This window comes from Crinia signifera, chromosome 6, assembly GCF_055691185.1.
Source record: "Crinia signifera chromosome 6, ASM5569118v1, whole genome shotgun sequence".
Classification (NCBI taxonomy): Eukaryota; Metazoa; Chordata; class Amphibia; order Anura; family Myobatrachidae; genus Crinia; species Crinia signifera.
The window spans coordinates 28,242,580-28,386,758 of NC_139222.1; the positions used below are offsets into that span (position 1 = coordinate 28,242,580).

Here is a 144,179-nt window from a genome sequence, read left to right on the forward strand (position 1 = left end):
AAGGGTAGTGCTGTCAATTTATTTTTAGAATTTGCATCGGCACTCTATGGCTTAAGCTACAATGCCCTTCTTGCCGTCACTCCAGCCGCCATGGACTTTGATGCAAAAGACACAGAGTCAAGAGATGCTTCACATAAATAATCAACGGATTTTTGCATTATTTCTAAGCTGCGTAATATATATGACTTTGATATCTTGTCTTCTACATCGGTATGTAGGTTGGCTGCCCAGAGTCTAAGGGCACGGGATACAGAAGCAATAGCTACCGATGATTTAAGAGCCCCCGAAGAAGCGGTATGCACCTTCCGTAAAGAATTTTCTACTTTCTTATCCATAGAGTCCTTGAAAGCAGCCGCGTCTTCCACTGGTATAGTTGACCTCAACGTGAGTTCCGCTACAGCTGCATCCACCTTTGGTATCTTACACCATCCAATAAACTCTTCATCCTTGTACGGATACATCTTATCCACTCTGTTACTAAGGGTGAACTTCTTGTCCACATTTATCCATGCTTTAGCAATCATCTCTCTTACTACTTTGTTCAGCGGGAAGGTCCTTCCCCTTCTAGATCGGTCTTCAAATAGAGGATACTTTTCAACCGAAGTACCTGGGGCTTCCTGGTAGTTCATAGCTTTATATATGGTTTTTAACACATTTTCAACAATATCAAGATTGAAGGTCCTGTCATTCCCAACTTCACCCGATTCATCTGTGGAATTCTTTACTGGATCATCCATACCTGATGAACCTTCATCCTGACCAGTGTTCCCTCTAAGCTGTGCGCACGTGCGCGCGCACACAACTCGACGAGCGTGCGCACAGACATTACAACAGAGCGCACAAAGCAGCAGTGGTCCCTTTTTGCAGTTGTGGACTCAATTAATGTGTGTTTCACCCATTAAATACATTGTTTGCTGTGTTTTGAATGTTTAAATATTTAATATCATTTTGAAGTAAAGAAGTGACGCACAAAAATTTTAATTTCCTTCCAAAGTTGCACAGCCAAAATCTTTTGCGGCACACAGCCTTCGTAAAATTAGAGGGAACATTGATCCTGACTAAACCCAGCTTGGGATCTGGATCTCTTTGCTATCTGTGATTGCGCAAATTCGTCTTTAGATACAAAATTCTGCTTCATCCATAACATAAGTTCCTTCAGTATGATCAGGTTTCTTCTTTATTTCATACCTTGTGGAATCCTTTTGTTTTATCTCACAATTTTCACATAATGATTTATTCTGACTAGCAGAGAATACTTTGTCACATGACATGCAATTTGATTCAATGTATTTCTTCTTAAATACTCTTTTCTTCGGTACTGGTGTCCTTCTGTAGGCACACTACAAGAAAAAAGGGATTTTTGTAAGAAGTTACCGTTCTAATCCCTTTCTCTGATATGGTCCTGGTGACACAGCTCAACATTGGGACGTAGGAGGGTCCGTAGGAGCCAGGCACCTATCCTAAAGCTTTTGGAGGGTAGGCTCCTCCCTTCTGCATCCCGGACTCCTCAGTTAAATCTTGCAAAGTCACTGGAATACATTAACTCAGTACAAATGCCTGCACATATTATATGCACAATTTTTTAAATTTTTTTTAACTTTTCAGCCATATATAACATGAAACATCATGAACACTGGCATACTTACAGAGCGTAAGGGAGGGATCGCTGTGTCACCAGGACCATATCAGAGAAAGGGATTCGAACGGTAAGTTCTTACAAAAATCCCTTTTTCTCTTTCAATTGTCCTGGTGACACAGCTCAACATTGGGACGTTCAACAGCCGGTCCTTTGGGAGGGTACGCTCAGGTCTGCAGCTCTCATCACTGCTCGCACGAATGATGCATCCTCCGACGCGAACTCATGGAACCTATAGAATTTGGCAAAAGTGTGAACAGATGACCAAGTGGCGGCCCTGCAAACCTGCTCAGCTGTGGCCCCATGTCGAACCGCCCAAGAGGTGGTGACCGACCTGGTGGTATGCGCGTTGATCCTGGCCGGAACAGGCCTACCAACCTTCGTATATGCAAAGGCAATGACCGAACGCAACCACATAGCAATGGTCTGCTTAGACGCAGGCCAACCAATCTTGTGCACATCATACAAGACTAGCAAAGTATCAGTCTTCCCTGTCCACATAAATGCGCAAGGCGCGAACAACGTCCAAATTCCTCAATTTGTCCCTCTTCCTGGAACCCTCTGGGGGTTGAAACACAGGCAGAACTATCTCTTGATCCAAATGAAAAGCAGAGACTACTTTTGGCAAAAATTGGGGTACTGTTCGAAGAACAGCCCTGTCATCATGAAAAATAAGAAAGGGAGACTTGCAGGACAATGCTCCCAACTCTGACAATCTCTTTGCCGAGGCAACAGCCAACAAAAAGACAAGTTTCCATGTAAGGAACTTAAGGTCAGCCGACCTTAATGGCTCAAAAGGCGCCCTTTGGAGACACTCCAGATCCAGTGATAAATCCAATGGAGCCACTGGTTGCTTGTAGGGAGGTTTCAACCGTGAAACCCCTTGCAGGAAAGTCTGCACCTCCGGTAGCAATGCTATCCTCTTCTGGAAATCTGTACCTTGAGTGACTGAAGGCTTAGACCAGACGAGAAACCATCCTGCAAAAACTCCAGAAATTTAGAAAGTCAAAATCGCAATGTATTCGACTTCTGCCTTTCACACCACCTAATATAGGTCTTCCAGACCCTATAATAGTTAGCCGAAGACACCGACTTCCTAGCCTTTACCATGGTGTTAACCACAGCCTCTGAGAAACCCTTGTTCTTGAAGATGGCGGTCTCAATAGCCAAGCCGTCAAATTTAATGAATCCAGGTGGAAGAACGGCCCTTGGCTTAACAGATCTGCCCTCAGAGGTAGACGCCACGAGTCCACAGACAATCTCTGAACCCTCGAGTACCAGGACCTCCTTAGCCAATCTGGGGCTACTAGAATCACCGGAATTCCTTGGGATTGGATTCTTTTCAACACTCTCGCCAGCATTGGAAACGGCGGGAAAACATAAAGCAGATTCCCCTCCCAGGGGATAGTCATTGCATCCACTGCTTCGGCCAGTGGATCTCTTGTCCTGGCATAGAACCTGGGTACCCGATGATTGAACCTGGATGCCATAAGGTCCACATCCGGAGTTCCCCACTTCACTGTAATCTGGTGAAATACCTGTGGATTCAGGCTCCATTCCCCCTCTAGCAGTTCCTCCCTGCTCAGGAAATCGGCCTCGACATTCTCCACCCCTGGGATAAACATCGCTGACAACGCTGGAACATTCTGCTCCGTCCACAAGAAGATTCGGGAAACCTCCCACATGGCCAGCCTGCTGCGTGTGCCTCCCTGATGATTCAGGTACGCCACAGCCGTGGCATTGTCCGTCTGAATCCGCAAAGGAAGACCCTGTAATCTTTCTCCACACAGCCCGCAGTTCCAGGATATTGATCGGCAGACTCCTCCGAGGACCACAAGCCCTGAAGGCGAAGGTCAAGAACAACTGCCCTCCAGCCCCTGAGACTGGCGTCGGTAGTGACTACCAGCCAGTCCCAGGACTGCAAAGACCGACCCCACTGAGGGAATCCACCTCCATCCACCATTCCAGGGAAGACCGGGTTTCTGGAGACAGCACTATGCGCTCTGACTTCATGGTCTGAGTATTCCCTGACCAGGATGTCAGAATGTTCTACTGGAATACTTGAGAGTGGAACCTGGCAAACTGTAGCATCTCGAAAGTCGCCACCATATTTCCCAGCAGTTTGAGACACCTCCAAACCGATGGACTCTGAGACCCCAGGATCTCCCGAACCAAGATGGATATGTCCCTGGCCTTTGTCTCTGGTAGAAATACCCAATGTAGATAGGTATCCAGGACAACACCCAGGAACTGGATTCTCTGTGACGGCACAAGCTGAGACTTTTGTAATTTAAAAGCCAACCGTGAACTTGCAAAAACCTGATGGCTTCTACCAAGTGACTCTGCAACCTCTCCGCCGACTCTGCTTTGAACAGCAGGTCGTCCAGGTACGGAATCACAGTGATTCCCCTCAGTCGGAGAGCAGCCGCCATCACGGACATAATTTTGGTGAATACCCTTCGTGCTGTGGCCAGTCCAAAGGGCAACGCCTGGAATTGCAAATGTAGGTCTCCTATTGCAAACCTCAGGAGAGCCTGATGTTCCGGGTGGATAGGAACATGAAGATATGCGTCCTGGACATCCATGGACGCCAAAAATTCTCCATGGTCCAGGCTTAGCAGCATGGACCGTAGAGATTCCATCTTGAAATGGTCTACCCACAGATGGAGATTCAAAGACTTTAAATTTAAGATTTGATAAAGCTGCAGGACGCAGTGAAACGCGTTAGGTGACTGCCCCCCACCTCTGGACACAGCTGTGACACCTTTGTTTCATTTGGACATCATTTCCATTCATATTCTTCACTTGGACATTTTGTTCCTATTGGCGGACACCGTGCAAACTACCACTGGTCATCACCATCTACACCAGTGTGGACTGCTACTAAGCATGGAAGCCACATCTGTATTCCATCGCTGGGATCATTCATCTGGGATCGCTGCAGACAAATTCTGGTATTCCGAGTCAACATTCACCAGTCTCGCACCAACATATGGTCTGTTTACACCAAGCGATACTTACCACCTCCAGCGGCAACCATTCCAGCCGCATACATCGTGAGGACTCCCAGCATACTTCATATTCAAAGGATCCACCGTTTATTATTGGTAAAGTGCACTTACCTGCATACTTCATATCAGTGTCAACACAGCTTACTCTGACTGTCCATTGAGGCGGGGCCTATTCTTATTATTTACCATTTTGATATTCATTCCAATTTACGTTTATTCCCCCCCCCACTATCTTATACCATTATTGTATTATATTTATTGTCATTGTTTTATTATTGTGATTTTAACAGAATCAGTAAAATTGTTATACCTTTTCATTACTGGTATACTTCATTGATTTAAGCGCTGCTTCACCCACCTTGTGTGAGTATTTCTTTTCTGTGGTTTTCTTCCAGTGGGGAGTGACTACCTCCACAGTAAAGCAGTTGCTTTCACTGGAGATCCAGCTCATTGCAAGGCGCCTGATTATTCCTAGTGAATACCTTTTTTCCCCTAAATTTAAGATTGGTCTGAAGGACCCGTCTGGCTTGGGCACCAAAAACAGAGTGGAATAAAAGCCCTTCTTCCGCTCGAGGGACCGGGATCACCACTCTAAGAGAGATTGAGCCGCCCCCAGAAGAGCAGCTCCTTTGGCAGTGGTGTAGGTATGAATCTTCTCGGAGGAAGACCTTTGAAGGGAATCCTGTAACCCTGGGATACAATGTCCAACACCCAAGGATCCCGGTCCAACAATGCCCAAGCGTCCCTGAACCATCTCAGACACCCCCCCACCTTGACCACCACTGGGATATTCCCCAGATAGTCATGCTGAGGGCTTATCCTCACCTTTGGTGCTCAGTTTCTTATGAAAGGAACTGAACTTTGAGTTTGGGGCCTTGCCCCTGGAGGACTGAAACTTTCCCCTAAATGACTGTCCCCGAAAGGACGCACCCCCTCTAGGGGCGGGCCGAAAGGACGGCCTAAAAGCAGAGAACCTTGAGGCCTGTTTAGCTGCAGGAGCCGGCAGGAAAGTACTTTTGCCTCCCGTGGCCTGCTTAATAATCTCTTCCAGCTCGGAACCAAACAACAGCTTTCCTTTAAAAGCCAATGCCTCCAAGGCCTTTTTTGATTCATTATCTGCCTCCCAGGCTTTAAGCCAAAGCACTCTCCTGGCATTGACGGACACCGTGGATACTCTGGAAGCCATTTTGAGTGCTTCCTCCTCAGCCTCAAGCACATACTCCGCAGCTGCTTTTAGCTTCTCAGCTAGCAGTAACACACCTGGATCAGCATGCAAAATTGTACATAAGTCATTGGCCCACACAATCATGGCCTTAGAGACCCAGGCTGATGCTATCACAGGGCGTGAAGTGAAGCCTACCCCTTCAAATATTGCCTTGAGGTTTCCTTCAAGCTTCTTGTCTACGGGGTCCTTAAAGGCTGCCCCCCATGGACAGGGAGCACCGTGGCTTTAGAAAGCCGTGCCACAGAAGCGTCTACCACCGAAACTTTTTCCCAGAAGGTCTGCATGAGCCTCAGGCATGGGGCATAGACTTAAAAATCTCTTAGGCATCTGAAGCCTTTTATCGGGCATTTTCCAAGCCCCTTCCAATAAATCCTGTAAACCTTCATCCGCAGGGAAGGTAACAGTCTCCTTACGCTGCCGTTTAAATACACCTCTTGCAGGAGTTTTATCCTCCACAGACAAACTCAGAGCCTGTTTATCAGCAGTAATCAAATCCTCCACCCCTGGGGCCAAGGAATCCTCAGAGTCATCACCCTGATCCCAGGGGATGTCTGTGTACTCTCCCTCCTCTTCAGATTCAGCAACAAGCAACGGCACTGAATAAGACCTTTTAGGGGTACCCACAGTATCACCATCAAATTTGTTTAACAAATCATTAAATCTGCTGATCCCTTTAGCAGTATCCTGCATGACCTGTTAGAAACCAGGATCTGCTTGGGTCAGAGGCAAGGAGCCAGAGGACTGCTGAGATGATGACATAGGTCTAGGGGAAGATACCAACACATCACTCTGCCTGTCCAGCAATTGCACTAAGGCATTTACAGACCTGCCCAGGGCACTGGCCCACGCAGGCTCCGATTGCTATACCCTCTGGGGTTCACTGCCCATGGGTCTCACACCTGCGCAAGTAATACACAAGCCCCCCTTGACCATCTGTTCAGGGGTAAAGTTTAGTGTACAAACACTACAAGCGCACAATGCATTAAGGGCTCCCTCCCCCAAAGCCACAGACTGTTGCTCAGACATGATGCAAAAGATAACACAGTCACAGTGCACAAAGTACAGGCGTTTTATACAGAGCCAATGTACCACAGTCACTTATCTGTCTGAAGCTTTCAGAAGTGGGGAAATCGATGCCCAGGAAATCCAATCACTCTGCAAGGATCTGTCAGCCAGCTCAGCTCCGCTGCAAGCGTTCGGAATGGCGCCAAAACAGAGTGAGGGAAGAGACCAAGTCCCTGCTGCTGCGGGGTCCGTGGCTTTTGGCGCCAACCACCCCCAGACAGCCGCTCCCACTGTAGGATCTCCTAGTTCCAGTGTCTCCCCCTCTGCTGGGGATCACTCGGAACATGCCTGTGACACACTGCTGTCCTCTCATACAGGAGCTCAGTGTGTAAGCTCCTCAGAAAATGGCCGCCGCCATCACGGAGCGCCTGTCCCCTACGACCCCCACCTAGCGTGAAGCCGGTTTCAGTGCGCTCCGGAGCCCAGGCAGCTTCTTAATAGAAGCTGTAAGCGCTGCACAGGGAGACCAGACAGTGTCTCCCCTGTGCACAGTGAGCTGACAGGACGCGCTTCTGTCAGCTCCTGCTGCGCTGTCAGTGTGAGGATTCAATGAGATTCCTCACACTGTGCCTACCTAGCTAGTGTAAAAGTTAATAAAATAAAAAACTCCTAACAAACTCTAATCCTTCGGCTGCTCCTGCAGCCCTTTAGAATAGCACCCACTCCAGTGGGCACCTAACACGAACTGGAGTCTGGGATGCAGAAGGGAGGAGCCAATGTTGAGCTGTGTCACCAGGACCATTGAAAGAGAAATAATGTATACTAAGTAACTAGAAAATAAAACAACTAAATGCCCAAAACCAAAGGGCTTACCTCACAGGGGCATTATCCAGCTTAGGGGGAGGAAGGCACATCCATATCGGCAAAAGCTAACTCAATGCAAGGAGTAGCGTTTGAGCTCTGTTTAAATAGGGCGACATTAACCCTTAATGCACCGCCAGTCTAATAATCAGGATGGCTGAGCGGAACAAAAATTGTTCCCTGTGTTTCCGGGGAAGTACTTTAGCTGCACACCAGTGTTGCTCTGGGCAGAAGTAAGACGCCGCCGCGTACTTCCGCCCTCACAGTGCTAACTCTGCAGCGTGCAGTCGCGGCTTACAGCCCAGACTGCAGCATGTCTCTTACCAGAGCCGCCTACTTATGCCTTGACTCCCAGACCAAAACGCTGTATCCATGCTGGGAAAGCTTCCTGAAACGTATGTACATAGCACCATAATGTGACTGCATTTGCTGTGAAGTATTTAACTTCTGCAGGAATAATCAGGCATATGCATAGGGGTATAGATAAATCCATTCCCCCTCACATCTTCTTCTCCCCGGGGAGCCACCCCATAGAGAAGAGGTAACCCTGCTTGAAACAAACAAAATACTCCTACTCTGTCCTCTCTAAACGGACACAGGAAAAAAAGACACTGAGGTGAAGGAGGAGGAGGCGGTTATACCCAAGGTGGGCGGTCCTAGAGAAAAAACTCCTGTCTAATCTATAGGGGAAAGGAAACATCCCAGTGTTATGGCTGCCATGGGGATCGTCGAAGAAATGATTATTCCTCACCTGTGCTGATATCTTTAGGGATTTCCTCTTTATTACACTGCTGATCACCCCTCATATGTGTGTCTTCTGTCTCTGTATCTTCTTTCTTATCAGACACATAAGACTCTTCTCTTATCTTCATATCCGTCACATACGTCTCTTCTTCCTCTGTGTCTTCTGCCTTAATGTCAGTCACATACGTCTCTTCTTCCTCTGTGTCTTCTGCCTTAATGTCAGTCACATACATCTCTTCTTCCTCTGTGTCTTCTGCCTTAATGTCAGTCACATACGTCTCTTCTGCCTTAATATCTTCACATTGAACCTACAAAAAAATATCTCATTAGTAATGTTTGATGCTAGTGAGTTTACACAGTACAATATCCGTGCAGTCACTTAGGAATATTGGGGAGACCCTAATTCCCACCTACCTGATCCTCCTGTGGGGTCCTGTGAGTCTCCTCTGTACAGTGCTGGGAATACAGAGGACGGGGCCATCTCTCTGGGGTATCTCTGTTACTGGGCCCATCTGTAGGACACACAGTGACTGAATATATTGTACATGTGGATTAGCAAATGATACGTGTATATAGGGGGGCCCAATACCTGCTCGCCCCTGTACAATAAAACAAAGTCTCCTCTTACCCAGTGATGTGAGGGCCAAGTGATTCTCCATCATTACATTCCTGCACAGACCCTTGTGTTCCTCTATATACTCCCGTTCCTGCATGGAGAGATAGACAGTGACATCCTGACACCTTATAGAAACCCGACACACACAGTGATACAGTCATCACCCAGACACATCCCCCGGTGTTACTGTATAACGTCCCATTCCCAGTAGTCACCTCTCCGGTCACATCCCATGGTGTTACTGTATAATGTAGCATTCCCAGCAGTCACCTCTCCGGTCACATCTCCCAGTGTTACTGTATAATGTCCCATTCCCAGCAGTCACCTCTCCGGTCACATCCCCCGGTGTTACTGTATAATGTCCCATTTCCAGCAGTCACCTCCCCGGTCACATCCCCCGGTGTTACTGTATAATCCCCATTCCCAGCAGTCACCTCTCCGGTCACATCCCCCGGTGTTACTGTATAATATCCCATTCCCAGCAGTCACCTCTCTGGTCACATCCCCCGGTGTTACTGTATAATGTCCCATTCCCAGCAGTCACTTATCCAGTCACATCCCCCAGTGTTACTGTATAATGTCCCATTCCCAGCAGTCACCTCTCCGGTCACATCCCCCGGTGTTACTGTATAATGTCCCATTCCTAGCAGTCACCTCTCCGGTCACATCCCCTGGTGTTACTGTATAATGTCCCATTCACAGCAGTCACCTCTCCGGTCACATCCACCGGTGTTACTGTATAATGTCCCATTCCTAGCAGTCACCTCTCCGGTCACATCCCCTGGTGTTACTGTATAATGTCCCATTTCCAGCAGTCACCTCCCCGGTCACATCCCCCGGTGTTACTGTATAATATCCCATTCCCAGCAGTCACCTCTCTGGTCACATCCCCCGGTGTTACTGTATAATGTCCCATTCCCAGCAGTCACTTATCCAGTCACATCCCCCAGTGTTACTGTATAATGTCCCATTCCCAGCAGTCACCTCTCCGGTCACATCCCCCGGTGTTACTGTATAATGCCCCATTCCCAGCAGTCACCTCTCCAGTCACATCCCCCGGTGTTACTGTATAATGCCCCATTCCCAGCTGTCACCTCTCCGGTCACATCCCCCGGTGTTACTGTATAATGCCCCATTCCCAGCAGTCACCTCTCCGGTCACATCCCCGGTGTTACTGTATAATGTCCCATTCCCAGCAGTCACCTCTCCGGTCACATCCCCCGGTGTTACTGTATAATGTCCCATTCCCAGCAGTCACTTCTCCGGTCACATCCCCTGGTGTTACTGTATAATGCCCCATTCCCAGCAGTCCCCTCTCCAGTCACATCCCTGGGTGTTTCTGTATAATGCCCCATTCCCTGCAGTCACCTCTCCGGTCACATCCCCCGGTGTTACTGTATAATGCCCCATTCCCAGCAGTCACCTCTCCGGTCACATCCCCGGTGTTACTGTATAATGTCCCATTCCCAGCAGTCCCCTCTCCGGTCACATCCCCAGTGTTACTGTATAATGTCCCATTCCCAGCAGTCACCTCTCCAGTCACATCCCCCGGTGTTTCTGTATAATGCCCCATTCCCAGCAGTCACCTCTCCGGTCAGCAGCTGGATGATCTTATTGGTGAGATCCAGGATCCTCTGCTCCTTGTCTCTCCCATGTATCAGTGAGTGAGGTGGAGGCACTGTGATGGGGCTCTGGGTCCTGCTCAGTTCTCCTGACACACAGGGATGGCAACTGGGTGTCTCATGGTCACTGGATGTCTTCTTCACTACTTTGTAACCCTGTGTATTGGAAAATATACTATTACTGCATGCACTCGCATACTTTGCCCGTACCTTACCGTTTACAATATAAAACACTTCTACTCGCATATAAAGCTATTAACCATACTGCACCATATGTCTCTTTACTTCACACAATATCTCCCATCTCGACCACTCCGCTCTACACAAGATCTGCGTCTCTCTCCTGCACGGATCACTAGCTCCCATTCACTATTGCAGGACTTTCATCGGCCTGCTCCCAGCCTATGGAATGCCCTTCCATGCACAATAAGACTCTCCACTAGCTTCCAAACTTTCAAGTGTTCCCTGAAAACTCCCCTCTTCAGGCAAGACATAATATTTATATACCACACGCATAACACTCTGAGGCACTTATGTATTATATAGCTTCCCTTCTGGACTTGTAACTTGGTGGGACTGCTATGCTATTACTGGTGCCTGTCCTTGTGTTTCCCTCCTATGTCCCTATAGATTGTAAGCTTGCAGCAGGGCCCTCTAACCCCCAAGTCTGTCTGTTGTTACCCAGTTCGTTTTATCACTGTCTAAAATTGTAAAGCGCAAAGGAATCTGCTGCGCTATATAAGAAACTGTAAATAAAAATTATACTCCCAGTCATCACCCTCTATTAGTGCTATGATATGTAATTACCAAAATCCACCAATTAGGTCACTGTAGTAATAATATATCAGTGATATCACTGACACTCTCAGATATCCTCACCAGCATAGTGATGTCCCTGTATTATTACTATAGATATACTGTAAGTGATGTCACATTGACGCTCCCAGATCCCCTCACCTCCCCAGCCATGTCCCTGTATTATTACTATAGATATAAGTGATGCCACAGTGACACTCCCAGATCCCCTCACCTCCCCAGTCACGTCCCTGTATTATTACTATAGATATAAGTGACGTCACAGTGACGCTCCCAGATCCCCTCACCTCCCCAGCCACGTCCCTGTATTATTACTATAGATATAAGTGATGTCACAGTGACACTCCCAGATCCCCTCACCTCCCCAGTCACGTCCCTGTATTATTACTATAGATATAAGTGACGTCACAGTGACGCTCCCGGATCCCCTCACCTCCCCAGCCATGTCCCTGTATTATTGCTATAGATATAAGTGATGTCACAGTGACGCTCCCAGATCCCCTCACCTCCCCAGTCACGTCCCTGTATTATTACTATATATATATAAGTGATGTCACAGTGACGCTACCAAATCCCCTCACCTCCCCAGTCACGTCCCTGTATTATTACTATAGATATAAGTGACGTCACAGTGACACTCCCAGATCCACTCACCTCGCCAGTCACGTCCCTGTATTATTACTATAGATATAAGTGACGTCACAGTGACGCTCCCAGATCCCCTCACCTCCCCAGTCACGTCTCTGTATTATTACTATAGATATAGGTGATGTCACAGTGACACTCCCAGATCCCCTCACCTCCCCAGTCACGTCCCTGTATTATTACTATAGATATAAGTGATGTCACAGTGACGCTCCCAGATCCCCTCACCTCCCTAGTGACGTCCCTGTATTATTACTATAGATATAAGTAATGTCACAGTGACACTCCCAGATCCCCTCACCTCCACAGTGACGTCCCTGTATTATTACTATAGATATAAGTGATGTCACAGTGACACTCCCAGATCCCCTCACCTCCCCAGTCGCGTCCCTGTATTATTACTATAGATATAAGTGATGTCACAGTGACACTCCCAGATCCCCTCACATCCCTGTATTATTACTATAGATATAAATGATGTCACAGTGACACTCCCAGATCCCCTCACCTCCCCAGTCATGTCCCTGTATTATTACTATAGATATAAGTGATGTCACAGTGACGCTCCCAGATCCCCTCACCTCCCCAGTCACATCGCTGTATTATTACTATAGATATAAGTGATGTCACAGTGACGCTCCCAGATACCCTCACCTCCCCAGTCATGTCCCTGTATTATTACTATAGATATATGAGGTCACAGTGACGCACCAGATCCCCTCACCTCCCCAGTCACGTCCCTGTATTATTACTATAGATATAAGTTATGTAACAGTGACACTCCCAGATCCCCTCACCTCCCCAATCATGTCCCTGTAATATTACTATAGATATAGGTGATGTCACAGTGACGCTCCCAGAACCCCTCACCTCGCCAGTCATGTCCCTTTATTATTACTATAGATATAGGTGATGTCACAGTGACGCTCCCAGATCCCCTCACCTCCCCAGTCACGTCCCTGTATTATTACTATAGATATAAGTGATGTGACAGTGACACCCATAGATCCCCTCACCTCCCCAGTCACATCCCTATATTATTATTATAGATATATGTGATGTCACAGTGACACTCCCAGATCCCCTCACGTCCCTGTATTATTGCTATAGCTATAAGTGACATCACAGGGACACTCCCAGATCCCCTCACCTCCCCAGTCACGTCCCTGTATTATTGCTATAGCTATAAGTGATGTCACAGTGACACCCCCAGATCCCCTCACCTCCCCAGTCACGTCCCTGTATTATTACTATAGATATATGTGATGTCACAGTGACACTCACAGATCCCCTCACCTCCCCAGTCATGTCCCTGTATTATTACTATAGATATAAGTGATGTCACAGTGACACCCCCAGATCCCCTCACCTCCCCAGTCACGTCCCTGTATTATTACTATAGATATAAGTGATGTCACAGTGACACTCCCAGATCCCCTCACCTCCCCAGTAACGTCCCTGTATTATTACTATAGATATAAGTGATGTCACAGTGACGCTCCCAGTTCCCCTCACCTCCCTGTATTATTACTATAGATATAAGTTATGTAACAGTGACACTCCCAGATCCCCTCACCTCCCCAATCACGTCCCTGTAATATTACTATAGATATAGGTGATGTCACAGTGACGCTCCCAGAACCCCTCACCTCCCCAATCACGTCCCTGTAATATTACTATAGATATAGGTGATGTCACAGTGACGCTCCCAGAACCCCTCACCTCCCCAATCACGTCCCTGTATTATTACTATAGATATAAGTGATGTCACAGTGACGCTCCCAGATCCCCTCACCTCCCCAATCACGTCCCTGTAATATTACTATAGATATAGGTGATGTCACAGTGACGCTCCCAGAACCCCTCACCTCGCCAGTCATGTCCCTTTATTATTACTATAGATATAGGTGATGTCACAGTGACGCTCCCAGATCCCCTCACCTCCCCAGTCACGTCCCTGTATTATTACTATAGATAGAAGTGATGTCACAGTGACACTCCCAGATCCCCTCACATCCCTGTATTATTACTATAGATATAAGTGATGTCACAGTGACACTCCCAGATCCCCTCACCTCCCCAGTCATGTACCTGTATTATTACTATAGATATAAGTGATGTCACAGTGACGCTCCCAGATCCCCTCACCTCCCCAGTCACATCGCTGTATTATTACTATAGATATAAGTGATGTCACAGTGACGCTCCCAGATGCCCTCACCTCCCCAGTCATGTCCCTGTATTATTACTATAGATATATGAGGTCACAGTGACGCACCAGATCCCCTCACCTCCCCAGTCACGTCCCTGTATTATTACTATAGATATAAGTGATGTCATAGTGACACTTCCAGATCCCCTCACCTCCCTGTATTATTACTATAGATATAAGTGATGTCACTGTGATGCTCCCAGATCCCCTCACCTCCCCAATCATGTCCCTGTAATATTACTATAGATATAGGTGATGTCACAGTGACGCTCCCAGAACCCCTCACCTCCCCAGTCATGTCCCTGTATTATTACTATAGATATAAGTAATGTCACAGTGACGCTCCCAGAACCCCTCACCTTGCCAGTCATGTACCTTTATTATTACTATAGATATAGGTGATGTCACAGTGACGCTCCCAGATCCCCTCACCTCCCCAGTCACGTCCCTGTATTATTACTATAGATATAAGTGATGTCACAGTGACACTCCCAGATCCCCTCACCTCCCCAGCCACGTCCCTGTATTATTACTATAGATATAAGTGATGTCACAGTGACGCTCCCAGATCCCCTCACCTCCCCAGTCACGTCCCTGTATTATTGCTATAGATATAAGTGACGTCACAGTGACGCTCCCGGATCCCCTCACCTCCCCAGCCATGTCCCTGTATTATTGCTATAGATATAAGTGATGTCACAGTGACGCTCCCAGATCCCCTCACCTCCCCAGTCATGTCCCTGTATTATTACTATATATATAAGTGATGTCACAGTGACGCTACCAAATCCCCTCACCTCCCCAGTCACGTCCCTGTATTATTACTATAGATATAAGTGACGTCACAGTGACGCTCCCAGATCCCCTCACCTCCCCAGTCACGTCCCTGTATTATTACTATAGATATAGGTGATGTCACAGTGACACTCCCAGATCCCCTCACCTCCCCAGTCACGTCCCTGTATTATTACTATAGATATAAGTGATGTCACAGTGACGCTCCCAGATCCCCTCACCTCCCTAGTGACGTCCCTGTATTATTACTATAGATATAAGTAATGTCAGTGACACTCCCAGATCCCCTCACCTCCACAGTGACGTCCCTGTATTATTACTATAGATATAAGTGATGTCACAGTGACACTCCCAGATCCCCTCACCTCCCCAGTCGCGTCCCTGTATTATTACTATAGATATAAGTGATGTCACAGTGACACTCCCAGATCCCCTCACATCCCTGTATTATTACTATAGATATAAATGATGTCACAGTGACACTCCCAGATCCCCTCACCTCCCCAGTCATGTCCCTGTATTATTACTATAGATATAAGTGATGTCACAGTGACGCTCCCAGATCCCCTCACCTCCCCAGTCACATCGCTGTATTATTACTATAGATATAAGTGATGTCACAGTGACGCTCCCAGATACCCTCACCTCCCCAGTCATGTCCCTGTATTATTACTATAGATATATGAGGTCACAGTGACGCACCAGATCCCCTCACCTCCCCAGTCACGTCCCTGTATTATTACTATAGATATAAGTTATGTAACAGTGACACTCCCAGATCCCCTCACCTCCCCAATCATGTCCCTGTAATATTACTATAGATATAGGTGATGTCACAGTGACGCTCCCAGAACCCCTCACCTCGCCAGTCATGTCCCTTTATTATTACTATAGATATAGGTGATGTCACAGTGACGCTCCCAGATCCCCTCACCTCCCCAGTCACGTCCCTGTATTATTACTATAGATATAAGTGATGTGACAGTGACACCCATAGATCCCCTCACCTCCCCAGTCACATCCCTATATTATTATTATAGATATATGTGATGTCACAGTGACACTCCCAGATCCCCTCACGTCCCTGTATTATTGCTATAGCTATAAGTGACATCACAGGGACACTCCCAGATCCCCTCACCTCCCCAGTCACGTCCCTGTATTATTGCTATAGCTATAAGTGATGTCACAGTGACACCCCCAGATCCCCTCACCTCCCCAGTCACGTCCCTGTATTATTACTATAGATATATGTGATGTCACAGTGACACTCACAGATCCCCTCACCTCCCCAGTCATGTCCCTGTATTATTACTATAGATATAAGTGATGTCACAGTGACACCCCCAGATCCCCTCATCTCCCCAGTCACGTCCCTGTATTATTACTATAGATATAAGTGATGTCACAGTGACACTCCCAGATCCCCTCACCTCCCCAGTAACGTCCCTGTATTATTACTATAGATATAAGTGATGTCACAGTGACGCTCCCAGTTCCCCTCACCTCCCTGTATTATTACTATAGATATAAGTTATGTAACAGTGACACTCCCAGATCCCCTCACCTCCCCAATCACATCCCTGTAATATTACTATAGATATAGGTGATGTCACAGTGACGCTCCCAGAACCCCTCACCTCCCCAATCACATCCCTGTAATATTACTATAGATATAGGTGATGTCACAGTGACGCTCCCAGAACCCCTCACCTCCCCAATCACGTCCCTGTAATATTACTATAGATATAGGTGATGTCACAGTGACGCTCCCAGAACCCCTCACCTCCCCAATCACGTCCCTGTATTATTACTATAGATATAAGTGATGTCACAGTGACGCTCCCAGATCCCCTCACCTCCCCAATAACGTCCCTGTAATATTACTATAGATATAGGTGATGTCACAGTGACGCTCCCAGAACCCCTCACCTCCCCAGTCATGTCCCTGTATTATTACTATAGATATAAGTGATGTCACAGTGACGCTCCCAGAACCCCTCACCTCGCCAGTCATGTCCCTTTATTATTACTATAGATATAGGTGATGTCACAGTGACGCTCCCAGATCCCCTCACCTCCCCAGTCACGTCCCTGTATTATTACTATAGATAGAAGTGATGTCACAGTGACACTCCCAGATCCCCTCACATCCCTGTATTATTACTATAGATATAAGTGATGTCACAGTGACGCTCCCAGATCCCCTCACCTCCCCAGTCACATCGCTGTATTATTACTATAGATATAAGTGATGTCACAGTGACGCTCCCAGATGCCCTCACCTCCCCAGTCATGTCCCTGTATTATTACTATAGATATATGAGGTCACAGTGACGCACCAGATCCCCTCACCTCCCCAGTCACGTCCCTGTATTATTACTATAGATATAAGTGATGTCATAGTGACACTTCCAGATCCCCTCACCTCCCTGTATTATTACTATAGATATAAGTGATGTCACTGTGATGCTCCCAGATCCCCTCACCTCCCCAATCATGTCCCTGTAATATTACTATAGATATAGGTGATGTCACAGTGACGCTCCCAGAACCCCTCACCTCCCCAGTCATGTCCCTGTATTATTACTATAGATATAAGTGATGTCACAGTGACGCTCCCAGAACCCCTCACCTTGCCAGTCATGTCCCTTTATTATTACTATAGATATAGGTGATGTCACAGTGACGCTCCCAGATCCCCTCACCTCCCCAGTCACGTCCCTGTATTATTACTATAGATATAACTGATGTCACAGTGACGCTCCCAGATCCCCTCACCTCCCCAGTCATGTCCCTGTATTATTACTATAGATATAAGTGATGTGACAGTGACACCCATAGATCCCCTCACCTCCCCAGTCACATCCCTATATTATTACTATAGATATAAGTGATGTCACAGTGACACTCCCAGATCCCCTCACCTCCCCAGTCACGTCCCTGTATTATTGCTATAGCTATAAGTGACATCACAGGGACACTCCCAGATCCCCTCACCTCCCCAGTCACGTCCCTGTATTATTACTATAGATATATGTGATGTCACAGTGACACTCACAGATCCCCTCACCTGCCCAGTCATGTCCCTGTATTATTACTATAGATATAAGTGATGTCACAGTGACACCCCCAGATCCCCTCACCTCCCCAGTCACGTCCCTGTATTATTACTATAGATATAAGTGATGTCACAGTGACACTCCCAGATCCCCTCACCTCCCCAGTAACGTCCCTGTATTATTACTATAGATATAAGTGATGTCACAGTGACGCTCCCAGTTCCCCTCACCTCCCTGTATTATTACTATAGATATATGTGATGTCATAGTGACACTCACAGATCCCCTCACCTCCCCAGTCACGTACCTGTATTATTACTATAGATAAAGGGATTTTTGTAAGAACTTACCGTTCGAATCCCTTTCTCTGATATGGTCCTGGTGACACAGCTTCACATTGGGATGTAGGAGGGTCCGCAGGAGCCAGGCACCTATCCTAAAGCTTTTGGAGGGTAGGCTCCTCCCCTACTGCATCCCAGATTCCTCAGTTCAATCTTTCAAAGCCACTGGAATACATTAACTCAGTACAAACACCTGCACATATTATATGCACAATTTTAAATTTAACTTTTCAACCAATTATAACATGAAACATCATGAACACTGGCATACTTACTGAGCGTAAGGGAGGGATCGCTGTGTCACCAGGACCATATCAGAGAAAGGGATTCGAACGGTAAGTTCTTACAAAAATCCCTTTTTCTCTTTCAATGGTCCTGGTGACACAGCTTCACATTGGGACGTTCCAGAGCCGGTCCTTTTGGGTGGGTACGCTCAGGTCTGCAGTTTTCATCACTGCTTGCCCGAATGATGCGTCCACCGACGCGAACTCACGGAACCTATCGAATTTGGCAAAAATATGAACAGAAGACCAAGTGGCAGCCCTGCAAACCTGCTCAGCTGTTGCCCCATGTCGAACCGCCCAAGAGGTGGCAACCGACCTGGTGGTATGCGCATTAATCCTGGCCGGTACAGGCCTACCAACTTTAGTATATGCAAACGCAATAACAGAGCGCAACCACCTAGCAATGGTCTGCTTAGAAGCAGGCCAACTAAGTTTGTGTATGTCATACAAACCAGTAAAGTATCAGTCTTTCTGACACTCTTAACTCTGTCCACATAAACGCGCAAGACGCGCACAACATCCAAATTCCTTAATTTGTCCCTTTTCCTAACAACCCTCTGAGGGTTGAAACACAGGCAGAACAATCTCCTGATTTAGATGAAAAGCAGAGACTACTTTTGGTAAAAATCTAGGGGTACTGTCCGAAAGGCAGCCCTATCATCGTGACATATAAGGGAGGAAGACTTGAAGAACGAAGCAATCAACTCCGATATATTTTTTTTTTTTTTTTTTTTTTTTCTTGACGCCACCGCCAACAAAAATACCAGCTTCCCTGAAAGGAAACTAAGGTCAACCGACCTTAACGGCTCAAAAGGCGCCTCTTTAAGGTACTCCAGAACCAGAAATAATTCCCCTGGCGCTACTGGTTGGTTGTAGGGAGGTTTCAATAGATAAACCCCCTGCAGGAAGGTCTGTACTTCTGGTTCTAACGCAATCCTTCTTTGGAAAGAAAAATTGACACGGTCGAGATATGTACTCTGAGTGACTGAAGGCCTAACCCAGAGGAAAGGCCCTCCTGTAAAAAACTCCAACAATTTAGCCATTTTAAATCTCGATGTGCGTGACCTCTGTCTTACACACCACCAAATATAGGTCTTCCAGGCCCCAAAATAATTTACAGAAGACACTGACTTTCTGGCTTTCCTCATTGCGTTAACCACCGCCTTTGAGAATCCTATATTCCTCAAAATGGCGTTTTCAACAGCCAGACCGTCAAAATTAATCGAGCTGAATCCAGCTGGTTGAACGGTCCTTGTTTTAGAAGGTCTGACCTCAGATGTAGACGCCACGAGTCCACAGAGAATCTCTGAAGCCTCGAGTACCAGGATCTCCCTGGCCAATCTGGGGCCACTAAAATTACTGGAATTGTCTGGGCCTGTATTGTTTTCAACTCTCTTGCCAGCATTGGAACTGGCGTTAAATCATAAAGAAGATTCCCCTCCCAGGGGATAGTCATGGCATCCACTGCTTCTGCCAGTGGATCCCACGTCCTGTCATACAACCTGGATACCTGATGGATGAACCTGTATGCCTTCAGGTCCCTATCCGGGGTTTCCCCCTTATTGTAATCTAGTGGAATACTTGTGGATTCAGCCTCCATTTTCCTTCCATCAGTTTCTCCCTGCTCAGGAAGTCGGCCTCTATATTCTCCACTCCTGGTATGAAGATTGCTGATAATGCTAGAACATTCTGTTCCGCCCACAAGAAGATTCGGGACACTTCCCACATGGCCAGATTGCTGTGTGTGCCTCCCTGGTGATTCAGATACGCCACAGCTGTGACGTTGTCGGTCTGAATGTCTAAAAGGGAGCTCTTGTAATCTTTTCTCCCGCCAGAGAAAACCTCTTCCACACAGCCCTCAGTTCCAAGATGTTGATCAGTAAGGCAGACTGTAAAGTATCAGTCTTTCTGCTCTAAAGTCCACAAGCCCTGCAGACGCAGGTCCACGACAACTGCCCCTCAGCCTCTGAGACTGGCGTCGGTAGTGACTACCACCCAGCTCCAGGACTGCAGGGACCGACTCCCCCGAAGGGAATCCACCTCCATCCACCATTTTAGGAAGGATCGAGTTTCTGAAAACAACACCATTTGTTCTGACCTCATGGTCTGAGAGTTCCCTGTCCGCTGGGACACTCTAGAGTGGAACCTGGTGAACTGTAACGTCTCGAAAGACGCCATCATCTTCCCCAGCAGTTTGAGTCACCCCCATACTGCTGTGCTCTGAGACCCTAGGATCTCCTGTACCAAGGCAGCCAGATCCCTGGCCTATGCCTCTGGTAGAAACACCCAATGCAACTGGGTATCCAGACCAATCCCCAAGAATTGGAGTCTCTGTGACGGCACCGATTGAGATTTTTGTAAATTTAAAAGCCAGCCGTGAATCTGCAAAACCTGATGGTTTCTGCCAAGTGACTCTTCACTTGTCTGCTGACTCCGCTTTAAACCGCAGGTCGTCCAAAAATGGAATAACCATGATTTCCGTCAGTCGAAGCACATCCGCCATTTCTGACATTATTTGGTGAATACCCTTGACGCTGTGGCCAGACCAAAAGGTAACGCCTGTAATTACAGGAGAAGGTCTCCTATCGCACACCCCAATAGTTCCGGGTGGATAGGAACCTGCAAGTATGCGTCCTGGACCTTCATGGACGCTAAAAATTCTCCCTGGTCCCGGCTTAGCAGCACAGACCGTAGAGACTCTATTTTGAAATGGTCTACCCACAAAAAGCTATTAATGCCTTTAAGTTTAGGATCCGCTGAAAGACCCGTCTGGTTTGGGCACCAAAAACAGAGTGAAATAAAAGCCTTTTTTCCCTCCGCTCTGGGGACCGGGACTACCACACCCTTCTCTAACAGAGAATGAGCCGCTCCCAAGAGAGCTGTACGGAGCCGAGCCTCCTTTGGCAGTGGTGTAGGAATGAACCTTCTCGGTGGAAGAACTTTGAAGGGAATCTTTTAACCCTGGGTTATATTTCTAACCCAAGCGTTCCGGTCTTAACAGTGCCCCTGCGTCTCTGAACAGTGACAGAGGTCCCCCCTCCTTAAACACCGCCGGGCAAAACCCCTGGCAGTATGCGGAGGATTTTTCCTCTCCTATGGTTTCTTATAACAAGAACCAAATTTTGACTTTGGGGCCTTGCCCCTGGAGGACTGAGACTATCCCTTAAAAGACTGTCCTCAAAAGGACGCACCTCCTCTAGGGGAGGGCCGAAAGGATGGCCTGAAAGCAGAAAACCTTGATGTCTGCTTTGGCTGCAGGGGTAGGCAGGAAAGTGCTTTTTTCCACCTGTGGCCTGCTTATTAATCTCTTCCAGTTGTAAACCAATAACAGCTTTCCTTTAAAAGCAAATGCCTCTAAGCCTTTTTAGACTTGTTATCTGCCTTCCAAGCTATAAGCCAGAGCACTCTCCTGGCATTCCAAACACTGAGGAAACTCTGGCAGCCATTTTGAGAGCTTCCTGCTCAGCCTGCATCACATTTCTGCAGCAGCATTATACTTCTCTGCCTAGTAACAACACACAAAAGACAGTATGTCAACTAGAGCACAGGTCACTGACCCACCAATCCTGGCCTTAGAGACCCAGACTGAAGCCAATCAGAGGACTTGCTTGCTTGAAGGCTTGCACTGGTAGCACAGTTGGTTTTTGACAAGTATACCACAGAAGCCTCTACCACTGGAACTTTCTCCCAGAGGTCTGCATGATCCTCAGGCATGGGATACAGGCTTAACCATCTATTTTGGCATCTAAAGCCTTTTGTCAGGGGTTTTCCAATAAATCTTGTAAACCCTTGTCTGCAGAGAGATATCAGGGGTTTTCCAATAAATCTTGTAAACCCTTGTCTGCAGAGAGATATCATTTCCCTCACGCTGTCTCTTAAAAACAACCTTAGCAGGAGTTTTTTTTACTTCACAGACAAATTCAATGCCTGTTTACAGCAGTAATCAAATCCTCCACCCCTGAGGGTGAGGACTCTTCAGAAACATCACCCTGAACCCAGGGTATGTCTGTGTACTCTCCCTCCTCATCAGCAGCTAATAATGGCACTGAATCAGACCTTTTAGGGGTCCCCCCAGAGTAACCATAAAGCTTGTCAAACAAGTAATTTAAACCTGCTGATTCCCATAGCAGTATCCTGCATGACTTGTATAAGTCAGGATCTGTCTGGGTCCGAGGCAAAGAGCTGGCCGGACTGCTGAGAGAATGGCCCTGGTCTAGGGAAATTACCAGCCATCACTCTGCCTGTCCAGTAATGCACCAAAGCATTTTCCGACCTGTCTCAGGGACTTAACCCTCGCAAGGTCCGATGCACTACCCTCTGGGGTTCACTCCCCATGGGTTTCACAGCAGCGCATATAAATACATAAGCCCCCCTCAGGGACAATTCTCAGTGTACAACCACTGCAAGCGCTCAATGCATTTAAGGCTCCCTCCCCCAAAACCACAGACTGTTGCTCAGACATGATGTTCTCAATAACACAGTCACAGCATTAAATGTACATACATTATATACAGTGTACTCAGCCACTTAGCTTTCTGTAGTCTTCAGAATGGGGAAAGCGAAGCCCAGGAAATCCAATCACTCTGTCAGGATCAGTAAGCCAGCTCAGCTCCGCTGCAAGCGTTCTGAATGGCGCCAAAAACAGAGTGAGGGAAGGGACCAAGTCCCTGCTGCTGCGGGGTCTGTGACTTTTGGCGCCAACTACCCCCAGACAGCCGCTCCCATTGTAGGATCTCCTCGTTCCAGTATCTCCCCCTCAGCTGGGGACCACTCGGAACATGCCTGTAACAACACTGCTGTCCTCTCAGTATAGGAGCTCAGTGTGTAAGCTCCGCAGAAAATGGCCGCCGCCATCACGGAGCGCCTGTCCCCCATGATCCCCACCTAGCGTGAAGCCGGTTTCAGAGCGCTCCGGAGCCCAGGCAGCTTCTTAAAAGAAGCTGTAAGCGCTGCACAGGGAGGCCAGACAGCGTCTCCCTCGTGCACAGTGAGCTGACAGGACTCGTTTCTGTCAGCTCCTGCTGCGCTAGCAGTGTGAGGATTCACTAATTAGAATCCTCACACTGTGCCTACCTAGCTAGTGTAGAAGTTAATAAAATAATAAAAACCCTAACTAACTCTACTCCTTCGGCTGCTCCAGCAGCCCTTTAGAATAGCACCCACTCCAGTGGGCACCTAACACGAACTGAGGAATCTGGGATGCAGTAGGGGAGGAGCCTACCCTCCAAAAGCTTTAGGATAGGTGCCTGGCTCCTGCGGACCCTCCTACATCCCAATGTGAAGCTGTGTCACCAGGACCATTGAAAGAGAAATAGGTGATGTCACAGTGACGCTCCCAGATCCCCTCACCTCCCCAGTCACGTCCCTGTATTATTACTATAGATATAAGTGATGTCACAGTGACACTCCCAGATCCCCTCACCTCCCCAGTCACGTCCCTGTATTACTACTATAGATATAGGTGATGTCACAGTGACGCTCCCAGAACCCCTCACCTCCCCAGTCACGTCCCTGTATTATTACTATAGATATACATGATGTCACAGTGACACTCCCAGATCCCCTCACCTCCCCAGTCATGTCCCTGTATTATTACTATAGATATAAGTGATGTCACAGTGACACCCCCAGATCCCCTCACCTCCCCAGTCACGTCCCTGTATTATTACTATAGATATAAGTGATGTCACAGTGACACTCCCAGATCCCCTCACCTCCCCAGTAACGTCCCTGTATTATTACTATAGATATAAGTGATGTCACAGTGACGCTCCCAGTTCCCCTCACCTCCCTGTATTATTACTATAGATATATGTGATGTCATAGTGACACTCACAGATCCCCTCACCTCCCCAGTCACGTACCTGTATTATTACTATAGATATAGGTGATGTCACAGTGACGCTCCCAGATCCCCTCACCTCCCCAGTCACGTCCCTGTATTATTACTATAGATATAAGTGATGTCACAGTGACACTCCCAGATCCCCTCACCTCCCCAGTCACGTCCCTGTATTACTACTATAGATATAGGTGATGTCACAGTGACGCTCCCAGAACCCCTCACCTCCCCAGTCAGCAGGTAGATGATCTCCAGGGTGATATTTAGAATACTCTCAGTCATGTGACTCTGGTCCTTGTCCATCCTCAGGGAATCAGTGACGTGTCTCATCCTCACGTGACGTCTAGTAAACACTCCGTTTCCGCACCGCTCGGTTGTCTAGGTGTAAATATAATTACAATAAACACCACACAGTACACATGTAACATATTAGGTAAAAGGTGCCCATCCACTAGTCCGATTTGGGCCAATTTCACCCGATCCCGATGGAACGGGCTGAGAAATCGGATGTGTTTGACGTCTGCCTTGGGTTGGATTCACCTCGGACCTGAGCAGGAGGTCGGACCTGCTGCCCACCCGCCGACTCGGCCCTCATCCTGGTGGCTGGGAATGGGGTCGCATGGGATACATTGCATGTGAAATGACAGCATGTGATGCATCGTATGCAGGTCCCAGGTGGCTCGGAGGGGGTCGCATGGCCATACACTGCTGCGATACATCCCAGTAGTGTATGGCCACCATAAGAAAAATCTACACAGAGGCAGAACAGCTGCCTCTAATGTGCACATATATATATATCATACAGAGAACAATGGGTACATGTATAGTATAAGCGCTATAGAATACCACTACAACGTTCATTGTAGTACATGGTTGTCTGAAAACAATTGTAATAGGGCACCAAAGGCTGCTCGCACTGTATAATCATCATACTACTACGAAGATATCAGAGACTCAAAACCCTGAAAAAAATTATATAAAATAAATTTGTTTTGTAACAGGACACCAAAAGCTGCTCCCTAATGGTAATCTTAAAAAAAGGCAGAGGCAGCTGAACTATATAATAATAACACCACACCAGAGGCTGCTCCCTCTGTATAACATTTGTAACAGGATGCCATAGGCCGCTCCCCCTGTATAAATAGGACGGCAGAGGCCGCTCACACCACAGGCTGCTCCAACTGCATAAACAGGATGCCACAGGCCGCTCCTCCTGCATAAACAGAACACCCCCCCCCCCCCCGGTATAACAGGACGCTGCAGGATGCTCCTCCCTGTATAAAAGGACGCAGCAAGCCGCTCCCCATGTATAAACAGTATGCCCCCCCCCCTGTATGACAGGATGCCGCAGGCCGCTCCCCATCTGTATAAAATGACATCACAGGCCTCTCCCCCGTATAACAGGACATCATAGGCCGCTCCCCCTGAATAACAGGACACTACAGGCCACTCTCTCCCCCGTATCACAGGACACCACAGGCCGCTCCCCCTGTATCACAGGACACCACAGGCCGCTCCTTCTGTATCACAGGACACCACAGGCCGCTCCCCCTGTATCACAGGACACCACAGGCCGCTCCCCCTGTATCACAGGAGTCCACCACAGGCTGCTCCCCCTGTATCACAGGAGTCCACCACAGGCTGCTCCCCCTGTATTACAGGACACCGCAGGCCGATCCTTCCCTTATAACCAGACACCACAGGCTGCTCCGCCTGTATAATAACACCAGGGCAGTACAATACCATCACCTGCTGCCAGATACAGCAATATCTTCTCTCGGTCCCCCGTAACCTTATCACCGTGGCTTCTGGAAGTGAGAGGCCTCACCTAAGATTCAGCAGCGCTGCCCCAGCAGGAAGCCGAGATGCTGCCGCCACTGAACGCGTGGATTGGTCTTCGGGAAAATGGCCGCCGCTCCGTTACACAAGGGACAATTATTATGGAACCTTTCTGGTCGTATTATAGCATGGAAACTACTACCGGTGACCGCACCTCACAGAACTCTCTCTGTGCATTCTCTCAATGCAATTGCCGCTTCTACCAGTCTCTTAGTGATGTCTCATTGTGTGTCCTCATACAGCGGCGGCCATTGTGTTGTAGTTTGTACTCGGCTGGGCTCCCAGACTCCCCCGAGGCTGTAGCCACAGTGTATTTCCTGTGTGGGGCAGAGTGGGAGGAGCTGTGTTACCAGGGAAACGTCCCTTCCTCGTGTGCATGGCAGGCAGGAGGGAGAGTGCTGCAGCTGGCACCAGGTGACCCCAGGTATTATACTGCTAGTAACAGCATAGTAGTGATTGCTGGGTGTGAGCCATATGTGCACTTATATCCCTTTTACACCAGAGTCGCGAACCGGGTTATTGCCGCTCCAGTCCGGGCCGGGGCTTGGTGTAAAAGGGCAAATAAAAAAAAAATAACCCGGGTCCTGTTACCCTTGTCCGACCCGGCAAATGTTCAGGGTCGGACACTGGGCTTCCCCGGAGTCAGGGGCCGTGTAAATGGGTGACCCAGTACTATGCAAACAGCAGCAGAGGTGAATGTATGCCTGTGTGCGGCATCCATTCACCTCATAAACGGAGGCTGGGGGCAGTCCAGCAGCTTACTTGGGTGTTGGGTTGGCCCCAGCACGTCGGTCAGCGTTGCAGGGTTGACGGTTGGCAGGTTTCCCGGTGCTTGGAGATGATTTTATCTCCGAGAGCCGGCTCCGGGCATGAATTCACCGGCGTCCCCTACCCAGCATAATTCCGGGTAACGCTGGTGTAAAAGGGAACAACTTCCGGGTCGAATCCGGGTCCAGAAAACTGGGAGCAGATGGCGTCAGAGGGAGGGGGAGGAGATGGAATTAGAGAGAGGTGGAAGGAGATGGCATCAGAGAGAGGGGGGGAGGAGATGGCATCGGACAGAGGGGGAAGTAGACGGCATCAGAGAGAGGTGAAATGAGATGGCATCAGAGAGAGGTGAATGGAGACGACATCAGAGAAAGAGAGGGAGGAGACAGCATCAGAGAAAGAGGGGGAGGAGACAGGGTCAGAGTAAAGGGCCCCATACATCAGCAATTAATTGTGACAATTTTCAGATATGGAGATGATTGCCACAATTAATTTTAGGTGTGTGGGCTCCCCCTTTTGTCAATCCCAATCAAAATCGCCAATCGATTGCTTAATCAGGTTTTTAAACATGCTTAATAATCTGGTATTATCTGCAGATCCTTTTTTATATGTGTGGGCATTCCCAATTCGTCTTCTTCATCTATTTACATTATGAACAGCTGAAATGACAATTGATTGGGGCAATTTCCAGATATGAAGATGCAATCTTTAGATGGAAAAATCTGCCGATCACTGAAATAAATCTTTAATGTGTGGGCAAAGTCAGATAGATTGTAAAATCCATTTATCTGGCCAAAAATCCCTGGATCTGGAAATCCATAAATTGTGATTGCTGATGTATGGGGCCCTTAAGAGCGGGAGGAAATGGTGTCAGAGATAGGTGGAAGGAGACGGCGTCAGAGAGAGAGGTGAATGGAGACGACATCAGAGAAAGAGGTGGAGGAGACAGCGTCAGAGAAAAAGGTGGAGGAGACGGCATCAGAGAAAGACGGGGAGGAGACGGCATCAGAGAGGGGGAATAGGCAGCATCAGAGAGGGGGGATGTGACAGCGTTAGAAAAAGAGAGAGGTGAGAAGTTAGACAGCTTCAGACAGAGAGTGGGGATGAGCATACCTCATTACAGCAGTCGGTGGGAGCACAGCCAGGGGGCCTCTTATGGGGGTGGGCACTTCACTGCATTAGGCCACACCCCCTAAATGACCGCAAATCGCGGGACTGCTGGAAGCCAGCCAGGAGGGTTGAGGGACCACAGCTTCATCCTCAGTGGATGTGCTGCAGCTTGCGTTGGCCGGGCCAAGGTGAGGGGGCCGTGGCAAGGTGGAGCAGGTAGCGCTGAATGCTGCTGATCTTTGGTGCAGTCAGGACTTGGTACAGGGGGGAGCTGCGGGCCCTAGAAACAGCTCGGGCCCGATAGCAGCTGCACCCTTGGTAGTTAGTTACACCATGTCACGTTCTTAGAAGCACCAGCTGTAGTGTAACGGAGGCTGGGTGCTTTAATGTAAGGATGTTGCATCCACGACAGAAGGGAGTGAAACAATAGAATAAAATGAAATTGATTTAATAAAGATATTGCAAGACAAGTGATACTGATGGCACAAATGTTATACTGTAGATTATGCCAATGTAAAAGTCAATAGTCCAATACGTTATTGCCGAATATGATGATGCTTGGTACTTAAAAGAATATTATAATGTTGCTTGAAGAATTGAAGAATAAATGAAGAAGGGATTTGATTGGGTAATTGATGGCTTGACTGAAGGATTGGATGTTTGAATGAAGAAATAACTGGAAGATTGGATGGTTGATTGGAAGATTGGATTATTGGTTGGAGGATTGGATGATTGGATGGAAGATTTAATGATTGGTTTGAAGATTGAAGAATAAAGAATATTAATGAAGAAGACTGTCCTTGCTAGATTGGATCATGGCTGCAATCAGAGACACGAAGGATTGTAGTGGGAACTACAGAGCCAGACCGGAGCAATGATGCATAGGGGTAGACATCATTGTACTGACTGCCGCTCTAACCCGGCCAGTCAGTACTTAACAGGTGGACTGTGTGGCTATTGGTCAGCATATTGACAGGGGAGGCGGAGCCGCACAGGAGAGGCTAAGGGAACCAAAAAGATGGCGGCCGCCAGAGGGGGCGACAGGTTACAGCCGGCAATGAGTGTGCGCAGCTGCGCAAACACCGGCATTCAGACACAGGCCTAACCAGGCACAAACACACATGGTGGTTCAGGTCTCATACCGCTCATGCCCTGCATGGCACCAGAGCACACAGCACCACCGTCACCACGCGGTGACAGCGCGGACACATGTACCCCACCAGTACCAGGGACATAAGCAGAGGTGAGCGCCATAGTGTTACACATGCGGTTAGAGAGCCTAGGGCTGGGCACAGCACAGGGGATTTGGGTGAGAGCCATGGTGGATGTGACACACCACTTCTAATACTGCTAATTACCCACTTTCCCAGTCAGTCAGGAGAAAGTGCATAGTCAGATGCTTTGCATTATATAGGTTTCCTTTCAAAAATATATGGCTTTTATTTTCAACTAACTGGGTTTGTAGGCCATGCCCCCTTGCCGCCAGGCCACGCCTCAAATTTCGGGCGCGCGCCTATGAAGCATGTTTATGTCCCTCTTGCCGTGGGTTAGAAGTTGGGAGGTATGGGTTGCTGGGGCCCGCTAGTTCCACCACCACCACCCACCCTGCTAGTCTATTTATGCTTACTCCGTGCCTATTAGTATTATTCATACTTTTTTCTTCAATTTGTGTCCTCCTTTTCATTGTAAAAAAGTTGGTCACCTTAATATATACAGTGTGTGTGTGGGCGTCTCTAATATATATATATATATATATATATATATATATATATATATATATATATATATATATATATATATATATAGACACACACACACACTAGTAAGCCTACTCGAAGCAAAAGCTTCGAAAGCTAGTCTGCTACCTTGTGATTGCCTCTGTGTTTGTGCATGTGTGAGAGAAAGAGATGTAGTTTCACTCTCTACCAGCAGATGGCAGTATTTCAGAGACACACAGACACTAGACATATATAGATGATAGGTTGTGGTTGGCAGAGCGGCACTCACCCAAGCTGGGTAACAGATGCTCCGGTGCCCTCCAGAGATAGCAATAGTAAGTTGTAGAAAAAGCGGCACTCGCAGGCTTCATCAATTCAAAAATCCAATAAAATGATGCGTAATTTCCAACATTTGAAGGACTAATGGTGCCCATAGACGGTCCGTTCTCTACTATGAGATGCGCGCTCCCGCACTAGGGATGCGATCCGATGCGATGCGTGCTAATTAAGTGCAGAACGGATCCGTTAAACGGACCGTGTATGGGCACCTTTAAGGTGCCCATACACGTTACAATTATTGTATACAATATCGCATCTCATCGCATCTCGGTTTTGCGATGAGATCAGATGAGATTAGATCTAGTACAAAAAGTATGTGCTGCACCTACTTTTTGTATTAGATCTCATCTCATCTGATCTTATCACAAAACCAAGATACGATGAGATGCGATATTGGGTACTTGTGGATTATCACGGCTCCCACGATGGCCATCGTATGTGAAAAAATCGCATGCGATCGCATACGATTTTGCACTGAAAAGCATCCAAATGCATTGGAATTAGTATTAAACATGTTCAATGGCCCCCAAATGGCATTTTTGAGGCTGTACCACCCCCACTATCAACGCGAAGCGTGGCGAGCGCAGCGAGCCCTGCGAGGGGACGCGGATACCTTCACAGGTATCCGCGTCCCCTCACGGGCTTCACAGGTGTCCGCTCGCCACGCTTCGGGCTCGGTGGCTCGCTGCGCTCGCCACACTTTCTATTCTCAACTCCACGCCGACGTGGATAGTGGGGGTATGAAAAGGTCGTAGGACGCGTACCGCCGCCCCTCGCGGACTCGCTGCGCTCGCCACGCTTCGGGTTCGCATTGATAGTGGGGGTAGTACAGCATCAAAAATGCCATTTGGGGGCCATTGAACATGTTTAATACTAATTCCGATGCATTTGGATGCTTTTCAGTGCAAAACCGTATGCGATTTTGACAAAAAACGGCAAAAACTGTAAAAATCGCATCACATGGCACTATATATGGCATTCGATGGCATGTGATGGGAGCCGTGATAATCCACAAGTACCCGATATTGTATACAATATTTTATACAATAATTGTGTATGGGCACCTTTACTCGGATGAGACTATCCACTTCAGTTCCATCGCCACTACACCACCATCAATTATCTGGGTGTTAAAACCAGTCGAGTACAGAACAAATGGATGGAAACAGACATCTTTTATAAGGCCACAGATAAGAACACTATCTTATACTTATTACTGACACATCAAGAAAACATTGGCCGCTCGTTACCACTGATACAAACCTACAATATCTTCAGAACACCTATTTGATGAACTGCCACCAACGTGGACGCAACATCAAGGACTGGTTAGTCCAGAACAATGTAGCCATACCAAGGAATACTATCTATGGCACTTTTCTAGGCAGGAAACCGGGTGCAAATAAATGCACCAACTGTATAACTTGCCGCTACATGGAGATAGGGAACTAGTGTTTTCCGCTTGGCTGTTCTAGCGGTGCTCTGCACCCTGCCCGATTTAAAGGGCAAAATACGGCCTGCTCCTCTAGCAGCGCCCTGCTAAAACAGCCTCTGCTTTAGTGACGGAGGCGGACGCACCCGCTCCCTTTAGTGACGGCGGTGACCCGGAACCGCCCACAATGGTGACAGCAGCGGAACCGGTCCTCCCCACTTATACTGCCCCTGTGTGGCAGCACCCTGCCCAGTTCCTAGAAGGAACACTAGGGAACTACATATTACATCCTCATTCTGAACACAAAATCCCTATAAAACACATCCTCGCATGTAGTAGCTACCGGATTCGGTGCCCGTGTGGATATGTCTATATAGGCAAGACGTCTTGCACGTTTAAAGAAAGAGTAGGCCGACATCAATCCGTGATCCGAATGGATCTGCAGTTGTATATTTTGCTTTTGCTTAGTTTTTTGTTTAATATTTTTCTATATAATTTGTTTGTATTTCTTATGTCATTTTGCAGCTTCCTATTATTGGTGGCCAGTCGAGGTTATTATAGGCTAGATGGTTTCTGCTGTACCACTATACTGTTCCATATACATATATATATATATATATATATATATATATATATATATATATATAGATGTTGGCTATACATACCACCCCCACCGGGATCATCAGTGGGTAGACACCCCAAAATTCCTAAATATAGCCCAGAGACACAGACACTTTCTTACCTGAGATAACGGCATTTTCCCAATACAGTATACCCCCTGCAATCTCATGGGAGCCGTGCCTCTCACAGCAATGGTGCCATCCACAGGACTGTGTGTATATAGTAATAGAATGTGACTTCATTAGATATCAGATGTAGTCCCTCGTTTCTATAAGTATTGCGCCCATCAGGGCATATACCACTGAGCCTGAAATGTGTCTGTCATGGTAATGTACTGTTTATTGCATGTGTGTAATGTCTTGTTGTCCAGTGTGGTCCCAGCCAGGTAACTGTCCTGTGTGAGTGATACATAGGAAGTCCGGTACTTGTGTATTATCACGGCGCACAGATCGCAAAATCGCATACCATTCTTTGCATGCAATGCGATGCAATTTTCCTATGTAATTAATGGACTGCTATTTTTTTCACCCGGTGATATCTCTTTGTATCACATCGCATGCGATCGCATGGTGCCGCAAAATTGCATGCGATTGCATAGGGTGCGATGCCATTGACTTTACTATAGAGTTTTATTGTAATTTTGAGTCTATACGCTATGCGCTGAATTGAATGTCTGCTGCACTAATCGCTTAAAATTACTCCCTTAGTAACAATGGATAAATTAGTAAACAAAGAATAAGTGATGTTGTGCGCTGACACACTTCCAGAAAAAAGTGAGGAGATGACCCAAAGGTCAGAATATCAGATGAATAAAAGAAATATACTCTCCTTGTCAACCAATTCTTCTCATTCTCATAATAGTGTGATATCGTCAAAATAACAGATATATTTATTTATACACACTAATAAAACATACATAAAACCACACATTTAGATAGTGAACAATGATGTTGTCCCTTATATAAAGCTAAAGGTGGAGGTTTACCAGAATCTGTAAAAAGGTTTTTCAAATCTGGAAAGCCTCCGGTTCTCCGGAAAACCAAAGGCTTCAGGTGCTTCAAACGAATCCAGTACCGGTAATAGACCCCCTCTGGTGACTCACTCCAGGCTGCTGCAACGCGTATCGGGATCCAAATCTCCCTTTGTCAGGCAGTACTCTGGAGAGTGAGTCACTTCCTCTATTTAAACATATCCCCTCATTAACCTCCGGGTCAAGAAGTCAAATCTTAAAAATACTGTATATTTACTACAAATATTTAGTACCATTAAAAAACCATGCAGTGTATTCCATAAGGTAAAACCGCTAACCCCCGTTGCTTAAAAACTGTTGAAATGTCCTCTAGAAGTTAGAACTCCGGGTGGAACGCATTTCCTGTTTCTAATTGGAACGCATTGCTCCGTGCGACGAAACCGGAAGTTCCTCAGCACTGCGTCATACCTAATAAGTGTAAAATTAATAAAATAAAAAACACCTATCTATCTCTAATCTGCGCAGCAGCCTCTTCAGTATAGCACCCACTCCGGTGGGCACCTAAAAAGAACTGGGGATTCTGGGATGCAGTGGGAGGAGCCTACCACTCTAAAAGCTTTGGTATAGGTGCCTGGCTCCTGCGGACCCTCCTACATCCCAATGTGAAGCTGTGTCACCAGGACCATTGAAAGAGAAATGATTTATGCCCAAAATGCAGTATACAGCAGGGTACATGTATGCATAGGATTTGGCAGCATCACGTGAAGGAGATTTTGGGAGAAAGTCCAAAATATAATGGTCAAGGTGGGACTACCGGTACAATATCTGGATGTAACTATGTATTTTGGGCATAAACCCACAGGTAAGGGCAATGACCCGTTTATACCGCCGGTGGAGAACCAAGCTGCTCTGGCAAAAGTAATAATAGCAGGGAAATGGAGGCGCATGAGGCACCGGATTTATACCACGGGATCCATCTGGTAAACCATACAGTAGATAATGAGAAGTACACATACACCAAAAGTAATAATGTAAGAAAGTGTCATCAAACGTGGGAGAGATGGACGCTGTCAGAATTCTATGAGGCTTATACAGGAGTATACACAACAATGCATATACATTACACAAATCCACACTATTACACAGGACCAAACACAGGAATAGGTTTATTATAAATGGCCGTATACAGAAGGTGAGATAGATGAGGCACAATGTAAGTTTAGTATAATCGGTATAATGACATCGCTTGTCAGACATAAAGCACATATACACTGCACAGATATAAGGTAGGGGAAAGGATAGGATGTAATGTCTCATCTCTGTATCATACGCATATTGTAATAAGAAATACTGAATAAAAATAAGATCTGGGCAGCGATTGGAAGGATGTTTGTATCCCAGGATGTAAATGTCCCAGGAGCAGCCTGGCTTCCTGCTGAGCTGGTGCCTGGAAGCCTGCAGTATGATTACAGTAATGTGGGGTACACATCAGGATGATTTGGCCCAAAATGAGCCAATTTAGATACAATCTCAACCGATTTTATGTAAATTGTCCATTTCACTGCCGTTCTGATGCGATCCCGATCCGACGTGCAGCCCCGCGGATCGTTAGGTCTTTTCTGAGATCCTACCATTGAAGTGGGTTCGGGTCGCGATCACATCAGATGCAGTTCCTGAGCGTGTCATAGGCTCCGCCATATAGTGAGCAGGTCATACATTCCCCTAACAACCCGCTCACAAGCTGCATCATGCTGGTGTATACTCAGCATAAGCCGGCAGCTCTGGAGAGGGGGGAGGGGGCTGGTTGTGGAGGAACATCAGCCAGGACAGTTTCTGCTAGCCTTACATTTAAGAACCCATGGGTAGCTCCCACAGTTTCTAGGGGGTGAATCGAGCCTGCATTGTTTTGGGGAGACTACTCTCAGATGATCCCTGTGCATGCAACAGGGGTATCCTCACATCAATGCTCATGTTTAATGTAGATCTGCTCATCCAAATGTTATTGTTCTGGTATTTACAAAGTATACATTTATTTATAAATCATGTCCCACACTGTAAGCATGGAAAAGGCTTCTCTGATGTCTAACAAGATGTGATTTATTTTTAAAACATTTCCCACATTCAGAGCATGAAAATGGTTTCTCACCTGTATGTACCCTCTCATGTAGAACAAGATTATATTTATGTAGAAAACATTTCCCACACTCAGAACATGCAAATGGTTTCTCACCTGTATGTACCCTCTCATGTAGAGCAAGATTGGATTTATTGCTATAACATTTCCCACATTCAGAGCATGAAAATGGTTTCTCACCTGTATGTACCCTCTCATGTAGAACAAGACTGGATTTATGAGTAAAACATTTCCCACATTCAGAACATGAAAATAGTTTCTCACCTGTATGTTCCCTCTCATGTGTAACAAGATTGGACTTCTGTGCAAAACATTTCTCACATTCAGAACATGAAAATGGTTTCTCACCTGTATGTACCCTCTCATGTGTAACAAGATGTGACTTACAAGAAAATGATTTCCCACATTCAGAACATGAAAATGGTTTCTCACCTGTGTGTTCCCTCTCATGTGCAACAAGACTGGCTTTATGAGTAAAACATTTCCCACATTCAGAACATGAAAATGGTTTCTCACCTGTATGTACCCTCTCATGTAGAGCAAGACTGGATTTATGAGTAAAACATTTCCCACATTCAGAGCATGAAAATGGTTTCTCACCTGTATGTACCCTCTCATGTAGAACAAGATGAGATTTATTTAGAAAACATTTCCCACACTCAGAACATGCAAATGGTTTCTCACCTGTATGTACCCTCTCATGTAGAACAAGATTGGATTTCTTGTTATAACATTTCCCACATTCAGAACATGAAAATGGTTTCTCACCTGTATGTTCCCTCTCATGTGTAACAAGATTGGATTTCTGTGCAAAACATTTCTCACATTCAGAACATGAAAATGGTTTCTCACCTGTATGTACCCTCTCATGTGTAACAAGATGTGACTTACAAGAAAACGATTTCCCACATTCAGAACATGAAAATGGTTTCGCACCTGTGTGTTCCCTCTCATGTGCAACAAGACTGGCTTTATGAGTAAAACATTTCCCACATTCAGAACATGAAAATGGTTTCTCACCTGTATGTTCCCTCTCATGTGTAACAAGACTGGATTTATCCCTATAACATTTCCCACATTCAGAGCATGAAAATGGTTTCTCACCTGTATGTACCCTCTCATGTGTAACAAGATGTGACTTACAAGAAAACGATTTCCCACATTCAGAACATGAAAATGGTTTCTCACCTGTATGTTCCCACCCATGTGTAACAAGATGTGATTTATGAGTAAAACATTTCCCACATTCAGAGCATGAAAATGGTTTCTCACCTGTATGTACCCTCTCATGTGTAACAAGATGTGACTTACAAGAAAACGATTTCCCACATTCAGAACATGAAAATGGTTTCTCACCTGTATGTTCCCACCCATGTGTAACAAGATGTGATTTATGAGTAAAACATTTCCCACATTCAGAACATGAAAATGGTTTCTCACCTGTATGTACCCTCTCATGTATAACAAGATGTGACTTAAAAGAAAACGATTTCCCACATTCAGAACATGAAAATGGTTTCTCACCTGTATGTTCCCTCTCATGTCTAACAAGACTGGGTTTATTCCTATAACATTTCCCACATTCAGAACATGAAAATGGTTTCTCACCTGTATGTACCATCTCGTGTGCAACAAGACTGGATTTATGAGTAAAACATTTCCCACATTCAGAACATGAAAATGGTTTCTCACCTGTATGTAATCTCTCATGTGAAACAAGATGTGATTTACGAGAAAATGATTTCCCACATTCAGAACATGAAAATGGTTTCTCCCCTGTGTGATGTCTCTGATGTAAAGCGAAAACTGACTGACTTATAGAACTGGATGGTATTGTATCATCTTTATGATCTGTACTGTGTGTAGTAAGGTCTGAATGATCAGGAGAAGGTTCCTCATGACTAGAGGGACCAGATGAAATATCTGCACTGGGAAATGTTGGGTGTGTATTGGGGATAATGGGGTTTTCTTCTGGAGAATCTTGTCTGATGTTCTTATCTTCTAGTATATAATCTGGAGACACAATGAGATCTCCCTCCGAGGTATTCCTGCTTGTGCGCCCATCTACAGGAAACAGATGAATGACAACAGACAGAATTGGTTACATTGAGAAGGAAATGTTCATGGAGGTTTTATAACTTACACTGAACATGTCTAATGCTGCGCACACACTGGCCGATATATCGCTGGTCCGTCAGCCAGTGGGCACCAGTAATATGTCTGTAACCAGCGTGATCTCTACAACAGAGCCGATGGCCGATATATTGGTGCATTGTGCTATGGGCCTGTTTCTGGATAACCTGGTACCAAGTCCCAGAGTGCCAACCTGACGAATAGCCGCTACCCCACCCGGATCCCCTCGCATGTGCCCAATGCTGGAGAGATCATTGAAATCTCCAGGGCTCAGGGCAGCTGACGCCATGTGAAGTCAGCTACCCGCCCCTGGCACCTTGCGTCACGCTCAAATTTACATGGGCGTTCCCATCCATGGCCCATCACCACCAGTGCCCCCGTCCGTCCGTCACCCCCCCCCCCCTCATCCCCTCTCACCCCCCAGCACCTCATCTTACCACATCACCTTGCACCCAGCCACCTTCCCTTTCCGCTCCCACCCATTCCTACCTTTCGCTCTCTCCCAGTCCCCTTCTCTCTCTCCTCCACTCAATCTGCCCCCCCCTCTCCCCTGCTCTCTTCCTTCTCTTAATTGTTATTTTGTCTAATTAAGTTATACAGAATACCTATTGGGAGCTGCAATAGCCATAAGTCGTCTTATAATTATCTCGTCAGACAGCATTAATTTTGATTATTATATTTTGAACATAAAGTATTAGCGCCTGATTATCATGATTTTCCTTTTCCATCAGAGAGTGTGGGGAGGAGACTGGTCAGATCTCTGGGCTGGTAACACACAGTGACATGATGTGAGGGGAGAGCAGGAGTATAATAGGGGCTGATGGCTCCTGATGTAGGAGATACACCAGAGAGTGTGGGGAGGAGACTGGTCAGATCTCTGGGCTGGTAACACACAGTGACATGATGTGAGGGGGAGACCAGGAGTACAATAGGGGCTGATGGCTCCTGATTTCTTAGATAGCTGTAAAGCTGTATTAATAGAACAAGGAAAATACTGTATGCAGTAAATGATTATTACTCACCTGTGCTGATATCTGTAGGGATTTCCTCCTTCTTACACTGCTGATCACCCCTCATATGTGTGTCTTCTGTCTCTGTATCTTCTTTCTTATCTGACACATAAGACTCTTCTCTTATCTTCATATCCGTCACATACGTCTCTTCTTCCTCTGTGTCTTCTGCCTTAATATCTTCAAATTGAACCTACAAAAAAATATCTCATTAGTAATGTCTGATGCTAGGGAGATTACACAGTTCAATATCCGTGCATAGGACACACACACACACACAACCACTGCAATTCATATAGTGACAGTCACTTTGGTATATTGGGGAGACCCTAACTTCCCACCTACCTGATCCTCTTGTGGGGTCCTGTGAGTCTCCTCTGTACAGTGCTGGGAATACAGAGGACGGGGACATCTCTCTGGGGTATCTCTGTTACTGGGCCCATCTATAGGAGACACGCAGTGACTGAGGACATTATATGTATGTGATTATCCTGGGAATACAGAGGACGGGGACATCTCTCTGGGGTATCTCTGTTACTGGGCCCATCTATAGGAGACACACAGTGACTGAATTTCTCTTTCAATGGTCCTGGTGACACAGCTTCACATTGGGATGTAGGAGGGTCCGCAGGAGCCAGGCACCTATCCTAAAGCTTTTGGAGGGTAGGCTCCTCCCCTACTGCATCCCAGACTCCTCAGTTCGTGTTAGGTGCCCACTGGAGTGTGTGCTATTCTAAAGGGCTGCCGGAGCAGCCGAAGGAGTAGAGTTAGTTAGGGTTTTTATTATTTTATTAACTTTTACACTAGCTAGGTAGGCACAGTGTGAGGATTCTCATTAGTGAATCCTCACACTGCTAGCGCAGCAGGAGCTGACAGAAGCGCGTCCTGTCAGCTCGCTGTGCACAGGGGAGACGCTGTCTGGTCTCCCTGTGCAGCGCTTACAGCTTCTTTTAAGAACCTGCCGTGGCTCCGGAGCGTTCTGAAACCGGCTTCACGCTAGGTGGGGATCATGGGGGACAGGCGCTCCGTGATGGCGGCGGCCATTTTCTGTGGAGCTTACACACTGAGCTCCTATATGAGAGGACAGCAGTGTGTTACAGGCATGTTCCGAGTGGTCCCCAGCTGAGGGGGAGATACTGGAACTAGGAGATCCTACAATGGGAGCGGCTGTCTGGGGGTAGTTGGCGCCAAAAGTCACAGACCCCGCAGCAGCAGGGACTTGGTCCCTTCCCTCACTCTGTTTTGGCGCCATTCAGAACGCTTGCAGCAGAGCTGAGCTGGCTGACAGATCCTGACAGAGTGATTGGATTTCCTGGGCATCGCTTTCCCCATTCTGAAGACTACAGAAAGCTAAGTGAACTGAGTATATTGGTTCTGTATATAATGTCTGTACATTTAATGCTGTGACTGTGTTATTTGAGAACATCATGTCTGAGCAACAGTCTGTGGTTTTGGGGGAGGGAGCCTTTAATGCATTGAGTGCTTGCAGTGGTTGTACACTGAAATTTGTCCCTGAGCAGATAGCAGGGGGCGCTTATGTATTTCTTGCGCTGCTGTGAAACCCATGGGGAGTGAACCCCAGAGGGTAGTGCTATCGGAGCTTGCGTGGGCTAAGTCCCTGGGCAGGTCTGAAAATGCTTTGGTGCATTACTGGACAGGCAGAGTGATGGCTGGTAACTTCCCCTAGACCACTGCCATTCTCTCAGCAGTCCTCTAGCTCTTTGCCTCGGACCCAGACAGATCCTGACTTATTACAGGTCATGCAGGATACTGCTAAGGCAATCAGCAGGTTTAATTACTTGTTGGACAAGTTTTATGGTTATTCTGTGGGGACCCCTAAAAGGTCTTATTCAGTGCCATTGTTAGCTGCTGATGAGGAAGGAGAGTACACAGACATACCCTGGGATCAGGGTGATGTTTCTGAAGAGTCCTCAGCCTCAGGGGTGGAGGATTTGATTACTGCTGTTAAACAGGCATTGAATTTGTCTGTGAAGGATAAACTCCTGCAAAGGTTGTTTTTAAGAGACAGCGTAAAGAAACTGATATCTCCCTGCAGACGAGGGTTTACAAGATTTATTGGAAAACCCCTGATAAAAGGCTTTAGATGCCTAAAAGATGTTTAAGCCTGTATCCCATGCCTAAGGATCATGCAGACCTCTGAGAGAAAGTTCCAGTGGTAGATACTTCTGTGGCATGCTTGTCAAAAGTCACTGTGCTACCAGTGCAGGGGGGGAACAGCCTTCAAGCAAGGCAATGGTTAAAAGGGTGGGCAAAACACTCCGCCCTCGGATTGCTTCAGCCTGGGTCTCTAGGGCCATGATTGGTGGGTCATTGACCTGTGCACTATTTGACATACTGTTCCTTGTGTGTTGTTACTTGCGGAGAAGCTTAAAGCTGCTGCAGAGTATTTGATTGAGGCTGAGCAGGAAACTCTCAAAATGGCTGCCAGAGTTTCCTCAGTGTCCGTCAATGCCAGGAGAGTGCTCTGGCTTATAGCTTGGGAGGCAGATAATGAGTCTAAGAAGGCTTAGAGGCAATAGCTTTTAAAGGAAAGCTGTTATTTGGATCAGAACTGGAAGAGATTATTAAAGCAGGCCACAGGTGGAAAAAAGCACTTTCCTGCCTACCCCTGCAGCCAAGCAGACATCAAGGTTTTCTGCTTTCGGGCCGTCCTTTCGGCCCTCCCCTAGAGGAGGTGCGTCCTTTCGAGGACAGTCTTTTAGGGGATAGTCTCAGTCCTCCAGGGGCAAGGCCCCAAAGTCAAAATTTGGTTCCTTTCATAAGAAATCAAAGGAGAGGACAAACCCTCCGCATGACTGCCAGGGGTTTTGCCCGGCGGTTATCAAGGTGGGGGGACGTCTGTCACTGTTCAAAGACGCATGGGCACTGTTAGCCCGGGACTCTTGGGTGTTAGAAATTATAACCCAGGGTTACAAGATTCCCTTCATAGGTCTTCCGCCGAGAAGGTTCATTCCTACACCACTACCAAAGGAGGCTCGGCTCCGTACGGCTCTCTTGGGAGCGGCTCATTCTCTTTTAGAGAAGGATGTGGTAGTCCCGGTCCCCAGAGCGGAGTGGAAAAAAGGCTTTTATTCCACTCTGTTTTTGGTGCCCAAACCAGACGGGTCTTTCAGCTGATCCTAAACTTAAAGTCATTAAATATCCGTTTGTGGGTAGACCATTTCAAAATGGAGTCTCTACGGTCTGTGCTGCTAAGCCTGGACCAGGGAGAATTTTTGGCGTCCATGGATGTCCAGGACGCATACTTGCATGTTCCTATCCACCCAGAACATCAGGCTCTATTGAGGTGTGCAATAGGAGACATACTCTTGCAATTCCAGGCGTTGCCCTTCGGTCTGGCCACAGCGTCAAGGGTATTCACCAAAATAATGTCAGTAATGGCGGCTGTGCTTCGACTGAGGGAAATCACAGTGATTCCATTTTTGGACGACCTGCGGTTCAAAGCGGAGTCAGCAGACAAGTTGAAGAGTCACTTGGCAGAAGCCATCAGGTTTTTGCAGATTCACGGCTGGCTTTTAAATTTACAAAAGTCTCAGTTGGTGCCGTCACAGAGACTCCAATTCTTGGGGGTTGTTCTGGATACCCAGTTGCATCGGGTGTTTCTACCAGAGGCAAAGGCCAGGGATCTGGCTGCCTTGGTACAGGAGATCCTCGGGTCTCAGAGCACATCAGTATGGAGGTGCCTCAAACTGCTGGGGAAGATGGTGGCGTCTTTCGAGACGTTACAGTTCGCCAGGTTCCACTCTCGAGTGTTCCAGTGGAACATTCTGACAGACTGGTCAGGGAATACTCAGACCAAGATGTCAGAACAAATAGTGTTGTCTTCAGAAACTCGATCCTTCCTGAAATGGTGGACGGAGGTGGATTCCCTTCAGTGGGGTCGGTCCCTGCAGTCCTGGAGCTGGCTGGTAGTCACTACCGACGCCAGTCTCAGAGGCTGGGGGGCAGTAGTCTGGGACCTGCGTCTGCAAGGCTTGTGGACTTCAGAGGAGTCTGCCTTACCGATTAACATCGTGGAACTGAGGGCTCTGTGGAAGATGTTTTCTCTGGCGGGAGAAAGATTACAAGGGCTCCCTTTAGGGATTCAGACCGACAACGCCACAGCTGTGGCATATCTGAATCACCAGGGAGGCATACGCAGCAAGCTGGCTATGTGGGAGGTGTTCCGAATCTTCTTGTGGGCGGAACAGAATGTTCCAGCATTATCAGCAATATTCATACCAGGAGTGGAGAATATAGAGGCCGACTTCCTGAGCAGGGAGGAGCTGATGGAAGGGGAATGGAGCCTGAACCCACAAGTATTCCACCAGATTACACTGAGGTGGGGAACCCCGGATGGGGACCTGATGGCATCCAGGTTCAACCATCAGGTACCCATGTTTTATGCCAGGATGAGGGATCCACTGGCAGAAGCAGTGGATGCCATGACTATCCCCTGGGAGGGGAATCTTCTTTATGTTTTTCCGCCAGTTCCAATGCTGGCAAGAGTGTTGAAAAAGATACAGGCCCAGACAATTCCAATAATTTTAGTGGCTCCAGATTGGCCAAGGAGGTCCTGGTACTCGAGGCTTCAGAGATTGTCTGTGGACTCGTGGCGTCTACCTCTGAGGTCAGACCTTCTAAAACAAGGACCGTTCAACCATCTGGATTCAGCTCGATAAATTTTGACGGCCTGGCTGTTAAAACCGCCATTTTGAGGAATATAGGATTCTCAGAGGCGGTGGTTAACACAATGATTAAAGCCAGAAAGTCAGTGTCTTCTGTAAATTATTATAGGGTCTGGAAGACCTATATTCGATGGTGTGAAAGACAGCAGTCACACACACATCACGATTTAAAATGGCTAAATTGTTGGAGTTTTTTACAGGATGGCCTTTCCTCTGGGTTAAGCCTTCAGTCACTCAAAGTACAGATCTCGGCCTTGTCAATTTCTTTCCGAAGAAGGATTGCATTAATACCGGAAGTACAGACCTTCCTGCAGGGGGTTTCTCGATTGAAATCTCCCTACAAGCAACCAGTAGCGCCATGGGATTTATCTCTGGTTCTGGAGTGTCTTCAGAAGGCGCCTTTTGAGCCGTTGAGGTCGGCTGACCTTAAATTCCTTACATGGAAACTGGTATTTCTGTTGGCAGTGGCGTCAGCAAAAAGAGTATCGGAGTTGGGAGCTTTGTCCTGCAAGTCTCCCTCCCTTATATGTCATGATGATAGGGCTGTCTTTCGGACAGTACCCCAAATTTTTACCAAAAGTAGTCTCTGCTTTTCATCTAAATCAGGAGATAGTTGCCACTGCTGCGGGGGGCGTGACTTGGAGTAGTATGGTGTAGCAGCAGCACGCTGTAGCTCCCTCCGCTTATCCGCGCTATCATGCTATAATCCCCCCTGGTGAAGTCTCAAGAAATCCTGAAAACCCAAAGAAACCCCAATAATTATTGTTAATGTGCGGGTAAAAGCTATTTGCTCCTGTACCTTACGCGCGGAGTCTGTTCTGAATGAGAGACACTGGCTGCAGGTCCCTCACGATCGCGACGGAACTGTTTCTCTGTGCTGAGTTGCTGCACGGCCGCCTGGAGGGACACGCGCTGGACTTCCGGCGGGCGCGCGTGTAGACAGAGCCGGGACGTGAGCGGCAGGCAGCGGCACAGACAAGAGGCGGATAGGCGAGAGGCAGTCACGCAGGACCCTGCTCTCGCTCCCCCGTCTGAAACGGGTCTCAGGCTCCCTGCTGCCCTGCTTACATCGAGAGACTGCGCAAAGAGTCGGCACAGAGAATCCGGCTCACTGGCGCTGAGAATCGGACACCACTGGCTATTATTGTTGAGGACTGGGCACCAAGACACAACTGCTGGGCTCATTGAGCCCTATACTACGGCACAGGTGCATGGAGTTGTGGGGCAAAGATAAAGCAGGTGTGTTGGCTGCAGTAAAGCATCTGCCAAAGGACAGCCTGGAAGCACAGACACCAGCAGCTGCCAGGATAACAAAGAGGTGCTACTATTACTTTGCGGTCCCTCTCTTCTTCTAAGTGGACACATAAAACAAAGTTGTGGTAAACCAACTGATCCGGCCGATACTGGTACTTCCTGGACCAGTGGAGTATACCAGGAGTTGGGGGCAGAGCTCTGTGCGGTGGGCACACCACTAAAGGTACTATATATATATATATATATATATATATATATATATATATATATATATATATATATATATATATATATATATATATATATATATATATATATATATATATATATATATTTTATTTTTTTTGGCTATCATATTTTTTTTCCTGCTTCACCATTTACTCCTCGCTGTGAATTTAAAGGGGTAGCCGTGGAGGATAATAGTTGTGGACTAAGTATACACTGCAAGGCCCCCTTAATTCTGTGACATACTGACGCAGACAGGTGCCTATTCTGAAGCTGGTCACTCTCTTACTGGGATACAAGAGAAAGGGAAAATCATTGGTCCGTATTAATCTTATGCACGTAACTGTTTTCCCTACCTATCCCACCCTGCTCGAACTGAAATATGGGGAAGACTGGTACTGCTGCGGCGGCAGCTGCTAAGCTAGAAAAGTACTCACGAAACGCTCAGTCGTCCAGATCCAACACACAAAGTGTTCCAAGTTCACCAGCCCCACATACGGAAATAGACAACTCCATTAACGAGCCAGTCCATTCTACACAGCAAATAATACAAGCAATATCTGAATCAGAGCACAGGGTCACGGAAAAAATTGGCCAAGTACAGTCAGATGTGTCCCTGCTCCGACAAGATTTGCAGAAAATGCGTGAGAGGGTAACAGAAACAGAGAACCGTATATCGCAGCTGGAGGATGACTCCTCCCCATTAAAAAGAAAAGTGGAGGACTTATCAACCCAAGTGGCAACAGTTCAGTCTAAGCTCTCAGATATGGAGGGCAGACTGAGGCGAAACAATATACGAATAGTAGGCCTTCCAGAGAGAACCGAGGGCACCGATCCAGGAAAATTTGTTGAAAGTTGGATGACACAACTATTCACTAAGGAAGTATTCTCTCAACAATTTGCTGTTGAACGGGCACACAGAATACCGGGGGGAGCACCTAAGCCCGGAGCCCCCGCAAGAACATTAATAGTTCGCTTCCTGCATTTCAAAGACAGGGACACTGTGCTACGTTTGGCCCGAGTAAAGGGTGCACTTCTGTATGATAATCATGCAGTCTCTCTGTATCCCGACTTTGCCATTGAGGTACAGAAAAGCCGGGCCAGCTTTTCACAGGTCAAACGCAAATTGAGAGACAAACATATACAGTATTCAATGCAGTTCCCAGCGAGACTGAGAGTTGTCTATGAGGACTCAACCCATTTTTTTAACAATGCCGCAGAAGCAGAAAAATGGGTGGAGGAGCGTCTCCGCACTATGTGAAGTTTGGGGGTTTATACATAAAAAATTAAATGTTTTTTTTTTTTTTGGGTGCCAGGAGATAAAGTAGGAGAATCTATGTGATGAAGTAGACTCTCCATAACAACTTATGTCTATATGTGGGAAATAATGTCTATGTGTTCTCTATATATATATATACGTAACCCTCATAGATACTTGCTGGCACAACACTACGGGCATTCTGGTTGTTAAATAATTTATCTTTTTTTTTTATTTAAGATGATGCTGACTATGTTAGATAAAGCTGTAGATCTACGTGATGAGGTAGATTCTCTAGCTATGATGCATATTGCAGCATTGGTGGTTTATTTATCTAGTTATTTATTCTTTTTCTCCCTCCCTCTTCTCTTTGGGTCCATCCCTTTTTGAGGCATTAGTAGCTAAAGTAGGAGAATAGAGATTCTGGTTGGCATATACTATGTGTATTCTTGTACCTAATTTCTCCTCTTTGGGGATATAATATTTAAGAAGGTGGAGAATATGATAGATAAAGCTGGGGATCCAGGCGATGTGGTGGATTTCCTAGCCAAGGAAGTGAGAGATATACACTGGTACTGTATCTATTTTTTATTATTTTTCTTGGTGTTTCCCTATATGGGTTTTTTTTTTTTTCCTCATTTAAGACGATGCTGACTATGTTAGATAAAACTGTAGGTCTACGTGATGAGGTAGATTCTCTAGCTATGATACATATTGCAGCATTGGTGGTTTATTTATTTAGTTATTTATTAATTTCTTCTCTCCCTCCTCTTTTTGGGTCCATCCCTTTCTGAGGCATTAGTAGCTAAAGTAGGAGAATAGAGATTCTGGTTGGCATATACTATGTGTACTCTTGCACCTAATCTCTCCTCTATGGGGATATACTATTTAAGAAGGTGGAGAATATGACAGATAAAGCTGGGGTTCCAGGCGATGTGGTGGATTTTCTAGTCAAGGAAGTGAGAGATATATACTGTTATTTTTTTTTTTTTTTTTTTTTTTGTTTGTCCCTTCACCAGGGTAACGACTAAGCAAAGGGGGAGTAACCATAAACTACAGATCGAGGTAGGAAATTATTTCCTGCATCTCCCAAAAGGGTTAAGTTAGGTAGTTTATTTTATCTAGGGAGTTAGGTATTCCTCGGGGTGAGGTTATCCAGGGCGGGCTAGGGTGGGTACCAGGGACGATACTAGGGAAGATGTCTGGGTTGGGGTCTATAAATGTATGTCTTTATTATTATTATTTTTTTTTATTGTTAATAGTCTTTTCAATATGGATGTTTAAGGTCAGAGAGAAAAAGCTTGAAACTCAAACTGTTACGTATCTTAATGCAATACTCGTAGAGCGCAGAGTGAAGTCAATTGTGCTCATTAATACTATGAACCAAAAAATATATATAAATATACATTATGACTAAACGAGCACTGGGATTGAATATTATGAGCTGGAATGTCAGAGGTCTAAATAATAACATCAAAAGATCCCTTGTGATGTCTCAGATTCGTAAATACTCGGCAGACATAATCTGTCTATCTGAAACACACTTATATGGAGATAAGATCAAGGCATTAAAAAAGCCTTGGATCGGATCCGCGTTTCATTCAACCTTCTCCCAGAACGCCAGAGGTGTAACAGTGCTGGTAAAAAAAAATGAATTTCCGTGTCGATAAGAGCTTGTTAGACACAAAAGGAAGATTTGTATTTCTTAAAGCAGTAGTAAATTATAAACCTCTCTATATAATAGCCATCTATATACCACCGCCTTACAACAATGAGGTCCTCCATGAATTATTAAAATTCATAGCAGACTATCCTGAAATTCCTATACTCTGCATGGGGGACTTTAATAATGTAATGTGTAAAAACTTAGATAGATGGAAAGAGTGTGGCGTAAAAATGTCTACCTTGAATAAAGGTGCCCCCACCCCCTTTTCTAAAATAATAGCGGAATTGGGTTTAATAGACATCTGGAGGCAGAGGAATCAAGAGTTGTTACAGTTCTCATGCTACTCACCCTCACACAACACCTACTCAAGAATAGACCTTGCCTTGATATCCCCTATACTAGCTCCCGCAATTACTGATGTAAAATACCTAGCTCGGGGGATCTCAGACCATTCTCCCATCCTGTTAACTATCGATCTAACGTTGGATCGTGGAGAAGTGGCCTGGAAACTAAACCCCTTTTGGTTGGAGCAGATGGGCTCGGGATTGGGAGGGATATGTCTTGGATAATAGGCAATATTCTAACATCGATATTAAACATGATGCCCTAAAAGCAGTGATGCGGGGGACATTCATAAAAAAGATCACAGAGATAAAAAGAAAGGGAAAGATAGAGGAAGACAATTTGGCAAATAAATACCAGTTGCTTGAATGGGAATATATTAGCTCTGGGAATGGCAGTGTCAGAATACAGCTAATGGAAGCAAAACAGGAGTGGGTGGAATACTTGTATGATAAGACAAAAAGACAGATGCAGTTCTCCAGGCATAGGCATTACTATCAGACAGAAGTGGGGGGTAGCTATCTGGCATATTTGGCCAAAGGCGAAAACGGTAATAATGCAATATCCAGTATCAAAAATCCCCAAGGGAAAATATGCTATACGGCCGGAGAAATGGTGGAGGTTTTCTCGGGGTATTACTCTGACCTATATGATTCGGGGTGTATAACAAATCAAAAACAGATAGAGGAGTACCTAAGTCCAATAGATATGCCATCCCTCTCTCAGGCAGATTCAAATCTGCTAGAAGCCACATTCACTAGGGTGGAGGTAGGCCAGGCTATATCATCTCTTCCGGCTTCTAAAGCGCCGGGAAGGGACGGTATTCCTGCTGAAGTCTATAAAAAGTTTGCAGACTTTTTTGTTCCCTACCTTACAGAGTTGTTTAACTCATTATTGGAATGGGGCTCACTTCCGGCTACTATGTCAGAGGCACTGATTATATTGATAATAAAAAAAGAGAAGGATCCTCTACTCCCTGAATCATATAGGCCAATCTCGTTGTTAAATACCGACGTAAAAATATTGGCGAGAATCCTAGCCACACGGCTTAATAAAGTAATAACCTCCGTAGTACACCCAGACCAGGCAGGGTTTATGCCAGAGAGAGCCACAGCTCAGAACCTGCGACGTTTATACCTTCACCTACAGAGAGGCCAGAGTTTAAAGTCGGAAGCCCTGGTTGTGTTCTTGGATGCAACCAAGGCTTTCGACACAGTGGATTGGAATTTTATGTGGGCTGTGTTACGAAAATTGGCATTTGGACCCCAATTTGTCAAGTGGATTCAGATGCTATATGCATCCCCAGTGGCAAGAGTCTCAGTAAATGGGTATATCTCAAATTCATTTAAATTAAAACGGGGCACTCGCCAGGGTTGTCCCTTATCCCCAGCACTATTCTCACTAGTTATAGAACCACTTGCATGTTTAATACGGACAGACCCAGAAATAAGGGGGATTAAAATCGGGGAGGTAGAGGAAGTTATAGCCCTATATGCAGAGGATATGCTGCTTTTTCTGCAAGATGCTGGGAAATCCCTACAACAAACTCTGGATGTGGTAAATAAATTCGGGGATTTATCCGGTTTACGTATTAACTGGGATAAATCAAATATATTACCAATCTCAGGCCACATACCTGAAGATCAGCAGGCTGTATCCGTATTGAAGTGGACCACAAAAATCAAATACTTAGGTATATGGATTACTTCGTGCCCAAAGAGCTATGTGGACCTCAATATCCACCCAGTAACAGACGGATTTAAAGACCGTATGCATACATGGAAAAAGCTACCCATGACACTTACTGGGCGAATAAACTTATTTAAAATGATAATACAGCCAAAATATCTATACATCTGGCAGAACTCACCCATATATATACCAAAAAAGGTGTTCAGTGCAATAGAAAAATTAGTGGTTTCCTTTATATGGAATGATAAGTCACCACGTATAGCAATTAAAACTTTATACAAATCGAAAAATCAGGGAGGTTTGGCTCTTCCAAATTTAAGAAACTATTATATGGCGGCTCAGGCGGCACATCTTGTCGGATGGGTAAAAAACTCAAAGGATTTATTACTATATGCATATATAAGAGAACAGGTTGGCCAATGGGCTTCCCCATTGGCTCTGCTCCTGTCAGGAATTTCTACATATAAACTGCCTCCTATTCTTCGTCAGGCGGTCCTAATATGGAGGTCTCTTCATTCTGCAGGGAAATGGTCAGGGACAGATAAGGATTCACCACTGTGGTTCAATAGAAAATTTGCAGAATTAGAAAAATTATCCTCCAACAATGTATGGTACCAAAACGACATCGTAGTTATTAGTCAAATATATACCAATGGATTGCTTAAAACCTTTGGACAATTGCAAGTAGAATTTAATCTCCCAAATGAATATTTTTTTAGATACCTGCAATTGAGGCATGCAATCCAGGCCCAATTTGGGGGGCTCAGGATAGAAATATCCGAATCCCCGATAAAAAAAATGCTCCAAAATTTGGGTAATAGAGGCCGGGTATCCAGCCTATACAACACCCTGAATATATGTCAACATTTACCCCCAATGGAGAAATTAAAAATCAAATGGGAGATGGACTTGGGCCCAATATTGTTGGAGGATTGGGAAGCCATATTGGGATCTATTAAACACGCAACCTCTTCTGTTAGATATCAACAAATACACTACTTCTCACTCCATAGAACCTATCGCACTCCACTGGGGATGTATAAGGCTGGAATAAGAGAGGAGGATAGCTGCCCGAGATGTAGGGCATCAGAGGCCGATTTCCTACATATGATTTGGGTCTGCCCAAGAGTATATTCATTCTTGGAAAAGGTCTGGAAAGATATTAGGATAACAACTCCTGCCACAACTCAACTGAATCCCAGAACTTGTCTGCTGGGTCTAGAAATGGGGGGGGGATCACTCACCAATGCTCTATTCCTATGTTATTAGTCTGATCACAATGGCGAAAGTGATGATAGCTCGCATGTGGTTTTCAACTAAAAGTCCAGCACTGGCAGGGTGGAGAGCATTGGTTAGTGAAACCATGAAGCACGAAAAGCATATGTTCTATGCAAGAAACTCTAAAAAAAAATTTCATGAAAAGTGGGATAGATGGCGAGATCACTATTTGCTATGGCAGGAAGATGAACAAGATGAGATAACAAACCCAGTGTAAACTTCGCTAAAGGCGCAGGATTAGTCATGGTCGGTAAAGAGGGAAGCATGCATATTTTGTGCGTTTTTTAAGTCACAAATACTATAATACGTACATAACACACTTCACAAAAATCAGAGAGAACCACTCACACCACTTACAGAACACATAATTCACAATCATCACAAGACTATAAATAGAATTCCTCAATTTGTAGAATACACTACACAAAGATAGGAGAGGCAAGGGGAAGAATAAACAGAACAAAAAAAAAAAAAAAGGAAAAAAATGATAAAAAAAATAAATAAATAAATAAAATAAAGCTTTTTCACGATAAATGGGATAAGGGCAAGAACGTGAGTAGGAGATAACACTCCACCGCAAATATTTTTAAAAATACAGGAATAGGCTTGCTTAGCATAGAGTGCAATACGTCTATCCCAGATCACTATAAAACACAAACGACACAATATATATATACAATGTAAAACACAACGTATAATCACAAGAGTGCTACAAAGAGAAAGTTTATTTATTTGTTTTTTCTCTCGTATTACTAAAACTTGAACTTTTTGCACAAAATATCTAGCAACATAAAAGATGTAAATTTAAATGCATGAACAGTATTCTAAAAAAAAAAAAAGGCATGGATATCATCAACCGACTACAGTCCAAAATATGGGCACTATACAACAAACAAAATAAGGCAATATATAATAAGGTACAAGCAAAATTGAATAGACTAAATGACCTAAACAGACCCGATAGAAAAAAAACAACAAAAAAAAAAACCTTTCTCTACTTTATTGTGTGTGGGGGGGGGTACTCTGGAGGGGTGGGGGGTGGCTTGTGTTTATTGTAATTAGATGTATGCATGTATGTAAAAAGCAATGTTATGTCATGTCTTTTAAATGTAAAACTCAAATAAAGAAAACTGAATTAAAAAAAAAAAAAACAGGAGATAGTTCTGCCTATGTTTCAACCCCAGAGGGTTCAAGGAAAAGGGGCAAATTGAGGAATTTGGATGTTGTGCGCGCCTTGCGCATTTATGTGGACAGAGGGAAGTGTCAGGAAGACTGATACTTTGCTAATTTTGTATGATGTACATAATAAGGGTTGGCCTGCTTCTAAGCAGACCATTGCTAGGCGGTTGCGTTCTGTGATTGCTTTTGCATATACTAAAGTTGGTAGGCCTGTGACAGCCAGGATTAATGCGCATACCACCAGATCAGTCGCCACCTCTTGGGCGGTTCGACATGGGGCAACAGCTGAGCAGGTTTGCAGGGCCGCCACTTGGTCATCTGTTCATACTTTTGCCAAATTCGATAGGTTCCATGAGTTCGCGTCGGAGGACGCATCATTCGGGCGAGCAGTGATGAGAACTGCAGACCTGAGCGTACCCACCCAAAGGACCGGCTCTGGAACGTCCCAATGTGAAGCTGTGTCACCAGGACCATTGAAAGAGAAAAAGGGATTTTTGTAAGAACTTACCGTTCAAATCCCTTTCTCTGATATGGTCCAGGTGACACAGCGATCCCTCCCTTACGCTCAGTAAGTATGCCAGTGTTCATGATGCTTCATGTTATAATTGGTTGAAAAGTTAAATTTAAAATTGTGCATATAATATGTGCAGGCGTTGTACTGAGTTAATGTATTCCAGTGGCTTTGAAAGATTTAACTGAGGAGTCTGGGATGCAGTAGGGGAGGAGCCTACCCTCCAAAAGCTTTAGGATAGGTGCCTGGCTCCTGTGGACCCTCCTACATCCCAATGTGAAGCTGTGTCACCAGGACCATATCAGAGAAAGGGATTCGAACGGTAAGTTCTTACAAAAATCCCTTTATATTGTACATGTGGATTAGCAGATGATACGTGTATATAGGGGGGCCCCATATCTGCTCACCCCTGTACAATAAAACAAACTCTCCTCATACCCAGTGATGTGAGGGGCCAGTGATTCTCCATCATAACATCCCTGCACAGACCCTTGTGTTCCTCTATATACTTCCCATCCTGCGCAGAGAAATAGACAGTGACATCCTGACACCTTATAGAAACCCGACACAATCACCTCTCTGGTCGCATCCCTCGGTGTTACTGTATAATGTCCCATTCCCAGCAGTCACCTCTCCGGTCACATCCCCCGGTGTTACTGTTTAATGTCCCATTCCCAGCAGTCACCTCTCCGGTCACATCCCTCGGTATTACTGTATAATGTCCCATTCCCAGCAGTCACCTCTCCGGTCACATCCCTCGGTATTACTGTATAATGCCCCATTCCCAGCAGTCACCTCTCCGGTCACATCCCCCGGTGTTACTGTATAATGTCCTATTCCCAGCAGTCACCTCTCCAGTCACATCCCCCGGGGTTACTGTATAATGTCCCATTCCCAGCAGTCACCTCTCCGGTCACATCCCCCGGTGTTACTGTATAATGTCCCATTCCCAGCAGTCACATCCCCAGTGTTACTGTATAATGTCCCATTCCCAGCAGTCACCTCTCCGGCCACATCCACCTACTGTATAATGCCCCATTCCCAGCAGTCACCTCTCCAGTCACATCCCCCAGTGTTACTGTATAATGTCCCATTCCCAGCAGTCACCTCTCCGGTCACATCCCCAGTGTTACTGTATAATGCCCCATTCCCAGCAGTCACCTCTCCAGTCACATCCCCCGGTGTTACTGTATAATGTCCCATTCCCAGCAGTCACCTCTCCGGTCAGCAGCTGGATGATCTTGTTGGTGAGATCCAGGATCCTCTGCTCCTTGTCTCTCCCATGTATCAGTGAGTGAGGTGGAGGCACTGTGATGGGGCTCTGGGTCCTGCTCAGTTCTCCTGACACACAGGGATGGCAACTGGGTGTCTCATGGTCACTGGATGTCTTCTTCACTACTTTGTAACCCTGTATATTGGAAAATATACTATTACTGCATGCACTCGCATACTTTGCCCATACCTTACCGTTTAAAATATAAAACACTTCTACTCGCATATAAAGCTATTAACCATACTGCACCATATATCTCTTTACTTCACAAAATATCTCCCATCTCGGCCACTGCGCTCTACACAAGATCTGCGTCTCTCTCCTGCACGGATCACTAGCTCCCATTCACTATTACAGGACTTTCATCGGGCTGCTCCCATCCTATGGAATTTCCTTCCATGCACAATAAGACTCTCCACTAGCCTCCAAACTTTCAAGTGTTCCCTGAAAACTCACCTCTTCAGGCAAGACATAATATTTAAGTACCATACGCATAACCCTCTGAGGCACTTATGTATTATATAGCTTCCCTTCTGGACTTGCAACTTGGTGGGACTGCTATGCTATTACTGGGGCCTGTCCTTGTGTTTCCCTCCTATGTCCCTATAGATTGTAAGCTTGCAGCAGGGCTCTCCTACCTCCAAGTGTGTCTGTTGTTACCCAGTTCGTTTTAACACTGTCTAAAATTGTAAAGCGCAAAGGAATCTGCTGCGCTATATAAGAAACTGTAAATAAAAAAATAAATAATAAACTCCCAGTCATCACCCTCTATTAGTGCTATGAGATGTAATTCCCAAGATCCACCAATCAGGTCACTGTAGTATTAACATAACAGTGATATATAGTTACATAGTTACATAGTAGGTAAGGCTGAAAAAAGACTTGCGTCCATCTAGTTCAACCTGGAATAGATATCCATTGACACTCTCAGATATCCTCACCTCCCCAGTCATGTCCTTGTATTATTACTATAGATATGTGATATCACAGTGACGCTCCCACATCCCCTCACCTCCCCAGTCACCTCTCTGTATTATTACTATAGATATACGTGATGTCACAGTGACACTCCCAGATCCCCTCACCTCCCCAGTCCCGTCCCTGTATTACTATAAATATAAGTGATGTCGCAGTGACACTCCCAGATCCCCTCACCTCCCCAGTCACATCCCTGTATTATTGCTATAGATATAAGTGATGTCACAGTGACACTCCCAGATCCCCTCACCTCCCCAGTCACCTCTCTGTATTATTGCTATAGATATACGTGATGTCACAGTGACACTCCCAGATCCCCTCACCTCCCCAGTCATGTCCCTGTATTATTACTATAGATATACGTGATGTCACAGTGACACTCCCAGATCCCCTCACCTCCCCAGTCACGTCCCTGTATTATTACTATAGATATACGTGATGTCACAGTGACGCTCCCAGATCCCCTCACCTCCCCAGTCACGTCCCTGTATTATTACTATAGATGTAAGTGATGTCACAGTGACACTCCCAGATCCCCTCACCTCCCCAGTCACGTCCCTGTATTATTACTATAGATATACGTGATGTCACAGTGACTCTCCCAGACCCCCTCACCTCCCCAGTCACATCCCTGTATTATTACTATAGATATAAGTGATATCACAGTGACACTCCCAGATCCCCTCACCTCCCCAGTCATGTCCCTGTATTATTGCTATAGATATAAGTGATGTCAAAGTGACATTCCTAGATCCCCTCACCTCCCCAGTCACTTCCCTGTATTATTACTATAGATATAAGTGATGTCACAGTGACGCTCCCAGATCCCCTCACCTCCCCAGTCACGTCCCTGTATTACTATAGATATAAGTGATATCACAGTGACATTCCCAGTTCCCCTCACCTCCCCAGTCATGTCCCTGTATTATTGCTATAGATATAAGTGATGTCAAAGTGACATTCCCAGATCCCCTCACCTCCCCAGTCACTTCCCTGTATTATTACTATAGATGTAAGTGATGTCACAGTGATGCTCCCAGATCCACTCACCTCCCCAGTCACGTCCCTGTATTATTACTATAGATATAAGTGATATCACAGTGACACTCCCAGTTCCCCTCACCTCCCCAGTCATGTCCCTGTATTATTGCTATAGATATAAGTGATGTCAAAGTGACATTCCCAGATCCCCTCACCTCCCCAGTCACTTCCCTGTATTATTACTATAGATGTAAGTGATGTCACAGTGATGCTCCCAGATCCACTCACCTCCCCAGTCCCGTCCCTGTATTATTACTATAGATATAAGTGATGTCACAGTGACGCTCCCAGATCCCCTCACCTCCCCAGTCACGTCCCTGTATTTTTACTATAGATATAAGTGATATCACAGTGACACTCCCAGTTCCCCTCACCTCCCCAGTCATGTCCCTGTATTATTACTATAGATATACGTGATGTCACAGTGACACTCCCAGATCCCCTCACCTCCCCAGTCACGTCCCTGTATTATTACTATAGATATAGGTGATGTCACAGTGACACTCCCAGATCCCCTCACCTCCCCAGTCACGTCCCTGTATTATTACTATAGATATACGTGATGTCACAGTGACGCTCCCAGATCCCCTCACCTCCCCAGTCATGTCCCTGTATTATTACTATAGATGTAAGTGATGTCACAGTGACACTCCCAGATCCCCTCACCTCCCCAGTCACGTCCCTGTATTATTACTATAGATATACGTGATATCACAGTGACACTCCCAGATCCCCTCACCTCCCCAGTCATGTCCCTGTATTATTGCTATAGATATAAGTGATGTCAAAGTGACATTCCTAGATCCCCTCACCTCCCCAGTCACTTCCCTGTATTATTACTATAGATGTAAGTGATGTCACAGTGATGCTCCCAGATCCACTCACCTCCCCAGTCCCGTCCCTGTATTATTACTATAGATATAAGTGATGTCACAGTGACGCTCCCAGATCCCCTCACCTCCCCAGTCACGTCCCTGTATTATTACTATAGATATAAGTGATATCACAGTGACACTCCCAGTTCCCCTCACCTCCCCAGTCATGTCCCTGTATTATTGCTATAGATATAAGTGATGTCAAAGTGACATTCCCAGATCCCCTCACCTCCCCAGTCACTTCCCTGTATTATTACTATAGATGTAAGTGATGTCACAGTGATGCTCCCAGATCCACTCACCTCCCCAGTCCCGTCCCTGTATTATTACTATAGATATAAGTGATGTCACAGTGACGCTCCCAGATCCCCTCACCTCCCCAGTCACGTCCCTGTATTATTACTATAGATATAAGTGATAATCACAGTGACACTCCCAGTTCCCCTCACCTCCCCAGTCATGTCCCTGTATTATTGCTATAGATATAAGTGATGTCATAGTGACACTCCCACATCCCCTCACCTCCCCAGTCAAGTCCCTGTATTATTGCTATAGATATAAGTGATATCACAGTGACGCTCCCAGATCCCCTCACCTCCCCAGTCATGTCCCTGTATTATTGCTATAGATATAAGTGATGTCACAGTGACACTCCCAGATCCCCTCACCTCCCCAGTCACTTCCCTGTATTATTACTATGGATATAAGTGATGTCACAGTGACACTCCCAGATCCCCTCACCTCCCCAGTCACTTCCCTGTATTATTACTATAGATATAAGTAATGTCACAGTGACACTCCCAGTTCCCCTCACCTCCCCAGTCATGTCCCTGTATTATTGCTATAGATATAAGTGATGTCAAAGTGACATTCCTAGATCCCCTCACCTCCCCAGTCACTTCCCTGTATTATTACTATAGATGTAAGTGATGTCACAGTGATGCTCCCAGATCCACTCACCTCCCCAGTCCCGTCCCTGTATTATTACTATAGATATAAGTGATGTCACAGTGACGCTCCCAGATCCCCTCACCTCCCCAGTCACGTCCCTGTATTATTACTATAGATATAAGTGATATCACAGTGACACTCCCAGTTCCCCTCACCTCCCCAGTCATGTCCCTGTATTATTGCTATAGATATAAGTGATGTCATAGTGACACTCCCACATCCCCTCACCTCCCCAGTCAAGTCCCTGTATTATTGCTATAGATATAAGTGATATCACAGTGACGCTCCCAGATCCCCTCACCTCCCCAGTCATGTCCCTGTATTATTGCTATAGATATAAGTGATGTCACAGTGACACTCCCAGATCCCCTCACCTCCCCAGTCACTTCCCTGTATTATTACTATGGATATAAGTGATGTCACAGTGACACTCCCAGATCCCCTCACCTCCCCAGTCACTTCCCTGTATTATTACTATAGATATAAGTAATGTCACAGTGACACTCCCAGTTCCCCTCACCTCCCCAGTCATGTCCCTGTATTATTGCTATAGATATATGTGATGTCACAGTGACGCTCCCAGATCCCCTCACCTCCCTGTATTATTACTATATATATATATGTGACGTCACAGTGACGCTCCCAGATCCCCTCATCTCACCAGTCACGTCCCTGTATTATTACTGTAGATATAAGTGATGTCACAGTGACACTCCCAGATCCCCTCACCTCCCCAGTCACGTCCCTGTATTATTACTGTAGGTATAAGTGATGTCACAGTGACGCTCCCAGATCCCCTCACCTCCCGTCACGTCCCTGTATTATTGCTATAGATATAAGTGATGTCACAGTGACACTCCCAGATCCCCTCACCTCCCCAGTCATGTCCCTGTATTATTACTATAGATATAAGTGATGTCACAGTGACGCTCCCAGATCCCCTCCCCAGTCACGTCCCTGTATTATTACTATAGATACTAGGTGATTCATTGCGCCCTACGGGCGCTCTTCACACCGTCGTAAGGGGCTGCGCCCCCTTAATTTGTGAACATTTGCATATGAGAAAGATGGTTAGAATTGTATGTAAGATGCCTGTATTGCAACTTGAGTTATAGGTGAAATGTGTTAAATAGAGAGCATATGATGTGGAAGGAGGTGTGTATAGTTTTGTTTAATTAAAAAGCGTTTACAGAGTAAGATGTACATTGATAGTGTGGATGGTACAGTGACATTTGTGGGTGTGGGGGGGGGGCTGTGTGTGCGGGTGCCGGACGGGTTCCCGACAGTCGGGATCCCGACAGTCATTTACCCGACGTCGGGATCCCAACTGTCAAAATGCCGACAGCCGGGTGCCCGACGGACACCCGCTATTTTCCCTCGTGGGGGTCCACGACCCCCATAGAGGGAGAATAGAATAGGTGGCTCGCATAGCGAGCCACCGTGCCCGCAGCGTGGCGAGCGCAGCGTGGCGAGCGCAGCGTGGCAAGCGCAGCGAGCCCGCAAGGGGCTTTTTTGCGCTCGCCATGCTGTCTGACTACGGGCAGTCGGGATCCCGACGTCGGGATAATGACTGTCGGAGTCCCATACCACACCCGTGTGTGCATGTTGTTTAGGTGTGTGTGCGCAATAGTATAGTAGGGTGTTTCTGAGTCAGCTCCCCACTGGCGGAGGTCACGACACAGGAAAACAGGAGGCTGGGTAGTGATAGGGGTGTGTGGGCATAAGGGGGACTAAAGAGGAGGGTGGGAGATACTGTGCAGCTTCTGCCAGTGGGTGAGGGTCCAGTGTGGCAGCACAGGAGTACAGGATGGTGGCCCTTAGTCAGTGTCTCCTCCTACTGGGTGGGAGTTCGGGTGCATGAGAGCAGGAGGCTGGGCTATGAGGCATGATAGGGACATGTGGGCCAAACAGCGTCAGCGACTCCCCAGTGGTGGAAGTTACGGTTCAGGAGAGCAGGAAGCTGGGTAGTGATAGGGGTGTGTGAGTATACGGGGGACTAAAGAGGGGCTTAGGGGTGCCGTGAATTGCGGGAGGGGCGGGAGGGGCGCGGGGGGTGCCTTGAATCAAGGGAGGGAGAGGGCGCAGGTGTCGGCGAATCGCGGGAGAGGGCGGGGGTCCGCAAAGCGTGGGAGGGGGCGTGAATTGCGCGAGGGGGGGTTGCGAATCGCGGGAGGGGGGTGCACGGGGGGTGCGTGAATTGCGGGAGGGGGGGCACGGGGCGCGATGAATCACCTAGTTGGTTATATATTCTTGTAGAAGGATGGTAGGATGTTGCTGTCATTCAGAACGCATTTACATAAACTGTAATAGTAGCAGTAAAAGGTCTGACTTAAAACGGAATCGGTACATCTGTCAGAATGAACTTAGGTCTACAGTCATTAGGTCGACCCCATTAGGTCGACTGGCAGGAAGGTCGACCTGATTTAAGGTCAACATGGGCCAAGGTCGACATGACTTAAGGTCGAATTTGCATAAAGGTCGACATGGAAGCAAAGAAGAGGTAAGCAACTATCGACCAGTGAGCCTTACATCAGTAGTAGGGAAATTGATGGAAACAGTCTTAAAAGAAAGAGTTGTAGAATATCTCAAAACCAGCAATTTACAGGATCCAAAACAGCATGGGTTTACTGGGGGAAGATCATGTCAAACAAATCTTATTGACTTTTTTGACTGGGTGACTAAAGTAATAGATCAAGGTGGGGCTGTAGATGTAGCTTATCTAGACTTTAGTAAGGCTTTTGACACTGTCCCACATCGCAGACTGTTAAATAAACTTGAAAGCTTGGGATTGGATTCTAAGATAGTTGAATGGATAAGAGCATGGTTGCAGGACAGAAAACAGAGAGTTTTAGTAAACGGAGTACAGTCAAAGGAGGGAAAGGTTACAAGTGGAGTACCCCAGGGATCTGTACTTGGACCAGTGCTTTTTAATATCTTTATTGGTGATATTGCAAATGAAATTGAGGGTAAAATGTGCCTTTTTGCAGATGACACAAAGGTATGCAACAGGGTAGACACACCAGGAGGGGTAAAACAAATGATTGATGATCTAGGTAGATTAGAGGAATGGTCAAGAGCATGGCAACTACAGTTTAATGCCAAAAAATGCAAAATCATGCACTTGGGTTGCAAAAATCCAAAGACTAAATATAGTATAAATGGCACTATAATGGAAACTACTGAGGAAGAGAGGGATCTAGGTGTCACTATTTCAGGGGACTTAAAGGCAGGTAGGCAATGTAACAAAGCAATGAAGAAGGCAAGTCAGATGCTTGGTTGCATAGGGAGAGGTATCAGCAGTAGAAAGAAAGAAGTAATAATGCCACTGTATAGGTCATTGGTACGACCTCATCTAGAGTATTGTGTTCAGTTCTGGAGGCCATATCTCCAGAAGGATATAAATACATTAGAGACTGTACAAAGAAGGGCAACTAAAATGGTGCCTGGCCTACATCACAAAACGTACCAGGAAAGACTAAAAGATCTTAATATGTATACTTTAGAGCAGAGAAGGGAAAGGGGGGACATGATAGAAACTTTCAAATATATCAAGGGTTTTAACAAGGTACAGGTGGGAGACATTCTTCACAGGAAGAGGAGCAGCAGAACACGAGGACATGCACTGAAACTAGAGGGAGGAAGATTCAGGGGAAATTTGAGGAAGAATTACTTCACAGAAAGAGTAGTAGATAAGTGGAATAGCCTCCCATCAGAGGTGGTAGAGGCAAATACAGTAGTACAATTTAAACATGCTTGGGATAGGCATATTGATATCCTTACAAAAAAATAAGGATCAAATATGGTTTGAGGTAACATGTTTAAAAAAGGGGCAGACTAGATGGGCCAAGTGGTTCTTATCTGCCGTCAAATTCTATGTTTCTATGGGTTTTTTCACTGTTTTTTATCCGAATGTCGACACAGTTGACATGGACACAGTTGTCAATGAGAATCGCTCGCAATGCATTGGGCATGGTGGCTCTCTTCGCTCGCCCCAGCTTTAATAACCTCCTCCACGCCCTAGTGGATGGTAGGGCATGAAATACCGCCTGTTGGCACATGTCGGCTCAAAAAACAGTGAAAAACCCCATGTCGACCTTATGACCAGTCGACCTTCCTCATGTCGACCTTTATGCAAATTCGACCTTAAGTCATGTCGACCTTGGCCCATGTCGACCTTAAGTCAGGTCTACCTTCCTGCCAGTCAACCTAGTGGGGTCGACCTAATGACTGTAGACCTAAGTTCATTCTAATAGATGACCGCTTCCCCTTAAAACACCTACAGTAAAACAGAACAGGTGTTATATATTATACAAAGAATTGGTTGATGATGTGTAGGTTGACGTGCACATAGTTCATAGTTGTCACTGGAAAAAAATTGCTACAAGAAAAAATCAACACAGAAAGTTCAACACATGTAAATGTTGACATAAGTGTGGCACTTCATCGGTGTCCATGTCGACACATGAGAATGAATATGAAAACATTCAAAAAAAGAAAAATAAATCTTCAAAAACTCATGTCAACCTTTTTCATTGTCGACCATAGCCGTGCCAGTGTTTTGCATGTGCCATTTAATCCGGGGGTTGCCGTGAATCACGCGCGGGGGTGGGGGAGGGAGGAGGTGAGGGGTGTCCGCGAATCATGGGAGGAGGGGTCGTGGGTGGATGCCGTGAATTGCGGGAGGATGGGTCGCGGGGGGGGGGGGGGGTGTGGGTGCCGCGAACCGTGGGATGGGGGGGCTGCAGTGAATAGCGGGAGGGTGGGTCGCCGGGGGTTGCCGCAATGACAGGAGGGGGGGTCAGGGGTGGGGAATCGCAGTAGGGGGGGTCGTGGGGGGCACCGTGAACCACGGGAGTGGGGGCCCGGGGGGTTGGCGCGAATCGTGGGAGGGGGGGGTCGCGGGGTGCCGCGAATTGCAGGAGGGGGGGGTGTCACAGGGTGGGGCCGCGAATTGCGGGAGTCACCGGGGGTGCTGCAAATCGCGGGAGGGGGTCATGGGGGGTGCCACGAATCGCCACAAAAAAAAATCAACACAGAAAGGTCAACACATGTAAATGTTGACATAAGTGTGGCACTTCATTGGTGTTCATGTCGACACATGAGAATGAATATGAAAACATTGAAAAAAGTAAAAAATAAATCTTGTCAACCTTTTTCATTGTCGACCATAGGCATGTCAGTGTTTTGCATGTGCCATTTAATCGTGGGGATGCCGTGAATGGGGGGAGGGAGGTGCATACCCAACATGACCCTCTCCAGGAGGGACACATTGCTCTGTTTCTGGACTTTCTTCTTAATTTATGGATTACCATCACCTGTGCTTAAACACCTTTCTTATCAATTACCCTGTTTAAAATGATAGGTGATGACAATCATAAATTAAGATGGAAGTCCACAAACAGAGCATTCTGTCCCTCCTGGAGAGGGTCATGTTGGGAGGTATGGGGCGCTCACCTGGTGTGTCTGGTGTGTAGCTGTGTCTTTGCTGTGTAACATGGAGAGGCAGAGGGTGTCTGGCACTGTCTGTGGGCTCACTGGGCTGGTTCTCTGTCATGTGAGTCAGTCATGTGAGTCAGAGGCTCCACCCAGGGTTATAGCTCCAGACACACTTTGAGTGACAAATGTAGCCAAATATATGAGATAAGTGATGTCACAGTGACGCTCCCAGATCCCCTCCCCAGTCACGTCCCTGTATTATTACTATAGATACAAGTGATGTTACAGTGACGCTCCCAGATCCCCTCACCTCCCCAGTCACGTCCCTGTATTATTACTGTAGGTATAAGTGATGTCACTGTGACGCTTCCAGATCCCCTCACCTTCCCAGTCATGTCCCTGTATTATTACTATAGATATAAGTGATGTCACAGTGACGCTCCCAGATCCCCTCACTTCACCAGTCACGCCCCTGTATTGTTACTGTAGATATAAGTGATGTCACTGTGACGCTCCCAGATCCCCTCACCTCCCCAGTCACCTCCCTGTATTATTACTATAGATATATGTGATGTCACAGTGACACTCCCAGATCCCCTCACCTCCCCAGTCACATCCCTGTATTATTACTATAGATATAAGTGATGTCACAGTGACACTTCCAGATCCCCTCATCTCCCCAGTCACGTCCCTGTATTATTACAATAGATATAAGTGACGTCACAGTGACGCTCCCAGATCCCCTCACATCCCCAGTCACGTCCCTGTAATATAACTATACATATAAGTGCTGTCACAGTGACGCTCCCAGATCCCCTCACCTCCCCAGTCACGTCCCTGTATTATTACTATAGATATAAGTGATGTCACAGTGACGCTCCCAGATCCCCTCACCTCCCCAGTCACATCCCTGTATTATTACTATAGATATAAGTAATGTCACAGTGACACTCCCAGAACCCCTCACCTCCCCAGTCACGTCCCTGTATTATTACTATAGATATAGGTGATGTCACAGTAACGCTCCCAGATTCCCTCACCTCCCCAGTCACGTCCCTGTATTATTACTATAGATATAAGTGATGTCACAGTGACACTCCCAGATCCCCTCACCTTCCCAGACATGTCCCTGTATTATTACTATAGATATAAGTGATGTCACAGTGACGCTCCCAGATTCCCTCACCTCCCCAGTCACATCCCTGTATTATTACTATAGATATAAGTGATGTCACAGTGACACTCCCAGATCCCCTCACCTCCCCAGTCAGCAGGTAGATGATCTCCAGGGTGATATTAAGAATCCTCTCAGTCATGTGACTCTGGTCCTTGTCCATCCTCGGGGAATCAGTGATGTGTCTCATCCTCACGTGATGTCTAGTAAACACTCCGTTTCCTCACTGCTCCGTTGTCTAGGTGTAAATATAATTACAATAAACACCACACAGTACACATGTAACATATTAGGTAAAGGTGCCCATACACTAGTCCGATTTAGGCTAATTTCACCCGATCCCGATGGAACTGCCGAGAAATCAGATGTATTTGACGTCCCCCTTGGGTACGATTCGTATCGGACCTGAGCAGGAGGTCGGACCTGCTGCCTACCCGCCGACCCTGCCCCCGTCCCAGTGGCGGGGAATGGGGTCATATTAGATACATTGTATGTGAAAGGACCGCATGTGATGCATCGTATGCAGGGACCAGATGGCTCAGAGGTTGGGAAGGGGCCATACACTGCTGCGATACATCCCAGTAGTGTATGGCCACCATAAGAGAAATCCACACAGAGGCACAAGAGCAGCCTCTAATGTTTCCGCATATAAATATACATCATACAGAGAACAATGGGTACATGTATAGTATAAGCGCTATAGTATACCACTACAACATTCATTGTACTACATAGCTGTCTGAAAATAATTGTAATAGGGCAATTATAATATCGGCCTGTATAATCATCATACTACTACTACTAAGAAGATATCAGAGACTCGTAACCCAGAAAAATATAATATAAAATTAATTTAAGTTTTTTAACAGGACACCACAGACCGCTCACACCACAGGTCACTCCCCTGTAAACAGGACGCTACAGGCTGCTCTCCCTGTATAATGGGACGCTACAGGCTGCTCCCCCAGTATAATGGGCCACCAGGGCAGCACAATACATACCTGCTACCAGATACAGCAATGCCTTCTATCGGTCCCCCGTAACTTAATCACCGTGGCTGCTGGAAGTGAGAGGCCTCAGGTAAGATCAGCAGCGCTGCCCCAGCAGGAAGCCGAGATGCTGCCGCCTCTGAACGTGGAGACTGGTCTTCGGAAATATGGCCGCCGTTCACTCGCACAGGGGACAATTGTTATGGATCGTTACTAGTAGTACTTACAGCATGGAATCTATCAGCTACCGGTGACCTCGCATCACATACTGTAACTCTCTCAATGCATTCACACAAGGCAATTACCGGCACTGATGCGGTATGTGTGTCTACATATAGCGGCGGCCATTTTCCTGTGGTTTTTACTCAGCTCCCAGACTCCCCCGCGGCTGTAGCCAAAGTGTATTTCCTGTGTGGGGCAGAGTGGGAGGAGCTGTGTTACCAGGGAAACGTCCCTTCCTGGTGTGCATGGCAGGCAGGAGGGAGAGTGCTGCAGCTGGCACCAGGTAACCCCAGGTATTATACTGCTAGTAACAGCATAGTAGTGATTGCTGGGTGTGAGCCATATGTGTACTAATACCCTTTTACACCGGAGCCGCAAGGGTTATTGGCGCTACAGTCCGGCCCAGGGCTTGATGTAAAAGCGCAAAAAAAAATAAATAACCCGGGTCCTGTTACCCTGTGTCCGACCCGGCAAATGTTCAGGGTCGGACACAGGGCTTCCCCGGAGTCAGGGGCCGTGTAAATGGGTGACCCGGGTCATCCGACCCAGGGACCCGTTCCTTCAATCAGGGAGCCCCAACCTTTCGGACCACAGCGCCCTGAGGTCAGTCTGGAGGTTGGGCAGGGACTGCGTACAGCCTCCGCTGCTGTCTGCGGTACTATGCAAACAGCAGCAGAGGTGAATGTATGCCTGTGTGCGGCATCCATTCACCTCATGGACGGAGGCTGGGGGCAGCCCAGCAGCTTCCTGGCGCTTGGAGATGATGTCATCTCCGAGAGCCGGCTCAGGGCCCGAATTCACCGGCTTCCCCTACCATCATGCTGGTGGAACAACTGACGGGATACATCCAGGTCCAAAAACCCGGGAGGAGATGGTGTCAGATAGAAGGGGAGGAGATGGCATTAGAGAGAGTGGGAAGGAGATGGCAGAGAGAGAGAGGGGCAGAGACATCATTAGAGAGAGGTGAATGGAGACAACATCAGAGAAAGAGAGGAAGGAGACAGCGTCAGAGAGGGGGAATAGACAGCGTCAGAGAGGGGGGAGGCAGAGTCAGAGAGGGGGGAGGAACCAGCGTTACAAAAAGAGAGAGGGGGGAGTTAGACAGCTTCCGAAATAGAGTGGGGATGGGCACTTGACGGTATTAGGCCACAACCCCTAAATGTCAGCGAATTGCGGGACTGCTGGAAGCTGGCCAGGAGGGTTGAGGGACCGCAGCTTCATCCTCAATGGATGTGCTGCAGCTTGCGTTGGCCGGGCCAAGGTGAGGGGGCCGTGGCAAGGTGGAGCAGGTAGCGCTGAATGCTGCTGATCTTTGGTGCAGTCAGGACTGGGTACAGGGTGAGCTGCGGGCAGTGCCGGCAACAGAATTCTTGGGGCCCCATACACTGATATCTCTGCGGGCCCCCACCCCCTATGCTTGAACACATACTGGCAGCGCCCTGTGCCCATTACTGGATTGCTGCGGAGCAGGGAGGGAGGTTTAGATTGGGATGGAAAACTGCCTGGGAAATTTCTGGGAGCAGCCCTATTTCTGCAGCCTGTGCTTTATCACACTGACGCTCTACCTCACCCTGCGGCCTACACTCTATCACACTGACTTAAACCCTCATCCTGCGGCCTGCGTTCTATCACACTGACATAATCCCTCACCCTGCGGCCTTCGTTTTGTCACATTGACGCAATCCCTCCCCCTGCGTTCTATCACACTGACGCAATCCCTCCCCCTGTGTTCTATCACACTGACGCAATCCCTCACCCTGTGTTCTATCACATTGACATGATCCCTCACCGTGCGGCCTGTGTTCTATCACCCGATTGCAATCCCTCACCCTGTGGTCTGCATTCTATCCCACTGACTCGCTTCCTAACCCTGCGGCCTGCGCACTATAACACTGACTCACTTCCTAACCCCCCACAGCCTAATCCTGACCCTCCTTGCTATTGCCTAACGCATGTTACCCTGTGGCTTAACCCACCCCCCTCTGCCCTTTAGCCTTACCCAATATATACATTGCAGTCTGGCTGGGTGGGCGGTCCTGGAAACGCAGCAGCCTCTCCAGTCCTCTCACTTTGCAGACAGTCGTCAGCAGCAGCTCTGCTGCAGCTGTCTGAGTGATCTCTAGCTCCGCCTCCTGAGCTTTGTGTAGCCCCGCCCCCCACCGAGTCCCGTGAATCTCCGCCCCCACGAAGCCCTGTGCTGGGTTTAATCCTCAAACCCTGCATCGTGATGTTCCAGCCGGGCGGCTGAAGGGACCCGGTGAATGTGCACCTGAGGTACTAAGCGGTAGGGGGGCATGCTTTGGGATGGCTGTCCCCCTTGACCCCCCTGTCGCCGTAGCCGGGCCTGTTTGACTCATCTGTTCAGGTTGCGGGGTGGGTAGTCACACAGGTGGGGGCGTGGGCCACGGCACGCACAGACTGTTACACTAGACGGCAATGGTGTAACACAGCTTATAGACGGGCCCCCGGCCACGGCAGGGCTCTGGGGCCCTTCAGATCGCTGGGGCCCGTCACACATGTCCCCCTTGACCCCCCCTGTCGCCGGCCCTGGCTGCGGGCCCTAGAAACAGCTTGGACCCCATAGCAGCTGCACCCTCGATAGCTACATCACTGCTAATACTGCTAATTACCCACTTTTCCAGTCAGTCAGGAGAAAGTGCATAGTCAGATGCTTTGCATATATAATTTTCCTTTCAAAAATATGGAAAAGAAAAAGGGGGGGGGGGGGGAGACTGCGCTAGTATCCAATAATTTGCATAATTAATACTTGGATGTATCAAGTACCACTAAAATAGTTTTTTAAAACAACCCAGCTGTTTGTACAGTGTAACATAGATTATTCAACCTTTAAAGACGATTAAATAGTGGTTTCACCTTTGTCACCCAGAAAAAAAAAAATTAAAAATAAACAATCGAAACATCACAAGTCAAATATTGCCCAATGAAAACCTTTAAAATAAGGAAAGGGGGAGGGGGAATGGGGAAGAAAATTTCACGCTTCTGATGGAACAAATGGATTTTTTTGGGGAGATCTGTATATGCAGAGTTGGTGTTCTTATTCTTGGATATCCTCACATAGGCCCTTATTCAGATCTGATCACAGTACAAATTTGTTCTCAAAATGGGCAAAACCATGTGCACTGCAGGTGGGGGGGGGGCAGATGTAACATGTGCACAGAGTTACATTTGGGTGGGGTGTGTTAATACTTAAATATAAATTGCAGTGTCAAAATAATGCAGCTAGTATTTACCCTGCACAGAAACAAAATAACTCCCCCAAATGTAACTCTCTCTATACATGTTACATCTGCCCCACCTGCAGTGCACATGGTTTTGCCCATTTTGAGAACAAATTTGTACTGTGATCAGATCTGAATAAGGGCCATAGTGTTTGCATGAGTGGGACGTAAGCAGTAGAGCCCCGCTGGCAGTTTTATGTTGGGGATCCGAATTCCTCCTTTGTATATTTGCCAAAAATAAATTAGGGGTTGCCTCTGGGTGATGGTGCGGCCCAGGTTAGTGTCCACAATGGTGCAGATCTTAAGAGGATTTGAGATAGGAACACTGTGCTGTGTTTCAGGATTTGTGGGTTCAGTCAGTCAGGATAAACCACCAACGCGTTTCACTCCACCAGGGAGCTTTTTCAACTTGAAATCCATTTGTTCCATCAAAAATACGGTACCGTATGGACTTATAATAACTATTTCATCAGTTCAGTCAGAAACGTGAATTTTTCTTCCCCATTCCCCCTCCCCCTTTCCTTATTTTAAAGGTTTTCATTGGCCAATATTTGACTTGTAATGTTGTGATGTTTATATTGTTTAGTGTAGTTTCACTCTCTGCCAGCAGATGGCAAGTTTCAGAGACACACAGACACTAGACATATATAGATGATAGGTTGAGGTTGGCAGAGCGACACTCACCCAAGCTGGGTAACAGATGCTCCGGTGCCCTCCAGAGATATCGATAGTAAGTTGTAGAAAAAGCGGCACTCGCAGGCTTCATTAATTAAAAATCGTTTCATCCAATAAAATGAAATTTCAAGGTCTAACTCGGATGAGACTATCCACTTCAGTTCCATCGCCACTACACCACCATCAATTATCTGGGTGTTAAAACCAGTCGAGTACAGAACAAATGGATGGAAACAGACAACCTTTTATAAGGCCACAGATAAGAACACTATCTTACACTTATTACTGACACATCAAGAAAACATTGGCCGCTTGTTACCACTGATAAAACCACTGATAAAACCTACAATGTCTTCAGAACACCTATTTGATGAACTGCCACCAACGTGGACGCAACATCAAGGACTGGTTAGTCCAGAACAATGTAGCCATTCCAAGGAATACTATCTGTGGCACTTTTCTAGGCAGGAAACCGGGTGCATATAAATGCACCAACTGTATCACTTGCTGCTACATGGAGATAGGGAACTAGTTTTCCCGCCTGGCTGTTATAGCGGTGCTCTGCACCCTGCCCGATTTAAAGGGCAAAATGCGGCATGCTCCTCTAGCAGCGCCCTGCTAAAACAGCCGCTGTTTTAGTGACATGATGGCCGGACCCGCTCCCTTTAATGGCGGTGGTGACCCGGAACCGCCCACAACAGTGATGTGGGTGGGCCCAGTCCGCCCCCCTTAAGCTGCCCCCATGCAGCATCGCCCTGCCCATTTCCTAGAAGGAACACTAGGGAACTACATATTACATCCTCATTCTGAACACAAAATCCCTGTTACGCTAGCAGTGGCACCAGCTGGAGTGTAACGGAGGCTAGGTGCCTTGATGTAAGGTTTTTGCATAAACGACAGAAGGGAGTGATGCAATTGGATAAAAGAAAACCAGTTTTAATAAAGATACTGTAATACAGGAGATGAATAGTGGCACAAAGGTAATACTGAAGATATGCGATAACCAAAGTCAATGATATATCAAAGTTATTGTAAAGTTCGTAGTGGGTGGAGCACGAGGTTGATATCTGAAGATGGCTTGAAGTGTAGATTGGATAATAAATGTAAACTTGAATAATCGAACTGAAGAATATACTTGGAAAGATGATTGGATTGATGATTGAAGAATTGAATGAAAGATTGGATGGTTGGACAATTGGAATCCGGAAGGAATAATAGCGGCCTGAATGGCTGTGACCAAGAGGGTTGCGGGTGAAGTGACCATCGGGTGAGGAAAAGGGTGATCCCCTTTGGGGGGCTAACCTTGTGCGGACCGTAGAGGCGGCAGCAGGGTCCTGCAGTTGGATGGTCGAGTACAGCAGGCAAGCAGAAGGATTCCTCTTGGAGATACCTGGCAAGCAGCAGCGCTGTCAGCAGGAGGGAGTCAGATGTCTAGGGAAGGACATCATTGTACTGACTGACTCCTAGACCTAGTCAGTCAGTATTTATCAGGAGGGCTGCACTGCAATTGGTTGGAGCTGATTGGCAGTGCAGTCCCATTGGAGAAACCAGATGGCCGCCGCCTAGGGGCGGCAACAGTTCCCAGCCTGCAGGAAGCATGTGCAGCATACTCCAGGCTGTGTGTCCAGCAAGGCCCAAACAGGCACAGAGCATCATGGAGCCTCAGAGGTAACCATAGTATGGGAGGCATGGGTAGCAGCCATGGTGGTCGTGACAGCACCCCCTCCTTTATGAGTGGCCCCAGGACACTCCTTAGGCTTAGCTGGATATTTCCTGTGGAAATTTTTTACAAGATTGGGTGCGTGTACCTCTGTGGCGTTGGTCCATGATCTCTCCTCCGGGCCATAGCCTTTCCAATCGATCAGGTACTGGAGTCTCTTGTACCTTATACGGGAGACTTGCATGGTATTTGTTTAGAATCAATGGTTTGAGTAAAGAGACATGAAAAGAGTTGGGAACCCTTAAATAATGCGGTAATTTTAATTTGTAGGCAACCGTGTTGATGATCTGCAGAACCGGGAAAGGACCGATGAACCGCGGTGCAAACTTAATTGAAAGAACCCGAAGGCGAATATTCCGTGTGACAGCCATACTTTATCACCTACTTTTAAATCTGGTACTGCTCTTCTTCTTCTGTCTGCAAATTTTGTATACCTTTGAGAGGCGCTGACCAAGGATTTCCTGACCTTTCTCCAATGATGACGCAGTTGTTGGAGGGTCAAAGTTACCGCTGGCACAGATGTTGCAGGGAGCCGCTGGAAATCAGGAACCTTGGGATGGAAGCCATAGTTAATAAAGAAGGGAGTAGACGATGCAGACGAGTGATACTGATTATTGTGGCCAAACTCGGCCCAAGGCAACACCTCATCCCAATCATCTTGAGAAGAGGACACATGTAAACGCAGGAATGTTTCTACATCCTGATTGACTCTTTCTGTTTGGCCATTAGATTGTGGATGATAGGCTGTACTAAAGTTAAGTCGAATCTTGAGGACTTTACACAATGCTCTCCAGAATTTAGCCACAAACTGAACCCCTCGATCGGACACAATCTCTTCGGGTAGTCCATGGACTCTGAAGATCTCTTTAATAAACAAATCAGCAAGTTTGGGAGCTGAAGGTAACCCCTTCAGAGGTATGAAATGCGCCATTATCGATAACCACCCATATGGTACTATAACCATCTGAGGATGGCAGATCTGTAATAAAGTCCATCAACAAATGAGTTCACGGTCCCCGTGGGATTGAGAGTGGTCTCAATGGACCTATTGGCGCTAGATTAGATGACTTATGTTGGGCACAATGAGGACAGGATGCAATATCCTCTTGCACATCCTTTTTTAGAGCAGGCCACCAATATTTTCGGGACAATAATTCATAAGTCTTTTGAACCCCTGGGTGCCCGGAGAATTTTGAATCATGGGCCCACCGCAAGACTTGACTCCTTGAATTAGGTCTGACAAACGTTTTACCTGGAGGCACCGATACTTGCACTGTGGTAGCAGCAAAGGCACTTGGATCCAGAATTGGACTCCTCCTCTGTTTCCCATGACCTAGAAAGCGCATCTGCTTTGCGGTTCTTTACTCCTGGAGAAAAAGACAACTTATAATTAAATCTGGCAAAGAATAATGCCCATCTGGCCTGCCGGGGATTAAGACATTGTGCATTTTTCAAAGCAAATTTTTATGATCAGTGACAACATTAATGACATGGACTGCCCCCTCCAATAAATAATGCCACTCTTCTAGTGCCATTATGATGGCCAATAATTCCTGATCCCCTATGGCATAATTTTGCTCAGCCGCTGAGAATCTTTTAGAGAAAAACCCACAAGGATGTAACTGTCCGTCACTTTTTGCCTGAGAGAGCACAACTCCTACACTGATGGAAGAGGCGTCAACCTCCAATGTAAAAGGTAACATGACATCTGAGGTACGCAGGAATGGAAACAAGCGGCAATCTCCAGAAAACAAAGTCCTTTACTGCAGTCCAACCGTTTCAGGGTTACTCCCCCACCGTCAGGGACAGGAGTACAAATAAACCCCAGGTAACAACATATATACCCCAACATGCCCCCTGTCCCTTTGCCTGCGGTAAATAGACTATTCCCCGCTGCTCTTCTCAGTAGTGCGGTGGAATGCAGGGAGGACTTTCCCCCCGTGGGACACTGGAAGCCCAACAGGGGACACAGGGCCACCACCCCAAAGACACAAGATGGTACCATAAGAAAAACCTAAACCTAGCACACCAGGCTCAACCCTTCACTAACACTCTGCGGAACAGTACAAGTCATTAGCTTCTGGAGAGGCTAGAGAGACACAGGACGATATAGAGATGAGGCATAGGGCACTACAGAGGGGCTAGAGAGACACAGGACGATATAGAGATGAGGCATAGGGCACTACAGAGGGGCTAGAGAGACACAGGACAATGTAGAGGTGAGGCATAGGGCAGTACAGAGGAGCTAGAGAGACACAGGATGGTGTAGAGGTGAGGCCTAGGGCACAACAGAGGGGCTAGAGAGACACAGGATGGTGTAGAGGTGAGGCATATGGAAGAAGGGAGGGGCTAGTAAGATATAGGGTAGTAGGGATGGTATAGAGACACACAAAACAGTATGGAGATGAGTGGGAGATGCAGAACTGTAGGGAGGGGATAGAAAGACACAGAACGATAGGGAGGTGATACAGAGAGATGTAGAACTGTAGGGAGGGGATAGAGAGACTTAAAACAGTAGGGAGGTGAGACATAGGGTTGGATAGGCAGCGTTTAGCCCACTATTATATTAACTCTCCATATGCGCTGGGATGGTAACGTATCAAGTCAGTTAAAAAGCATCATGAAAAACTTTTTGTCTGTGTCGACCTTCTGTCAATGCCAACCTAATGACCATTAGTGGTTAACCTATGGATTTTTGACCAGATATTGATGCAGGGTGGTAGGGAGGGGATAGAGCAGCATAGGGTGGTAGGAAGGGGATAGAGAGACACAGGGTTGTAGGGAGGGATATAGAGAAGCACATCCATATGCCTATCCTAATCATGTTTAAATTGCTCTACTGTATTTGCCTTTTTCACCTCTGATGGGAGGCTATTCAACTTATTGACTAGAGAGGCACAGGACAGTGGGGAAGGGATAGAGAGGCACCGGGTGGTAGGGAGGAATAGAGAGGCACAGGGTGGGAGGGGATAGAGATGCACAGGGTGGTAGGGAGGAATAGAGAGGCACAGGGTGGTATGGATGAGATAGAGAGGCGCAGGGTGGTATGGAAGGGATAGAGAGGCACATGGTGGGAGGAGATGCACAGGGTGGTAGGGAGGGATATAGAGGCACAGGGTGGTAGGGAGGGGATAGAGATGCACAGGGTGGTAGGGAGGGGATAGAGAGGCGAAGGGTGGTAGGGAGGGGATAGAGAGGCGCAGGGTGGTAGGGAGGGATAGAGAGGCACAAGGTGGTAGGGAGAGTATAGAGAGGCATAGGGTAGTAGGGAGGGGATAGAGAGGCACAGGGTGGTAGGGAGGGGATAGAGGCGCATAGGGTGGTAGGGAGGGGATTGAGAGGCGTAGGGAGGGGATAGAGAGGCACAGGGCGATAAAGAGATTTATGTAAGAACGTTCAAATCCCTTTCTCTGATTCTATCCTGGTGATGCAGCTTGACCTTGGGATGTAGGAGGGGTCCAAAGGAGCCAGGCACCTATGCTAAACCTTTGGAGAGGCAGGCTCCTCCCTTCTGCATCCCAGCATTCCTCAGTTCAACTTTTAGAGCACACTACGATACAAAAAACTCAGTACCACGCCTGAACATATTATATGCACAAATCAATTTTTAACATAACCATTGTTAAAGTTGAGTTGCACACACACCATTTTAGGTTAGTATGGCCGCCATTTTGGTTCGCAGAGTTGCGCAAATAAAGTATAAATACCGAGTCTGTGTAACAAAGTGGATCATAAGTGCAGCCATACTAATACACATAAATTCATAATACCATACTTACACCAAATAAAACATAGTTAATTAAAGGTTTAGAGCATTACACATAGTTTAATCAGCAATACACACTATGTCTGTATAATGTTTAGTATCGTTATGTTCCGTTTCTTATGCGCAGCACTCCGGTCGTTGCAAAAACTTCGCAACTCATATGGTCCGATAATTACGGACAAAATCTATATTTAAAGGACTATTTCTGCTAAACTGTGTGAGACAAAGGAATCCAGATATAACCGGTTCTTGTTGCTGTTTATGACCCCCGACGACGATGCCAACACACAAAGGACACCAAAGTACACTCCCCCTGCACCAATCCAAACCAGGTGTAATACTTTGCTCCAATCACTAAGGACTGGACATTCGAACACTGGACCAATAGGAATGGCCTTTGACCTCCCCCTTTTGACCATATAAAGATAGCTAACCCTGGGCTGGCTCGGTCACTTCGGCACTGCATCTATCCCCCACCATTGACCGGGCTAAAGTTCTATTTGAACATAGCGAGCTCCAACCGGACTGCGCTGCGCATATCTGATGAGACGGTAAACGGTTGCATTCCTTGTGCTTTCTTATATTGTTTATTGGCTGATTGTATTCTGTAATTGTTTTCTTTCCCCTAGTAGTATTTGACTTGTATTAGTATTGTTAAAGGGAATTGTATCACGTGTTATCCTGTATTTCTTCTTTCTGTAACCCCCTTTGTCCGCTAGGGACTAAATACACTATTTTGGAGAATCTATCTTCTCACTTGTTATATCGTGGTCTCGTCTATTATTCGCATCTAGCGATAACGTATATTACGGACATTGTCCTTAAAAGGTATTTTGCGGGGGGCGTGGCTTGGCGGCCATCGGCAGAGGCTGCTTTTTTGCTGGGCTCCGTTAGATCCCATCCTTAGCTGACCTACTGCAGGTTCCTAAGTGCCCACAGGACCCCTCACGCAACCCCTCACCCACCCCTGTGCCCTCCGGCGCCGGACTGACTGTGCCGCGGAGTCGGGGTGCCTTTTTGAAGGCGCTTGCGGATTGTGGCCTACCTGAAGTCGGAGGCCGGGGCCTCTATTTCCCTGCCGCCCCGGAGACGATCCGGATGCCGCGGGGCTGACGCTCCAGAAGAGCTCCTGCCGCCAGCTGTAGACCCGCCAATCAGGTACTCCGTCCCCCCGCCCGCCGGTGACACTCCTGAGCTGCTGCTGCACAGTGGTGGCTATACTGTGACCCGGCGCTCCCTCCGTGCTCCCGTCCTGCGGCTGCCTGCACGACCGCAGCGCCGCACTCACAGCGGGCAGTGACTGTGACTGCCGCTGATCAAACCGGGCTCTCTCCATCGCCCCCAACGGAGGACACGGCGGCAGCCTGAGGGGGATCGGAGGTCAGCACTTGGTCGCGTGCGTGGATCTCCGCTTCCCCCGCTGCTCTGCTGCTCGCTGACTCTTGCCTTGCACGGCGGGTCGGGGACTACAAGTGCCAGAGTGCACAGCCCCTCGGCATCCGGAAAGTAATCTTCCTGGCCTCACATCACAACCACTCTCTCCCTCAGCTCCCCTCACCAGGTGCTCCCTCCCCTGGCTCAACAGCCCCCTTTTAAGACCTCCCACTAAGCTGCCCCTGCTAAGGGGGAAAATAACACATAAAAAAAAAAAAAAAAATACAAAATAAAAAAAATAATAATAATAAAAAATAACAAAAAATATATAAATATCCATGCTTCAAGGGTGAGAAAAAAAAAAAAAAAAAAAGTGAGGAAGAACTAACGTTTAGTAATCGCTCATAAACAGCTTGCGCCTTCACACTGTGACCCCCAGGAGCTGACAGATGTGAGCCCCCCCTCTGCCATGCCGCCCCACTAACGGGGGAATGTGATTTCCGTCCCCTAAGACACACAGTGCTTCTCCTACATGTAACCGCCACCTAACCACTTCTCTTAAATGGGCAAAAGAGGTAAGGGATCTCAAAGCCGAACCCCTCAAAAGCCTCGCACCAGCTCCTACCAACAGAGCTTACGCTCCTTTCTTTCCACTCCACAATCCGCTGATTCCCCAGAAACCCCCTCGGACGACGACGCTTCCACATCTTCCAGCATGGCCGCAGCCCCCCCACCAGGGCCCTCTCGGGACGCCATAACACAGTTAAGAGGTGAAATATCAGAGATCCTCTCTCATGTTAAATCATTGCCCTCTAAACAGGACATGCAGGCCCTTGAAACAAGGATCCATGAATCTCTCCAATCCCAAATATCGCTGGTCCAGACGGATGTGACCCACATAGGCACACGTGTTGCCGCACTAGAAGATGACAGGGACGAAGTGCATTCCCAGCTCCTTCACATGCAAGAATCGTTAGCTCAACAATCCCTAGACTTGCGGGCAACGCAAAGCAAACTAGACGATCAGGACAATCGAGGACGAAGGAACAACTTGCGGGTCCGCGGCCTGCCAGAAGACATCCCCCCGTCGGGCCTAATGGACGTTCTCAACAAAATCTTTGGAGAAATACTGAACCTAGACCCAAATGACTCAATTGAATTTGACCGGGCTCATAGGGCCTTACGCCCGAGAGGAGCGGCAACGGACCGCCCGAGAGATGTCATCTGCCGTGTCCATTACTTCTCCCAAAAAGAGGAAATCCTCCGCAAGATCCACTCCTTGGAAGCAGTGGAGTTCGGAGGAACCAATATCCAAATTTTCCAAGACCTTTCCTGGCGCACTCTTCAGCAACGTAAGATGCTGAAGCCCCTCACGGAGGCCCTGCGCCACAAAAATATTAAATACCGCTGGGGTTTCCCGATGTCCCTCCAGGTCTCGCATAGCGGCCAACCCCTCACCCTCAAAGACCCCGCAGGTCTCCCGGACTTCTGCTCCACACTTGGTCTGGACCCAATACAACTACCGGACTGGCAGGCCTTCTCACTCCCCGCCATTCCCACACCGAGCCTACCGAGAAGGCCCCGCTGGGATCTGGTTAAATCCCCCAAGAAAAAGTCCAGGGATGCAGACCCCTCTTCAACTCCAGATCCCCCGTGACCTGCCGGGACCCCCCTCCTTGCCCATATCTGTTTCTCTTCCATTCCGACGAGTTGGAAGGCTGACCATACGGTATTAAGACTTATCTGAATGTGTTACCCCATGTTATATTACCTGTTAACAAGCACTGTGTCTATTGCTACATCTTATTGTTGCATACTACTGTTTGCTCCTACTATTCCTCCCACTTAGGTGGACGGAGGCACTGACCCCCAGTGTGCCCCCTGCCGCAACCGTCTTTTCCGTGACATAAGGGCTCTGGCAGTCCCTTTTTTTTTTTGTGTCCGGATGCGGCTCTCCTTGTTTTTGTTCTCAGATTGTTTACTAATCTTCAGTATTGGAAATGTTATTGTTTATGTTTATCTCTGTCCCCACCTCCTCCTCCACTACTATCCTCTCCTCCTGACCCCCCTCCCATCCCTCCCCCCCTTCCGGTACCCTAGCTCTAAGTTTCTCTGTCCTCCTCCTGCCTCATGACCACCTCTCTCAGGATTCTTTCCATAAACGCTAGAGGGCTGAATGTCCCAGAAAAAAGGTCACAGGCCCTCCGGTCTTTCCGTGCTGAAAGGGCCGACATAGTCCTGGTGCAGGAGACCCACTTCCGCCAGTCCGAAACCTCCCCCAAACTTAACAACCACTATTTCCCCACTGCCCACTACTCTAATTTCTCCCAATCCAAGTCTAAGGGAGTAGCAGTCCTTTTTGCTAAACACCTACCAGTATCCAATATTGTGGCACACGAGTTGGAGGAGGGGAGATGCCTTCTCATTACCTGCACTATAGCCGACTCCGCCATTACCATAGTTAATATTTACGCCCCTAACCAGGGCCAACCGGCCTTCCTAGAGAAAATGCTAGACAAGATATCGTCCATGCGTGTCGGCCTTCTAGTCATTGGTGGTGACTTGAATTGGGCCCTTGACCCCCGTTTAGACGCCTCCTCTGGGCCCACCCGCCCTGAGAGGACACTACGCAGAGTAAGGCGGCTACTCCACACTCACCAGCTGTCCGACATCTGGCGTATCCTACACCCCTCGGAAAGAGACTATACTCACTTCTCCCCACCTCACCAATCCTACTCTAGAATAGACTACTTACTGACAGACCATAACCACCTCCAGTTTGCACACGAGGCTAAAATCGGCCCAGTGACTTGGTCAGACCATGCCCCCATCTCACTAGACCTCTCCCTAAGACCTACTTTACCTGGTCACCGACTCTGGTGCTTTAATGAATCCTCACTAAATGACGCATATTGCAGATCACAATTAGAAGAGACCATCAAGGATTACATTACCAATAACTCGACCCCTGAAGTTTCCAAGCTCTCAATTTGGGAGGCGCACAAATGCGTCCTGAGGGGGAAATGCATCCAGCTGAGCTCCTTCCTTAAGAAGCAGAGATCTGACCAGATAGAGAAACTTCTCAGGGACATACAGACCCTTGAATCCTCCCACAAGTCCTCCCTCTCTCCCGACACCTACTGTGAACTCCTTGCTGCTCGGTCGGAACTAAATAGGATCCTTCTAGATAAGATCAAATTCTCCTATAGAAAATGCCGTAGCAAATACTATAAATGGGGCAACAAACCTGGTAAAATGCTGGCCCGAGCTCTCCGCGAAAAAAGAGCCATTTCCTTCATATCCTCTATCAGGGATGAGACGGATCGATCCATCCACGAGACGGATAAGATAGCGGAAGCCTTCTGCTCCTACTATTCCTCGCTCTATAACCTCCCCCCTACAGAATCCTTCCCTGAGGCTGGGGAGAAGCAACGCGCGATAGGGGATTATCTCACCAGGGTAGGGTTCCCAAAACTTAGTCCAGCCAATATAGAGGAACTAGAAAAACCATTTTCACTTCTCGAACTAGAGGAAGCTATAAAATCATCCCCCTCTGGGAAGAGCCCAGGCCCAGATGGCTTCCCCATTGTTTATTATAAGGCCTTCAAAGACAAACTGCTCCCCATGCTCCTGGAAGCCTTCAACTCGATCTCAGACTCGACCCCCTTTTCCAAACAGTCCCTTGAAGCTATCATTACAGTTATCCCTAAAGAGGGCAAAGACCCGTCCCTCTGCCCCAGTTATCGCCCCATATCACTTTTGAATTCTGACCTGAAACTCTTCGCCAAACTTTTAGCAAATAGACTGAAGTTGCTTCTCCCGGGCATCATACATAGTGATCAAGTGGGGTTTGTCCCGGGACGTGAGGCCCGAGACAACACCTCCAAAATTCTGGCTCTAGTCCACCGCATTTCTAAAACGGGTGTCCCAGCGATCCTGCTCTCTACCGATGCCGAAAAAGCGCTTGACAGGATCGACTGGAGCTTCATGTCAGGTATCCTCCAACACATGGGATTAGGCCCCACTTTCTCCCAACACATTCTCTCCCTTTATCGTACTCCATCAGCCAAGGTCAAGGTCAATGGCTCCCTATCCACTCCCTTTAATATTAGGAACGGTACTCGCCAGGACTGCCCCCTTTCACCACTAATATTTATTCTCTGCATGGAGGTCCTGGCCCTCTCTATAAGAGCGAACCCAGATATCTCGGGCTTCACCCTCCTCGGCCAGGAATATAAACTAGCCCTATTTGCCGACGACCTACTCGCAACTCTCACATCTCCGATCATCTCCCTCCCTAACTTAATGGAGGAGTTTCGTCTCTTTGGGGCCCTTTCCAACTTTAAAATTAATTACACAAAGTCAATTGCGCTAAATATTTCCACCCCCCCCTAGTATCATCTCCGGCCTCAAATCAGCGTTTCCCTTCACCTGGCATGACTCCCAATTAAAATACCTAGGCGTAGTCATCACTAGATGCCCCTCCCGTCTCTTTGAAGCTAACTTCACCCCCCTCCTTACGAAACTGCGGCACGACTTGTGTTCGTGGAGAGCTCGGCCTTTTTCATGGTTTGGTAGATTGGGGATCCTGAAGATGAACTTCCTACCCAGGATCCTTTACCTTCTCCAGACCCTTCCCATTAAGATTCCCCAACACTGGTTTAAGGATATACAGGCCATAATACGTGATTTTGTCTGGGCAGGAAAACGCCCGCGTCTGAGATTAGACCTCCTCCACAGATCAACATCTAGGGGAGGCTTAAGACTCCCATATATCCAGGGATACTATCAGGCCTCACTACTAACTAGGATCATCGAATGGTCGAGAAGAGACACGACAAAACAATGGGTTCGGATCGAGCAGCAGGAATTACGCACCCCGGTATACATAGCCCCATGGCTCCCCTCCTTACCTGACTCAGGCCACCCCACTATAGGGCCCACCATGCAAACATGGAAATCCCTTAGGAAATTCCCCTCCATTTCTTCAAAGACCTCCCCGTATAGGTCCTTTCTTGCACTTAGCTGCTTTCCTCCTGGTACAGATCTGTCGGCCTTCAGCCGTTGGTTAGATAGGGGACTCTTCCGAGTAGGACAGTTGGTGAGCGCGGGACGTTTTCTGTCTTTTGATGAAGTTAAAGCTGAATGGAACCTACCAGATGTGGAATATTGGTGGTACCTACAGGTTCGTCACTATCTCCACTCTCTCGGTCCCTCCAACACACTAACCAGCCCCCCCTCACCCTTTGAACTCCTTTGCGCCAATAAGACCCCCCCACAACACACCATCTCCACATTATACAATCTTATCCTGTCAGATATCAGCCTCAAACCCCCCCACTTTACGGTCGCCTGGGACCGCGAATTGGGAAAGGAGTTGGGTGACGACAACTGGGAAAAGATCTTCTGCCTGGCTCACGCATGTTCCACTAGTGTGGGAGTTCGCGAAACACAATACAAATTAATATCTCGCTGGTACAGATGTCCAGACACCCTCTCCAAAATGGGCACTGGAGCTCCCAATATCTGCTGGCGCTGCTCCAGGGCCCCAGGAAACCCACTGCACATATGGTGGCAGTGCCCTCTTATCCTACCTTTTTGGTCGGAGATTTTCAGACTGTCTGCGATTATCCTGGGAGACCAGATCCCTACTGACCAACTATTCTGGTTATTCCACCTCTCACCAGCCCCCTTATCGAGATACAAAAACTCCCTGTTATGTCACCTGAACAATGCTGCTAAATCGGTTATCCCGGTGAGATGGCGCTCCTCCTCTCCTCCAACAACAAAGGACTGGTTCAAAAAGATAGACTTTTACATGGACATGGAAGACATCATATCCTCTGCGGAGGACAGTCACGCCCAGTTCAGGAATACATGGTCCCGCTGGCTGCTCTTTAAGGACACCAAGACCTACAGAGAAGCAATAACACCCTAATCCTCTTGGTGCCCGCTCCTCCCCTTTCTAATGACCTGGTTACTGCCCCCCTCCCCCCTCACGCTTGCTCTCCCGCTGACCCTACCTATCGAAAGTGGTCGAAGACCCGCGTACACGACTATACTTACTATTAACTTAATTTACGAACCGGAATATCCCCCCTCCCCTTCCGATACCCGTCCCTTTTCCTTTTTCTTCCCCCCCCCCCATACCAGTTTTTGCATATTCTATTAAACTAATGTACTGCTTTTCAATTGCCAAGTTTACAATGGAATTATACTGTGTTTGCTACACCTAAAACAATAAAAATCTATTTGCAATAAAAATAATGTATGTATAACAATGAGTTTTGGTACCAATTTTCAGAGGGAATTATGAAAACGTGCATAATAAAGAAAATATACCAAAAAAAAAAAAAAGGTATTTTGCAGATTAGATACTAAGTACTGCGAAGGGATTTCATATTACTGTTATTGATTCAACGTGTACAATACACGGAAAAGGTACGCTACGCTGCGCTACGTTTTGTTCGCACGTAGCTAGGAATAAAGGGTACGCAAGTTACGGAATAAGTACATAAACTGCGCATTTCACTTATTGTTCTTTGGTTATATAAATATCAGCTTTAATAGTTGGGGGCTTTCGTCCGAGCGTTTCATACTTTAGAACACTGTACCAGACGCACGACTTGAACCTATACCAGCAAAAGGGTGGAAGTGATTATTTAACCATTGCTGGATAGGCCAAGTCCGCGGTGGTACAGGGTTTGAGAGGTGCTAGCGTCTGAACCCGAAGTACAATAAGTGAAATCCAAGGAGAAATTAAGCCACGTGTTTTAAAGTATATTAAGTGTTTAGTAATCTGTACTTCTGCCTGCCACAAGTAGTTTAACAGGGTATAGTGTCTTGAGTTGCTTGTTTATTATAGCACATGTGCCACGTGCGATATTTTCGCACACGTGGAGGCAAAGGCATGTGTTTATTATAGTACATAGGAGATTCCTTCTGTGCAAAACTAGAATCTTTTATTGTTAGTTACTGCAGGGCCAGGGACTCCGCCACGTGGCGATAAGTTCTGGGCCTTTTACAGTAACGTAAAGCGTCTATTGTGTATTACGTAAGGTGCGCACGCACGTGCTTAAGTTAGGAAATTTTCGCATCTTTGTACGTTATTTACGGATTTAGTACGGGATTTATTTCGCATCTTTATACGTAACTTTCTGACTGAGTTAAGGGATTTATTTCGCATTTTTGCGCAATTACTGCTTTCTGCGAAACCCGATCGCGACCTTACAAATAAACTATAGAACACGTGGGTGGCCGATTCATCGGCGGCCTGTGAACAGGTTTAACAAACACACGTGCACACGTGACTGTTCACTGGCACTGCACATGCAGCACACATAAGAGCCCAGAAGTGGCTAGTATTAATCACAAGCTTTATTTAAACGGTATATTAACATACTGTGGATAAAGCGGTAATTAATAAAAGTAAATAAGGTTTTTTTTGTTCAGTTTTCTCAAAAACAAGCAACTCAAGCATTATTTTAATAGATTCCTATAGCCATTTAAGGGATCTATACCTGCATAAGTATCTGGTGAGAAACTACCAACTAGGGAAGATTTTCTGTACAGAAATATTTCAAGTTTAAGCATAAGACCAAGGTGTAACTAGCACCCAGTGTGAAAATCATTGGGTGAACGGGCGTATGACGGGTGCGACCCATAGCACTATAGGAAATCAGAATTTATTGTATGGTAACAAAGACATACGTGTATGGTAACAAAGACATACGTAGGTGGGTGCCGATCCACCAATTTTAAACTGCCCCTTTCGTAGGTCCACCTATTTGAACTTATCGAAAGGGTATAGGAGCCAAATCAGAACCCAGTGATCTGATTAACTCCCCATTTAAAATACAAGTCTTGCCGAACACAAGAAAAACAAGTTTTTTTGTTTTCTGCAAAATTTGGCCGCACCACTGCGAGGCGCGCTAGTGATTCATCGCTATGCTTGAAGGAAAGGCTGAACCAGCAAAACCTGCTGCTGGGGCTCCAGCACAGGAAGAGGAGACGGCTGATGCCAACAGCGTAGTTGTGGACCCAGGTAAGAAAGCACCACACAGCGCAGACACAGGCAACCCCATACCAGGACCCAATAATGCGGATGTGGTGCAAACATACCCAGTACGTACACTGGAGGTTCCCTATGGTAAGGCAGACAGAGACGGTGTGAGACCTACCAGGAAGATGACCATGTTAAATCCATGGACACGGACACGGTTAGAACTGCGGTCCATCATTTCAGATTTCCCTGATCCTAGGAAAGATCTGGCATTGTGCCAGAAATTTGTAAGGGATCTGGGAAACTCTGATGAACCCACCAACAAGGATTGGAGAATCATGTTGAGGGCCTGTCTCCCAACCCACATAGATATCCCGAAATTCGTTCAGGACAGTGGGTTAAAGGTTGATAAGGAAATAAATGATGAGATTAACCAGAAAAATATACACCTAATAAACTTACAGTTGGGAGTATATTTTCCGGCAGCAGTGGAATATAGCAAGATTTTCACTATCAAACAAAAGGATGGTGAATCTGCTGGCGAATATTTCAACCGCTCCTTGCAGATGGTATCAAAACACACCGGTGTCTCCGATCCTAAGGATAACCCACACCTGAGGGAAATGATTGTCTCTGTGCTGGTGGAAGGGCTTAGAGAAAACCTGAAGATCAGGGTCCAGACATCTTTCCCTAATTGGCGAGGAATGACAGTAGATGCCCTAAGGGAATCTGCTGTTGACCATGACAAAAGCATAAAGAAAAATCGAGAGATGCAAGCAGACAAACTGATGTCTGTTAGCATCCAGGCTTTCACGAATGTCCCAAACAAAAATACACAACACTCAGCCACCAGAGACGCAGGTAGAAAGACAATGATATGTTACACGTACAATAAGGAAGGGCATTCAGCCAGGCATTGCAGATCAGGAAACCCCAGAAGATACAATGCACATAAACGAGACTGGGAGCCTCACCAGGGTGAGACACGTAGATACCCAACCCCTAGACAATGGGAGGAGACAGACAGGTCACGCAACATGCCTCTTCCCCATTTGATGGCTGACACAGTGCTAAGGGCAACACAGGTGCGACAATAGGAAACAGGTCATACCTGTCTCCTACAGCCAGTTAGATTAACACAACACCTTAGAGAAGAACCTCAGGTAAAGGTTGATATAGCTGGAGTAAGGCAAACCTTTTTGGTTGATACAGGGGCGGCCAGATCTGTTCTCAATACTCCTCTTAACTTGGGTTTCACTGATCAATCAGTAGCAGCAATTGGGGTAACAGGAAAAGTGCAACATTACCCACTGACGAAACCAGCAGAAGTTACAATCGGGCCTCTGCATACCAAACATTCTTTCCTGTTGGCTGCAGCGGCTCCGACAAACCTCCTGGGTAGAGACTTACTATGTAAGATGGGATGTGTCATCTATTGCACCCCCGATGGGGTATTTCTGGATACTCCTAGAAATCTTGCACAGGAAGTGCAAGATTTGCTGGACAGCCCTCAGAGGCTAATGTTGCATTCAACTGTTGTAGATTCAAATCCATCTAGGGTAGCTGAAATTACAGCACAAATACCGAGTTACCTTTGGACTAAAGATGGACAGGATGCTGGGTTGATGGCAAACGTAGCTCCAGTAGAGATTAGTTTAAAAGAAGGCAGGATAGCCCCAAAAATACCACAATACCCTTTAAAACCTGAAGTCGAACTAGGTGTGTACCCTGTGATCCAACGATTGCTCCAACAAGAAATCCTAGTTCGAACCTCTAGCACGGCCAATAGTCCCATCTTTCCTGTGAAAAAGAGTGGGGGGAGGGGCTATAGACTAGTGCAGGATCTAAGAGGGGTAAACAAAGTAGTTGAGAGCCAATTCCCCATAGTGCCAAACCCAGCTGTCATCCTGATGCAAATCCCACCTCACTGTACTAATTTTACAGTCATTGACTTGTGTTCTGCTTTCTTCTCTGTCCCTTTGCACCCTGACAGCCAATACCTTTTTGCTTTTACTTACAGAGGAGTACAGTACACCTGGACTCGACTCCCTCAGGGATTCATAGACAGCCCTAGCATCTTTTCCCAGGCCTTGCATGATTGTTTACAATCCTTTCAACCCTTGAGTGGTTCGATACTAATACAATATGTGGATGACCTATTGTTGTGTTCTGAATCACTGGAGTCATCAGTGGATGACACTCGACACCTGCTGATGCATCTCTCAGAGACAGGACAAAGTATCAAAGGATAAATTACAATTATGCCAGACCAGGGTTAAGTATCTGGGCCACTGTCTTACCCAAGGGTTGAGACACCTCACCGATGACCGAATCCAAGCGATTCAGAACATGGTACTGCCGCAGACACAGCACCAGATCCGTACGTTCCTAGGCATGTGTGGATACTGTCGCAATTGGATCCCAGGATTCTCTATTCTGGCATTACCACTACAAGAAATGGTTTCCTCAACTAAGCCAGACCGGGTCTCTCATACTGAGGAATCTGAGCTGGCTTTCAAGGAACTAAAGGTGAGCCTAACAAAGGCCCCAGCACTGGGAATGCCAGATTACGGGAAACCCTTTGAACTGTACGGAACAGAATCAGCTGGGTGTGCGACAGGAGTACTTGTCCAAAAACATGGTGATGCCAACCGACCAGTAGCGTACTACAGTGGCCAATTGGACACAGTAGCACGCTCACTCCCAACTTGCTTACGAAGCGTAGCTGCAATAGCACAACTAGTAAGCAAGAGTGAGGACGTGGTGTTAGGACACTATTTAACTGTTCATGCTCCCCATGCTGTCTCTGCCCTCCTAAACTCTGCCCAAACGCGACATGTGTCCTCAGCACGGTTCACCAAGTGGGAACTGGCGCTGATGGCCCCAGTAAATATTACCATAAAAAGATGCAACACACTGAACCCAGCCACATTCCTACCTCATGTGCCCTCCAAGGCACAAAGGGTGGGGGTTGATGGGAATGTTGCTGAAAATGGTAAGGCAGAGTTTAGTGAAGGTGAGGACAAACATGATTGCATGATCTACCTGAATCAGACCTTTACAGCACGTCCTGACATAAGCGACAGCCCATTAAGTGAGGTAGACATAACCTTATTCACTGATGGTAGCTGTCATAGACAAACGGAGATGGGAGAGCTGTGCACAGGCTATGCGGTAGTAGATGGAGAAGGTATTGTGGAAGTTGAACCCCTAGGTCCACCTCATTCAGCACAGGTAGCGGAACTGGTGGCATTGACCAGAGCATGTGAACTGGCCAAAAGGAAATCAGTCAACATATATACCGACTCCAGATATGCTTTTGGAGTAGTGCATGATTTTGGGGCCCTATGGCGCCTCAGAAATTTTATGACGGCGGCTGGCACACCAGTGGCGCATGCGACATATATCAGAAGACTTCTGGGAGCTATCCAGCTTCCAGACAGAGTGGCTGTTATCAAGTGCAAAGCACACACATCAGAGAAGGACCCGGTGTCACTTGGTAACAGCCGCGCTGATGAGGCAGCGAAAAGGGCCGCATGCCCTGTAAATAGTTCTACTTCCCTTACAAACCTTTGTACACTAAACATGGTATCCACATCAAAACTGATAGACATGCAGAATTTGTGTTCCCCACAGGAAAGAGCAGTATGGAAGTCGAAGGGATGTGGCCAAGAGTCCACCGGACTTTGGAGAGATGGACATGGGAAACCAGTGGCCCCCAGGGCATACCTTCCTAGTCTAGCCGAGGTGGCCCATGGGCTGACACATCTTGGGAAGGAAGGTATGTGCAAGCTGGTAAAGGCCTACTGGTGTGCACCAGGGTTCGCTTCTCAAGCAGGTAGAGTGGCAATGTCATGCCTCACCTGTTTGAGGAAGAACACTGGAAAAGCCATCCCAACAGAGCCATCCCACATCCCTCCTACAAAAGGCCCTTTCCAGGTAATACAAATCGACTTCATACAGTTACCACCCTGTAGAAATTTGAAGTATGTGTTAGTATGTGTTGACATGTTTTCCAGCTGGGTGGAGGCTTTCCCCGCTGCCTCCAACACTGCTACCTTTACAGCTAAGAAAATATGTCAAGAGTTTGTCTGTAGATATGGTATCCCAAAGGTTATCGAGAGTGACAGAGGCACTCATTTCACAGGAGAAGTCTTCCAAATCATGTGTAAACTCCTGGGAATTAATAGTAAACTTCATACTCCATATCGACCCCAAGCGAGCGCCAAAGTTGAGAGAATGAATGGTACTATTAAGAACAAATTGGGTAACGTTATGGCTGAAACAGGGTTGTTATGGCCAGAGGCACTGCCCATTGTGCTGTGTAGCATTAGGACCACTCCCAGAGCTCCGCTTAACTTGTCCCCCTTCGAAATATTGTTTGGCCGGCAGCCACACGTCATGATAGACCCACAGGATGATCTCAAATGTAATAATGAACTGACTGTGCAATATATCTTAAAGCTAAACAAACAGCTGAGGAAACAGCAAAAAGAACTGAACTTGTTGACACCTGACATGCCTGTTGAGAACTGTCATAATCTTAAACCAGGAGACTTTGTTATGATCCGAAATTTTTTACGCTCAGGTTGTTTGATAGACCGTTGGGAAGGACCTTACCAAGTTTTGTTGACCAGCACTACATCAATTAAAGTCGCAGAGAGAGAGTCTTGGATACATTCGTCCCACTGCAAGAAAGCCAGTAACCCAGAATCCCCTTGTGAAGAGAGCGAAAGAGAGGAAATATCGCTAGAAGCATTGTTCCGGGAAGAAAGGCAGCCAAGGTCGAGCAACCTGTACGAGCAAAGTTAAAAGGACAGAGCAATAAAAGACCCCTGGTAAAGAGGATGGAAGGACTACAAGCAACAGGTTCATGGTTCTATTTCTATTCCTTTGTTTTCCTTTTGTTTCCCCTTCTTCACCCAAAGATACTCGGTGGCTGCCACACCCTAGAGCGATCGGAGCGAAGTTCTGACAGTGTACTAATCGACCCAGATCAGGGTGAAGTAGAATCCCTAAGTAAGCCTGATACTTTACCCATAACAGGAGATGGTAAGAGGTATGAGGGGAACGCAGTTCAAGGGCAATGTGATGAGTTATTGTCTGGTGAATACTGTGTTTGTAGATACTGTCAACCAAAGATGGAAGAAGAATGCATCCAGCGATGTCAGTCGATGGGTAAGGCTACCACGAGCCGACATCCCTTGATTGATTACCACTCATTAGTGGGTAAGGTCTTAAACCAAACAGAATGCTGGGTGTGTTCACAAGTATTACATAAAAGGAGTAGTGTAGGCCTAGTCCCATATCCTTTAAATATATCTGAGATAAGCGTCTTAAATAAGGGGAGGCCACTGGATAAGAGATACCTGTATACCAGGTCCCCTAGTCTTAGATTACATCCATACCAAGTGGACAAGTCCCTGGTGTGTATGAACTTCTCTAGTTCCAGACAGATTGGTACTTGAGAAGTGACATGGTACAACCAGACGATAACTTACTCCCAGCGTCCAGATGGAGAGCCTATTCATAAGGAATTGTTGTTAAAGATCCGCACCAGTGGAAGACACTATAAATATGTTTACACTGTAAAGAAAAATAAAATGATGGCTGGCAGAGTATCTGCCGGTTATTGTAATATGACCTTACAACCAGAAACCTGTGAAGAACAGGTCAGGGAGCAGGGGACAGGAATGTTCTTATGGATAGTGTGTGATAAAATCATGAAATATTCTGTCCCTTATTTTCTCCCTGACGATGTTTATTATATTTGTGGTAGAAGGGCATATAAATGGCTCTCCATGAACTACGTTGGAATCTGTTATTTAGGTAGAGTGTTACCCGAAGTAATGACCCTTACACATGATGAAATGGTAAGCATACACAAAGGTATACCTCCTCCTTACACTCATACCCAATCTGACCAAATCCACAAAAGGGTTTTAACAATCAAGAAAGAACCCCTAGCCTCTGAATTGATACACGAATCATTCGGTATCCAACTCCTCATTGCGTTAGACATTACCCATACCGCCAGGGGAGTCATTAATTTTAAGTATATTCAAGCGTTAGCAAGCTTGGTAGACAATATTACTGAGATTTATGATGACACCTTTAGATACACTGGGAGGGAGTTACAAGTTTATAAAAGAGAGCTAGTTCAACATCGGATGGTGTTGAACTATCTGACAGCCATGACAGGAGGATATTGTGTCACCCTCTCTACACAGTTTGGGGTAAAGTGTTGTACTTACATTACCAACAATACTGAAGACCCAGAAGAAATCATCGATCATCGGATGGATGAGATTCTTCAGCTTAAATGGGAATTTGGAAGGGAACACAATATCAGCCTGGCAGAAGTAGGTGATAAGGTCAGCGAATGGACCTCCTGGTTGAACCCAATGCATTGGTTCTCCGGGTTAGGAGAATGGGCACAAGGAATCATAGCTAATATCGGAAAACTACTTCTTTGCATCGGTGGTGCCATCATAGTCTTTGTGTTATTGTTTAAATGTGTTAAAATGGTGACCCGGGGAAAGACCAAATGTACTGAAATCATGAGTGTAAGAACGAGGGATGCAGAGGAAGACCAGGGTTTGGTATATGACCCTAGAATTGAAACCATCACCCACTAAAAGATATCATATCTGAAAAAGTGTATATATTGTAACCTCCCTTGTTTTTATTTTTATCCCAAAAATTGTATATTATCCTTCGTCACCCTGAGTAGATTGTTCGATAAATGTGGCCCCTCGTTTATCCATAATCCTGGATTGGCCTAGCGCAGATGGTTTACTCCCCTTTTATGTAAAATTCAAGGATCCCAAAATTATTGTTAGGATTATGAATTTCTGTTGTGTTTTAGGAAATATTTTGTACTGTGACAGTTTTGTATTTACTGCCAAAGGGTGGACTGTTAAAGTCGAATTGCACACACGACATTTTAGGTTAGTATGGCCGCCATTTTGGTTCGCAGAGTTGCGCAAATAAAGTATAAATACCCGAGTCTGTGTAACAAAGTGGATCATAAGCGCAGCCATACTAATACACATAAATTCATAATACCATACTTACACCAAATAAAACATAGTTAATTAAAGGTTTAGAGCATTACACATAGTTTAATCAGCAATACACACTATGTCTGTATAATGTTTAGTATCGTTATGTTCCGTTTCTTATGCGCAGCACTCCGGTCGTTGCAAAAACTTCGCAACTTATATGGTCCGATAATTACGGACAAAATCTATATTTCAAGGACTATTTCTGCTAAACTGTGTGAGACAAAGGAATCCAGATATAACCGGTTCTTGTTGCTGTTTACGACCCCCGACGACGATGCCAACACACAAAGGACACCAAAGTACACTCCCCCTGCACCAATCCAAACCAGGTGTAATACTTTGCTCCAATCACTAAGGACTGGACATTCAAACACTGGACCAATAGGAATGGCCTTTGACCTCCCCCTTTTGACTCTATAAAGATAGCTAACCCTGGGCTGGCTCGGTCACTTCGGCACTGCATCTATCCCCCACCATTGACCGGGCTAAAGTTCTATTTGAACATAGCGAGCTCCGACCGGACTGTGCTGCGCATATCTGATGAGACGGTAAATGGTTGCATTCCTTGTGCTTTCTTATATTGTTTATTGGCTGATTGTATTCTGTAATTGTTTTCTTTCCCCTAGTAGTATTTGACTTGTATTAGTATTGTTAAAGGGAATTGTATCACGTGTTATCCTGTATTTCTTCTTTCTGTAACCCCCTTTGTCCGCTAGGGACTAAATACACTATTTTGGAGAGTCTATCTCCTCACTTGTTATATCGTGGTCTCGTCTATTATTCGCATCTAGCGATAACGTATATTACGGACATTGTCCTTAAAAGGTATTTTGCAGATTAGAGACTAAGTACTGCGAAGAGATTTCCTATTACTGTTATTGATTCAACGTGTACAATACACGGAAAAGGTGCGCTACGTTTTGTTTGCACGTAGCTAGGAATAAAGGGTACGCAAGTTACGGAATAAGTACATAAACTGCGCATTTCACTTATTGTTCTTTGGTTATATAAATATATCAGCTTTAATACCATTATAACATTACATTCCATGAAAACGGCATTACTTACTGAGCTTAATGGAGGGATCGCTGCGTCTCAACCAGGATAGAATCAGAGAAAGGGATTAGAATGGCAAATTCTTACAAAAATCCCTTTTTCTCTTTCATCTATCCTGGTGAACCAGCTTGACCTTGGGACGTTCAAGAGCCGGTCCTTTGGGAGGGTACGCTCAGGTCTGCAGTTCTCATCACTGCTCGCCCAAATGATGCGTCCTATGACACAAACTCATGGAACCTATAAAATTTGGTGAAGGTGTGAACAGAGGACCAGATGGCGGCCCTGCATACTTGTTCCACTGTAGCTCCATGGCGCACCGCCCAAGAGGCAGCCACTGACCTGGTGGTATGGGCATTAATTCTGGAGGGCACTGGTCTGCCTACCTTAGTATAAGCAAAAGCAATGACTGATTTTAACCACCTAGCAATGGTCTGTTTCGAAGCAGGCCAACCCATCTTGTGAACATCATAAAGTACCAACAACGAGTCTGTTTTACGGAGATTTTTCAATCTGTCCACATAAATGCGCAATGCGCGAACCACATCCAATTTTTTTTGGCCTTTTCCTGAGGACCGAACACCGGAAGAACAATCCTGGTTTAAATGAAAAGAATAAACCACCTTAGGTAAAAACTAAGCACAGCCCTATCATCATGAAAAACTAAAAACGGAGGCTTACAAGATAAAGCTCCTAACTCAGATGCCCACCTCGCTGAGGCGATTGCCAACAAAAAGGTTAATTTCCAGGTAAGGAATTTTGTCCCGGTACTTCTCCGGCCCACATTCTCCCTCCTCCTCAGAATCAACATTGAGGATAGGAAGAGAGGCTACAGACTGTCTAGAGGATTGTTCAGGACTAGAAAACTGCTCCATGAGAGCATTAAACTTTTGAATGCCCTGTGCGGTGTCCTGCATGACATGCAGAAGGGCTGGTTCCCCTTGTGATAAAGGAATCTGTAATGGGGATCTGAAGGGCCCCAGGGCTTCCATGCTCTGGCACGGCCACTGCCTGTACTAGCAGGCCTGTCATTGACCCTCCCGGCCCGGCCGTCTACTGTGCACCATCTGTGTGTGGCTGAGTCTGACTGACTGGCTGTGTGCCACTGCTGTCTACGCAGCGCTCAGAGCCGTCTACTCTGTGTGTGCGCACGGCCTGGGTCTGTAGTCTCTGTATCTTGTTACTTTAAATGCGCATGTCGTCTGTTCTGCACTCTGCAAATGACCTGCCCTGCCTGCTCGTAGTGCTCGGCTCTCTTTTGTGAAAGTGACAGGCCAGCAGCAGGAGGGAGCCAGCAGGAAGTAGCAGTTAGGAGACAGGCCAGCTGGACTGAGAAAGAGAGAAGTCCACACCTGATGGATTAAGGATTGGGTGGGGGGGGCCCCAGAAATATCATTGTACCGGGCCCCAATATTTCTGTTGCCAGCCCTGCCTTCAGGTCAGCGGGGGTAGCGTGGCTCAGGAGAAGCTTGTCACTCTGTAGGAAAACCTTCAGCTACGCAGCCCAGTGCTTCCAAAGGCGTAAAACACAGAGTGCAGGAAGAGACCAATGTCCCTGCCACAGCGGGGTCCGTGGCTCTTTGGCGCCATCTACCCCATGTAGGCCACTCCCACAGGCATCTTTTCCTATTCCCAGTGCCTCCCCCTCTGTTTGGGATCACTTGGAATTGCCCAGTCCTGGGCTCCTGTCACAGGCTGCGCCCTCCTAATGGAGTCCAGATTGTAAACCTGTTCCAAGATGGTGGCCGCCATCGCGGGGACACCTGTTCCCTACAATCCCCCCTGCGGGGAGCCGGTTCAGGGCTCCCCCGGGCCCAGGAAGCTTCTGTTCCAAAGAAGCCAGAAGCACTGCACAGGGAGATCAGGCAGCATCTCTCTGCGCACAGGACGTGCTTCTGTCAGCTCCTGCTGCGCTCTCAGTCCTCCCCCGACTTATCCCCATCACTTCTGTCCAAGGTCTCCGAATGCCTCACGGCCATCTCAGCCTGGATGACCCAACGCTTCCTGAAACTAAACATGGCTAAAACTGAACTTCTAATCCTCCATCCCCCGAACATCCCCTCTTCTCCCACTATCTCCATCAGCATTGGTGAAACCGAGATCACGTCCACTGACCAAACGCGCTGCCTCGGTGTCATCATTGACTCCTCCCTCTCTTTCACCCCCCACATTCGTGCTCTCTCACAGTCTTGCCGCTTTCAACTACGCAACATCTCACGCATCAGACCATTCCTCTCCACTGACGCGACCAAAATTCTCATTCACTCTCTTGTCATCTCCCGCCTTGACTACTGCAACATCCTTCTCTCTGGGCTACCTCTCACCCGCCTCGCACCTCTCCAATCCATTCTTAACGCTGCTGCTAGGCTCATCTTCCTCTCCCGCCGCTCTACCTCCGCCTCCCCCCTCTGTTTATCTCTTCACTGGCTCCCCATTCCTTTCCGAGTTCTCTTTAAACTCCTCACCACCACCTACAAGGCTCTCTCCTCCTCCACAGCTCCCTACCTCTCTTCACTGATCTCTATCCACACTCCCTCCCGTCCTCTTCGCTCCATCGCTGACCGCCGACTGACCTCTCACCTAATCACCTCCTCCCACTCCCGTGTCCAAGATTTCTCTCGTGCTGCCCCCCTGCACTGGAACAACCTCCCGCCACCCATCAGGCTATCTGATTCCCTTACCTCCTTCAAGCGCTCCCTCAAAACCCACTTTTTTCGACTAGCCTATCCCTCCTCCTAACCTCTTTTGATCCTCCTATCCTGCCTCCGTTCCCCTCCGTTCCTACTTATCCTATTGTATTTCGTTCGTCCACCCACCTATTTTTAGTATGTTAACTCTTATGAGCAGTGCCCTCCTTCCTCACGTACTCACCCTACCTCATTACCTCACCTGTGCTCCTGTCCTGTTCTTCCCTTCCTCTACTTCATCTTCGGTCTCCTTGACTATTTTGACACCTACTTCTGAACTGATGCTGATTTTAGTTCTACCAGCTATACCCCTATTTATACTGTATCTTTCTACACACCCTGTACGTTACCTTGTATTTGTTTTTTTTTGTTTGCTATGTACGGCGCTGCGGACACTTTGTGGCGCCTTATAAATAAACGTACTACTACTACTACTACTGTTCCTGCCCTAACTAAGTGTAAAAATGTGAAAATAAAAACACCTAGCTATCTCTTTTCTGGCTGCTGCACACAGCCTGTTTAGCATAGCACCCACTCCTGTGGGCACCTAAACAAAACTGGGGAATGCTGGGATGCAGAAGGGAGGAGCCTGCCTCTCTAAAGGTTTAGCATAGGTGTCTGGCTCCTTTGGACCCCTCCTACATCCCAAGGTCAAGCTGCGTCACCAGGATAGATGAAAGAGAAAGAAACACAGAATATGATGGCAGATAAGAACCACTTGGCCAATGTAGTCTGCCCCTTTTTTAAACATGTTACCTCAAACCATATTTGATCCTTATTTCTTTGTAAGGCTATCCATATGCCTATCCCAAGCATGTTTAAATTGCTCTACTGTATTTGCCTCTACTACCTCTGATGGGAGGCTATTCAACTTATCCACTAGAGAGGCACAGGGCAGAACGGGGCGTGTGAGCATCTCGTGCGAGTCCCCCTTCTGGCAGATAGCAGGGGCTGGCGGTTGGAGATTCTATCACAGGCCCCGGTTGAATGAGCTGTGCTTCATCTGTATCAACACAATGTAGGGATTACAGTGCATCTGAAAAGTATTCACAGCACTTCACTTTTTTCCACATTTTGTTATGTTACAGCCTTATTTCAAAATGGAATGAATTAATTTTTTCCTTCAAGATTCTACAAACAAAATGATAACATCAAAAAAGTGTTTTTGGACATTTTTGCTCATTTATTCAAAATAAAAAGCTAAAAAAAATCACATGTATATAAGTATTCACAGCCTTTGCTCAATACTTTGTCGATACACCTTTGACAGCAATTACAGCCTCAAGTCCTTTTGACTATGATGCCACAAGCTTTGCACCTTTCTTTGGGCAGTTTTGCCCATTGCTCTTTGCAGCACCTCCCAAGCTCCATCAGGTTGGATGGGAAGAGTCAGTTCACAGCCATTTTCAGATCTCTTCAGAGATGTTAAATCAGATTCATGTCTCGGCCACTCAGGAACATTCACAGAGTTTTACTGAAGCCACTCCTTTAATAACTTGGCTGTGTGCTTAGGGTCGTTGTCCTGCTGAAAGAAGTACCGTCACCCTAGCCTGAGGTCAAGACCGCTCTGGAGGTTTTCATCCAGGATATCTCCGTACATCGTTGCATTCATCTTTCCTTCTATCCAATTCATGGCAATCTCCAGACGGGCTGCCATGTGCTTTTTACTAAGGAGTAGCTTCTGTCTGGTCACTCTACCATACAGGCCTGATTGCTGCAGAGATGGTTGTCCTTCTGGAAGGTTCTTCTCTCTCCACAGGGGAATGCTGTAGCTCATTGGGTACTTGGTTACCCCCCTGACTAGAGCCCTTCTCCACCGAATGCTCAGTTTAGACGACCAGCCAGCTCTAGGAAGAGACTCTGTGTTTCCGATCTTCTTCCATTTATGGATAATGGAGGCCACCGTGCTCATTGGGACCTTCAAAGCAGCAGATATTTTTCTCAGACGCTATAAGAGGCCTGAGAGTAAATCCCACCCCCTCAAATATAGCTTTAAGGTTTCCTTCAAGCTTCTTATACACGGGGTCTTTAAAAGCTGCACCCCTTGGACCGGGAGCACTGTAGCTTTTGAGAGTCTGGCTACTGAAGCATCCACCACAGGAACCTTCTCCCAGAGATTTGTATGCTCCTCAGGCAAAGGATAAAGACTCAAAAGCCTTTTAGGCACCTGGAGCCTCTTATCCTAAAAGATCCTGCAAACCTTCATCTGCCAGGAAGGTAACAGCCTCTCTACGTTGCCTTTTAAACACCCCTTTAAAAGGAGTTTTGTCTTCATCCGACAAATTCAAGGCCTGCTTAACAGCAGCAATCAAATCCTCCACCCCAGGGGTCGAGGTATCCTCATTATCATCACCCTGCTCCCAGGGAATATCCGAGGTACACTCTCCTTCCTCCCCTGAATCCACAGGTAACAGAGGGACTGAATAAGGGTCTAGGAGTCCCATCAGAGTAATTGTCAAATCTTTCCAGCAAAGCATTAAACCTGCTGATAACTTTTGCAGTATCCTGCATTACCTGCAGCAAACCAGGATCTGCTTGAGTCAAAGGCAAAGAACCTGAGGACTGTCTTGGGGAAGAAACCACAACCTCTCTCTGCTTGTCCAACAATTGCACTAAGGCATTCACTGACCTGCCCAGAGCACTAACCCACGCAGGCTCTGTCTGCTCCACCCTCTGGGGTACACTTCCCATGGGTCTCACAGCTGCACAAGCAGGGTACAATCCCCCCCCTGGCAATCTGTCCAGGGGAAATTTGGAGTGCACAAACGCTGCACGCGCTCAATGTAAAAGGGTCTCCCTCCCCCAAAGCTACAGACTGTTGCTCTGTCATGATAAAATAATTCACACAGTGCAAAACGACAGGCGCTATATACTGAATCAATGTATCACAGCACTTATCTGTCTGAAGCTCCAGTAGTCTCCTCCAGAAGAAGGGGGTAGCGATGCCCAGGAAAATCCCCCACTCAGCTAGAAACAGCGCTTCAGCTCCACAGTCAGCATCTCCCAAAGTGGCGCCAAGCAGAGTGAGGGAAGAGACCAACTATCCCTGCTACTGCGGGGTCTGTGGAGTTGGCGCCAAACTACCCCCAGTAGCCGCTCCCACTGCTGGATCTCCTAATTCCCAGTGTCTCCCCTTCAAATGGGGACCACTTGGAATCGCCCGCAGGCCCTCAGCTTGCAAACTCCGTTTAAATTTGGCCGCCGCCATAACGGAGCGCCCATCCCCCATGAGCCTCACCTGTGTGAAGCCGGTTCAGGGACGCTCCGGAGCCCAGGCAGCTTCTTAATAGAAGCTGGCAGAGCCGCACAGAGAACAGACAGTGTCTCCTCCATGTGCAGGGAGCTGACAGGACGTGCTTCCGTCAGCCCCTGCTGCGCTGGCAGTGTGAGGACTCTATGAGAATCCTCAGCACTGCGTCTTACCTAATAAGTGTAAAAATAAAAAACACCTATCTATCTCTAATCTTCAGCTGCGCAGCAGCCTCTTCAGTATAGCACCCACTCCGGTGGGCACCTAAAACGAACTGGGGATTCTGGGATGCAGTGGGAGGAGCCTACCTCTTTAAAAGCTTTGGTATAGGTGCCTGCGGACCCTCTATACATGTGAAGCTGTGTCACCAGGACCATTGAAAGAGAAATGAATTATACCCAAAATACAGTATACAGCAGGGTACAGGTATGCATAGGATTTGGCAGTGTTACAGGGGAATTTGAGATTTTGGGAGAAAGTCCAAAATATAATGGTCAAGGTGGGACTACCGGTAGAATATCTGGATGTAAAAAATGAGATTTATGTCTTACCTGGTAAATCTCTCTCTTCGAGGACATCAGGGGCCACAGCTTTACAGTGGGTAATAGGAGTGGGAGAGAGCTCCAGCACCCTAGAGGTTAACTTTAACTGCCTCCCAGGCAGCCAGGCTCCTCCCCTCCTATACCCCGCCTCCAGGCCAAGGACCTCAGTTTTTTTAACAAGCCATGGCAGGAGACAAGAGAGAAGGAAGAGAAGCACCACACAGAGACACTTTCTGAAACATGTTAGTACCCTCAACAGAGGAGTAATATAACCAGTGAAACGTAACTTTAACGTAACTGAAGCAGGCACGGCAGGGAGGGATCCCTGTGGCCCCTGATGTCCTCAGAAGAGAGAGATTTACCAGGTAAGACATAAATCTCATTTTCTCCTTCGGGAGACATCAGGGGCCACACCTTTACAGTGGGACGTCCTAAAGCAGCCACCTATGGGTGGGGACGTGCCTGTGCCGCAGCCAACACACTCTGCCCGAAGGCAGAGTCCTGGGAGGCAAACGTATCAAAAGCGTAAAAACGCAAGAAAGTAGCAGCTGATGACCATGTCGCAGCCCTGCAAATTTGCTCAGCTGTTGCACCACCCCGAACAGCCCAAGACGGCCCCACAGACCTGGCGGAATGTGCCCGGATACCAGCCGGAACGGAAGGGAGGCGCCCAGGTATGCCTGCCTGATGACAGAACGAATCCAGCGGGCAATAGTCTGTTTTTTTTTAAAGTATTTTATTTGAGTTTTGGCAACTTTCGCAATTCAAGCCGTAAGATGTATATTATTACATTTACATTGGTATGTACAGGAACATTATATGCAGCAGATACAACAGAATACAAAGCCAATTAACTTCTCATACTTATACGCTCCCCATTAGGCCGGGCCATCGAGATGGCCTGTGCCAGCCTCTATGCTTATACCGACCCATAGGTTGTCCATACCAGAGTCTAATAATATGACTCATAAGGTCGGGATTGTTAATTTTTCGTGTTCAAAGCAAACCAGCAAACAGTTGTACATGCGATCATAAATGAGAACAACCGTACTCTAGAATCTGTATGCATTTATGCACTTGCATATAAGTAAACATGTATAAAGTATGCAACATGGGTAAAAGACTAAACAGTTTACACGTATAAAGATATAAACATATAGACATATACGAGACACACACATTAGGGGAGACAAAGAACATCAATATGTTAATCACTTATGACTAGATCACCGGGAGCCTTAGTACTATCACTGATAAATCGGCCAAAATCAAGGAGGGTCGTTGTAATTACCCGAGTACCTTAACTTATTTAGGGTCCCAATAAGTCCTATGCATCATGTGACGTTACACAGAGGTAGATATTTGTCTATACAAATACCAGGGTACTTGTGTATTTTGGCGGCGCCCCCGATGTCCATCGTACGATGAACGTATCGCATTGCATGCCATGTACCCGATGGCATGCGATGCGACGCGATTTTGACCCCCTATACGATAAAAAATCGTATAAGCACCCTAAAGGGTGCTTTTGAGCAGCCTAATGGGTGCTTACAATGTTAAATGCACCCCCACGCCACCCCCCCACTATAAACGTGAACCCGAAGCGTGGCGAGCGCAGCGAGCCCACGAGGGGCGGCGGTACGCGTCCTACGACCTTTTCATATCCCCACTATCCACCGAGCCCGAAGCGTGGCGAGCGCAGCGAGCCCCGCGCGGGGACTCGGATACCTTCACAGGTAAACGCGTCTCTTCACGGGCTTCACAGGTATCTGCGTCCGCTCGCCACGCTTCAGGCTCGGTGGCTCGCTGCGCTCGGCACACTATTCTATTCTCAACTCCACGCCGAGGTGGATAGTGGGGGTAAGAAAAGGTCGTAGGACGCGTACCGCCGCCCCTCGCGGGCTCGCCGCGCTCGCCACGCTTCGGGTTCACGTTTATAGTGGGGGGGTGGCGTGGGGGTGCATTTAACATTGTAAGCACCCATTAGGGTGCTTAACATTGTATAAGCACCCATTAGGGGGCTTATACAATGTTTAATCGCATCGCATCGTATGGCATTGTATGCCATGTACAATGGCATACAATTTGAAAATTGTATGCCATCGTGCACTATCGTACGACATCGCGTCGCATCGCATACCATCGTATGCGTTATGGTATGCGATGCAATGGGCGCCGCCAAAATACACAAGTACCAATACCAGTTAGTATTTTCAAACAGCTTGAAGATATGGTCTTTGGTAGTGCTATCTAACTTTCCACATATGGCCCCCATTTCTTATAGAAGCGAGTAATACCTTTTTCCACGTCTGGCAATGTTGCTCTTCGTTTCATATATATAATCTTGAGTAGCACCCTCTTAAGTTCTGTAATGGACGGTACAGAGCGTTTGATCCAATGAGACAATACTAATCTGTTTGCAGCTCCCATGATGACAGTTATTACAGGTATAAGCGTCTTCCCTCCTGTTCCCATATCCCATTCTTTAAAGTTCAGTAAAATACATGCCACTACAAAGTACACCACTACAATACCTATTGAAAGGTGGAATCACCCATAGAGATCCACCGCTGGTGGTACAAGCGGTAAAAGTTTGGCGGGAAGCCAGTAAGCTAGTCAAGTTCTCTGACATCGAAATAGATCACCCCCTAGCAGACTACAAAAACTTTGGGGAGTTAAAGGCACTTCAGCCAGATGTAACATGAGGTCCACAGGGAGTTGAAGCTATGAGTCAGCTGTATGGGCCCACAGGGATGAAGTCGTTTACGCAATTGTCTGAAGAGTTTTCCCTCCCAAAATCCTTTTTTTTCCGATTTTTACAATTAAGGAGCGCCCTAGAGACCCAATTTAAAAATGAGATACCAAGCTTCTCGATATCACCCATAAAAAAAGCACTGCAAGAAAGGGATAAAAGGAAAAGTGTATCAAGGATGTATGGAATACTCCTGGAAACGATGAGTGCAGATGGGATAAATTGGGCCAGAAATGGGCGGTCGATGTAGGCCCTTTCTCAACAGGAGAATGGGAAATGGCCAAGACCTCAGTTAAACACGCAACAAACTCGATAAGAACACAACAGGTGCAACTATACATTTTGCACAGATCTTATTTATCCACAACAAGGTTGGTGAATATGGGGGGTAGACTATCTCCCATGTGCCCCAAGTGTAGTAGGGAGATAGGCTCATTCTGGCATCTGGTCTGGGAGTGTGCAATGCTAAAAAAATTCAGGGGACGAATGATGTGCACTCTGGAGGAGACAGGCATCCCCATATCAATGTTAAACCCTAAAAGCTGCATATTAAGTATTTGCACAGATAGAAGAGTAAACAAATTCGACAAAATATATGTATTTAATGCGTGTGCGCTGGCTAAACTGTTAATTGACAGAACGTGGTTGTCCAAAGATGGTCCTGAATTTGTGGCATGGATAGCATTAATTAACCACACAGTAACATAAGAGTGATATATATATTTAAGTAGAAATAATTTAAGTACACATAGAAAGATTTGGCACAGATGGCTAGAGTCTAGCTACACCACATCCAATGTATTATTTGATAATCACAGCAATTACAGAAAGGGGGAAGGAAAGGGAAAGAGGGGAGGGAAAGGAAGGAAGGAAGAGGGAAAAAAAAGGGAAAAGGAAGAGGATTAGAATGTGGCACGAAATAAAGATAGCACTATTATAAACACAAGATAGTCACATGATGTATATATTTATTCACATATACGTATATTTTAGTTATTTATCAGGTTTTTTTTTTTTTTTCTTTAAATAGTGCACTAAATCGTCAACCAAATTGCTAACCAAACTGTTACTCAATATCTACCCGTCTAATAACTTTGGCCCTTATTCTGATCGGTGCGGATATTCCCGCATTCTTACGGAGCGGTCCGCACGCCACGGTGTTTTGCCGCATGCGGCCATCGTCCGTAGAAACGCCCACGTGTCCTCCGCATTCGGACGGACTCACTCTTTAAGAACAGGGCGTGTTTACGGACGACATACAAACCATGCGTGTGCGGGAGAAACACTCCGATTCTGCACGGTATTACAGAGTATTACAGAGTATGCTCGGAAATACCGCATCCGAACGGGAGCCAAGCGGTGCTACCGCCCGTAAGCGGAGTATTTACGCCAAACAACCCACTATGAAGTATCTTCTGCAATACATCACATGACCCACTTATTCAATTACCTATCCTCATAAAAAACAGCTTATTTGGAATTGGAATCAATGTGTGTGGTTTCATGAGTACATGTCTAATACACATGTGTATTGATAGTATTAAGATTCAGTCATGTCCATTGTTAGCAGTTTTTAAGTGTGGGACAAGTACAGCATATGTGGGGGATTACTAAGGTTTCCTTGAAGCAGCAATGGTTTCAATTAAAGCACTGACAAGCGGCCTATTAGTGAGTAATGAGTAAAGGAGTAGATTCTATTGGGTTCAGGTGTTAATGGTTGTAGTCATTAGGCGTACGTTCGCCTACCGCATGAACGAGTGGTGTCCGCAAAGCAATAGTACACTTGTGGACACCGCACATTTCTGCCCTTTTTGCTCGCGTGCATTCGGAGTGGTTTCCGAATGTACGCCCCCCAACATAAGTGTACTCCCCCGTGTCCGCCCATGTTTCCGCCCCGTTTTGCCCACTTTGAAACTACGCCCATGTGTCATTCCGCATGACGCCCATAATACGCCCCTATTTCCCGACTGATAGCGGTGAACAGTTTTGGACGGGATTTGGCCGAACTGGTACCGAGTCAAGGCGTGGCACATGCGCGTAGCGTTCTCCACGCATGCGCAGACGCCGTAAAGACGCGATCCGTAAGTACGCGGTAAAGTCCGCGTCAATCAGAATAAGGGCCTTTAAGAGGTCTAAATGAACTAGACCTGGGGTAGCCAACCCTAGTCCTCGAGAGCTACCAACAGTGCATGTTTTGCAGGTCTCCTCACAGAATCACAAGTGAGCTAATTAGCTCCATCTGTGTATCTTTTAAAATGTGTCAGTGATTAATGAGTGCAGCTGTGCAGCAGCTAGGTTGTCTGGAAAATGTGAACTGTTGGTAGCTCTCGAGGGCTAGGGTTGGCTACCACTGAACTAGACCAATGTGAAATAATAACGTACTGTGCAATAAAACAATAATGTAAGAACAAAAAACTAGTGACAGCATGGTAATACAGTATTGGATGTAAAAAACTACTGTTTAAGCAAGTCGCACACCTCTGTGGAATCCCCCCAGTTATCCCCTATAGACAAGAAAAACTGCCGCTAGGTACCTCACCGGCTTCTTCGCTCAGTCATTGTATTTTATACTATAAATGTGATATGTAATATGCAAGTCTGTGTATATGTTTGTAAGTCTTTTATATATGACAACCAGCATGTATCTACATGTATGTACAGTATGCTCAAATCTACTGAATAACTAAGCTGGTTGCATAGATATGTATAAGTGTTTTGAAAATAATAAAAATTCAAGTTTAAAAAATAAAAAAATACATGCCATAGGAGACTTGACCAAATGCAATTGAAATACTGAGTTCACGAAATTGATAACCCTATTCCAAAAATTGGCAAATCTGCCGCACTCCCACAAATTATGAAACAGGGACGCAGCCCCTTGCTTGCATTTTACACAGCGATCGGAAGCATCAGGTACCAAATGTGCCCTCTGTGCAGGCAAAATATATGCTCGTGAGATGATTTTTAAGTATGTCTCTTGGAGGGAGGTAGAGAACAGGTGCTTATATGTTGTCAGGGAGTATCTCACAATGGGGCAGATGTATTAAGCCTTAACAAGAGATAAATGCAAGGGTGATAAGGAGAGATAAACGTCCAGCCAATCAGCTCCTTACTAACTTTTTTCAAACACAGCCTGTAACATGGCAGTTAGCAGGTGATTGGCTGGATTTTTTTCTCTCCTTATCACCCTTGCATTTATCTCTTGTTAAGGCTTAATACATCTGCCCCATTATCGTCTACCGTTTGTACACTCTGGATATCTAACTGCCATTTCTGTAGCGTATTTTTCCATTTCTTATCCCTGTTAGTGTGATGCATATACAAATAATACAGTTTTAGTCTATGTGTGGTGGTGCGAGTCACTGTAAGTAGTACCTGAAGAGGGTCTTGTGAATTATCTACTCGCATCGCTGGAGGACGTGTTTGTATAAAATGTCTTAATTGCAAATACATGAAGAACTGGGAGTGTTGTAATCCATGTTTTTCTTTTAGGTCTGAGAAAGAAAGGATCTTTCCCCCCGGGTCGTATACGTCTCTAATTACTGATATACCTTTCTCCCGCCATCGAAGGAATGTGACGTTGTCTATACCAGGAAGGAATGCTGGATTTCCCCATATTGTGACGTAGTGTGACGTCTGTGGGTTTCGTAGTAATCTTTTATTGGTGATCAGCCAGGATTTGTATGTTTCTTTGAATAAAATACTTTCCCTAAAGTGTGGTGGAATTTTATCTCTGGGGGAATGAAGAAGAGCATTGGGAGAATATGGGTGAAAGAACGCCAGTTCTAGCTCATAGTTGGTGAACATGGATCTCTGCCACAACCAATCATTGATATAACGAAATCCGAAAGCTTTGCTGAATAAATCTATATCGGGCATATTCAGGCCTCCCTCCGATCTAGGTAGTTGTAATTTTGCGTATGCGATTCTTGCTTTTTTACCTGCCCACAGGAAGGAGGTAAAGGTCTTGATGACATTCCTACTGTCCGACTTTGAAAGTGTCATGGATATCATCTGGAGGAGGTATGTGAGTTTGGGGAAAGCAATGCTCTTAATAACTGACGCCCTGCCCATCAATGACAGTGGTAGATTAATCCAGCCATTTAAGAGTTTGGAAATTTTTGCCAACACGGGTTTAAGCTCCGACTTGTTATAGTTTACTCTATAGCCAGCGAAAGAGCCAACGTCATCTATCAATTGAACTATGGCTGGTATGGAACATTCAGGCTCAGAGGCGAATAATGCCATTTTTAAGTCGGCTGCTCCTATCTTGACCCCTTTATAAACCGTGGACTGTCTCAAGGCTATGGCTAAGGGTTCCAGTGCCAATGCAAAAAGCAGTGGCGATAGAGGGCAGCCCTGCCTCGTGCCCCTTTGAATCGTAAATGGTTGGGAAAGAAAGCCATTTCCCAGAACCTGAGTGGTCGGGTTTGTGTATAATTGTTTTATACAATTTATGAATTCTTCCGGCATCCCAGACCGCCTCAGCGTTTCAAATAAATGTTCCCAGCTTACCATATCGAACGCTTTTTCAGCGTCTAATGATAAAATTACATTGTTCTCAGTTGTCGGGTTAAATTTGATCCATTCCATTGCTGTGATCACTTTTCTAATGTTCACGACAGACTGACGTCCCCATATACATCCAGACTAGGTGATTTATCGCGCCCTATGGGCGCTCTTCACACCGTCGTAAGGGGCTGCGCCCCCTTAATTTGTGAACATTTGTATATGAGAAAGGTGGTTAGAATTGTATGAAAGATGCCTGTATTGCAACTTCAGTTATAGGTGAAATGTGTTAAATAGAGAGCATATGATGTGGAAGGGGGTGTGTATTGTTTTGTTTAATTAAAAAGCGGTTACAGAGTAAGATGTACATTGATAGTGTGGATGGTACAGTGACATTTGTGGGTGTGGGGGGGGGGCTGTGTGTGCATGTTGTTTAGGTGTGTGTGTGTGTGTGTGTGCAATAGTATAGTAGGGTGTTTCTGAGTCAGCGGCTCCCCACTGGCGGAGGTCACGACACAGGAAAACAGGAGGCTGGGTAGTGATAGGGATGTGTGGGAATAAGGGGGACTAAAGAGGGTGGGAGATACTGTGCTACGTATTGCAATTTACATGGACATTCCAAAATATAAACGCAATAATTGGTGTCACAGTTAATAAATTGTTTACATGGAAAGAATTTTTTTATTAGAGGATGATGTTACTGTATTTATCCCATTCAGCATGTGTTTGCACGTTAAACAAATATTTTTGTTGCATTTGAAGCTACCAAGTGGTTTTTGTGGAAGCCATGTCGGTTTGGAGATAGTGGTAGTGGAAGAGAGAAGAGAAGGTGCTATGAGATCTTTTAGATTCCTATTTCTTCTGAATATAATTGTAGGTTTTATAAGTACTTCCTGAAGAATTTTATCATGTTTTAATATTTCAGCATTTTTAAGTATAATCTTTTTGATTTGGTGTCATTTTGAATTCTATTTAGAAATAAATGATATTGATTCTTCAGAGTTATATGTTGCCCACACTTTCTTTCTGGTGTAATTTTGAATTTAAAAGGCCTTTAAGAGATTCAGCTAGCCCCACCGACAGAGCCTGAAGATCTGAGAACCAGACTCGTCTGGGCCAATGCGGGGCCACCAGGATCAATGTCCCCCCCTCCGCCTTCAGCTTGCGAATCAGTCGCAAGAGGAGGGAGAATGGTGGGAAGGTGTACATCAGCCTGAATGGCCACGGAGCGGACAGGGCGTCCACCAAGATGGCGGCCGGGTCACGAGCCCTGGATCCGTAAAGGGGGACCTTGTGGTTGTCTTGAGAGGTATCAAGTCCACCTCGGGTAAACCCCACCATCGTACCAGCGTCTGGAACACCTCCTGATGGAGGGACCATTCGCCGGCATTCAGTGTTTGACGGCTTAGGAAGTCCGCTTCCCAATTCTGGACTCCTGGGATAAAGACCGCTGATGGAGCCGGAATCTTCTTCTCCTCCCACTGAAAGATGCAGGATGCTTCCACCATTGCTGCCCGGCTGCGAGTGCCACCCTGGTGGTTAATTTAAGCCACCGTGGTCGCATTGTCCGACTGGACTTGCACCGGGCGACCCCTCAGCCAGGGTTCTGCCAGGCAAAGAGCTCGGAAGACCGCCCTCAGTTCGAGGACATTGATTTGAAGCTTGGCCTCCGATGTAGACCAAAGGCCTTGGAATGACCTCTGGCAAGTGACCGCTCCCCAACCGCGGAGACTGGCATCAGTGGTGAGGAGGGTCCATTGGTGGATCCAGAATGGCCGTCCCATCATGAGGTTCATGAGGTTCTGGTCTAAGAGACACCACGAGAGAGAGAAACGGACTGTCGGCGATAAGGTTATCACCTAAGATCGGAGAGAAAGATAGGATCCTGACCACTTGGAGAGAATCTCCTTCTGAAAGGGGCGGGAGTGGAACTGGGCATATTCCACCATGTCGAAGGCCGACACCATGGAACCCAGTACCTTCATGCAAGCATGCATGGACACCCGTCGGGGAAAGAGGAGCCAACGAATTTGGGACTGCAGAGTCTGACTACGGTCCTCCGGCAGGTAGATCCTCTGATGGATATTGTCCAACCTGGCCCCCAGGTGAACCATTGACTGGGCCGGAATCAGTGAGGACTTGTCCCAATTGATGATCCAGCTGTGTTGTTCCAGGAGCTGTATCACGACAGTCTGGTGGTCCCTGAGAAGGTCTGCAGAATGCACGAGAATCAACAGGTCGTCCAGATATGGGAGTATTCGGATACCCTGGGTGCGCAGACTGCTGCCCATTACTGCCATCACCTTTGTGAATACACGGGGGGCAGTGGATAGACCAAATGGTAGGGCCCTGAACTGGAAATGCTGGTCCAGGATGGCAAAGCGCAGGAACCGCTGATGTTCCGGACGGATGGGGATGTGTAAGTACACATCCTGTATGTCCAAGGATGCCATGAAGTCCCCTGGCTGAAGGGCCAGGACAGTGGAGCGTAGGGTCTCCATCCTGAACTTTGGAACACGTACAAACTTGTCTAGCTTCTTTAAGTTGAGGATGGGCCTGTAGGAACCGTTTGGTTTCCTGACCAGGAAGAGGTTGGCGTAAATCCCCGAACCTCTTTGGGCCAAGGGAACGGGTATGATGACTCCTGTTTGAAGCAAACATTGAACTGCTTGTTCTAACGCTTTGCGCTTTTCCAGGTCTGATGGTAGACTCGTGGCGATGCCAAAAAGTTAAGGAGTAGCCCCGAGAGACCACCTCCTGAACCCAAGCGTCTGTGGTGGATTCCAGCCAGATGGGAGAAAACCCCAACAGACGACCGCCCACCTTGGGATCTCCAAGGTGGGGGCCCACCCTGTCACGCGGTGGGCTTGTCCGCAGGCTTGGGGTCAGGGCGTCTGGTGGCCCAGGGACGCTTGCCTCTAGGATGGGAGGATCTGCCCCCCTGGAAAGATCTGGAGGAGAAGGCCTGTCCCCTACCACGACCCTGGAACCGAAAAGCCGGCCTGGGCCGTGTAGTCGAGGTGGATGGTAGAAAGGCAGTTTTTGAAGCTGCCACCGTAGCGAACATCTTATCCAGCTCAGGACCGAATAAGAGAGAACCGTTGAATGGAAGAGCTTCCAAAGCCTTCTTAGAGTCAATGTCAGCCTTGCAGCCAAAGTGATCTGTGGGCGGCCACTGCTGAAGCTGACACACTGGAGGAGAGAGTAGCGGAATCAAGAGCTGCCTTGCCTAAGTAGAGGGCAGCCTGATGTATCAACTCTATAGTCGGCAGTAGAGTTTCTGCTGGGGCCCCCTCAGACACCCCTGCTGTGAGGACAGCAGTCCATTTAGTTAGGGCCATAGCCACCCAGGCTGACGCCAGGGCTGGCCTGCCTGCTGCCCCTGCTGTGGTGTAGATAAGCTTCAAGAAGTTTTCCAACTTCCTGTCCGCCTGGTCCTTAAGAGACGCTGTAGGGAGAGGCTTTTACCAGTTTTGCCACATGAGCGTCTACCCTGGGGGCTGTCTCCCAGGGGGTCCTGTCCTACTGGGGGAGAGGATAGAGGGAGAAGAAACATTTGTGAATGACAAACCTCCTATTGGGGACCTCCCAAATGACCATGTCAAGATTATCCGACTTGGGAAACAAACTTAAGGAGCGTTTAGGGCAGGCGGATCAACGTGGTCGTCTATTAGAAGGACCTTCTTAACCGCTGTAATCAGGCCTGGTACATCAAGGCGAGACAGGGGATCCTCTCTATGAGACGGGGGGTCCTTTCTAACACAGACATCCCCTACGTCAATGGTGTCATCGACGGCCTCCTCCAAATAGTCATCATCCTGATCGTCTTGCTCCTCCTCATCATCATCTGAGTCATGCATGAGGAGGGGCCGGAGTGCCGCCGGTCTTTTAACTAAAGACCTGCGTCTATCTGCGGGCAATGAACCCTCCCCCTGGGCATCCAATGCTGGGGGGGTTGCACCCGCCACCGATGAGGATAGCACGGGCTGCCGGGGCAGCGCAGCTGAGACTTTATCAACTAGCTGCGCCATCATCTGCACAAGGGATGAGGCCCAAGCAGGATCCTGAGAGGAGGCCGTAGGCGTGGGCAGCGCCTGCGCATTGTAGCAGCTTGCGCATAGGCCGTCCTGTACATAGTCCTGGGGAGATAGGCCCGCATTACAGGCTGTGCATGCCGGCAATGCTGGGGCGTCCCCCTTCTTGGACTTGCCCTTGTTGGGCATAATTACTGTAAGTACAGGAGGGCTAAGTACAAAATGACACCAAATACACTGCAGCAGCTATTGGGTTAATAAGTACACATATATAGCAAGCATACATAGGCATACAATGCAATTACAAGGCAAATGGCACTAGGCTCTTGCAGCAGCTATGGCTGACTGGAGCACTCAGTAACTGTGACCTGTGTCCCATAGGAGAGGTACAGGGGGGACTTGCCCAAGCCTCCTGGCAGTGAAAGAGTGGAGCCCCGGGTGGCAATGGAGCTTCTCCGTGTCCCTCCTCACATGCAGCCAGGCAAGGGATGTCAGTGGCGGGAACTCTCTGTGCGCCAAGCACAGTTCCCTGCCTACTGTCCCCGGGGGAGGGGCTGATGTGGGGGGAGCCACCTCCCCCTTCTAGCAAATGACCCCCAGGGAAGATGTCCTCCTGCAGCGCCGGTAAAATGGCGGGGATCTGGCGCGCGCCGGGAGGCCCCGCATACCAGCGCTGCTGCCCACAAACTAAGATCCCTGGTGGTCCAGCGGGACGGGCGGCAAGCCGACCGCTTGCTAGCACAGCCGGCGGTCACCCCTCGCCGGCTGTGACAGCCACTCTGTGCGCCTCACTGCGCTATTTTCACACACTCCAGGCGGGGAGCGTGAATACTCACAGTGCGTCCCATTTGTTCTGAAGGGGGCGCCTGTGGTCCCCGGCGTCCGGCTGTGACTGAAGGCTCCCCAGTGCCCGGGGGCCACTGCAGGTCCCCACCCGCGGGTGGCAATGCAGCGCCGGACCCGGGTGATGGAGCCAGCAGCGCAGGGGTCTGGTCAGACCCCCAGCGCTGCTGCTCTGGCACTCGCAGTAGAAAAAATAAAGTTATGGCTGCTAATATAGCAGCCCCTCTTTTGGGTGCATCTTGCCAGCACCCTAGAAAAACTGAGGTCCTTGGCCTGGAGGCGGGGTATAGGAGGGGAGGAGCCTGGCTGCCTGGGAGGCAGTTAAAGTTAACCAATAGGGTGCTGGTGCTCTCTCCCACTTCTATTACCCACTGTAAAGCTGTGGCCCCTGATGTCTCCCGAAGGAGAAATGTGTATTTTGAGCATAATTCAACAGGTAAGGGCAATGGGCCCGTTTATACGGCTGGTGGAGAACCTAGCTGCTCTGGGAAAAGTAATAATAGCAAGGAAATGGAGGCGCATGAGGCACCGGATTTATACCACTGGATCCATCTGGTAAACCATACAGTAGATAATGAGAAGTACACATACACCAAAAGTAATAATGTAAGAAAGTATCATCAAACGTGGGACAGATGGACACTGTCAGAATTCTATGAGGCTTATACAGGAGTATACACAACAATGCATATACATTATACAAATCCACACTATTACACAGGACCAACCAGACACAGGAATAGCTTTATTATAAATGGCCGTATACAGAAGGTGAGATAGATGAGGCACAATGTAAGTTTAGTATAATCGGTGTAATGGCATCGCTTGTCAGACATAAAGCACATATACACTGCACAGATATAAGGTAGGGGAAAGGATGGGATGTAACATCTTATCTCTGTATCATACGCATATTGTAATAAGAAATACTGAATAAAAATAAGATCTGGGCAGTGATTGGGTGGATGTTTGTATCCCAGGATGTAAATGTCCCAGGAGCAGCCTGGCTTCCTGCTGAGCTGGTGCCTGGAAGCCTGCAGTATGATTACAGTAATGTGGGGTACACATCAGGATGATTTATCCCAAAATAAGCCAATTTAGATACAATCTCGACCGATTTTATGTAAATTGGCCATTTCACTGCCGTTCTGATGCGATCCCGATCCGATGTGCAGCCCCGCGGATCGTTAGGTCTTCTCTAAGATCGTACCTGCAGCAGATAGTTTCTGAGAAACGACCATTGAAGTGGGTTCGGGTCGCGATCACATCAGAGGCAGTTCCTGAGCGTGTCATAGGCTCCGCCATATAGTGAGCAGGTCATACATTCCCCTAACAACCCGCTCACAAGCTGCATCATGCTGGTGTGTACCCAGCATAAGCCGGCAGCTCTGGAGAGGGGGGAGGGGGCTGGTTGTGGAGGAACATCAGCCAGGACAGTTTCTGCTAGCCTTACATTTAAGAACCCATGGGTAGCTCCCACAGTTTCTAGGGGGTGAATCGAGTCTGCATTGTTTTGGGGAGACTACTCTCAGATGATCCCTGTGCATGCAACAGGGGTATCCTCTCATCAATGCTCATGTTTAATGTAGATCTGCTCATCAAAATGTTATTTTTCTGGTATTTACAAAGTATACATTTATTTATAAAACATTTCCCACACTGCAAGCATGGAAAAGGTGTCTCTGATGTCTAACAAGATGCGATTTATTGGTAAAACATTTCCCGCATTCAGCATGAAAATGGTTTCTCACCTGTATGGTTTCTCTCATGTAGAACAAGACTGGATTTAAGTGTAAAACGTTTCCCACATTCAGAGCATGAAAATGGTTTCTCACCTGTATGTACCCTCTCATGTGTAACAAGATTGGATTTATTGCTATAACATTTCCCACACTCAGAACATGAAAATGGTTTCTCACCTGTATGTACCCTCTCATGTGTAACAAGACTGGATTTATGTGCAAAACATTTCCCACACTCAGAACATGAAAATGGTTTCTCACCTGTATGTACCCTCTCATGTGTAACAAGACTGTGTTTATGAGTAAAACATTTCCCACATTCAGAACACGAAAATGGTTTCTCACCTGTATGTTCCCGCTCATGTAGAACAAGATTGGATTTATTGCTATAACATTTCCCACACTCAGAACATGAAAATGGTTTCTCACCTGTATGTTCCCTCTCATGTATAACAAGATTGGATTTATTTCTATAACATTTCCCACACTCAGAGCATGAAAATGGTTTCTCACCTGTATGTACCATCTCATGTGCAACAAGACTGGGTTTATGAATAAAACATTTCCCACATTCAGAACATGAAAATGGTTTCACACCTGTATGTACCCTCTCATGTACAACAAGACTGGGTTTATTCCTATAACATTTCCCACACTCAGAACATGGAAATGGTTTCTCACCTGTATGTACCCTCTCATGTATAACAAGATGTGACTTACGAGAAAACGATTTCCCACATTCAGAACATGAAAATGGTTTCTCCCCTGTGTGATGTCTCTGATGTAAAGCGAAAACTGACTGACTTATAGAACTGGATGATACTGTATCATCTTTATGGTCTGTACTGGGTGTAGTAAGGTCTGAATGATCAGGAGAAGGTTCCTCATGACTAGAGGGACCAGATGAAATATCTGCACTGGGAAATGTTGGGTCTGTATTGGGGATAATGGGTTTTTCTTCTGGAGAATCTTGTCTGATGTTCTTATCTTCTAGTATATAATCTGGAGACACAATGAGATCTCCCTCCGAGGTATTCCTGCTTGTGCGCCCATCTACAAGGAAACAGATGAATGACAACAGACAGAATTGGTGACATTGAGAAGGAAATGTTCATGGATGTTTTATCACTTACACTGAACATGTCTATTGCTGCGCACACACTGGCCGATATATCGCTGGTCCGTCAGCCAGTGGGCACCAGCAATAAATCTGTAACCAACGTGATCTCTACAACAGAGCCGATGGCCGATATATTGGTGCATTGTGCTATGGGCCTGATTCTGGATGACCTGGTACCAAGTCCCAAAGTGCCGACCTGACGAATAGCCGCTACCCCACCCGGATCCCCTCGCATGTGCCCAATGCTGGAGAGATCATTGAAATCTCCAGGGCTCAGGGCGGCTGACGCCATGTGAAGTCAGCTACCCGCCCCTGGCACCTTGCATGAGGCTGGAATTTACATGGGAATGCTCATGAAACGCTGGGTGTTCCCATCCATGGCCCATCACCACCAGTGCCCCCGTCCGTCCGTCATACCCCCCCCCCCCCCCATCCCCTCTCACCCCCCAGCACCTCATCTTACCACATCACCTTGCACCCAGCCACCTCCCATTTCCGCTCCCACCCCCATTCCTACCTTTCGCTCTCTCCCAGTCCCCTTCTCTCTCTCTCCTCCACCCAATCTGCCCCCCCTCTCCCCTGCTCTCTTCCTTCTGCCCCATCTCTCTTAATTGTTATTTTGTCTAATTAAGTTATACAGAATACCTATTGGGAGCTGCAATAGCCATAAGTCGTCTTATAATTATCTCGTTAGACAGCATTCATTTTGATTATTATATTTTCAATGTAAAGTATTAGCGCCTGATTATCATGATTATCCTTTTCTACCAGAGAGTGTGGGGAGGAGACTGGTCAGATCTCTGGGCTGGTAACACACAGTGACATGATGTGAGGGGGAGAGCAGGAGTACAATAGGGGCTGATGGCTCCTGATGTAGGAGATACACCAGAGAGTGTGGCGAGGAGACTGGTCAGATCTCTGGGCTGGTAACACACAGTGACATGATGTGAGGGGAGAGCAGGAGTATAATAGGTGCTGATGGCTCCTGATGTATGAGATACACCAGAGAGTGTGGGAAGGAGACTGGTCAGATCTCTGGGCTGGTAACACACAGTGACATGATATGAGGGGGAGAGCAGGAGTATAATAGGGCTGATGGCTCCTGATGTATGAGATACACCAGAGAGTGTGGGGAGGAGACTGGTCAGATCTCTGGGCTGGTAACACACAGTGACATGATGTGAGGGGGAGCAGGAGTATAATAGGGGCTGATGGCTCCTGATGTACGATATACACCAGAGAGTGTGGGGAGGAGACTGGTCAGATATCTGGGCTGGTAACACACAGTGACATGATGTGAGGGGGAGAGCAGGAGTATAATAGGGGCTGATGGCTCCTGATGTACGATATACACCAGAGAGTGTGGGGAGGAGACTGGTCAGATATCTGGGCTGGTAACACACAGTGACATGATGTGAGGGGGAGAGCAGGAGTATAATAGGGGCTGATGTCTCCTGATGAATGAGATACACCAGAGAGTGTGGGGAGGAGACTGGTCAGATCTCTGGGCTGGTAACACACAGTGACATGATGTGAGGGGGAGAGCAGGAGTATAATAGGGCTGATGGCTCCTGATGTATGGGATACACCAGAGAGTGCGGGGAGGAGACTGGTCAGATCTCTGGGCTGGTAACACACAGTGACATGATGTGAGGGGAGAGCAGGAGTATAATAGGGGCTGATGGCTCCTGATGTATGAGATACACCAGAGAGTGTGGGAAGGAGACTGGTCAGATCTCTGGGCTGGTAACACACAGTGACATGATGTGAGGGGAGAGCACTAGTATAATAGGGGCTGATGGCTCCTGATGTATGAGATACACCACAGAGTGTGGGGAGGAGACTGGTCAGATCTCTGGGCTGGTAACACAAAGTGACATGATGTGAGGGGAGAGCACTAGTATAATAGGGGCTGATGGCTCCTGATGTATGAGATACACCACAGAGTGTGGGGAGGAGACTGGTCAGATCTCTGGGCTGGTAACACACAGTGACATGATGTGAGGGGGAGAGCAGGAGTACAATAGGGGCTGATGGCTCCTGATTTCTTAGATAGCTGTAAAGCTGTATTAATAGAACAAGGAAAATACTGTATGCAGTAAATGATTATTTCTCACCTGTGCTGATATCTGTAGGGATTTCCTCCTTCTTACACTGCTGATCACCCCTCATATGTGTGTCTTCTGTCTCTGTATCTTCTTTCTTATCTAACACATAAGACTCTTCTCTTATCTTCATATCCGTCACATACGTATCTTCTTCCTCTGTGTCTTCTGCCTTAATATCTTCACATTGAACCTACAATATTAGTAATGTCTGATGCTAGGGAGATTACACAGTACAATATCCGTGCATAGGACACACACACACAACCACTGCAATTCATATAGTGACAGTCACTTTGGTATATTGGGGAGACCCTAAATTCCCACCTACCTGATCCTCCTGTGGGGTCCTGTGAGTTTCCTCTGTACAGTGCTGGGAATACAGAGGACGGGGACATCTCTCTGTCGTATCTCTGTTACTAGACCCATCTATAGGAGACACACAGTGACTGAGGACATGGTATATATGTGATTATCCTGGGAATACAGAGGACGAGGACATCTCTCTGGGGTATCTCTGTTACTGGGCCCATCTGTAGGAGACACGCAGTGACTGAGGACATGGTATATATGTGATTATCCTGGGAATACAGAGGACGGGGACATCTCTCTAGGGTATCTCTGTTACTGGCCCCATCTGTAGGAGACACGCAGTGACTGAGGACATGGTATATATGTGATTATCCTGGGAATACAGAGGACGGGGACATCTCTCTGGGGTATCTCTGTTACTGGGTCCATCTGTAGGAGACACGCAGTGACTGAGGACATGGTATATATGTGATTATCCTGGGAATACAGAGGACGGGGACATCTCTCTGGGGTATCTCTGTTACTGGGCCCATCTATAGGAGACACACAGTGACTGAGGACATGGTATATATGGGATTATCCTGGAATACAGAGGACGGGGACATCTCTCTGGGGTATCTCTGTTACTGGGCCCATCTGTAGGAGACACGCAGTGACTGAGGACATGGTGTATATGTGATTATCCTGGGAATACAGAGGACAGGGACATCTCTCTGGGGTATCTCTGTTACTGGCCCATCTGTAGGAGACACACAGTGACTGAGGACATGGTGTATATGTGATTATCCTGGGAATACAGAGGACGGGGACATCTCTCTGGGGTATCTCTGTTACTGGGCCCATCTGTAGGTGACACGCAGTGACTGGGGACATTGTATATATGTGATTATCCTGGGAATACAGAGGACGGGGAAATCTCTCTGGGGTATCTCTGTTACTGGGCCCATCTGTAGGAGACACGCAGTGACTGAGGACATGGTATATATGTGATTATCCTGGGAATACAGAGGACGGGGACATCTCTCTGGGGTATCTCTGTTACTGGGCCCATCTGTAGGAGACACACAGTGACTGAGTACATGGTATATATGTGATTATCCTGGGAATACAGAGGACGGGGACATCTCTCTGGGGTATCTGTGTTACTGGGCCCATCTGTAGGAGACACACAGTGACTGAGGACATGGTATATATGTGATTATCCTGGGAATACAGAGGACGGGGACATCTCTCTGGGGTATCTCTGTTACTGGGCCCATCTGTAGGAGACACACAGTGACTGAGGACATTGTATATATGTGATTATCCTGGGAATACAGAGGACAGGGACATCTCTCTGGGGTATCTCTGTTACTGGGCCCATCTGTAGGAGACACACAGTGACTGAATATATTGTACATGTGGATTAGCAGATGATACGTGTATATAGGGGGGCCCATATCTGCTCACCCCTGTACAATAACAAACTCTCTTCATACCCAGTGATGTGAGGGGCCAGTGATTCTCCATCATAACATCCCTGCACAGACCCTTGTGTTCCTCTATATACTTCCCATCCTGCGCAGAGAAATAGACAGTGACATCCTGACACCTTATAGAAACCCGACACAATCACCTCTCCGGTCGCATCCCTCGGTATTACTGTATAATGTCCCATTCCCAGCAGTCACCTCTCCGGTCACATTCCCCGGTGTTACTGTATAATGTCCCATTCCCAGCAGTCACCTCTCCGGTCACATCCCCCCGGGGTTACTGTATAATGTCCCATTCCCAGCAGTCACCTCTCCGGTCACATCCCCCGGTGTTATTGTATAATGTCCTATTCCCAGCAGTCACCTCTCCGGTCACATCCATCGGTGTTACTGTATAATACCCCATTTCCAGCAATCACCTCTCCGGTCACATCCACCGGTGTTACTGTATAATGTCCCATTCCCAGCAGTCACCTCTCCGGCCACATCCACCTACTGTATAATGCCCCATTTCCAGCAGTCACCTCTCCAGTCACATCCCCGGTGTTACTGTATAATGCCCCATTCCCAGCAGTCTCCTCTCCTGTCACATCCCCGGTGTTACTGTATAATGCCCCATTCCCAGCAGTCCCCTCTCCGGTCAGCTCCCCAGTGTTACTGTATAATGGCCCATTCCCAGCAGTCACCTCACCGGTCACATCCCCCGGTGTTACTGTATAATGTCCCATTCCCAGCAGTCACCTCTCCGGTCACATCCCCCGATGTTACTGTATAATGTCCCATTCCCAGCAGTCACCTCTCCGGTCACATCCCCCGGTGTTACTGTATAATGCCCCATTCCCAGCAGTCACCTCTCCGGTCACATCCCCCGGTGTTACTGTATAATGTCCCATTCCCAGCAGTCACCTCTCCGGTCAGCAGCTGGATGATCTTATTGGTGAGTTCCAGGATCTTCTGCTCCTTGTCTCTCCCATGTATCAGTGAATGAGGTGGAGGCACTGTGATGGAACTCTGGGTCCTGCTCAGTTCTCCTGACACACAGTGATGGCAACTGGGTGTCTCATGGTCACTGGATGTCTTCTTCACTACTTTGTAACCCTGTGTATTGGAAAATATACTATTACTGCATACACTCGCATACTTTGCCCGTACCTTACCGTTTACAATATAAAATACTTCTACTCACATATAAAGCTATTAACCATACTGAACCAGCTTATATCTCTTTATTTCACAAAATATCTACCATCTCGGCCACTGCGCTCTGCACAAGATCTGCGTCTCTCTCCTGCACGGATCACTAGCTCCCATTCACTATTGCAGGACTTTCATCGGGCTGCTCCCACCCTATGGAATGCCCTTCCACACACAATAAGACTCTCCACTAGCCTCCAAACTTTCAAGTGTTCCCTGAAAACTCACCTCTTCAGGCAAGCCTATAATATTTAAGTTACATACGCATAACCCTCTGAGGCACTTATGTATTATATAGCTTCCCTTCTGGACTTGTAACTTGGTGGGACTGCTATGCTATTACTGGTGCCTGTCCTTGTGTTTCCCTCCTATGTCCCTATAGATTGTAAGCTTGCAGCAGGGCTCTCGTACCTCCAAGTCTGTCTGTTGTTACCCAGTTCGTTTTAACACTGTCTAAAATTGTAAAGCGCAACGGAATCTGCTGCGCTATATAAGAAACTGTAAATGAATATTATACTCCCAGTCATCACCCTCTATTAGTGCTATGATATGTAATTACCAAAATCCACCAATCAGGTCACTGTAGTAATAATATATCAGTGATATCACTGACACTCTCAGATATCCTAACCTCCCCAGTCATGTCCCTGTATTATTACTATAGATATAAGTGATGTCACAGTGACGCTCCCAGATCCCCTCACCTCCCCAGTCACGTCCCTGTATTATTACTATAGATATAAGTGATGTCACTGTGACACTCTCAGATCACCTCACCTCCCCAGTCACGTCCCTGTATTATTACTATAGATATAAGTGATGTCACAGTGACACTCCCAGATCCCCTGACCTCCTCAGTCACGTCCCTGTATTATTACTATAGATATAAGTGATGTCACTGTGACACTCTCAGATCACCTCACCTCCCCAGTCACGTCCCTGTATTATTACTATAGATATAAGTGATGTCACTGTGACGCTCCCAGATCCCCTCACCTCCCCAGTCACGTCCCTGTATTATTACTATAGATGTAAGTGATGTCACAGTGACGCTCCCAGATCCCCTCACCTCCCCAGTCATGTCCCTGTATTATTACTATAGATATAAGTGATGTCACAGTGACGCTCCCAGATCCCCTCATCTCCACAGTCACGTCCCTGTATTATTACTATAGATATAAGTGATGTCACTGTGACACTCTCAGATCACCTCACCTCCCCAGTCACGTCCCTGTATTATTACTATAGATATAAGTGATGTCAAAGTGACGCTCCCAGATCCCCTCACATCCCCAGTCATGTCCCTGTATTATTGCTATAGATTTAAGTGATGTCACAGTGATGCTCCCAGATCCACTCACCTCCCCAGTCATGTCCCTGTATTATTACTATAGATATAAGTGATGTCAGTGACGCTCCCAGATCCCCTCACCTCCCCAGTCACGTCCCTGTATTACTACTATAGATATAAGTGATGTCACAGTGACACTCCCAGATCCCCTCACCTCCCCAGTCACGTCCCTGTATTATTACTATAGATATAAGTGATGTCACAGTGACGCTCCCAGATCCCCTCACCTCCCCAGTCACGTCCCTGTATTATTACTATAGATATGTGATGTCACAGTGACGCTCCCAGATCCCCTCACCTCCCTGTATTATTACTATAGATATAAGTGATGTCACAGTGACACTCCCAGATCCCCTCACCTCCCCAGTCACGTCCCTGTATTATTACTATAGATATAAGTGACATCACAGTGACACTCCCAGATCTCCTCACCTCCCCGTCACTTCCCTGTATTATTACTATAGATATAAGTGATGTCACAGTGACACTCCCAGATCCCCTCACCTCCCCAGTCACGTCCCTGTATTATTACTATAGATATAAGTGATGTCACAGTGACGCTCCCAGATCCCCTCATCTCCCCAGTCACGTCCCTGTATTATTACTATAGATATAAGTGATGTCACAGTGACACTCCCAGATCCCCTCACCTCCCCAGTCACGTCCCTGCATTATTACTATAGATATAAGTGATGTCACAGTGACGCTCCCAGATCCCCTCACCTCCCCAGTCACGTCCCTGTATTATTACTATAGATATAAGTGATGTCACAGTGACACTCCCAGATCCCCTCACCTTCCCAGTCACTTCCCTGTATTATTACTATAGATATAAGTGATGTCACAGTGACACTCCCAGATCCCCTCACCTCCCCAGTCACGTCCCTGTATTATTACTATAGATATAAGTGACGTCACAGTGACGCTCCCAGATCCCCTCACCTCCCCAGTCACGTCCCTGTATTATTACTATAGATATAAGTGATGCTCCCAGATCCCCTCACCTCCCCAGTCACGTCCCTGTATTATTACTGTAGATATAAGTGATGTTACTGTGACACTCCCAGATCCCCTCACCTCCCCAGTCACGTCCCTGTATTATTACTATAGATATAAGTGATGTCACAGTGACACTCCCAGATCCCCTCACCTCCCCAGTCATGTCCCTGTATTATTACTATAGATATAGGTGATGTCACAGTGACACTCCCAGATCCCCTAACCTCCCCAGTCACGTCCCTGTATTATTACTATAGATATGTGATGTCACAGTGACGCTCCCAGATCCCCTCACCTCCCCAGTCACGTCCCTGTATTATTACTATAGATATAAGTGACGTCACAGTGACGCTCCCAGATCCCCTCACCTCCCCAGTCACGTCCCTGTATTATTACTATAGATATAAGTGATGCTCCCAGATCCCCTCACCTCCCCAGTCACGTCCCTGTATTATTACTGTAGATATAAGTGATGTTACTGTGACACTCCCAGATCCCCTCACCTCCCCAGTCACGTCCCTGTATTATTACTATAGATATAAGTGATGTCACAGTGACACTCCCAGATCCCCTCACCTCCCCAGTCACGTCCCTGTATTATTACTATAGATATAAGTGATGTCACAGTGACACTCCCAGATCCCCTCACCTCCCCAGTCAGCAGGTAGATGATCTCCAGGGTGATATTTAGAATCCTCTCAGTCATGTGACTCTGGTCCTTGTCCATCCTCGGGGAATCAGTGACGTGTCTCATCCTCACGTGATGTCTAGTAAACACTCCGTTTCCTCTCCGTTGTCTAGGTGTAAATATAATTACAATAAACACCACAAAATACACATGTAACATATTAGGTAAAGGTGCCCATACACTAGTCCGATTTAGGCTAATTTCACCCGATCCTGATGGAACTGCCGAGAAATCAGATGTGTTTGACGTCCCCCTTGGGTCCAATTCGTATCGGACCGGAGCAGGAGGTCGGACCTGCTGCCTACCCGCCGACCCTGCCCCCGTCCCAGTGGCGGGGAATGGGGTCATATTAGATACATTGTATGTGAAAGGACCGCATGTGATGCATCGTATGCAGGTACCAGATGGCTCAGAGGTTGGGAAGGGGCCATACACTGCTGCGATACATCCCAGTAGTGTATGGCCACCATCCCAGTAGTGTATGGCACAAGAGCAGCCTCTAATGTTTCCGCATATATGTTTCCTGCTCGCCCTGTATAATCATCATACTACTACTACTAAGAAGATATCAGAGACTCGTAACCCAGAAAAAAAATCATATAAAATTAATTTAAGTTTTGTAACAGGACAACAAAAGCTGCTCCCAAATGGTAATAAAAAAACAGAGGCTGATGAACTATATAATTCTAACACCACACTAGAGGCTGCTCCCTCTGTATAACATTTTTTAACAGGACACCACAGACCGCTCACACCACAGGTCACTCCCCTGTAAACAGGACGCTACAGGCTGCTCTCCCTGTATAATGGGACGCTAGAGGCTGCTCCCCCAGGATAACGGGACACCAAGGTAGCACAATACTCAGTCTCACCTGCTACCAGATACAGCAATGCCTTCTATCGGTGCCCCGTAACTTAAACACTGTGGCTGCTGGAAGTGTGAGGCCTCAGGTAAGATCAGCAGCGCTGCCCCAGCAGGAAGCCGAGATGCTGCCGCCTCTGAACGTGGAGACTGGTCTTCGAAAATATGGCCGCCGTTCACTCGCACAGGGGACAATTGTTATGGATCGTTACTCGTAGTACTTACAGCATGGAATCTATCAGCTACCGGTGAACTCTCTCAATGCATTCACACAAGGCAATTACCGGCACTGATGTCCCAGTGTCTACATATAGCGGCGGCCATTTTCCTGTGGTTTGTACTCAGCTCCCAGACTCCCCCGCGGCTGTAGCCAAAGTGTATTTCCTGTGTGGGGTAGAGTGGGAGGAGCTGTGTTACCAGGGAAACGTCCCTTTCTGGTGTGCAATGTGCATGGCAGGCAGGAGGGAGAGTGCTGCAGCTGGCACCAGGTAACCCCAGGTATTATACTTTTAGTAACAGCATAGTAGTGATTGCTGGGTGTGTGCCATATGTGTACTTATACCCTTTTACACCGGAGCCGCAAGGGTTATTGCCGCTACAGTCCGGCCCAGGGCTTGATGTAAAAGCGCAAAAAAAATAAAATAAGCCGGGTCCTGTTACCCGGTGTCCGACCCGGCAAATGTTCAGGGTCGGACACAGGGCTTCCCCGGAGTCAGGGGCCGTGTAAATGGGTGACCCGGGTCATCCGACCCAGGGACCCATTTCCTTCAATCAGGGAGCCCCAACCATTCGGACCACAGCGCCCTGAGGTCAGTCTGGAGGTTGGGCAGGGGCTGCGTACAGCCTCCGCTGCTGTCTGCGGTACTATGCAAACAGCAGCAGAGGTGAATGTATGCCTGTGTGCGGCATCCATTCACCTCATGGACGGAGGCTGGGGGCAGCCCAGCAGCTTCCTGGCGCTTGGAGATGATGTCATCTCCGAGAGCCGGCTCAGGGCCCGAATTCACCGGCTTCCCCTACCCGGCATCATGCTGGTGGAACAACTGACGGGATACATCCAGGTCCAAAAACCCGGGAGGAGATGGTGTCAGACAGAAGGGGAGGAGATGGCATTAGAGAGAGTGGGAAGGAGATGGCATCAGAGAGAGAGAGGGAGGAGACAGCGTCAGAGAAAAGGTAGAGAAGAGGGCATCAGAGAAAGAGGGGGAGGAGACAGCGTCAGAGAGGGGGAGACAGAGTCAGAGTGGGGGAGGAGACAGCATCAGAGAGGGGGGAGGAGACAGCGTTGCAAAAAGAGAGAGGGGGGAGTTAGACAGCTTCCGAAATAGAGTGGGGGTGGGCACTTGACGGTATTAGGCCACAACCCCTAAATGTCCGCGAATCGCGGGACTGCTGGAAACCGGCCAGGAGGGTTGAGGGACCACAGCTTCATCCTCAATGGATGTGCTGCAGCTTGCGTTGGCCGGGCCAAGGTGAGGGGGCCGTGGCAAGGTGGAGCAGGTAGCGCTGAATGCTGCTGATCTTTGGTGCAGTCAGGACTGGGTACAGGGGGAGCTGCGGGCCCTAGAAACAGCTTGGACCCCATAGCAGCTGCACCCTCGATAGCTACATCACTGCTAATACTGCTAATTACCCACTTTCCCAGTCAGTCAGGAGAAAGTGCATAGTCAGATGCTTTGCATATATAATTTTCCTTTCAAAAATATGGAAAAGAAAAAGGGGGGGTAGCCTGCTCTAGTATCCCATAATGTCCACTAGACATATATAGATGATAGGTTGTGATTGGCAGAGCAGCACTCACCCAAGCTGGGTAACAGATGCTCCTGTGCCCTCCAGGGATTCAGTATTGAATCCCGGCGGTCGGGATCCCGGCGTTCAGAATCCCGACGCCGGAATCCCGACAGCCGAAATGCCGACAAGGGGGGACGTGGATCGCCCCCCCCCCCCCCCCCCCCGTGCGGGCTCGCTTCGCTCGCCACGCAGCGGGCCCGGTGCCTCGCTATGCTCGGCACACTAATTTATTCTCCCTCCAGGGGTGTCGTGGACACCCACGGAGGGAGAATGTGTCGGCATTTCGCGGTCGGGATTCCGGCGTCGGGATTCTGAACGCCGGGATCCCGACCGCCGGGATTGTAACTGCATCCCCCCTCCAGAGATATCGATAGTAAGTTGTAGAAAAAGCGGCACTCGCAGGCTTCATTAATTAAAAATCGTTTCATCCAATAAAATTATGTGTAATTTCCAAAATTTCAAGGTCTAACTCGGATGAGACTATCCACTTCAGTTCCATCGCCACTACACCACCATCAATTATCTGGGTGTTAAAACCAGTCGAGTACAGAACAAATGGATGGAAACAGACATCTTTTATAAGGCCACAGATAAGAACACTATCTTACACTTATTACTGACACATCAAGAAAACATTGGCCGCTTGTTACCACTGATAAAACCTACAATGTCTTCAGAACACCCATTTGATGAACTGCCATCAACGTGGACGCAACATCAAGGACTGGTTAGTCCAGAACAATGTAGCCATTCCAAGGAATACTATCTGTGGCACTTTTCTAGGCAGGAAACCGGGTGCATATAAATGCACCAACTGTATCACTTGCTGCTACATGGAGATAGGGAACTAGTTTTCCCGCCTGGCTGTTATAGCGGTGCTCTGCACCCTGCCCGATTTAAAGGGCAAAATGCGGCCTGCTCCTCTAGCAGCTCCCTGCTAAAACAGCCACCGTTTTAGAGACGGTGATGGCCAGACCCGCTCCCTTTAATGACGGTGGTGACCCGGAACCGCCCACAACAGTGATGTGGGTGGGACCAGTCCGCCCCCCTTAAGCTGCCCCCATGCAGCATCGCCCTGCCCATTTCCTAGAAGGAACACTAGGGAACTACATATTACATCGTAATTCTGAACACAAAATCCCTGTCACGCTAGCAGTGGCACCAGCTGGAGTGTAACGGAGGCTAGGTGCCTTGATGTAAGGTTTTTGCTAGGGATTCGGTATGAAATCCCGACGGTCAAAATCCCGACGGTCATAATACCGACAGCAATTGACAGAAAGTCAAAATCCCGACATGGTCAAAATCCCGACATTTAAAATCCCGACATGGTCAAAATACCGACAAGGTCAAAATACCGACATTTAAAATCCCGACAAGTTCAAAATACCGACACATAGAATGTAGACAGGTGAAAAAGTCAACATGACTTTCGGGCGACAGCTCGCGAGGTCGATATGGGCTTTTCACAGTTTTTTTACCTGAATGTCGACACAGTCGACATGGACACAGTTGGAAGTCAACCGCAGCCCCTCGCATAGCTCGCTGCGCTCGCAATGCTTCGGGCACGGTGCCTCGCTACGCTCGGCACACTATTTTATTCTCCCACCACGCCCTAGTGGATGGTAGGGCATGAAATACCGCCTGTCGGCACATGTCGGGTCAAGAAACAGTGAAAAACCCATGTCGACCTCGCGACCTGTCGCCCGAAAGTCATGTTGACTTTTTCACCTGTCTACATTCTATGTGTCGGTATTTTGAACTTGTCGGGATTTTAAATGTCGGTATTTTGACCTTGTCGGTATTTTGACCATGTCGGGATTTTAAATGTCGGGATTTTGACCATGTCGGGATTTTGACTTTCTGTCAATTGCTGTCGGTATTTTGACCGTCGGGATTTTGACCGTCGGGATTTTGACTGCATCCCTTTGCTAGGGATGGACATCGGAAGCCAACCATCAAATGATGGCAGTGCTTCCACCATTGAAACTTTCGATGCGATGGTAACTAACCATCGAATCAAAAGTATTCGATGGTGAAAACTAGTTATATGACTAGTGCATGCGCAAAAGCCTGTATTGCCATTTGTAAGGTAGTAATTGAGTTTGGTGGCAGGGCCCAGGCTCTGAGCAACATATTACTTTATCATTGGACATTGTGTGTATAATATACATATATAATATTCACACAATGCCCAATGATGAAGTAGTATAATAATTTTGTACACATTATTAACACTTTAACAGCAAGTAATCAAAATGTAATAAAATTAGATAAATTGTAAACTAACTCGTTTTAGGTTCCACTATTTTTCCAGATAGGAAAATGTCTATTTATTAAGGCAAGTGTAACTACACACACACACACACACAAATAAGGGAGATGACGGTATAGTGGTCATCACATCATTTTTATGGTGAGATAAATATTGCAATGAGCAGGGCTGGCTCTACCATTAGGCAGCTGCCTAGGGTGCCAGGATCTGTGGGGGCACCACTATAATGCTACACACTAGGCGATTCTAGCTTCCATCGTCAGCTATATGGTCGCTCAGTGCAGTGTTGGAACTTACGAGTGGTTGGCCCAGGTGTAAAACTACATTTTTGGGCCCTCCTCTTCCACTCCAAACCAAGTTCACAATATGCCACATAGCAGTGGGTGGCAGAAGTGGGCCCCTTAGTCTTCAGGGGCCCCGGTGCAATGCACCTGCTGCACCAATGGTAGTTCCGCCTCTGGCTCAGTGACCATATTGCCGGTGATACCTAGCGACCTTCGCCGTGTGTGCGCTCCCACCGCACACGACGGTCGCTGGTCGCAGGAACTTGCTAGAATCACTGGTCCCCAGTAAAATACTGATAACCAGCAATTCGGTCACTGAGCGACCAATCGCTAGCGACAAGGTCACGTAATATAAAAAATAGTTCACTATATATAAAAACAGTTAAGGTGCCCCTACACTGAGGCGATTTGGTCCGATTGTGGACAATTGCGACCAATCGACCCCAATCGCCTTTCCCTGACATGCTGTTGGGTCCCGTGCGCATCGGTCCCGACCAGGTGCTCAGACCGGCAGGCAGCCACCCGTTCCTCCTGGCGGTGAGGCGGGTGGGAAGCAGGGATGCATGCAATCTATCACAACGGATCGCATGCGTTCCTGCCGCCGGGAAGGTCCCTGCAGCCTGCAGGCTGTCCTGTGTCCGTACACTGCTGCGAGACGTCACAGCAGTGTATGGGCACTTTTATCTTGGTTCATTCCACTGGTACCCCAGGACTGTGTATATTGTTCCTCACTATCTCACTATATTCACAGAAACAGACAATCTCTGACCAACACTTCACTGATGATCATATAGTGGTTGCTGCCTGGTAATACTAATGCAGTATATTAATGAGTGTTGTATGTGACTGACATTCACAAATATCTGTAGCTAGTTGTATTGTGTACCTATTATTATTATTATTATTATTATTATTGTAGCTTGCCTGAGCTGGTATAACATTCAGTGACTTCTCCTCCTCTCTGAATCCTCCAGAGCTCAGTGTGTCTGTGAAATTTGCTGCTGTTTGAGTGACTGGTGCTGCAGGGTGAGGTTTGTGCTCTGATTGGCTCTCTGAGTCAGGGAGAGCCAATCAGAACTAGCAGTGGGCCCTGTTGCCTAGCAGCTACAGCAACCATAGAGAGGGAGAGGGAGGGAAGCAGAGAGAAAGTCAGACAGCCTCCAACGAACCTAGGAAGTTTCCCTGACACAGACACAGCAGCCAGGGGAGGCATAGCTTTTGGGAATTACAAAAAATAAGCCACCATCGGTACACCATCGAATGATTAGCATTCGATGGTGACAAACATCGGAAGGTCACCATTAAATGGTAAAAACACTAACATCGAAAGAAAAACATCGATGTTTCCGAAACATCGACCATCGATGTCCATCCCTAGTTTTTGCATAAACGACAGAAGGGAGTGATGCAATTGGATAAAAGAAAACCAGTTTTAATAAAGAGAAGAAAAAGGTTATTCACTAGGAATAGTCAGGCGCCTGGTATTGAGCTGATTCTTCAATTAAAGCAGCTGCTCAGGTGTGGGGGTAGTCACTCCCCACTTTTTAGAAAGAGAAAAAAAGGGGAGACACGCACTAGGCGAGTCAAGCAGCGCTTAACACAATGAATGATACCGATTGGTAAAAAATGTAACAATTTTACTGTTAAAAGTACATGCAAATGATACAATAATACAAATAAACAAAAGGGGTAAGGTGGGGAAATAAACGTAAATTGGAATTAATGTAACCAATAATAAAGGGATAAAATTGGAGGATGTGAATGAGTCCTCGCCTCAATGGACACGTCTGTGTAATATATAGGTCACTTAATGAGGATCAGGTAAGTGCACATTACCAGATAGGAATTTGATGTCCCACAGATGTAGCAAAACTGGGAATCCTCACGATGTATGTGGCCAGATGGAGTTGCCACTGGAGGAGATGGATACACTCAGATGGAATCAGTCCTCTAACTGAACAGCGAGAGAAGATGTTTTCTTTAGTCTCGATCGCCGGAGGATATCCAAAACGAAATCCCAGTTGGTGTTGCTGACATGGGTTTTGGCTTCCGTGTCTGGAGTAACTCACACTGGTATAGATGGTTTAACCAGGAGTTGCTGAGCACGGTGTCCGCCGTTTGAAGAAAACCACAGTGGGAATTGAAAGATGGTAGTGTCCACACTGAATGAAGTGTTCACAGTGAAGTCCAGAGGCTGAGGGGGGTCACCTAACCTCAGTATCACCTAAAGTATCAGGAGCCAGACCTAAAGACCCCACAAATAGAACCTTTAAAAACTCCAATTCAGATCATTTTTTAGGATCCCGCCAATGCAGGGAAATGGGAAAATACCAAGGGGGGGGGGGGGGGGGGGGGGGGGCACACCAAAGAAAAGACGCCACTAAAGCATAGAGGAGCAAGAGGAGGAAAGAGGGTTCAACGTAAGAAACTAATTTTAAAAAAAAAACCATCACTAATATTTTTAACATCTACTCGAGACAACTTAATGAAGTAGAGTCTAGATTATTACAAAAAGGTTTAAAATTTTCACCCTCCACGGATGCCAACATTTTTACACTTTGTTGAGCTCAATAGATATATCCGCACATTGTGCAGACAGAGATATTTCGCCTCTCAAAAGTCTTGTAAAGATTATGATCCTGGATTCCCTATTCTCCTCGACAGTGGTGACCAAACTTCATTGGACACCCTGGCCGAGTTATGGATGGAGAGTAACAACTCCCCCAAAAAAATCTTTGACATAGACAAATCAAAACTAAAAAATAAATCTGATTTTTACCCCATAAAGGCGAAGGGGACAAGTATTGAGTCTTTCTATAAGACAACACTTGATGATTTCAAAGCACTCTGTTCTTCTGAGAAGCATAAATCTAAAATTAAACTCAGAGATAATCTCACAACATGGGAGAAAAAAGCCCTTATCGGTCTCACTGGGGACACCTCCATTGTCTTCAGGGAGGCCGATAAGGGCGGAGGGATTGTCATCCAAGATAGAGTGTGTTATGTAGATGAAGCACTTCGGCAATTATCTAATCCTTCATTTTATGCTAAATTGTCCAATAATCCCACTCAAAAGTATATTCTGGAGTTGAAGACTTTTCTTGATCAGGCTATTCTTGACTCTACCATCACCAAAGATGAATATTACTTTTTATTTAATCCTCACCCTTTGGTCCCCATTTTTTATCACCTCCCTAAAATTCATAAACACCTCACCTCACCACCTGGTCGTCCCATTATTTCTGGTGTCCAATCACTCACTTCCAACCTTTCACAATTCGTTGATTCCCACTTACAATCAAGAGTAACCACCCTCAGATCACACATCCGTGACTCTACACATTTCTTAAACTTGATTAAGGATATTACTTGGAAAGAGACCTACCACTTCCTAACCCTGGATGTGGAGAGTCTTTACTCTAATATACCACTTGAACTGGGTGTTAAAACTATAATAAAAAGATTGAGGGAGGATGGTGATCTGACGGTGGAGCTACAGCGGTTCCTCACAGATTCTATTTCATTTATCCTGAAACACAATGATTTTCTTTTTCAAGACACTTTCTATTTACAGATGATGGGAATGGCCATGGGGACCAGATTCGCACCAAGTTATGCTAACCTCTACATGGGGGAGGTTGAGGACCAACTCATCTGGGGGTCCTCCTTTGGTGCGAGTCTGGTCCTCTATGGCCGTTACATAGATGATTTGTTTTTCATTTGGGATGGGGACATCACATCTATCACTGCTTTTGTTTCACATTTAAATTCTAATTCCTTTAATCTTAAATTCACTTATGATTTTCACCCCCACACAATTAATTTTCTTGATCTTACTTTGGTGAGTGCTAATGGCTCCATACAAACCAGCAATTATCAGAAACCTGTCAACACTAACTCCTATTTAAACTTTAAAAGTGCCCATTACCCCCCTTGGGTGAAAAACATCCCCAAGGGACAGATGCTAAGACTCAGACGGAATTGTTCCGAACTAGAATCCTTTGACAAACAAGCTAAGGATCTTATCACCGCTTTCCAGGATTGTGGATATCCGTCCCAATTAGTTCAGGAAGCCTACAAATCCAGTAATGTAAGTGGAGGGTGGATCCGCACAGACTATGGTTCATATCAAGTAATTATGTTAGACTAATTTGAAAGACCAATATTTGAAACTATTGACGAAAAATCTCCTAGTCATCAATTGGTGGTGCGCCCAAACATTCAGAGAATACAACTGAATAAAAGGGGATTGACTTGCAAAGACGCAGGTCACAAAAAAGCAAAATGTGCTTTTTGGGCGCACTCTTTGTATATGATTATGTAATGTAGTATTGATTCATTAAAACGTAACTTTTATTAAGACTTTACCTAAAAGAAGGATGACTATCTAACTCTTCTTTGAAAAGAAAAATTCTCACTTGAAAGAGAAAAAGATTAAAATGTCCGCAAATGCCAGTTTTAGCTCTGCTATGAATGAGTCAGAGCATAAATTGGTCAGGCATGCAGTTAACGTTACTGGTCATAGGCATTCCTTTTGTAACGCTGCCTATTTATTGAGGCGTTGTGTAACCGTGATTACTCACTCCCTCTGATTATTTTTCAGGGCAAGTGCTGACAATTTTATTGTGACTAATAGTGGAATATATGTCCTATTGTGGTCACTGTCAGGTTGCTCCTTGTGTTCAACGCTTGTGGTTATGTATTAATGGTCTAATAGGTCTAAGTATTTGAACCATTAGTTTAATTATTCGCTGTGCAACGGACAATCAAAATAGCCATGTGGGAGTCTTGGCTCGCATTCATTAAAGGAATCTCACACACAGATGGAAATATTCCCCTGCAGTAGGTTTCTCCTTGGCATCATGTCATGACCAACCATGCGTGTACCATACCAGGTGTTCACCAGAGACTTGGCCTCTGATTACTTGTCTGACCCCCTATATATTCTATTGTTATATAGAAATATTTAGGGGTATACAGGTACACCTGGTATGGTACACGCATGGTTGGTCATGACATGATGCCATTGGTCTTTCAAATTAGTCTAACATAATTACTTGATATGAACCATAGTCTGTGCGGATCCACCCTCCACTTACATTACAGTATTACTCACTGAGTCCTTTCTCAGGTTAGGGATCCAGCACGACAACCAGGTATTTAAACCTTAAATATAGACTTTCACCACCTCTTACTCATATAAAGCCTATAGAACCAACAATTTCCTATGACATGTCGACATTCAGCCTAAAAAATGAGCTGCAACAAAAAAGGAGGACTGAAGATCTGGAGAGTATCTTCGCGTTTACACCGGGCGAGACAAACTCTGATACAAACTGGTCGGATGACCTTACCAAACTCAAATACTTATTACAACGCCAGATAAGAACAAATTGGGACCTCACTAGCCTGGAGAATTATTGCCAGAAAAAGATAACACCAAGGGGCCTTAGACCAAGGACCTTTCCGGCCTTCGAGCTGTATACGGACAACCTTAAAAAGGAATGGGAGAACACTCTCCTTAAATGTTCTCAAGAACTTATGGGTATATTAATACACACAACCACTTGGTCCTGGATGAAATATCCAAAGAGATAGATGGTATCGGTAAAAAACTGGAACAATGGGAACAAACGGTGAATTTTCAAAATTTTTTTGAGAGGAATAAGAAAGAGTTGGAGGACTATGAGAAAAATATCATAGAGCGGAAGAAGATCAAGTTTCAGAGAGATCAGAGAGACTTCTCAATAGGGCAAGTGTTCAAATGGACCAAATCCAACCCTCAAAGATCTAACAGGAGATATGCCCCATCTTCATCCGAAACAGACTTCTCCAGTCTAGAAGATCTGAGTGAACCCAACCAATATAGACTGGAGGTAGCTCCAAATAAAAGAACCATTGATCCCCAGCACAACTCCCAACCCACCGCCTCAATGTCTTCATCGCCGGCTTTTTTAGAGTATGGCCGAAACAACAGAGGACCGAAACAAAAAGAAAAACAAGGCGAGGCTCCAAGAAGAAGAAGGAGGTGGGAACCCCAGGACCCAAATCGGTACCAACTAAGGGACAGGGAGACGGAACCATCAAGGTATCCGAATTACAGGTACTAAACCTGTCACAGCATCTTCTGACGGATACACAAAAATCAGTTCTTCAAAGGGGCTTATCCTTTTGCCCCACAGCAAGATTCAATCGTTTCCAGTGGGAGACCAATTTACAGCTTTTTGGCCGGAAGCTTTTGCTGACCAAATTCTATACAAAGCATGAAAATCCCACTGACACACAATGGTCAGCCCAGGAACTAGAAGCCATTGCCACACTGGAAGATTTGGACCAAGAGAGCAGACTAATGGATGGAGACAAGATTGGAAGACCTACTTGCAAGAAACGTTCAACCTTTTTTCCCCCCGACAACATCTGCCCTGAAATCAAAGTATTTACCAATCTCGTTACACGTGATCTAGACAGACTACATAAAAAACATAAATACACGATTAAAACTGCTAATAACATCAGCAAGGAAGAGAAGAAGGCATTACGGGAGATTGGACAGTGGCAGGATGTACAAATCAAACCATCCGATAAGGGGGGCAATATTGTAATCTGGCCCACCGAATTATATTTAAAAGAAGCCAACAGACAATTGGACGACATAACTTGCTATACAAAAACCCTCTTTGATCCTACCTCAAATTTTAAAGCCCAGTATGAACACATCATTTATGGTGCATTAAAAGATAACATCATCACCAAGGCTGAACACCAATTCTTACAGGTACCAAGTCCTCGGACCGCAACATTCTATATGTTGCCAAAGGTCCATAAGAACCTAAGTAACCCTCCTGGACGGCCCATTGTGTCGGGCAATGGTGGGTTGATTGAGAATGCCTGTATATTTTTGGACACACACTTAAGGCACCACGTGACATCTTTACCTTCCTACACGAAGGACACAGCGGATATGCTTAAGAAAATCCACGATGTGTATCTGGAGAAAGATGAGTTACTTGTAAGCATGGATGTCGAGGCACTTTATACGAGTATCCAACACGATCTTGGTATTAAAGCGGTCAAGTATTTTTTAGAAATGGAAACTTTTGGGGATTTCCAGAATTTCCTTTTGGATCTTTTGCGGTTTGTCCTCCACAAAAATTATTTTCTATTCAACAACCGCTTCTACATCCAAGGGAGGGGCACAGCGATGGGGGCGGCTTGTGCCCCCACGTATGCAAACCTCTTCCTTGGATGGTGGGAGCGGGAGGTTGTTTTTCATGAAGATAACCAGATCTTTGTCGATTGTATCACTTCGTGGAATAGGTACATCGACGATGTGTTCATAATTTGGAGGGGTACGGAACAACAGTTGCATGACTTTATGAAACATCTTAACTGCAACGACCTGAACCTATGTTTTACTTATGAACACAGTAAAACCAATATTGCTTTTTTGGATCTCCAGATATGCAGAGGGAAGGACGATAAGATCACTACCGAGCTATACCGCAAAGCCACCTCGACGAACAGCTTACTTCACAACACAAGTGCCCACTTCCCACCCACCATGGCCAATATCCCCAAAGGGGAATTTTTGCGACTACGTCGCAACTGTTCGGATGATGTTACCTATCGAACAAACAGTGAGGATCTCTGTCTAAGACTCAAGGATCGGGGTTACTCCATGAGGCAAATCAAGAAGGCACAACGCACAGTCCTAAGAACTCCCCGGGATCAAATCCTATTTAAGGAGAAACCAATGGCAACGAAGGACAACAACGTCATCAGATTCATTGGGGACTTCTGTTCGGAGTGGAGGGAGATTAAAGACATATTACAGCGACACTGGTCCATTCTCCGCAGTGATGATGATCTAGCGGAAAAATTGGGCACTAGAGTTAACATGAGTTGGCGCAGGGCCCCGAGCTTAAAAGACCAACTAGTACGGAGCCACTACATGAGTACACCATTGAAGAAACCAACAGTAATTGGCAGTTATCCGTGTGGAGGCTGTAAGGCCTGTGAATACATCAGCAGGACCACAACTGTGAAGGACAAATATGGTGATGAGATCCACATTAAAGATTACTTTAATTGTAAGAGTAAAAATCTAATTTACCGCATCACATGCAGTTGCTCTAAGTCATATGTCGGCATGACTTCCCGCATGTTGAAATTGAGAACTTTGGAACATCTGGGAAATATTCGAAATGCCACGAAGGACCAAATGAAGATGAAACAGATCACATCTGTCGCGAGGCACTTCCTACACAAACATGCGGGACAACCCACCAGCTTCCAGATCTGTGGTCTTGAATATGTCAAGCTAGGCCTAAGAGGAGGTGACCTCAATCAGGCCTTGCTAAAAAAGGAGAGTAAGTGGATCTTCCTATTGGGGACCCTTACTCCAAAGGGCCTCAATGAGGGCATTAATTATGCAGCCTTCCTTAAATAAGCAGAGGGAATAAGATCGGATCCCGAATTATAGGAGGGTAAACAAACAGGAGAAAAGAAGGAAGGCAGAGCTACCTGATATTTAAATGGATAATGGAACTTGCACAGGTCCACTCAAATAATCACCATTTTTCACCTATAGTAATACTAATCACTATATACTTTGCCGGTAGGGCAAAGGTCATGCACCATCCCAACCCGAGGAATTTCTAGATATAAATATATATTTTATTTATTTCACTTATCACCTTTTAGTCTTTCCCTCCCCTTTCTGTCCTTTCTCTGTTTTCTCTTCTTCTTCTTTTTTATAATTATTGATTCCAGGTACTATCACCTAAGGCGAATCACACAAACACAACCATGTCTCACTTTATCACACTGTAAAGTTATGTATTATCACCCCATGTAGGTGTATGGACACTTATAAAGGATTCCTCTTTAATCCCATTTCTTTTGTGCATTTCCCTTACATCAATAAATATATCGTTTTGGCACTAGGATAAAAGAGTGAGGTCAGCCCAAAAAAAATTTTTCACTCATTTTACACCTTGGTTTTTACACGCGTGAGCGTTTTAGTTTTTTTTTCACATCACGTTTAGTCACTTTATTTGGTTAACAATGATCCAGGACCCACCTAATACCAGAATTGGCATTTTAGTCCCAAAATTAATAACTATAGCCACAGTCGACACAAGAGGTCGACACTGACAAGCCAGGCAATCAGAGTCTTTTATCTACACATGATCATCTAGTTGTCATCTAATCTGGCAATTAACAAACTCTCAGCACCCTTCCTCTCTCCAATAGTATCAAGCTCCCACCTCCCCCCTAGCTCCAATATTTTTCATCCATGTCTAGAGCGCAATTATCGATCATTAGACATTAGCAGCAGCAATTATTGACTGTCAATACTGACATACCGCCTGTATAGATCAGCGGCGAAATTTCTCCAAAATCTATCAATTGCATTATACAACGCTATAATCAGTAGTGGCTGTATTTGCATTGGCTCTCCGCCCATACCCTCTTCTCCCCTCCTTCTTTTTTGTACAAATACGATCCTGCAAGAAAAAATTAGTATCAATAATCAGGACATAATATTGTCACTGATTTGAGCTCCAATACTCACAAATTAATATAGGCTACAATAAGGATTATATCACTAAGGAATTTATACCTATAATCCTTAAATGTGACATGCAATGTAGACAGGGGCGATATAACCCCACCTAGGCTCATCAACATAGGTTGAAACCTTATGTCAATCACAGAGGACGCCAATGATTGGCTCCAGGCGTAATATAGAGTAAGGGCTGATGCCCACAAGGAAGATGGCGCTGGACTGACGAAGCCTACCGGCGAAACATGTTTCCGCGTCCTCCGCAGGCTTAACTCCCTCCGTTTGTCCTGAACTCCGGCTGCCAGGCTTAGAGTGACATGCAAGTAGCATATAACAGACGCTACACCTCTTGATGTGAACTGAACAGCCGGCTACCTCGGACCCCCTCCCGACACGGCTATCCAGCCTGCCGGGTCAGGTACCACGCAACTGATCTCTGATTACAGAGTCAGTAGACATTCTGAGGCAGGAATCGTTTATATGCTTGTGGTTAGATAATAGCCTGGTGGTATATGCACACCATATCCATGTGTACACAGCACTTTTTTCGCTCTGTAGATAATTAGTTTTTTTATGTGAATTTGCCCCAAACAGCTGATGTCAAACAGCGATATTTGATAGGAGACTACAGGTTGTAGCCTGAATACAGCGATGCTAACTGTTTGATGTGACAGCCCAGTAGTGGATATCTGTATATGGCACAGGTGGCTGTATGGTTATAGCACCATTTCTGTGCAAATTGACATATACAGAGTATTTGACTTCTGGTGCTGCTTTATTTCTTAAAGTGGCTATATTGATCCAATCATCTCGTGATGTGTATGCGCTGCAAGTAACCAACCTTGTATGTAAATCTACCCTAACAGCTGCAATCAATTAGCAGTAGTTGGTAGGGGATCACAGGCTGTAGCCTGACACAGTGGAGCTATCTGTGTAGTGTGATAGCCCAGCAGTGAATAGACGTATATGATACAGGTGGCTATAAGGCTATAGCACTATTTAGTACAACTTATGTATGCAGAGCGTTTTGTTACAGGTGCTGTTTGATCTCCAAAAGGTGGTGACATCGATCTAATCATCTTTTTATGTGCACAGAGGAGTTATAAGGCAGCTTCAAATAAGGAATACGTATTATTGTGGTAAAAGACTGTTATGACAAACGATTAAGTTTACTAAAAAAGTTATGTGCACACTGGGAATATACCCCAAAAAATTACCCATGTATGTATGTGCACTGTTTGAGAGTATCTAATAATTCCCGGGATCAGCAGGTGACCAGTAACAGGCTCTCTCATTGGGGATTCGATGTATTAATACAGATCCTCAAAAGCAGAAGCCTTGGTACACAAGCTACCCGACTATACTCCAGTAAACTGTGATCTCTTCAACACTCTCTCATCCGGCCAGGTTATATGAATAGTTTCCCTGCACTGCTAGACGCATCAGGGATGACATATATCTGACCCGACAGCAGAAGTGTTCTATTTTTTCCCCACAGCAGTCAACCTGACATCATATAACGGTGACTACAACACACAGTGTACCTGTATACCCCTAAATATTTCTATATAACAATAGAATATATATAGGGGGCCAGACAAGTAATCAGAGGCCAAGTCTCTGGTGAACACCTGGTATGGTACACGCATGGTTGGTCATGACATGATGCCAAGGAGAAACCTACTGCAGGGGAATATTTCCATCTGTGTGTGAGATTCCTTTAATGAATGCGAGCCAAGACTCCCACATGGCTATTTTGATTGTCCGTTGCACAGCGAATAATTAAACTAATGGTTCAAATACTTAGACCTATTAGACCATTAATACATAACCACAAGTGTTGAACACAAGGAGCAACCTGACAGTGACCACAATAGGACATATATTCCACTATTAGTCACAATAAAATTGTCAGCACTTGCCCTGAAAAATAATCAGAGGGAGTGAGTAATCACGGTTACACAACGCCTCAATAAATAGGCAGCGTTACAAAAGGAATGCCCATGACCAGTAACGTTAACTGCATGCCTGACCAATTTATGCTCTGACTCATTCATAGCAGAGCTAAAACTGGCATTTGCGGACATTTTAATCTTTTTCTCTTTCAAGTGAGAATTTTTCTTTTCAAAGAAGAGTTAGATAGTCATCCTTCTTTTAGGTAAAGTCTTAATAAAAGTAACTGTCACGGCCGCTGTTAGGACGCGCCGCTCACCTGTTCATCTCCGGCGGCGGGGCCTGCGGGCCATCCGTCTGGGTGCAGGACGGGGAGCGCGGCGTCTAGGTCTCCCGGCCGCGACCATCTTCCTGGGGCCTGTAGCACGCGCTTCCAGCATGAGAGCCAGCCAAGGTTGTTTGTCTCCAGTCCGGGCGCCGCCATGTTGTTGTAGCCAGCCAATGGTTCAGAGCTCCAATTCAACTCCTCCAATCAAGATCTACCCTGGGGGATAAAGCAGAGCCCTCTGGGGCATACAAGCGCCAGTGCTTTGTTGTCAATCCCTGTGGAGGAAGCTTCAGCCTGTGCTCCTGTCCTTGCCCTGTGATATCCCTGATCCCTGTCTTCGTTACCTGCAGTTCAACACCTGATACCTGGATACCTGCATTTGCATTCTGCTCCCAGCCCTTACAGCTTTACACCTGTTTCCTGGACTTTGCAAATTGCATGCTGTCTCCAGCCCTTTCAGGTTTGCTACAGTCTCTCGAATCTCTGCACCTGCTGCCAGCCCTGCGTGTCTGTTGACACATCTTCACTCCTGCTGTCGACCAGCTGCACCTGCTGCCAGCCCTGCGTGTCTGTTGACACATCTTCACTCCTGCTGTCGACCAGTTGCACCTGCTGCCAGCTCTGCGTGTCTGTTGACACATCTTCACTCCTGCTGTCGACCAGTTGCACCTGCTGCCAGCTCTGCGTGTCTGTTGACACATCCCCACTCCTGTCGTCGACCAGCTGCACCTGTTGCCTGCTCTGCGTGTCTGTTGACACATCTCCACTCCTGTCGTCGACCAGCTGCACCTGTTGCCAGCTCTGCGTGTCTGTTGACACATCTCCACTCCTGCTGTCGACCAGCTGCACCTGTTGCCAACTCTGCGTGTCTGTTGACACATCTCCACTCCTGCTGTCGACCAGATGCACCTGTTGCCAACTCTGCGTGTCTGTTGACACATCTCCACTCCTGCTGTCGACCAGATGCACCTGTTGCCAACCCTGCGTGTCTGTTGACACATCTCCACTCCTGCTGTCGACCAGCTGCACCTGTTGCCAGCTCTGCGTGTCTGTTGACACATCTCCACTCCTGCTGTCGACCAGATGCACCTGTTGCCAACCCTGCGTGTCTGTTGACACATCTTCACGTTTGCTGTGGTCCCGCTGCACCTGTTGCCAACCCTGCGTGTCTGTTGACACATCTTCACGTTTGCTGTGGTCCCGCTGCACCTGTCGTCAGTCCTGCGTGTCTGTTGACACACCATCACGTCTGCCTGTGGTCCAGTTGCACCTACTGCCAGTCTTCCGTGCCTGCTGACGTCTCACCATCCTGCTGTCTGCCTCCGCACCTACTGCCAGTCTTCCGTGCCTGCTGACGCCTCACCATCCTGCTGTCTGCATCCGCACCTACTGCCAGTCTTCTGTGCCTGCTGACGTCTCACCATCCTGCTGTCTGCCTCCGCACCTACTGTCCGTCTTCCGTGCCTGCTGACGCCTCACCATCCTGCTGTCTGCATCCGCACCTACTGCCAGTCTCCTGTGCCTGCTGACGCCTCACCATCCTGCTGTATGCATCCGCATCTACTGCCAGCCCTCCGTGCCCGCTGACGCTTCTCCATCCTGCTGTCTGCATCTGCACCTGCTGTCAGTCCTTCAGCCCGCTGACGCGGTTCCACCCTGCTGTCGGCACCTGCGTCTACTGCCAGTCATCGGAGGTCGCTGACTTCCGTCTCCTACTGCCCATTGCCGTCTGCTCCCACAGTCAGTCATTGTTTCCCCAGTAAGCTAACAGAGACTCTGGGATCAATCCCATCATTCTGGACTCTCAGTTGTTACCCAGGTATTCCACTGGGTTTTCTGATCTACAGTTTCATTTATGGTCTTGCCTTCTCATGTTGGTGCTACAATAAAGAGTTATATCAAACCTGCTATTCTCCAGTCTCCTTCAAGCCGCAAACACCCAACCTCCAGGCCTCAGACAGATCCACAAGGTACCCCTAGCGTGACAGTAACGTTTTAATGAATCAATACTACATTACATAATCATATACAAAGAGTGCGCCCAAAAAGCACATTTTGCTTTTTTGTGACCTGCGTCTTTGCAAGTCAATCCCCTTTTATTCAGCCTACAAATCCAGTAGAGAAAAAGACAGAAGTGCCCTCCTATGTGACAAGCGCTCAAAAAACTCCCCCCCGACAAGAGAGAATCAGATCTCATTTATCTCCACGTTTAACAGAGACTATCAGGATATACAAAAAATTATAAGAAAGAACCACTCAATACTTAAACAAGATCCTCTATTAAGAGAATTGTTACCCTCTCAACCCTCCTTCATTTTTAGAAAAAAACAAATCACTAAAAAACCTTTTGGCCCCCAGTTGCTTGAAAGACCTCAAAATAACATCTAAAATACTTACCCCCTCTTCAGATTGGCTCCCAACAAAACCCTTGGGGTGCTACAAGTGTGGTGGCAACCAATGTATCACCTGCAACTTCATAACCAATAAACTACCCATAATAAATACACCCACAGAAAAAATTAATATAAAAGGATTTATTAATTGTAATACATCGTTTACCATTTATCTTCTTACCTGTCCTTGTAACTTAAAATATGTGGGCAGGACCACTCGGCCTTTGAGGACCAGGTTCCTTGAACACCGCCGCAATATCCTCAAAGGTTCCCTACTACACAGCGTCTCTAGACATTTTTCCGAATACCATGAAAAAAATCCCAAACATCTGAAGCTAACCGGATTGGAACACATCCCACCCACCAAAAGAGGTGGAGATAGGTTCCGCACTTTATGTAGACAGGAAATTTTTTGGACCTTTAAAATGGACTGCCTTTTCCCAAGGGGTCTTAATGAGGCAATGGAACTTAACATTGTCCTCTAAGGTATGTCATATGTTACATCTGCCCCACCTGCAGTGCACATGCACATGGTTTTGTCCATCTAAGAAGGATTTTGTCAGAAAGAATGAACTAGAATAAACCCCTAAGTGACCTATATATTACACAGACGTGTCCATTGAGGCGAGGACTCATTCACATCCTCCAATTTTATCCCTTTATTATTGGTTACATTAATTCCAATTTACGTTTATTTCCCCACCTTACCCCTTTAGTTTATTTGTATTATTGTATCATTTGCATGTACTTTTAACAGTAAAATTATTAAATTTTTTACCAATCGGTATCATTCATTGTGTTAAGCGCTGCTTGACTCGCCTAGTGCGTGTCTCCCCTTTTTTTCTAGTTTTAATAAAGATACTGTAATACAGGAGATGAATAGTGGCACAAAGGTAATACTGAAGATATGCGATAACCAAAGTCAATGATATATAAAAGTTATTGTAAAGTTCGTCGTGGGTGGAGCACGAGGTTGATATCTGAAGATGGCTTGAAGTGTAGATTGGATAATAAACGTAAACTTGAATAATCGAACTGAAGAATATACTTGGAAAGATGATTGGATTGATGATTGAAGAATTGAATGAAAGATTGGAATCCGGAAGGAATAATAGCGGCCTGAATGGCTGTGACCAAGAGGGTTGTGGGTGAAGCGACCATCAGGTGAGGAAAAGGGTGATCCCCTTTAGGGGGCTAACCTTGTCCGGACCGTAGAGGCGGCAGCAGGGTCCTGCAGGTGGATGGTCGAGTACAGCAGGCAAGCAGAAGGATTCCTCTTGGAGATACCTGGCAAGCCGCAGCGCTGTCAGCAGGAGGGAGTCAGATGTCTAGGGAAGGACATAATTGTACTGACTGACTCCTAGACCTAGTCAGTCAGTATTTATCAGGAGGGCTGCACTGCAATTGGTTGGAGCTGATTGGCAGTGCAGTCCCATTGGAGAAACCAGATGGCCGCCGCCTAGGGGCGGCGACAGTTCGCAGCCTGCAGGAAGCATGTGCAGCATACTCCAGGCTGTGTGTCCAGCAAGGCCCAAACAGGCACAGAGCATCATGGAGCCTCAGAGGTAACCATAGTATGGGAGGCATGGGTAGCAGCCATGGTGCTCGTGACAGCACCCCCTCCTTTACGAGTGGCCCCAGGACACTCCTTAGGCTTAGCTGGATATTTCCCGTGGAAATTTTTTACAAGATTGGGTGCGTGTACCTCTGTGGCGTTGGTCCATGATCTCTCCTCCGGGCCATAGCCTTTCCAATCGATCAGGTACTGGAGTCTCTTGTACCTTATACGAGAGTCTAGGATGCAAGCCACTTCATATTCCACGCCCCTGTGAGTAAAGACTTTAGGAGATTTGGGGAGACTTGCATGGTATTTGTTTAGAATCAATGGTTTGAGTAAAGAGACATGAAAAGAGTTGGGAACCCTTAAATAATGCGGTAATTTTAATTTGTAGGCAACCGGGTTGATGATCTGCAGAACCGGGAAAGGACCGATGAACCGCGGTGCAAACTTAATTGAAGGAACCCGAAGGCGAAGATTCGGTGTGACAGCCATACTTTATCACCTACTTTTAAATCTGGTACTGCTCTTCTTCTTCTGTCTGCAAATTTTTATACCTTTGAGAGGCGCTGACCAAGGATTTCCTGACCTTTCTCCAATCATGACGCAGTTGTTGGAGGGTCAAAGTTACCGCTGGCACAGATGTTGCAGGGAGCCGCTGGAAATCAGGAACCTTGGGTTGGAAGCCATAGTTAATAAAGAAGGGAGTAGAAGATGCAGACGAGTGATACTGATTATTGTGGCCAAACTCTGCCCAAGGCAACACCTCAACCCAATCATCTTGAGAAGAGGACACATGTAAACGCAGGAATGTTTCTACATTTGATTGACTCTTTCTGTTTGGCCATTAGATTGTGGATGATAGGCTGTACTAAAGTTAAGTCGAATCTTGAGGACTTTACACAATGCTC

The 144,179-nt window shown here is 46.8% G+C and overlaps 3 protein-coding genes across 6 annotated transcripts; all 3 read right to left on the reverse strand.

Annotated features, from left to right (window-relative positions):
- Positions 1–1,206: 1,206 nt before the first annotated feature.
- On the reverse strand, positions 1,207–27,024 carry LOC146010205 (uncharacterized). 3 transcript variants are annotated; one of them, XM_083151226.1, is made up of 7 exons: positions 26,546–27,024; positions 24,943–25,095; positions 10,685–10,876; positions 9,111–9,189; positions 8,897–8,994; positions 8,490–8,790; positions 1,207–1,340 (listed from the first exon to the last, which is right to left on the reverse strand). In XM_083151226.1, exons 2-7 carry the CDS (start codon positions 25,045–25,047, stop codon positions 1,297–1,299), a joined length of 819 nt encoding a protein of 272 aa, XP_083007352.1. In that variant the 5' UTR covers positions 25,048–25,095; positions 26,546–27,024; the 3' UTR covers positions 1,207–1,296. The 3 variants fall into 3 exon arrangements, with proteins under 3 accessions (XP_083007352.1, XP_083007350.1, XP_083007351.1); XM_083151224.1 differs by having other exon boundaries at positions 8,897–9,012; XM_083151225.1 differs by having other exon boundaries at positions 8,897–9,012; positions 26,467–27,024.
- A 7,660-nt stretch (positions 27,025–34,684) lies between these two features.
- Positions 34,685–54,259, reverse strand: LOC146010148 (uncharacterized). Of its 2 annotated transcripts, XM_083151102.1 has the most exons (4): positions 54,101–54,259; positions 38,804–38,984; positions 35,913–37,712; positions 34,685–35,828 (listed from the first exon to the last, which is right to left on the reverse strand). In XM_083151102.1, exons 2-4 carry the CDS (start codon positions 38,922–38,924, stop codon positions 35,548–35,550), a joined length of 2,202 nt encoding a protein of 733 aa, XP_083007228.1. In that variant the 5' UTR covers positions 38,925–38,984; positions 54,101–54,259; the 3' UTR covers positions 34,685–35,547. The 2 variants fall into 2 exon arrangements, with proteins under 2 accessions (XP_083007228.1, XP_083007227.1); XM_083151101.1 differs by having other exon boundaries at positions 34,685–37,712.
- Positions 54,260–112,126: 57,867 nt separating this feature from the next.
- Positions 112,127–116,436, reverse strand: LOC146009560 (uncharacterized). Its single transcript, XM_083150006.1, has 2 exons — positions 116,316–116,436; positions 112,127–114,131 (listed from the first exon to the last, which is right to left on the reverse strand). The coding sequence occupies exons 1-2, from the start codon at positions 116,434–116,436 to the stop codon at positions 113,065–113,067; spliced, it is 1,188 nt and encodes a 395-aa protein (XP_083006132.1). The 3' UTR covers positions 112,127–113,064.
- Positions 116,437–144,179: the final 27,743 nt, after the last annotated feature.

Coding starts and splice junctions, on each gene's coding strand:
- LOC146009560 (XM_083150006.1), bottom strand. CDS start 116,436: ATGAAGATAAGAGAAGAGTCTTATGTGTTAGATAAGAAAGAAGATACA. Junction 114,132..116,315: donor CCCTACAGATATCAGCACAG/GTGAGAAATAAT, acceptor GTTTCCTTGTAG/ATGGGCGCACAAGCAGGAAT.
- LOC146010205 (XM_083151224.1), bottom strand. CDS start 25,047: ATGAGACACGTCACTGATTCCCTGAGGATGGACAAGGACCAGAGTCAC. Junction 9,190..10,684: donor TCCAGCTGCTGACCGGAGAG/GTGACTGCTGGG, acceptor CTCTCCATGCAG/GAACGGGAGTATATAGAGGA. Junction 8,791..8,896: donor GGACCCCACAGGAGGATCAG/GTAGGTGGGAAT, acceptor ATTTTTTTGTAG/GTTCAATGTGAAGATATTAA.
- LOC146010148 (XM_083151101.1), bottom strand. CDS start 38,924: ATGAAGATAAGAGAAGAGTCTTATGTGTCAGATAAGAAAGAAGATACA. Junction 37,713..38,803: donor CCCTACAGATATCAGCACAG/GTGAGTAATAAT, acceptor TGTTTCCTGTAG/ATGGGCGCACAAGCAGGAAT.